Source organism: Silurus meridionalis, chromosome 2 (assembly GCF_014805685.1).
Source record: "Silurus meridionalis isolate SWU-2019-XX chromosome 2, ASM1480568v1, whole genome shotgun sequence".
NCBI classification, from domain to species: domain Eukaryota; kingdom Metazoa; phylum Chordata; class Actinopteri; order Siluriformes; family Siluridae; genus Silurus; species Silurus meridionalis.
The window spans coordinates 21,470,448-21,587,611 of NC_060885.1; the positions used below are offsets into that span (position 1 = coordinate 21,470,448).

The 117,164-nt window shown below is 39.7% G+C and overlaps 4 protein-coding genes across 7 annotated transcripts in view; 1 reads left to right on the forward strand and 3 right to left on the reverse strand.

Annotated features, from left to right (window-relative positions):
• The first annotated feature begins 3,280 nt into the window (after window positions 1-3,280).
• On the forward strand, window positions 3,281-17,538 carry nsd2 (nuclear receptor binding SET domain protein 2). Of its 4 annotated transcripts, none has more exons than XM_046877660.1 (24): window positions 3,281-3,638; window positions 5,033-5,763; window positions 6,016-6,205; window positions 6,296-6,459; window positions 8,327-8,776; window positions 8,863-8,952; window positions 9,041-9,212; window positions 9,351-9,413; window positions 9,518-9,630; window positions 9,944-10,034; window positions 10,131-10,237; window positions 10,450-10,548; window positions 10,634-10,757; window positions 11,077-11,277; window positions 11,382-11,561; window positions 12,655-12,811; window positions 13,011-13,213; window positions 13,344-13,447; window positions 13,686-13,955; window positions 14,051-14,167; window positions 14,334-14,475; window positions 14,929-15,035; window positions 15,870-16,068; window positions 16,462-17,538. In XM_046877660.1, exons 2-24 carry the CDS (start codon window positions 5,050-5,052, stop codon window positions 16,848-16,850), a joined length of 4,446 nt encoding a protein of 1,481 aa, XP_046733616.1. In that variant the 5' UTR covers window positions 3,281-3,638; window positions 5,033-5,049; the 3' UTR covers window positions 16,851-17,538. The 4 variants fall into 4 exon arrangements, with proteins under 4 accessions (XP_046733616.1, XP_046733608.1, XP_046733634.1 ...); XM_046877652.1 differs by having other exon boundaries at window positions 3,281-3,544; XM_046877678.1 differs by having other exon boundaries at window positions 3,281-3,544; window positions 10,134-10,237.
• Window positions 17,539-20,402: 2,864 nt separating this feature from the next.
• Window positions 20,403-74,096, reverse strand: kiaa1109 (KIAA1109 ortholog). Its single transcript, XM_046869276.1, is given in 89 exon segments — window positions 20,403-21,506; window positions 23,063-23,234; window positions 25,559-25,693; window positions 25,818-26,012; window positions 27,010-27,213; window positions 27,834-28,103; window positions 28,254-28,471; window positions 28,831-29,017; window positions 29,637-29,794; window positions 30,234-30,387; window positions 30,470-30,688; window positions 30,793-30,930; window positions 31,854-32,030; window positions 32,137-32,340; window positions 32,436-32,634; window positions 32,730-32,869; window positions 32,975-33,136; window positions 34,524-34,716; window positions 34,869-35,049; window positions 35,130-35,289; window positions 35,292-35,332; window positions 36,429-36,664; window positions 37,363-37,437; window positions 37,884-37,971; window positions 38,568-38,677; window positions 38,762-38,885; window positions 38,971-39,101; window positions 39,770-39,997; window positions 40,210-40,436; window positions 40,521-40,580; window positions 40,662-40,860; window positions 40,950-41,161; window positions 42,476-42,644; window positions 42,734-42,919; window positions 43,103-43,200; window positions 43,373-43,478; window positions 44,157-44,401; window positions 44,539-44,774; window positions 45,711-45,917; window positions 46,736-46,786; window positions 47,845-47,938; window positions 48,023-48,268; window positions 49,199-49,599; window positions 49,601-49,921; window positions 51,266-51,441; window positions 51,560-51,738; window positions 51,878-52,042; window positions 53,668-53,893; window positions 53,972-54,117; window positions 54,755-54,995; window positions 55,076-55,228; window positions 55,328-55,478; window positions 55,914-56,065; window positions 56,150-56,361; window positions 56,458-56,679; window positions 56,769-56,953; window positions 57,037-57,152; window positions 57,255-57,389; window positions 57,489-57,609; window positions 57,851-58,024; window positions 58,116-58,186; window positions 58,304-59,099; window positions 59,508-59,703; window positions 59,817-60,061; window positions 60,162-60,442; window positions 60,852-60,971; window positions 61,069-61,197; window positions 61,288-61,464; window positions 61,578-61,715; window positions 61,803-62,012; window positions 62,186-62,376; window positions 62,993-63,099; window positions 63,180-63,358; window positions 63,446-63,543; window positions 63,789-63,944; window positions 64,513-64,630; window positions 64,723-64,814; window positions 64,980-65,058; window positions 65,141-65,297; window positions 65,390-65,537; window positions 65,700-65,779; window positions 66,689-66,882; window positions 67,731-67,812; window positions 68,016-68,190; window positions 68,291-68,355; window positions 68,969-69,047; window positions 69,141-69,257; window positions 69,403-69,511; window positions 73,975-74,096. Coding segments are annotated over 88 exon segments (15,108 nt in total). The 5' UTR covers window positions 69,500-69,511; window positions 73,975-74,096; the 3' UTR covers window positions 20,403-21,286.
• Window positions 74,097-78,485: 4,389 nt separating this feature from the next.
• c9orf72 (C9orf72-SMCR8 complex subunit) lies at window positions 78,486-91,633 on the reverse strand. Its single transcript, XM_046869300.1, has 10 exons — window positions 91,536-91,633; window positions 85,843-86,358; window positions 85,671-85,766; window positions 85,507-85,571; window positions 85,201-85,273; window positions 84,960-85,076; window positions 83,400-83,635; window positions 79,734-79,791; window positions 79,460-79,569; window positions 78,486-79,314 (listed from the first exon to the last, which is right to left on the reverse strand). Exons 2-10 carry the CDS (start codon window positions 86,287-86,289, stop codon window positions 79,128-79,130), a joined length of 1,389 nt encoding a protein of 462 aa, XP_046725256.1. The 5' UTR covers window positions 86,290-86,358; window positions 91,536-91,633; the 3' UTR covers window positions 78,486-79,127.
• Window positions 91,634-101,434: 9,801 nt separating this feature from the next.
• Window positions 101,435-117,164, reverse strand: part of lingo2b (leucine rich repeat and Ig domain containing 2b) — a 16,575-nt gene continuing 845 nt past the window's right edge. Inside the window, exon 2 of the mRNA XM_046869287.1 lies at window positions 101,435-104,966. Within this exon, the coding sequence (XP_046725243.1) occupies window positions 103,137-104,960 (1,824 nt within the window). The 5' untranslated portion in view covers window positions 104,961-104,966 and the 3' untranslated portion in view covers window positions 101,435-103,136. The remainder of the gene's footprint in view (window positions 104,967-117,164) is intronic.

The window sequence follows — 117,164 nt, forward strand, 5'->3', positions numbered from 1 at the left end:
CAGTTCCCCAAAAAGTAAAACAAAAAATTGGTTTGACATTAAAACAGCGTCCACTTTCATATCATACTTCTTTCAGCTTGTTGGTAATATCTTAGCCTTTTTTTTTTTTTCTAAAAAGTTTCTTCCTCCAAGTGATCTACCTCATGAATATTCCCCATTGTGCAATTAAATAAAAATGTGTGCAATACCACTTTTTTATTTGTTTACTTTTGTATTTTTTTGGTGCAATAATTTTTCTTTATAGAAATGTGCAATACCACTTTTTTTTATTATTATTCCTTATTTAAGTTTTTTTTTATTCTTATTTTTTTATTTTTTATTTTAAATGTGCAACTGGAAGTTTGTCATCGAAAGCTAGCGTGTAAGTGCAAATATACTTTCTGATTCTGAGTTCAACCATTTTTTTTAATTACCTGTTTTATTACTGTGTGCATTTCTCTGTACAGTATGTGATCATGTTCACTCTATAGACCAAAGGTTTCAATTTCATTCTTTTGCAAGTCAAACCGACATTAATGCCTTTATTATCTGATCAGATAATCTGTTCCTTAAATGTACAACAGTATGGCATTATTAGGTCTTTAAAGCACAGGGTTCTATGTTTTTTATATATGCACTATCCACCATTATAAGGTAACATCATTTATACTGATTTAATTAAGTTTTTTAGTTCATTTTAACATCAAGCAATGGCATAGAGGAAATATGTGACCTCTGTGGTTTTAACTATGATGGATGTTGGTGCCAGAACAAATTGAGTAATCCATAAACTGCTAATCTCATGGGATATTTCACACACAGTCTCAAAAGATTTGACAGAATGATGTGAAAACAAAATACAATCAGCGAATGACAGTTTCATGACTTTAGACTTAAACAGCTGGCTCATCCACAAAGTCATCTAGTTATCTGCTACATGCAAAGCAGGCCTTGGTAATGTAACTGAATATTGGCCATCATTTAAACAAAACATGATGCTGATTTTTGACAGGTGTTCATCACACATATCACTGTAAAGAAAAAAAAGTTGAATATAAAAAATAAGCTATTTTTGCTGCTTCATGGAAATATATTGCAGTATAGTTTGGTGATTCAGACAGATCATATTATATAATGTCCTTATATTACACTAAAATGTAATAGAATTCACAGAACATATGAGGTGGTCTGTCCATTTCTGTCCAGTTTGTATTTTCTTAAAGGAAAAAAGCTAACAAGTTAAAGTCAAAAGTCAACAAATTGCCTAAACAAACCATATGCAGCTAAATGTAGCACTTTGTCTAATAAAACCAAGAGAAATGCAAATATCACTAGAAAAAACACACCCTAGGCCAATCTGTTAGTAATCTATTGAATAGTGCGTGGGACATATCCCCCGCATCCCCCTAACCACCTTCCCCAAACACGTTGTGCCCTTTAAATATTTATATATAACAGTATTTTAAACTATTCTGTTTATTTCAGACATAAGGTTCTGAAATTAATAGTAGATTAATAGATTGGTATTAAATATTTGTATACTATAATGAATTATGTTTAATCTCATTGTATCAACTTCTTCTTTTGGCTTCTCCAATTAGTGGTCGCCACAGCGGATCATCTGTCTCCATACCCCCCCCTGTACTCTACATCTGCCTCTTTCACACCAACTACCTGCATGTCTTCCCTCAATACATCCATAAACCTCCTCCTTGTCCTTCCTGGTGGCTCAATCTTCAGCATTCTCCTACCGATATACCACATGTCCCTCCTCTGCACATGTCCAAACCATCTCAATCTCGCCTCCTTCACCTTGTCTCCAAAACGTCCTACATGTGCTGTCCCTCTAATAAACTCATTTCTAATCCTGTCCGTCCTCATCACTCCCAACGAAAACCTCAACATTTTCAGCTCTGCTACCTCCAGCTCCACCTCCTGTCTTTTACTCAACGCCACTGTCTCTAAACCATACAACATCACAGGTCTCACCACAGTCCTATAAACAATCCGATTGTATTAACTAACAGGATTTATTAGGAAGGATCTTGCTTTTTCCCATTTCTTTCTGAAAGGAATTAGCCACATATACTGTATATATATATATATATATATATATATATATATATATATATATATATATATATATAAAATCTAGAGTATGCAAAGCTACCTTATAAAAATGTGAAAGCTGATAAAGAGTTTGACTTTAGTAGGAGAAAAGGTAAAGCATTTAAAGTCAATCACTGCTTTTATTGGAACTGTTATAAATGTGATTTATGACACCATCTTGTTAATAAGGAAGAATGATGGTGGAGTTGCCCTTTGACACCGGAATATGGCTGATTCCTTACATCCTGTACTGCAGTTGAATCTTTTTTTTTAGACGGAAGTGTGACTGGGTTTAATATTAAACAAAACCACATGTAGATTTCGAGCAGATTTTCATCGCTCTGAAATGTGGGATCTCTTTACACTGCGGAGATCCTTTTCCCAGGGATCAAGTGTAGACCCAGCCCTGCTGTCTAATCTGTAATGTGATCTGAATCTAAATCCAGTCGTTGTTCTCCTTCTCCAGATGGACCCAAACTTGTCCATGGTCGCGCCGCACTGTACGCGCATGCGCAATATCGTGGCATCTCCTAGCGCGAAATAACACATTGTCATCATTATAATACACAAGATTTAAGGACATTTCTTAATAGCATATGTGAAAGGTAATAATTTGAAATGTTTTAATAGCATTGCAATGGGCTCGATTGAGTCATCGTTACTGCTCGCTTTTCACGGCTTTACTTTTTAAATGGAGTAAACGGGCTTCCATAGAAACGGACTCCTCGAGGAATGCCATTGGAGAGATTTTCTGGCGCGCTCTTTTATTGGTTGCCAGACATTTTTTTTACGTTTACATATTGGGTTTAAATGATCTTTTCCTACACACATTTAAACTTCTAATTATTCGAATTGGCCTGGTCATACAATCATATTTTTTTTTTAATAAAAAAAAAAAAATGAAATAGGCTATATAATTCAAAGACGTGCTGCCTCCTAATGCTGATACCGATTCTTGTAATTTCAGCGCTTTTACAGTGTGCGCTTTCCTTTTCAGATGTACCGTAGAATCTGGTCATTTGATAGATTGATATTGAGTCTGTTTTTATTTTATAATTTATCCGTAATTTGTGTTTTTTTTTTTTACTCAAACATAAAAAAATGAAACACCTCATTCTCATTTTAATTCAACACTGGCGCGTAAACCTGGCAACCCGCGTTCTTGCCTCTGACGTCATTGACTGAGGATGCCCTCCAGTTTTGTTCATTTCTGTTGGCGGCTAAAGTTTCGCTTCTCGGCCTCGACTTGATTCGGAGCAACGCGATAATAACCAATTACCTCCGAATCGCGTTTATTAGCGTGAGCTACAAAACCCGCTAATGTTTTTTCCCCCCACCCGGGGCTTGGATATTTTTTCTCTCCTTTTTTTTGTTGTAAGATGCCGTATAGCGAGGGAGAGCGGAACACATTTGAAAAGGCCGGGTGAACGGAGCGGCAGCCGCCAGCCAATCGGAAGTGAGTATTTTTCGCGCTGATTGGGGCGAGTTTCCCCGCAAAGCTTCAACTCGAATGAATAGGAGGGTCGGAGGAGCCGCAATGCTTCGAACAGGTTATTATAATGTGCTGAAAAATAACACACACCGGGGCACGACTGCACCGTTCGGGTTTGCACGAGCGGGACCGGTGCGTTCCTGCGAAAAGAAACCGGCGTGTTATTAAAGCAGCTGGAATGTGTCTGAGTGTGTACGAGTGTGTGTGTGGGAGAGAGAGAGAAAGCTAGGAGGCTAACTAGCATTCGAACCTGGTTTGTCAGGCAGATTAGCTGTTGCCTTCCTCAGATTTGACATTCACACCGACACATTATATCACCGCCTTTCATTTTCTCTTCCTCGAATAATCTGGTTTTTCCCCTCCATTAAACTACTATGTTTATATTCGGGTTAGTTTAACTGCTGCCTGCTTGTTTGTTAGCTGTTTTTGGAGCATTTTTAGCCACAATGCTAGCGTGTGTTCTGTTATTGTTTGTCCCTATTAGCGCCTTCACAGTCCGCCACTAACGCACTGGATTGGAGTGTATTTGAAACACACACACTAGATGGTGGTTCATATAAGCAGTACCCTGAGTGTACCCGGGCTCTGGGCTCAGTATTGTGAGGGGTGTATTTGCATTAAAGTGGGCTCTTTTATTCAAAGTGTATGTGAGCATTAGCGAGGCTTCGGGCTTCGGTTTTTTTTTTTGTCACTGAAGGCTATTAATATCAATAGGTTTCCCTTAGCTCGAGTGAACGAGAGAAAGAAAGAGGGAGAGAGAGAGTGGGCGTTTTGAATGACAAAAGATTTCTAACCTGGTCGTGTTTTAAAAGTGATTCAGACACACGATTTTCGCGTGTTTGATTTGTCAAATATCTGTGTGCAGCATGTGGTCAGAGGTTCGCATCCTCACTCAGTGTCTGAGGGTCTGATGGTGTCTCCGTCCATGATCCCAAATGATCCAGCATCTACACCCCCCATCCCACACACACAAAAACAAGCCTCTAAATGAGCGAAATCCCAGTGCTTTAACTCGGTATGACTCTACCCGGGCCCCCTCTCTCTCTCTCTCCCTGCACACTGAAGAGGGAAGCCATCTTTACTGACCAGATCCCCATTTCGTTTAACATGGATCCTCGGATTCACTGGTGCAAGTGGTCGTTGCTCGCCTGACAGGATGTGTTAGAAAGTACACTCGATCAAATCGGATCTTAGTATAATGCAGGTTTATTCCTTGATCCCGAGGTGCTCTGGCAGGTTAGCCCCCATGCTTCAGCGGCTACAGGTGCAGCAGTGTGGAGCTTTTCTCCTGCCTCTGTTATCAGCCCAAAGCCTTTCAACAGCTGTTGGGTAGATTTACAGTGATTTTATTATTTAAAAAAAAATCACAGTATAATTTAATCTATTGTTGGATGGAGTGATTAGTAAATAAATAAATAAATACAACAATGTCTGTGCCCTATCTTACACCAGATCTTTGAGTGGCACCGATGGACAGTAAGGGAGGATCTTTACCTGCAATGCCTGAGCCAAAGACCCCCACCAGTATGAAGCAGTTGTCCGAATCTCCATGTGGATGTAAGGGACGAGGCGATGGAAGCACAGATCCAGCTCTTCTCATGGATAAAGCCGCCACGCCCCATGATGGGGTTTTGCAGAAGATGGGCAACCCTAACCACGCTCACGAACACCTGGATCTGACCTGCTTCTTCAACTCTGATCAGGAGACAATGTCGAAGTTCTGCACGTCTCCCCCCGGATCGCCCCTCCGTAAAGCAGTAGAATCGGGAACTCCGCATAGCAGCCCGCAAAGGAAGCAAGACTCCCCGGAGCTCACACTCAAAATAACCAAACATTTGCCCAATGGAAAGTCGCCAACGTCGAGCAGGTATGAAGCTAGCTATGGAGAAGAGGGCACAGAGGATACGAATGCAGCTTTAAGTTTATCAGAAGGAATGATTGCTCCTGCCAGCATTGCCAACGAAGGAAGCAAGTTAAGGGGACCAGTGAAAAAAGTGCCACCGAGCAGACGGCACCCTATCGACCCCGTGATTAATGGCTGTGATAGATCAGCTTTCACACACACTATCATAGAAGCACGTGACAAGCCCAGAGAGTCATATGACCCTGCTCCTGAGATTGATGTCCTGACCTCTGAATCCAGAGATGCTGCTGTACCGACCTGTGTAACTTCAGACGCTATGGTATCTCTTTGATTTCTGTGTTCACCCATCTTTAATTTTCATTGAATTTCTATATCAAACAAAACAAATTAAACAACTAATTGAAATTTCTTCATTAAAATGTTTCGAAATGCACCTGACACCAAGCCTTTACTTCAGTAGTCAGGATTGTGCAATTAAAATGTCATTCTAAAAAAAGAGAAATTCAAATTATTAACAATTGCATCACCCCAAGCATGATCTAAATACTCATTTTGATGCCCCCCCTCACAGCCTATACTGGATGCTGAGGGGGATACGAGTGTTCAGAGTATGGAGGACGTGCAGACATTGCTGACAGAGGAGCAACCCAGTGTCCAGTTTTCTGTGGGAGATGTTGTCTGGGCTAAGGCGTCTGGATACCCATGGTGGCCATGCATGATCACTACAGACCCAGAGTTCAAACTTCACTTCAGACAGAAAGGTAAGGACCAGAGAAAGAGTGGAAAGAGTTTTTTTATTTATTTATTTATTTTTTAAACCTTTGATTAACACAAATTTTTCTCTTCAACAGCAAACAAGTGCAGAGGATTATTGTTCCATGTACAGTATTTTAGCGACACACCAGAGAGAGGATACATTGCTGGGAAGAACTTGGTAATATTCTCTGAGAGAGACCAATATCAAACACTGTGCTGCGGAAATAAAAAATCCACTGTCCGCTCTGATGACAAGAAGGTACTGATACTGTTCACTGCTACTTGACTTATTATATAAAGAGTATTATATTGTATAATAATTATATATAATAAACATGTTTTATTTATTTATATATATATATATATATATATATATATATATATATATATATATATATATATATATATATATATATATATATATATATATATATATATATATATATATATATACACACACACACACACAGCGTGCGTACACAAACTGCCCGTCCAAAAAGTCACCACCTGGATTTAAGTAAGCAAGTAAGAGCCTCCCATTAGATAATTACTGCATGAATGATTGTTTCAGCTGGCAACAAGTTTTTTAACTCTAACTGATGCAGTGAGTAGCTTCTCATTTCTTAAACAACCATGTCGAAGACACGTCTTGTGGTCGTGGAAAAGTTGTTAATCTGTTTCTGAAGGGTCAAATTATTTTCATGCATCAAGCAAAGAAAACATCTAAGGAGATTGCTGAAACTACTAAAATTGGGTTCAAAACTGTCCAACGCATTATTAAAGACCGGAAGTATAGTGGGGAACCATCATCTTTGAGGAAGAAATGTGGTCAGAAAAAGAGATCTATTAAAAAATGTATTTAAATTTGAAATCGAATTAAAAAAAACAACAACAAAAACAGCAGGACTTCAGGCTATGTTTAATAGTGAATTAAGAGCATTTCCACACGCACAATGCAAACTTGAAGGTTTGGGACTAAACAGCTGTGTAGCCTGAAGAAAACCTCTTATTAGTGAGGCTAATCGTGGAAAAAAGGCTTCAATTTGCAATGGACCGTGAAGAAGTACTCTGGAGCAATGAAAGAAGGTCATGTGGTCTCATGAGTCCAGATTTACCCTGTTCCAGAGTGATTGGTGCAGCAGAGTAAGAAAAGAGATGAACTGATGCACCCATCATGCCTAGTGCCTACCGTACAAGCCTGTGGGGGCAGTGCTATGATCCGGGGTTGCTGCAGTTGGTCAGGTCTACAAGAGGTTCAGCAACATTATCAAAGAATGAGGTCAGTTGACTACCTGAATATACTGAATAACCAGGTTATTCCATCAATCAATTTTTTCTTCCCTGATGGCACGGGCAAATTCCAAGATGGCAATGCCAGGATTCATCGGATTTAAATTGTGAAAGACTGGTTCAGGGAGCATGAGGCATCATTTTCACACATGGATTGGCCACCACAGAGTCCAGACCTTAACCCCATTGAGAATCTTTGTGATGTGCTAAGGGCGACTTTGCGCAGAGGTCCGACTCTCCCTTCATCCATACAAGATCTTGGTGAAAAATTACTGCAACATTGGACAGGAATAAATGTTGTAACAATGCAGAATCTTATCGATGCCACAGCGAATACGTGTCGTAATCAAAGCTAAAGGTGGTCCAATGAAATATTAGTGTGTGTGACTTTTACTTTGGACGGGCAGTGTGTGTATACATATGTATGCACCTCAGGACCTCACCTACAGCAGTAACTGACTTTACTAACACCGTTATGGCTGATAAACACAAATGTCTACAAGCACACTCCAAAATGTAGTGGAACATCTTTCCAGAAGAGTGGAGCGAAATATAAGAGCAAATTGTTACTGAATGTGGAATGCGATGCTCTAAAAAAAGCACATACCATACCCATGACCAGGTGACTTTTGCCAATATAGTGCGTGTGTGTGTGTGTGTGTGTGTGTGTGTGTGTGTGTGTGTGTGTGTGTGTGTGTGTGTGTGTGTGTGTGTGTATGTATGTATGTACACAAACATACAAATAACCAAACAAACATGGTAGCTCATCTTTGTGTGAAAGCAGAAATACACTGAGGTACCCCCGTTGTAGAGCTATTTCCTTTTCTTTTGTTCAGCTGTCGATTCCGCGTAAGGTGCGGATACCATGGGATACGGGCGTCTCCCAGGCAACAGAGGCAGTAACTTTACCGTTGGAGGAGCGACTGGCCAAGTTCAGCTTCACATATGAGGGCAACCAACCACGGTTCAACTCTCATATGCTGCAAGAACTTCAGTGCAAACAGGAGAGTCAAGAAGAATTTCCAGATACGGCTAGTCTCACTCCTCCTGACTCCACTCAGTCCAGCCCCATCACTCTACAGACAATGAGCAACCACCTTACCCACCCCCTGAGCTCCAACAGCAGCACTTCACAAAGGAAAACGCCCCTTCCTACTAAAGCACCTAAAGCACCCAAAGCCCCAGCCAGCAAGGGGCAAATCAGCCACAAGGAGCAGAATGCTCACTGCAAAAAAAGCAAGAAAGTCGTTCCTGTTGTAGTTTCCCCTCAAATTGACTCTGAACAGGTAAGTGCAGTTAAGAATCTGCTAAACCCTGATTTATTTTTATTTAACTTTTTGGTACAAATTGTATTTATTTATTTATTTTACAGGATATTTCCACTGCTGCAGATAAACCTTTGACCAACAAGAGGAAAATGAATAAATCTGGAATATTCACAAAAGACTCCTCTTTGAAAGAGGTGTTGCATTATTTTTTCTTTATTTTATCATTAGCCATGTTATCCATGTTTTTATTTTTTAACGTTTATCTATAAAATATTTGTGTAGGATCTCCTATTTGCTGAAATTGACCCCCACTTGAAAGCAACCCAGAAAAAGCAGAGAAAACTCAAACAGAAGTTTCCAGCTGCACCAAACTCTCTGAAAAGGAAGAAAATTAAAGCATCTGCTGTTATTGCTGAAAGACTAAATACAGAGTTATTGAAGCCAGTGGTTTTGGGTGAGAATTTGGGCTCTGCAGTCCTTTTTTTAAAAATTTAAATTTATTTTTCCTTTTTGGCATTGATACCTGTTTGAATAGTTTGTGTTGGAAAAAATGTTTGCCTGATACGTGTTCCCTGTCGGCTTGGTGTTAAAGATGCCGAAGTCTCCAAGATGAAGAGAAAACTAAAAAAAGAAAAGGACGATGCTGTCTTTAAAGGTTTTTGTCTTGCATTTTTTAAAAATGGTTTTTATTTTAAAACAGTATTCCATAGCATTTATTCGATTTCTTAAGCTATCTAAGTAAATCCGTTTTGTGTTCAGTTATGAAGAAGGCCTCGAAGCGTACACTTGAAGATCTCGTTGTGGAGGATGTACCTCAACCAAAGAAAAGGGCCAAGCTCGAGGACGGGGTAAAATGGCGCGAGCCGTTAAAGGTTTGATAATTTTCTAAAGATTCCCTTTTAAACAGGCAGCACAGATCAGTGAAGGAGCAGCGATGTTTATGTTTTGGGTTCAAGCTTATCAATAATATACTTGAAACATTAATTTTCTTGCGTTAGTAAAAATGCACTTTAGTAATTTGGGTTAAAAAAAAAAAAATCTTATTAAATGGGCTCTGTGCAAAATATAAATACAGTTCCAAAGTATGCCCAATGCATCAGCCTTTGGCTATAGTTGTATGTCTTACTGTATGTTTTGATGGCCTGGTTAATTTATTGTATTTTTTTTTTCTTTTCGAAAACACAGACAGCTGAGCCTCCTGTCGCTATACAAAGGCGAAAGAGACCGAAATCTGCTATCGCTGAAAAGAGAAAGAGACCCAAACCAACAGTCACCGGTAGATAAACCAATAAATTACTTTTGTTCGATGTCTTAGTCATTCATTCACGTGTGCTGTGTTTCTAAAACAGTGTTTTGGCATTTTTTGTGGCAGTAGAGCCTAAAAGGAAGGGAAAATGGGTTAGGAAGCTAAACCATGAAGATTGCAACGAGTCACCAGTCAAATCAGTTTCATCAAAGAAGCGCAGCCCATCAACCCAGGTACTGCTAGAGATCCGATCCTTTACATTGTGAATACAAGGTCATTATAAATAAATTTAAAAAAGAATAAAAATCTGAATAACTACACTGTATTACTAATTGAAATCGATTATTTTTATTCTATTGAATTAAAATAGCAAACAATTGTAAAGTGTCCTTTGTAATATTTTTTTTAGTGCATTCTAACAAACATTTCCTTTAATGTGATCCAGACTTCCTTTCAGGAGAGACCCGATTCTCCCTCTGATGAAGCCCATGCTACCAGGAAGGCAGAGCGTGCAGTCAGTAATAAAAAAGAGAGTGTGTGTCAGGTTAGTGTACATGCGCTGTATGTTTATATGCAGCAGAATTGCGGTCTTGGTCCGAGTTTTTAATAAATTGTGTGCTTTTGAAAAGGTTTGTGAAAAGACAAGTGAGGACCTGGTGACATGTGAAGGACAATGCTATGGTTCATACCACCTGCAGTGTATGAGTTTGGACCAACCACCAGACAAGGTGCTCTGCACTGCTTGCCGCACAGGTAAAGAAGAGACCCTTTGTTTAGCATCCCTGCAGTCACAAAGCCGCCTCACTAATAGTTTATATTAAAACCGCATTATTCATATTGGAAAAAACTGCAATGAGTCAGTGCTCTTCGTTGTTGAAATGGAATGTGGTGTTCATGTCATGTGCTTTTATGAGTGTACTCATTACACATTGTTCAGTGTAGAGTAATAGAGCAAAGAGTTTCCTATCGCACCCCAGAGCCGGCTCTGACCAGTGCCCCCTTCTTAACCACTTTTTAGCTACTTGTAGGTGTGAAATTCATGATTAATATTCAGAGCATATTTGTGTTTCAGGCGTGCACCCATGTTTCACTTGTAAGAAGTCTGAAGGGGAGGTGAAGCGCTGCAGCGTTTTACACTGCGGTCGCTTCTACCATGAAGCATGCTTGCGTTTAAGTGCGCTGACCGTTTTTGATAACAGAGGATTCCGCTGCCCACTACACACTTGCCTCAGCTGTCACTGCAGTGGCCGTGGCACAGCAAAAGCCACCAAAGGTACCTCATTCAAGCAAAACACCCGCTACTGTACACTCAGTACACGTAACGGTTTCTTTCGTGGTGCAATATATTCATGCAAATTGTTTATGTTCATGCTTTAGGGAAGATGATTCGCTGTCTGCGCTGTCCAGTAGCATGTCACACTGGGGATCTGTGCATAGCAGCCGGCAGTGAGGTGTTGACACCTACTACCATGTTATGTACCCATCACTTCAGCCCTAAAAAAGGCTACAGACATCATACACATGTCAATGTCAGCTGGTGTTTCATCTGCTCCAACGGTGAGCACCTTTTTCTTTTTATCTTTAAGAACCGACATTCTAAAAAAGTGTTTACGAAGACTAATATGAGTGTAAACCAACTGAAGCAATTGTGGAAATTCTAGTTGTGTTTTGGGTGATTCTTTTGTGCAGAAATAGAAAATCAGTATATTTGTAGCAAAGAAATTGGTCCTTTAATGCATCTGTTACCGATATTTTCTCTGTTGATGTTTAAAATAGTTTGAACCCATAAGCACTATACAGCACTTCATATATGTTCCTAAGTCTGTTAATATAATAACAGTAAAAGTTACTGGATATTGACTTTGTAATATTACATAGGGACATTTAAATTATTATGCAATTGTATTTGTATATTAGGTGTTTCTGCAAACTGTCTTTGCAGAAAGTCTTAAACTGTAAGATCAGAATCACCTTTATTGCCACGTGTTATAGGATGGAGATGCGTTGTGATGACCCCATCATAACTTCATAAGGATGAAGATCAGTATGGGGTCGTATACTGTAATTTAACAAATGACTGTACATAATTTAGCAAAACACAGCAATTTACATTACCGTAATGTATAAACTTTGCAGTGTGTATATATGTGTGTGTGTGTGTGTGTGTGTGTGTGTGTGTGTGTGTGTGTGTGTGTGTGTGTGTGGCAACGAGTGGAGGGGGGAGTCGGATGCGCTCCGTTTAAGTGACCGGTGATGGCGATTAAAAAGGAGAGAAACGGGCTTAAATTTTTGCTTTGAAACACCAAAAACACAGTGACTGACTCACTGAGACAACTGAACTCTGATCTCACAAGGCGGGAGATGAGCACATCCTGGCGGTGTTCCAATGTAGCCTACGAAAATGTACATTTCATTATTGTGTGCTGGTGCTATAATATAAAAACAAGGGGAAAAATGGTCGAACTCGGAAAATAAAATATAATAAAGATGCAACATTTCAGCTCCTGATTAACAGTGTTGGATCAGAAGGTGTTTCTACTTGCCTGGGAATTATGTTTATCAATTCAGAAATTCCTCTTAATTAAAAAAAAATTTGTTTTGTCAAAGTAAGTAATGTTTAAGCAGTGATCCTGTATTTGTATTGTTGTAGGTGGCAGACTCCTGTGCTGTGAATCATGTCCAGCTGCCTTTCACCCTGACTGTTTAAATATATCCATGCCTGATGGCAGCTGGTTCTGTTACGACTGCCGCTCAGGCAAGAAGCCCAAGTACAGGGACATTATCTGGGTCAAACTGGGCAATTACAGGCAAGTGTCAATCAGTGAGTCTTTTCTAGGGTCTTTTTTTTTTTTTTTCCTCCCCCTTCCAGCTTTCTAATAATTTTCTTATAAAATAAAAAATGTTACAAGCATGCCCATCATCTTGGTACATCTTTTGGTTCCGTTTTATTAAAAAAAGAAAATAATTTAAAAAATAGTTAACTTTTTGACCCACTCTGAATCTCAGATGGTGGCCAGCAGAAATCCGTCACCCCAGGAACATCCCTACAAACATCCAGCACCTACGTCATGAGATTGGCGAGTTTCCTGTTTATTTTTTCGGATCAAAAGATTACTATTGGACCCACCAGGGCCGAGTTTTCCCGTATATGGAGGGAGACAGGGCCAGCAGAAACCAGAAGACTGGTATTGGGAAGGTTTTTAAGAATGGTAATGCATTTTCCTTTTATTTATTTATTTATTTATTTATTTATATTAAAATATATATATATAACTTTTTAATACAAGGTCCTCTTATTTACCACTGCATCTTTCTGTTCCCTACCTGTCCTGTCGTTAGCTGTGCTGGAGGCCGAGGCTCGGTTTAACCAGGTCAAAATGGAGAGAGAAGCTAAAGAAGCTCAGGAGAACAACAGGAAACCTCCTCCATACAAATATATCAAGGTAGAAAATTTTACACAATACATCCTAAAAAATTTCTGTCATACCTTTTTTTTTTTTTATTTTTTTATTTTATTTTTATTAATAAATAAATAAATATATATATATATATATATATATATATATATATATATATATATATATATATATATATATATATATATATATAATATAATATGCATGCATGCCCTTTTTGTTCGGCCATGTTGCTTTGTAGGTAATGCCAGTTTGTTTTCTGCAGGTCAACAAACCAGTTGGACATGTGCAGATTTACACGGCGGACATCTCCGAGATCCCCAAGTGCAACTGTAAGCCGAGTGATGAGAGGCCATGCAGCTTTGAATCGGAGTGTCTGAATCGCATGCTGCTGTACGAGTGTCACCCTCAGGTCTGTCCAGCTGGAGATCGCTGCATGAACCAGGATTTCACCAAGCGCCTCTACCCCGAGACCAAGATCATCCGCACAGCTGGAAAGGGCTGGGGTCTCATTTCACTCCGAGACATCAAGAAGGTAAGAACCAGCAGTTACTCTAAACACACACTCACTATCTATATATCTCTCTCTCTGGATGTGTTTAATGCTGCTGATTTATGTTTGTAAATCAGGGGGAGTTTGTGAATGAGTATGTGGGGGAGTTAATCGATGAGGAGGAGTGCAGAGCCAGGATCAAATATGCCCAAGAAAATGACATCACACATTTCTACATGCTTACCATTGACAAGGTAAACTACTGGTTTAGTGAGGATGAAAAGAGGTCGTGTGTGTGTGTGTGTGTGTGTGTGTGTGTGTGTGTGTGTGTGTGTGTGTGTGTGTGTGGCATGTAAGTAAAGTAAAGTTAACTGATGAAGACAGTGTTGTACACCACATGACCCAATGTCGTGTATGTAGGACCGGATCATTGATGCAGGCCCAAAAGGGAACTACTCCCGCTTCATGAACCATAGCTGCCAGCCTAACTGTGAGACTCAGAAGTGGACTGTGAACGGAGACACTCGTGTGGGTCTGTTCGCTGTGTGTGACATTCCAGCAGGTAAAAAAAGCGGTGAGCACACCGGGACGTATTTATTGCAATAAATGATCAAAATATACAGATAGGTGACAGGAGAAAAACAACATGAACTTAAACATTTGGAAAAAACTACTTTATAAAGAATAACTCTTAGGAGCTTATGGTAATGTATGATTGGGAGCCACCTCACATTTACTAAGACTGCAGCGTTAAAAACTACACATTTCTAAAAGGTTCCAGAAATATTGAGAGAAATTACTATTTAAAAGTTTTAATCATTCATTTGTTTTAGTGCAAAGAAATTCTTTTTCTCAGTGACTTGTTTCTTCACACTTTTTTTTTATATTGTTAAACCGTATTCAATATATTCTGTAAAAAACACAAACCTTTTTCTTTTGGTTCAAAAGCAATATATATTAACGTTTGCTTTTTAGATGTAGACTTTTTGTTTGATTCATTTATTTCAATTTCTAGGGACAGAGTTGACTTTTAATTATAATCTGGACTGTCTGGGGAATGAGAAGACGGTTTGTCGCTGTGATGCACCCAACTGCAGTGGTTTCCTAGGAGATAGACCCAAGGTGAGTCACACACTGCTGTAAGCACCCAGTCATTTATAATTTATAACAAATACTTGATATGAAGACCAAGAGCATTAGATGCCAGAATAACAGTACAGCTTTATTGTAAGTACTGGTTACTCTGCTTCACAGAAGGGCTAGAAACATCCTTTTTCAATCATGTAAAAATATGTATCACGTTAGTATATGATATTGTGAATTCAAGCTATTAAAAAGAAAAGCGGGCGATTTATGAATCATGTCTAAAAAGTCTATTGAAGCCATGAAGTTTACCAGCGTAATATAATCGTGATATTTAGAAATGCACGTTTAAATCAGGATATTGTCTTTGATGTAGCCAGAGTTAACAAGTATACACTCGCTGATCACTTTATTAGGAACACTATAGTAATTCTGGCTAGGGCCTCGCGTTGCTATCGGAGCAGCCCCAATTCTTTGTGTAATGGACTTCACAAGGTGATGGAAACGCTCAATTGAAATTCCGGACCCATCCCATTCATCCCAGATATCGTGATTCATCAGACCGGGAACTTAGTCTTCTGCTGTAGAGCATCTGCTTTGAAGAACACGTGCATTCTGACATGCTTTTCTGCTCACCACAATAATATACATTAAATACTCAAACAAGCTGATTTGCCACTAAAGATTACGCAACTGTCACAACTGTCACTGACACTCTGACAATTGATGCCCATCCGCTGCTACAAAATTAGCTAATTTTGATAATTGCATAAATCTGTAGGCAAATTCTTGGTGCGTGCATTCCTAAATGCCCTTGAAAAGAATTGTCTAAAAAAACCAAACAAGCCAATGGTACTGTGTCCTGTGTCCCAGATCACCCCCACCTCAGAGCCCAAAGCCAAGATACAGAAGAAGAAACCCAAGCGGCGGCGTGCTCGTAGTGAAGGAAAGAAGCAATCCGAGGATGAGTGTTTTCGTTGTGGTGATGGAGGACAGTTGGTTCTGTGTGACCGCAAGGGCTGCACTAAAGCGTACCACCTGTCCTGCCTCGATCGAACTAAGAGGCCATTCGGTAAGCGCAATATTCACCACGTAACTGCTGAGAACGGATCAGATCAATTCATAAACGGACTAATTTAATAATGAATAACGTTTTATACATATACATTGTTCATTGGTTATTGAACATTATAATATGCAATTCCTTATATTCATTCTATAAATTCACGTCGAGTGATTGAAAGTACAGTTAAAGGTTTTCGATGCCACACACACACTTCAAATAAGCCATGTTGAATTAAACCAAGTAAATTAGTAAAGGAGAAATGAGTGGGTTTTCATAAACACCTTGCAATATGCGCTAATTGGATATATTCTGCAGCCTGAATGTTTATGGCAGGAGTTTGAAAGAGAGGGCACTAATGAGAGAAGGTCGTTTCCTGATGTGTGTTGATGTGTTGAGCAGGTCGTTGGGATTGCCCCTGGCACCACTGTGACGTGTGCGGCAAACCGTCCGATGCCTTCTGTCAGCTGTGTCCCAACTCCTTCTGTAAGAGTCACGAGGACGGCACGTTGAACCCGCACCCTACCAGCGGCCTGCTGTGCTGCCAAGAGCACGACGACTCGGACCCGCAGTCCACGACGCCGCTCGCCCAGAAGTCCAGCAACACCACTAAACCCCCCAGACGCGGCCGTAAACCCGGGGCTCTGAGCAGCGCCGAGCCTGCAGCCGAGAAGCGCTCGAGGAAACACTGTGCCAAGAGCAGAAGAGTCGAGCTGCTGAAAGCGTTCCTCCCGTCCCGGCTCTTCCCTCCACGACCTCGCCATGATTCAGTGGTCTTGATCTCAACGTGACTGTTCTCCCAAACTGAAAGCACTGTCTGATCAGGGAAGTATCCGAACACTGTAGAGCTCGATGAAACTGCCACGTCCGGTTCCACCCCTCACTCAACATCTCGCTCGGAACCGAGCGCTGAAGCCACCACACCAAACAGCCTCATTACTACACAGCATTATAGAGGCCAAACTTGAATCTTTTTTTTTTTTTCCTTTTTTTTTTTTTTTTTTTTTTTATATATATAAACACCTGTTTTAATCGTTCAGATAGATTATTATAATTTTTTTAACAGTAGATATGTATATTGAAATGTATATGAAAGACCAAAATTATAATAATACTGGAATTACTGATAGCAACAGATTGCGATTGTGTAGTCTTCATGTTTTTTTGTTTGTTTTTTCCTGTTTGTTTTTGTTAAACAGCCAGTTGTACCGTTAAATGTAAGACACTATGAATAGCTTTTGAATTGTTTTAATAGTTAATATAGAGTGCATTTAACTATAGAGCAGCACATTTTTAGCACGTTAAACTTTTTTTTTTTTTTTTAGCTCATTTTTTTGAGTTCTTGTATCATGCTAGAAGGTTAAATGAGTCTCTGCTAAATCTACCTATTCAGAGTTTAAAAAAAAAAAAGACAGTTAATTGAGGATTAAGTCAGGCGCTTTTTGTGAGGTTTGGGTGAAATAAAGCTTTTAAAAAATATTTTGTGCCTTTTGTGTATTTTGCACTGACTATCAGAGGAAAAGAAATCTCGTGCGTACACCTGACAGGAAGTCATTCATGGACTGTGTGATGGTGCTGAACCTGAGGTCATAAAGGCTGCAAATAATCAGCAACAACACACACATTGAGATCCATTCCATGCTTAATTGGTTAATGATTCCATCCCAGTGTGTGTGTTGAGAAAATGTTACCCAGATCACTATAATACAGTTGAAAAGAACGCTTCGAGTTACTGTAGTGTTCAACTGTAATGACTCGTTCTCCTGTGGTCTCCATCACCAGGGCATTTCTGGCTGCAGAGCCGCTGCTTACTGGATGTTGAATTTTGCATCATTCTGCAGAAACTCTACAGACTGACAGTGAACATTTCAGGAGATCAGCACTTTCTAGAATATTCCAAGAAGTGCATCTGGGGACCAACAACTCTACCATTAAAAGAAACTCATTGTGTTAGAATGTTGTTAGTGTTAAGACGAGCCTCACACTGGTTCTCTAAAAACATTCCTATGTTATCTGTTCAGTGTCTACAGGATCTTTACGATGAGTATGTGAGGTACACAGAATGTCTTTATCTGGGCTCACACATCAATGTTCTCTTACCCAATCAGGAAGAGTTTTAGCTCAGGGTTTTTTCCAGAGTGTATATGTGTGTGTATATCTCCATTAAACTGAAGAACATGTGCACCGTGCTGTGTGATTCTAACCCTGATCAGAAAAGGAACCACGGGCATCATAGATCTCATGGGAAACCTCTCCAAGAATTGTTTTGTTTGGGCTTATTCAACGTCTAACAAATGTCGAACTCAATCTGCACGTGTTGATTTTTGTTGTTGTTGTGATGTTTGTCATCCAAGCGATTATCCAAGTTCTTATTACGTTTCTAATTGACGCTTTGAAGCATTTCTCGAATCAAATCATTGGATTTCTTGATAAAGGCTGCACTTTTCTTAAAAAAAATAAAAAAGCTCTTAAAAGTAAGTATTTGTGTCAATGAGCATCTCAAAAATACTTTTGTCATTGTTCACAAACAAGATCGTCAAAATGTTTATTCATGTCGTTCATGTATTGGGATTGCTGTGGTTGTTACCAGTGGTCGTTGATAGAGGGCGCTATAACAGATGACAATAAAGTCTTATGTTGTGTGTAAAGAAAGGAAGTAAAAGGGTGCTTGGAAAATGCACAGCTGCATGTAGTTATTTTAATATAAGCAGAGATGTTACACATGTCAGTATGATTGCGCACGGTTTCAGTATTTCCTAATGAAACATGCACATGGCTGAATTTCTTCTGTACACGTTACTGTATGCGGGATACTGAAACAAGAAACCGAACAGGATTCACACTTTAACTGCACTGTACTCGTGTTCATTCATTTCCTGGTTCGTCCTTTTAAAAAAACAATTCTGTCTTTTTGTCCGCCTTCGTTACCGACGTTCAAGATTCATCTGCACAATTCATCAATTCAAAGGGGGAAAAATGGTTAATCAAAATGTGAAGATAAATTTGATAGCTTTACAACTGGTTTAACCATTTTGCATTCAATGACTTATGCAATGAGCTGTTTTTGGGGGTCCTCAGGTGAAAACTAGTATAATATATTTGGATCGACAGGATAAACAATTGATGTAGGAAACAGTAGACACTTCAAATAAATGAATGTACCAATGTACCTTTGGCAATTTTTCGACGAAATGAGAGTGCTTTTTACGATGTGCGAAAGTAACGACATGATGTGGAGTAGTTTTGAGAATTTCATTTCTGATCTGAGAAACGCTTCAAAACAACTAGAAAAAAAACTGTAAGCTGCCTAATATAGTGTTGGTCTCCTTTTGCTGCCAGAAACAGTTGCATCAATGAGCCTTGGCTGTCCATCACCCTGTCGCCGGTTCACCACTGTTCCTTCCTTGGACCACTTTTAATAGATACTGACCACTGCAGACCAGAAAAACCCCACAAGAGCTGCAGTTTTGGAGAAGCTCTAACCAAGTCCTCTAGACCAGTGGTCCTCAGGCACCGGTCCGTGGGTCAATTGGTACTGGGCCGCACAGAAAGAATACATAACTTACATTAATACTGTTTCATTTATTATCTGATTCTATTTTATTTTGGAAAATGACCGGCTTCTCTCCACCACATCTGTCTATGACTCACTCTGAATGCATGTGAAGATGCTTGGCCTCGGTCACATGTCTTACCTCCATCCTCTACCTTCTTAAAGGGGCTCCGGCCGCTAACACATAATACATTACCGCTAAATTCAAACATCCAAGCGAGCAAGATTCACGTTTATTATTATATTTAGAAAATACAAGTTTTTATGCCGGTCGCATCATTTTATAGTGTTGTATTTATCCGCCACACCTTAAAGGCCGGTCCGTGAAAATATTGTCTGACATTAAACCCGGTCCGTGGTGCAAAAAAAAAGGTCGTGGACCGCTGACAATTTGGACAATTTGGCCCTCGTCAAACTCAAATCCTTACGCTTGCCCATTTTTCCTGCTTCCAACACGTCAACTTTGAGGACAAAATGTTCACTTGCCGCCTGATATTTTCAACCTACGAACAGGTGCCTTGATAAAGAGATGATCGTTGATATTCACTTCAACGCTCATAATGTTAGAATGTCAATGTCGGTGTATGTCCCCATTATACAGTATGAAGAAGTGAAACATGAGAAACTGTGTGTAGGATGGTAACTTGGTATCTAAAGTAGATACCAAGCTCACTACAAAATCTTCATGATGGAAGGTGTAGTTTTGTGCACTGCAGTGTGTGGACTTTCTCCGCTGATGTCATTTTAAAGGTGAAATGTGTAAGAAGCCGAAATGACGAAGCGAAAGTCGTGCAATCGATCACATTGTTTTATTCAGTTAAAGTCCACCGGACATGGTCACGTGTTTATATATATATATATACAGTAGTCTATTGCACATCTATACATTAAAAATTTCACACAGGCCTAACATGAGTCATGAATTGCACATTAAAGGTATTAAAATATTCGGCTGTGTACGTCAATACAAACCAGACATAGTATTAGAAAGATTCACATTATTTTTTTTGTTTAAATGCAACTCCACGTTTGATCCGTTGCAGTTGATTGGAGCCTGATGCAGATCAGGAAACGTTTGGTCACTTTTAAATAAATCGATGTGCTTAAGGACACATGATATCGCTTGGATCTCGCACAACGTGACAGGCAGTACAAATTCTGCGAAAGAACACTTGGCACATGTCCTCTGACTTTTAAAATGATATAAAAATAATAAAAATCGAGTGGAATTATAGACAAGCTTGAGTGGGAGTAACACTGCAAGACACTGCATTCCCCCTTTTTTGTTGTTTTTTTGTTGCATTTATACTGTACAGCTTTAGATCAAACACTTGTGGTTCTCACCATGTTAGTGACGTGTTAATGAAACTAGAATGTTTAAGTGCATTTGATCCAAGTCACAAAGTCCATCTGGCTTTCAGCAGCAAGTTCAAAATCTACATGAGATACAAGGACAACTTGCATCGTCTCGCACTCGGGCCACACAAGCAACTACCGTGAGTGTGTATGTGAACAAGAGTGCACTGTACAGTAGTGTTCAATCCAGTGTTTCACAGAAGCTTATTAATAACGGACCAGCTTTCACATTTGTGTGTGTGTGTGTGTGTGTGAATGAGAGAGAGAGAGAGAGAGAAGGAAGGAAGGAAGCGGAATGAAACCTTTAAAGAAAGTGTATTAATGTTCCTCTTTGTCTCTTCCTCCTTTCTTCTCTTTCTCATCCTGCAGTGCATTTCCCAGTTTCTTAATGAGAACAGACAGAACTTTATCCAGAGGGTCCATCACACCTCTCTGAAGCCACTTCGGAATTGTAGTTCTTGCGTGATGGAAGCCGAGCTTCTGCAGGATGTAGTCCACTCCCACTGGATCGATCTTCCGGCCGGTCCACGAAATCAACCTGGAAATATACAGACGCCAATTACAGCGTTAATTCAGTGCCTTCACAGGAAACCCAGCCGTTTTTAAGTCCCATCACAATGGACCTGATTTATCGAATAGGTTTATATGCAACTATCTTCTAAGTTCACACAGGAAGATTGGTATCCAGGAAAACTGCATCTATTTATATAATAATAATAATAATAATAATAATAATAATAATAATAATATTATAATACAGAAAGCAAGCCGACATAAATGTACTTTAACTTTAAATCATAAGCTTTTTCTGTGCATGTTAAATCTTCGTCAGTTAGTTCTCAAAGACAAACAAGTGACTGATAATGTAAATATACATATACATAATAACTGCCCTTTCCTCCTCCAGAGACCCTACACAAGACCTACATGTCAGAAGCTGATATTAAGTCCTAAGAGGCCATGCATTTTATATTTATTTCTTCTTTTTTTTCCGTTATCATGCCTTCATTTCCTCATGCTCGCGACATAAACATTGTTATTGTTTTCTTTTGATCAGTACTTAATATTTCGGTGTATCCGGGATAAGGTTATTATACCACAGGCCCCGCTGCCACAGAGGATTATTATCCATGATGCTGCATCGAGAACATTCCTCACAATCAGTACTTTTTTTTTTCTGTGTATTTGGCTCAAGAGCATGTTCTAGAGAGAGAATCATTGCGGCGTCATGGAAATGGATATCAAGTTGATCATGTGAAAACGAAAGAGGTAAAAAGCAATAATGCATGGCCTCTTAGGACTCCCGTAGATAACGTTTGCAATTGATCATTAATAGCTCACATGAACAATGTCTAGGATCTATAACTGTGCAAGGAACTCAATAGGCTACAAAATCCTGTGATGCGTCTTTTAAAATGTTATGGTTTCAGCAGAAACTGATGGAAAAGAAGGCTTCCTGGAGTCTCTACAATATCATTTATAGCACTCTCTTTTTCCCCCTACCTACAGAATATAAAACAATCTTAACCAACGTGCAAATTTAAACCGAATATAAACAGTCAGATCCATTAATATTAGGACACAGGAGAAAATTATTGTTATTGCTGATGTTAACTACAGTAAGAGTTTGAATTAAAGATGAACAATGTAGGAATTACAGTACTGTATTGTTCACATTACAAGCTTTTTTTTATGTTTCTGACAAACTCTAGAGTTCTGGGACAACATCCTATAAACAGAAACAAAGAACGAACTGTACCAGAGTGGTATGATGCAAGTGTTTTTAAAAAAAAAAAAAAAAACGAAAAGGGGAGAGATCTGCTCATGATCTGAAGCATACCCACCCACCTCATCTTATAGCGTGGGCATGTACAGTACGCAGCTGTCAGTGTAGTTGGTATTAATTGATCATTGCTGACGAAAGCAGCCGAATTAATTCTGAAGGGTATATTATAGATTTAATGTACGTTTAATTATGTTCCTCTGTGTCTAATATTTACAGACCTGACCGTGTGTAAAAATATCATATAGCCACACACTGTTGAGTGAGTGCAGAAAGATCAGAAGATGCGAGAGCGAGCAGTGTTAAGTTACCGCAGCGTGGGCTCGAGGTGCCAGGTGTTGCAGAGGAACTCTCTCCAGTCCACAGTGGTGTAGTTCACTCCATCTTCTTTACACTTCTCCTTATCGGATGAGCCGTTTTCCTGCTGCGCAGTGGGGCTCTTCTGACCCGGCCGGGACGCGGACATGCGGGGAGCAAACAGGGCTGCAGCACGCACACACACACACACACACACACACACACACACACACACACACAAACATCAACTTTTAAATACTTGCCTAACATTTATGTAACTGAGCAGCTTAGAGGCTATATTCATTATTTCAGAATGTCAAAATACCAGGTATAGACATAATACTAGATAAAACACCGGCCCTCATCCAGGCACATACTGTCACACACTTATAACTAGGGAAGCTTAATTTGTGGCTTAAGGAAAAGCGATACATGCACAAACTAGGGCTGCAACTAACGATTATTTTATTCATAAATTAATGACTTTTTTCCTGATAAATCAGGTAAAAAACTTAAATGTAGGTTTGTTTGTTTTGCATATTATAACTATATAAAACCAAAATTCAGTGTATTAAAAAATGCAAAAGCCACTTATTGAGAATAACTATCTTTAATTTAGAGATTTTAAAGCTTATAGTGACGGCTTCTTGAGCAGAGCATGGGGGATTTCTCCTTTGAACAAATTCTTGCAAAATCAGCATTTGAGTATGAAAGGTGAAGCAATTCGTGTAAATCGACATTTGTATTGTATTTTGCAGATGGCAAGTTGACAACCATGTTTAAAAAAAATCTATGTAAAATATAATACAACAGATATTTTGTTCATTGTGAATATATAAGCATCTAGAATATATACTTAATTTTGTATGATAATTAAATGATATATGCATACATTTAATATACAAACATTAAAAACAAGCATTTGAACGTAGTAAAGCCGCAGTAAATCACGTTTCAAAACAGATAAGTTTCTGTTGTAGTAGACAAATGCTATAAAAAAATAATTAAATGAAGACTTCATTGAAAAAAGGAAAAACTCCATTGGTGTACAAATGCATCATGTTTCGCTGAAAACCACAACAGTGACTAAAAACATGATCGTTTACTGCTGCTGTTATTTGCTGCTTTTAGATTTAGTGTTTGTTCGCACTGTTTTAATTGAATCCGTCACCATGTGACCTGATTGTGCAACCTGTGCAACGACAAAACAGATCCAGTGCGACTGTTCCGAAGTTACAAACAGTTTACACAATAACACTTCATTAAACTACACCATATTTACATGATGAGAAATTCTACAGTTTCTGCTCACCGTGCTAATGTTTCACCTTCATCTGTGACACCAGTGTGTTTTCTTTTCACGCACTTATCATTGTAGTACCGCTTTGCATTACTTCCAAGTACATGTTTCTTTGTTGTGTTTAATATAAAATGCTCCCCTGCCTTGGATGAGTTTGGACGCACACTTGTTCCTGCTGCTGGTTGACCCTGTACTGTCTGCCATTTTCGCATGTGGCTGTTACTTTGCCGTCCCGCTGACCCGTAACTTCAGCAATCAAAGTTGACAACGAATGCCTATTATTATCAATTATTATAGATTTTATCGATTAGTTGTTGCAGCTCTAGCACAAACCTAAAGTTAGAATGGACTACACTTCCACAAGTCTTGCCTTGCCTGACTGCATTCTCTACCTTCCTAGAAGAGATAGTCTCTCTTACTCTTTATTTTCTTGCCTCCTAGAATTGTAGTTAGCGCTTCGATCACTACTAACCTAATACTAATAGTAATACTAATAATACAGTGTTGTTCAAAAAGAATGAACCGATATCATGACGCATTGCTTCAGTTCCCAAACATCGTCATGGAATGAGTCAGTGACCAGTGATGATTGTGAGTATAATACTTGTGACTGGGCTGGAGTTTTGTATTACTTTTCCTTAATAAAACATTGCGTAATGAAATCAGTTCATTCTTTTTGAATAACCCTGAATAATACAATCACTCATCATCCCCACTTTATATTAGGCGCCTTTAAGGACTATGTTTAAAAAATAAAACCAAATAAATAATAATCAGGTTAGATACAATGGTGGTAATTGTGTTCATGTGGTTCAAGGTACACTTGATACCACTGATGTGTGATATGGGTAAGGCTGGCACAGGTCTCATGGTATGGGCAGGTTTAAGGGGTTTGGGGTTAGCAGTGTAATTTTAGATCCCACTGTGTTCTGGCTAAACATTTTTTTTTTTTTTTTTTATTGCTAAGGTTTGCATATGGTGGTGTGTTCTTAATGAACTTCGGCTTTCCTAAAAATCTATCCCATTCTTAAAATAGGAAATAGAATAGAGTAGAGCAAATTATTGTATACCCCTGTACTGCGATACGTACTGCATCGCCGGATTCGTGTCGATACACAGCCCTTAAAAATATACTACAGCAAAAGTGTAGACTCTGCCTATCGTGTGCATTTCTTAGATTTGATTTGAATGCCAATATAATATTCATCACCTTTTTCTTTTTCTTTTAAGTATGCCGAAACCAGATCATGCAGGAACATGATGAGCTCAGCGTCCATGGTAACACAGATGTGATCGGTGAATTCAGTCACCACGCTGCACTCCACTTTGGGCTTACTGCTAGGGTCTACACACACACAAACACACACACACATATATATATATATAAAACAATTCAGGGACAATCTCTTAAACACAACCACAAGATTTTGCTCATTAATGATGATAAAGGCAATAAGCAGTGGCAATACCGCTGAGGGACGGTTCCTCTGGGTCCTGCACATGGATAGATTTGAAGTCAAGCTGCATCCTGGGCAGAGCAAATATGGTCTCAGTCTCGTGGTTGTAGCTGGAGGAACCACGGAATCCGCTCAGCAGACTGGCGTTTTTAGCTGCAGCTCCGCTGTCCGAGTTATTTGCATCCACATTCCGCAACAAATTCAGCTCTGTGAGAGGGAGATATTTTTAAAAATATTTGAGGGGACAATCTTTTTTTTTTTTTTTTTACACATACATACACACACACATACAAGTGGGTGGGGTACATTATGCAGCATGTGCATGTCAGTTCTTAAAGTTGACGTGTTGAAAGCATAAAAAAATGGGTAAGCGCAGCCTTTTGGTCTGAGTATCTTCAAAATGGTGTTTTACAGTGGGTATTACCTACCAGGATGGTCCAAAAAAGCACAAGCGGTAAATTAAAATTAGGTACTGTATCAGAAATCTCTGATATGCTGGCTATGATAGAAAGGCGCTAGAACACGGTGCATCATAGCTTGCTGCATATGCAGACCCGTCAAAATGCCATGCTGGCCACCGTCAAAACCCCTACAATGGCCACGAGAGCAAAAGAACTAGATCATGCAATTTCTTGGTAATAAGTGAAATGACATAATTCTGGAGATGGCACCAGGATTAACTGAGAAGATATTAATCCATGTTGCTGTCCAAGTACATTCCAACAGTATGTCCTAGTAGAAGTGACTTTATATGCTTTGGACTCAAAAAAAAATGCTAAGGAGTTGTTTGAGGAACATGACTCCAAATTCCTCAGATCGTCTGATAAGTGATAAGATAAGTCTGAACCATGGAGGCCCTTATGACTTGCAGGACTTAAAGCTGCAACATCTTTGTGCCAGATACCACAACAGACCTTCAAAGGTCTTGTGAGGTTTAGCCTTAAAGGGACAAACTGTCTTTTAGCACAAGTTGGAAATACACAACATTAGGCAGTTGGACTAACGCTTTAAGGCTTTCAAGCTGCTAAAACTGTGGTTACTTAAGTTTAAAGCTGATATTTCAAGATATGCTTAAAAAAATACAATCAATCTAAACTAACAGCCTATAAAATACAGTCGACTGTTTATTTTTTAAAAAACTATTTTGCTTACGCCAATTCTCGGTGAGTGAGTGTTATCATAAAAACTGTGTAGAGGTTTCTACCTTCATTCCTCATAGCTGTGACGTAGTTGAACCATTCCTTGACCGTGGCCACTCCATGAGGTGGGTTCTCATGGCGACGACGAGTTACCTTAGTGATGGTTGCCATGGGACTCTCCAGTGCACCGCATGGCTTGGTCACCATCGTGTTGTGTCCAAGGTGAAAGTCCAGAGTCTGCACGATATAGGTGGAGTCATCACTGGAGCCTGAGTGCGAGAGCGACAAAGCTAATGAGTGAGCGTATATACACTATATTGCCAAAAGTTTGCGGACACCTGGTCATGGGTATTGTATGTGCTTTTTGAGCATCGCATTCAATGTTTAGTCCCAATGTTTAGTCCTTATATTTCGCTCCACTCTTCTGGAAAGATGTTCCACTACATTTTGGAGTGTGCTTGTGGACATTTGTGTTCATCAGCCACAAGGGTGTTGGTAAATTCAGGTAGGTGAGGTGAGGAATCCTGGGGTGCAGTCAGTGTTCACATTCAACCCCAAAGGTGTTCAGTAGAGTCAAAGTCAGTGCTCTATAGCAGGCCACTCGAGATCTACCTCTCCAAATCATGTAAACTATATCTTCATGAAGCCCACTTTGTGCACAGGAGCATTGTCATGCTGGAACAGGTTTGGGTTTTAAGTGAATGCAAAATCCAAAGACATCCTTTACAATTGTGTGCATTCAGCATAGTGGTAACAGCTTGGAGAAGAACCACATATGGCAGGAAAGGTCAGATGTCCCAATACTTTTGGCGATATAGTGTATGTGTGTGTGAGAGAAATAGAGAAAGAGAAAGAGAGAGACACAAAGCAATAGACAGTGTTCTGTCACCTATGCAGGTCTCAGTACCATCCTCCCAGATCTTCTGAGCTTCAGTCCAGAAGGCAATGTTGGGCTCCTCAAGGTGGAACAGGACCCATGATTTGGAGCGGAAATTGGGTCCATGAAAACATGCTAGGGTCATATGGTTTCCATGGAGACTCATTGAACCCCCAAGTTGCACAGCATCCTCCGGGAGTGGCATATGGAAGAGCGAAATGTGACAGCCAGCCACCATTTTGAGCACAGCGGGCCAGTGCCGATGATGAGCTGCATCCATATCTGAGAATAAGTGAAAGAAAAGGAGACTCATATCAGTTCTTAAATGCATCATAAAGTTGCTAGTTGACTTCATTTAAAAATTGACATCTGCTCTGTATAGCTAAAAAAAGAAAAGAAAGAAAAAAAAAAAAAAAAAAAAAAAACACTCACAGAGTTCAGCAGCTCCTTTGTCAACAGCAGCTATTGGTGTTTTGGGGGGCAGGTAGGGCCCCGGACCCCAGGTAGAAAGGGCACGCTTGCTTGTGTCGAACTGCTGAGTGAAAAACTCCTGCAGCTTCATGCCGATCTTGATCAGATCAGGAGTGGTGGATCGAGAGATAATCACCTGGAAAATATCCCACTGCAGGTCTCCATGCAAAAAGATCTCACTGCAGGAGACACACACACATATGATGGTTAAACTGTTTTTGTGACCTATGACTAATTTATCATCAGTGTGCATTTTATTGAATACTAATGTATAATACTGTGCTGAGAAATCACAAATCCAGACATTTTGGTGACGTCTATATTTTTAGTCCATTATACTAAAATAATAGTCGATTTTAGAACCTCTAGAAATCCAGGGGGTGGAGCTAGCCCTGATCCAATGCCTCCTATAAACCTAGACTCTAATATACATTCTAATTCAATAGAGGCTCTACAATTCTACACACCCATCCAGAATGATTTCTGGAGTGACGTCCATTCCTTGTACTTTTTGTTTGCCCAGCTAGGAAGAGCTTACCTTTTCTCTGATTGGCTGTCCTCAGTGCAAAGGTTGACCTTCCACTCATCCTGCAGCTGCAGGTCAGCATTACTGAAGATCCCCATCAGGATACTAGAGCCCATGTAGTCAAGTCGAGCCTCTGTTGAGCCCATGGTGATCTGAATCTTATGGCTTGGCTGCTGGTTGGGGTGTTCGGAAATATGGGCTGTAAAAAAATTAAGTTCAGCGTCAGTTTAACAGCAGGCAGAACATTTTGAGACGAATAAATGATGGAAGAAACTCCTGATTCGAACTCGCCACAACACCCGTGGCCTTATTTGCTGTGATTTTCGTAAAGTAGTTGAAAAGAAGGTTTTGGGATCATGATAATTGTAATAAATATCAATCAGTGTTGGACTCATTAATATCATTCTATTAATAGATTGTTGTGCTGAGAGTAACAGAGTCTTTTTACATAAACTGAGTTGATTAATAGAATCTTATGACAAAAATTATAACATTATAGTTATAATAAATCATAGTACTTTGGATACTAAAGTACATTTAAAGGCAAATACGTTTGTACTTTTACTTAAGGGAACGTTTAAATTGAGCGATTTGACTTTTACTGGAGTCATATTTTACAGAGTGCATCTCTACTGTAACTCAACTACATGCTTTGTGTACTTCGTCCACCACTGATTATTACACAAAAACAGTACGTGCAAATGTATAGTTTCATGTGAAAATGAGAGCGTGCATTGCTTATAGGATCTGTGTTTCACATAAGACAATAATGAGAAGGGAATTCTAAACTTTGTTGAGTGCTTCAGGTGTGTACTTACAGACCATCTCAAGTGTGTTGACATCTATGTTTCCTCCCACCACTCCTCCTTTGGAGTCCAGTTTGGAGCGTCCCAATCCCACAGCCATGCTGATCTCTCGATCTCTATTGCTGCCCACTGACAGACGCCCGTGACTCTTCAAACCACTCGTCGTCCAGCTGCACACATCCACAAACTTAAATTCGGTTGTATTTATTATGCCTATGGTGTAAGTGTGGCGGTCTGAACTAGCAGTTTATACAGGCTCTGGTTAGGCAAACGCTGAAAATTTTATTTTAAAACATTCCTAATTGTTGAACTGATTATTTAGCAGCTTTTTCTGGATGGTGGGTTTTGTTATTTTTCTTTAACACTGCATTAGCATTTTTGGTTTAACTTTAAAAGAGAAAAAATATATAATGCTGGTTTATAGGATCATTTACAATTGTTTTAGCAAAAACTAACGGATATTCCACAATCATAAAGAGATAAAAATGTTCCAACACTTAATTCGTTCACACCACCCCAAAGCTGCTTGTTTATTCCTAGCATTTGCATCATTCGCGATGGAACACAGTGTGCGTTAAAGTATAATGTATCATGTAGTCGTTATCGTACGTGTTGTTTCCCATGACGTTGCTCATGTTCATTTGAACAGTAAGCTGTTTCAGGTTGATGGCGAACACCACCAGAGTCTCCCATGGCGATCCTTGCTGTGATGTTGCCTTGTTGTTACGGACTGATGGTGTGGATGTCTTGGTTACAGAGTCTGCTGGAAAACACAGCATTGTTAACCAAATACTATATATAGCATATGTGGATTTCACTGTACAGAAGCATATGTTTCCCTGTACCTCTGCGTGGCGCGGAGGAGTCAGACACACTGCGGGAGCGTCCTGTAGCAGGGGATTTGAGGTGGGTGTGGCTGGGAGCCGTGGAATCATTAAAAACACTAGAAGAGTTGTGCTGGGCTGACTGGCTGTCCCAAGTCCTCCAGTAGGCTTTCCGGCTGGACTCGGGAGACAGGTGCTGAGCTACACTCTCTGCTGAGTCAGGAGTGGCTGGGCCCGATGCTAAAATGCACAAGGAGTTGAAAGACATGTAAAACACAAAGAAAACAACCTAATACTGGGTTAGTATCATTTCGAACAAAAATGCAAGAGACCTCATATCTGACCTGGTAGAATGATGGTCTGATCTCCTAGGAACAGTCGCCTAGCAATGCTGCGACGGTACCAGGCTCTCGGGAAAGCCAAGATCTCACTAAGTCGTCTCATGTCGTACTTAAAGGAAGCCGAGCCAATATCACATACCGCTAAATAAAAAAAAACACAGATTCCCTTTCTCAAATCTTAGAGATAGGTGGCCATGTAGAGTTATTTACAGTATCAATATACCATATACTATATACTTTATACATTATATATATATATATATATATATATTATAATCTACCGGGGTGTAACGGCACACATGTTCGCACAGAACAGTTTCGGTACAGGGCTTTGGTTTTGGTGCACATGCGTATCGAATGCAATTCTTGTTTTCCGTGTTTCCTCACAAACATACTGTGTCAAGTTTGTTCAGTCTCTGCATCGCACTCGCAAAAATAAAATGTATAAGGTTAAAACAAAAATCAAATGAATGCAATACACTTTTTTTTTTTATTATATTGATTAAATTGACGACTGTCATAAAAATGTTGACAATAACAGGAAGTCATTAAATTTGCTAAATAAATAAATAAATAAATCGGTGTTTTCTCACATGTGCAGTACAAATCGTGTTTCCGGGACGGATCCTGTAGCCCAGTGTCTGCCGATATATATATATATATATATATATATATATATATATATATATATATATATATATATATATATATATATATATATATATATATATATATATATATATATATATATCTCAATTTAATCAATATAATATAAAATTTTATTTATTCGATTATTTTTTTTGTTTCATTTAAACCAAGCAGGCATTTTATTTAAATCCATTTTAAGAAATGTAAACTCTTAATCTTCATGAATGATAATAATAAACAAAGTGAATAAAAAAATGACAAGCAATTTTATGCTTTACATTTCTTCCCCTTAACCGTACCGAAATTTAACCGAACTGTGACTTTGAAACTGAGGTACGCACCGACCCGTGGATACCGTTACACCCCGAGTAACCAATTTTAAATACAGTTTATAGAAAGGTGTTAGAAGTGTGCACCCGAAATATTAATGAGAGTGGTGTCCATCTTGCCCGCTTTGCTGGAAATGGACGTGTCAAAAAAGGCGGGATATCCAGTACGCCTGATCCTGGACAGGCTGACTTTAACAAACTCCAGGTTAATTGAGAGTGAATCCTTCCTGCCCGTCACAGATGTGCTTTCCTCTTCTACAGCTCCTAACACAGGAGTTATATTTTAAACTCGAGCAAATGGTGCTGAATGCAAAACAACTCCACCGTCTTTTAAAATATATAACAATGTCGATGTATATTTGTCGCTTACCCAATGGTCCTGGGCCAGGTGACAGTCCGGTCACAGCAGACTTCTGTTTGCCAGCTCCGTACGGATGGAACACAAAGAGAGAGAAATCGGACATGCATGCTGTGAAGCTCAGTCCAGAGGAGTTAGTGGCCGGGGCTGACAAATCCGATTGGCTACTGCTATGTCGAGTCCGCCCCAGAGGGCTACCCAACCCCAAGGATGGACCTGATAAAAGGCACCATTTGTTATGGTTACAATTCACATTGAAAACAGCGACACAAATCTACCAACACCATTAAAGAGCAGCTGGATTCTCCTACCTTTGCTGCCAGGTGCTCTGAGGTTACTGTGCACAGAAGGAGGTGTAGAGGAGGGTGTGTGCTGCATGTCAGCTGGATGGGTGGGGCCAGGAAGTTCCAGCTCACCTCGATTGGAGGAAAAGACAAGGTCCAGAGAAGGCAGCTTCAGCATGCACTCCACTCGAGACATGGGAAGACAGCTGAACCGGATCTGAGAGGGCTAAATAAGAACATACATATTCAAGTGTATAAAAAATGACTAGGTATATCCAGGTGTAATTCTTTGAAGCAACGGTATTTCTTGCTCGTATATACCTGAACTCTGACGTAGACGACCACATCCACAGGGAATGAGGAATACGGAGAGGCGGAGGATGACACCAGAGAGACTTGCGACTCCTCCAGTGGATCCACGGAGTCAAAATGACTGACATCTTCTTCTGGTGCACTCATCGCTAGCCACACAAAATATCACGTACGCATTTTTCTAACATTTGAACAAGATTTTTTTAAACAAACTAAGTATAGGGTGTATTTCTAAAACTTTACAATGTACGTACTTGTATAGTTCCTGCCCACTGGAGTAATGGGGATGGTCTCCAGTGCTTTTTCTAGGAAATCCAACAAGCAAGGACTAATAACCATTTCCTCAGGAAGAGTCTGCAGGGCCACCCATGCATATAGCTTAGCAGTCTTCGTACCAGCACTTGCCTTGCCTTTAGCTACACACAAACACACATTAGGAAATTTTAATAGGAACATATTACTTGCAAAAGCCTGCATGTTTTATATAAACACACACACACACACACACACACACACACACACACACACACACACACACACACACACCATTAAGCAGATTTATGCTTTGTTTCCACAGATCCAGTTATAAATGTAAATGAAAGCAAAAGCCAAGTGATTTAAAGCATACATGCACTCTAAGCACATAGAGCACAGAACTACTGATGCTAAATGCCAAAATAAAGGCAAATGTTACTAAATGTATTTAGCTACTTTAACTGACCAAACCCAGCAGATATTAAAAAAAAATATGATATCAGGCAAGGTATGGATCCCATGCATTTTCATTTAGACAAAATATAGCTTTTGTCTAAAGCAGTGCCATTTCATCCAGAAATAGTGAGGATTAGATTCAATGCCTTACTGAGACACACACACCACAGAACACAAACACTAAGGATGCTCATATCTCAATATCTGAGCCCAATGCGATTCGCATCTCGCTGCATAGTCAACGATACGATACATTAAAAGATACATATGAAGCAGCTATTGATCCAACGTGATACGATTCACCCCTATTACCATGCAGTGCGATCCGATTTCGATTCGATTCAACACAATGCGATTCGATGGAAAAAATGATGCTGTGCAGTTCAATTAGGTACGGACAGTTCGCTTTTAATTCTTCGGTTCAGACAGAGCAAATCATCAATTTACTTAAGAGCCTTCTGCCTTCTAATGCATGACCCTTTCACAAACAGGATCTTTGTAGTGCAAAAAAGAAAAAAGAATGAAATAACACCAGAGGTTCTTTTCCCGTTCTGTCTCCAGGAAGGTGCAGCTCTACCTCTGCCATGTTAATCTGCATTCTATGTGACTACCAGGACACGTCTCGGTAGTGTTGTGATGCGTCATATTCACGTAGCAGCAGCGATGCTGAGAGAACGCGCTTGAGAAACGGTTTAACGAGGAAAATATCAATCTACATATCAAATATTGGTCACAAATTATTGGTCACTTTTGAAATAATTTAAATATAGCGCATCTTCTAATAATCATATGCATTATAATCGATGCATTATATCAATACCGTTTATGCTGATGCGAATCGGTGAATATTTCCATCACTAGCAAACACACATACTGGTCGAGGACATGACCCACGTTTATTAAATAAATAAATAAATAAATAAATAAATAAATAAATAAAAGGGGGGGGAAAGCAGTAAAGGAGAGCCATAAACTGAATGAATAAAATTTGCGGCTTGCTATACCCCAGGCAAACAGGCTGGGCATGAGGACATGCACATGGCCAGCCAGGTGCACACACATAGACAGAAACAAAACAGAAAAGTTGTATACCTGAGGGAAGAGGAGGGGGAGGAGGGGGAGGAGGGGACAGGAGTGTGTTAGTCTTGCCAGGCGCCATGACCACAGGGCCAGGCAGGTCTCTCATACCATACAGCTTGGACTCTTTGGAGAAGGTTCGGGGTAAGGATGAGCCTCGTGAGGTGTTGGGTGAGTCACTCCTTAGGGTCTTGGAGTTGTAATGCAGCTGAAAAGACATGGTTCACGTCTAATGAGCTACAACGTTTAAGATGAATTCAGGCAAAGGCAAAACAAACATGTAAACCTAATTCTTGGTTAAAAGAAGCATTTGCGTCGTAAGTGTCTGTATTAGAGTATTTATGTACTGTGTGCGCCGACCTTAACATCCACTCCAGGAATGTAAAAGATGGTGGTCTCAATATCGCTGCTTTTGCCTTGAAGAGTGGAAGGCACTCTCTTAGCATTCAGCATGCTGGAGCTGGAGGTGAAACTAGGTTGCAGTTTCCGCCTCTTTGGAGGAGATTCCTGATCCAAACTACGCGAGCTTCGATCACAACTTCTAGACAGATGAAGGGTAGGTGCTTAAAAAAAACAGACGCCAACCCTACGTGCCCTCTGCATTATTTGATTCGAATTTACCTTCGCATTGCAATATCCTCATGCTCTAGCACCAGAGTGCTAGGGTGTAACACACACTTGCCGCTGTCAATCTCCACACGTATGTCAAGCTCGAAGTCAATGTTCCTCTCGGTGGACGTAGTCACTGCTCCACGCTGAGTAGGCTTGGCCGGCCACCTTCGCTAAACAGCGCCGCAAATGCCGACGACTTCCTCTGAGATGTCCTGAGAAACACAGATGCAGATTTATTATGTGATGAGAAAGAGTTTCTATTATAGAGAAAACAGTTAGGAAATCACACATAATGCCAAAGGTGATGTGGCAAGTTCAAGTCAGGAGTTTCTTCAATCATTTCTTTCTCTCAACTGCTGAACTGTATGTTGCCGCTAAAGCGCCAATCAAAACAAGTTCAAAACACCATGATTTTTTGGCTTGTACAGTACAGACCAAAAGTTTGGACACACCTTCTCGTTCAAAGAGTTTTCTTTATTTTCATGACTATGAAATTTGTAGAGTCACACTGAAGGCATCAAGGGCTATTTGACCAAGAAGGAGAGTGATGGGGTGCTGCCGCAGATGACCTGGCCTCCACAGTCACCGGACCTGAACCCAATCGAGATGGTTTAGGGGTGAGCTTTTGAAGGCAAAAGGGCCAACAAGTGCCAAGCATCTCTCGGGGAACTCCTTCAAGACCGTTTTCAGGTGACTACCTCTTGAAGCTCATCAAGAGAATGCCAAGAGTGTGCAAAGCAGTAATCAAATCAAAAGGTGGCTACTTTGAAGAACCTAGAATATGACATTTTTCAGTTGTTTCACACTTTGTTATGTATATAATTCCACATGTGTTAATTCATAGTTTTGATGCCTTCAGTGTGAATCTCCAATTTTCATAGTCATGAAAATAAAGAAAACTCTTTAAATGAGAAGGTGTGTCCAAACTTTTGGTCTGTACTGTAAATAAAAGCACTCATAATTAAGAACGAACAACTGATTTACCAAAATATATTCGAGTAAAAAGTAAGATATCTGACTTTGAAATGTAGTGAAGTTAAAGTCTACTCAAATGGAAATAAAGTACTGTACAGTACAGATATGCGAGAAAAAAAGCTTTTTAAGTACAGTAACTAATTACATTTACTTCCCTACTGTCCACCACTGGTTTTTATTCATAAGAAAACCTTATAGCTATAAACATAGTAAAAAAAACTCTCAGCACTATTGCCATGGAGTGTATTTTTGTAATTTTTTTTAAATATATATTTTTTTTATTTAAGTCTAAATTGTATTTAGTTGCATGTATTTCAACTATGTGATGCTCACCCTGGCCGACGGGGGAGGCTGTGTGCTCTCTCGCGATCAAACTCATCATCTTTTTCTGAGTCTTCAGACGAGGAGGTGGACAAGTCGTCACGGCGACTGTCATCAGGCTGGAAGGGAATGCTGGGTGAGAAGACTTCAGGTGTGTTGGGCGCACTGAACACTGAGCATGGTGGACAATGGCGGACAGGATCGTCAACGGTGACAGACAACAAGTCCATCTCTGTCTCCTCCGGGAACTTCAACAACCAGTGAGAGTCAACAGTCAGAGCATCTACTCATCCATTTTTATCTATCCATCTATCTAACAGTCTAAGATGGCTAAGAATTTTGTTAGTATTTTCACTGATCCAGCAAAATCTCCCCAAGCTGTTCTATACGCAAGTGGCCATTAGGCCTGTCTGAGAGGGAACACAACCAGCTACATGGTTCTGTTTGTAATTGGTCATAGGCTTTATTTTTATTTTTAGGCATTTTTTCCTCACTCATAAACATTCATGTTTCAGCACCCTATGACCATATTAATACGTGCTAATACTATACTAAATCTGTTGACCTCTTATAACCAGGTTGGTATCAGAGAATAATCCTGTTCCCAAATCCATGCAGTTTTTGCAACCCAACGGAGGAGAGAGGGATGAAGCAATGAAAAGACAGACAGATGAAAAGAGAGAAATGGTCAAATCGAAGAATGCAGCAATGCACCAAATGTAGAAGACACGATCAACCCCGAAAGAAGAATTAGAATGACACCAGCATTGTGCGCTCGAGAGAGTGGGAGAAAGACGCGTTTCATTTGCGCAGTCGTAACAAGTCAGGCAGAAGTGAACCAGAGGCAAGACCAGATGTGCTGCAGTACCATTTGTACTCTATAGAGATCTTTGATTGGGTTTTTGGCAGATTCGGTTATAAAGCGTTTTCCACAACAAGGCAATACCTTGAAGACAGAGTCATCTGGACTTTGGGGGTGTGGAAGTGGCGTTTGTAGCGTGTCCAGGTTCATGTTACTCATCTTAAACATAAATAAAAGCATGAAAAACCCAAACATTAAACACCGTGTGTAAACCAGTGTTTGTGCGCATGTAAAGGAAGGGTCCTGACCAAAAAAAACAGAAGAACCTCCCTGGACATTACATATGCAATGGGGACTGCTAAATTATTAAAAAGAATTTATCACAAGAGTTAGACAAATGTGTGCATGTGTGTACAAAGAAGTGAATCCTACATATGGAATGGATGAAAAATAACAGTGGAATGATTCACATATTAATTGTTGCAAAGAGCACATCAAGCAAATGGAGATGTTCTTTCAGCACACATAACTATGACAAACACATAACTAATAACATACACACTTGCGAGCTCACACACACACACACACACACACACACACACACACACACACACACACACACACACACACACACACACACACACACAAGCTCGCACACAAACTACCGTGTCGATATTGAAGGTAACCCTTGGCCCTGGTGATGCTGCTTCCACCTTGATATCTGGCAAATCTTCCATGTCACCCAGTCTGGAACTAATAAAAAAGAGACAGACAAATATTAATTTTTTCCTAAACCCACATACTATATATCAGAGGTGCCAAGAAAATTACATAGGCTGGAGTATGATTTTAAAGAGATTTAAGAGATATATTGCCTATTAAAAAACATTATTACCATCATAATGATGTTTTTTTTCATATTCGCTGTTATTGAAATCAAAACATTTACTTGCTTATGAATATGGCTGGTGGGTGAATCTAACAGATAGAATGAAGAAATTATAAATAATAAATATAATATAGCGCTCTCCGTGCAGCGTGCCGTCTCGCGTGTAAAAACAAGCAGCACGTGGCGTCAGTGATTCGCCCTTTACAGGTCACTATCGCAATAACAGCGGACCGGAAGCCGGAAAAGGTATGAAATCAGTATAGAATTTTGCTGATAGTTCCAGCAATCAACTATCGGTGCCTCGGGCTCTATTAATAACTAAGGGAAATGATAGTTTAGTTATGAGAGGAGTAAAAAACATGTATATGGCCCACGGGCCGTAGTTCGAGAACTCCTGCAGTAAATGATCAAAAAAGTTCACCAAGTTCATGTTATATTAAATACAGTAAAGTGTGTGTACCTCTGCCTCTCGATCCTCTTTATGGCTGGTCTACCTGCAGCTGAGATGCTCTTTGACCTGTTGTAACTGGGCTTATATCCCAATCCCCATTTATCCTTCAGAGATGCGGCCTGAAACCGAATAAATTTGTTCATTTACTGGGATCGCATACACACTGAACAAACTGCAATAACTGCTAATGGAGGTGTCCTCACCCTCATGCTGGACCGGCGGAGTTTCTTGCGCACGTCCCGACGGATATCGTTTACTGCAACCGATTCCAACTGTTGGTAGCGCTGGATTTCCTGATTGATCGTTCCCTCGCTTGCTCCCAGTTTCCTTACAGAGAGAAAGCCAGAGCATGTTCATTCAAGCATCAAGATCACTAGTTGGGTTTGACGTATTGATCCTGCAGACGTCTTACTTAAGGTCGTCAATGACTTTAGCTTGCTCATTAAGTTCTCTGATGTCCACCAGGCGCTTGGTGAATTTCCGTCCTCGAGCGTCGATGATCTGATTACCTGTTACAGCCTGTCTGCGTGGGTCAATGGACTCCTGGATAAATAAGAGGATGATCGATATTTAAGTCAGTACAAAAAAAGAGAATCTGCTGCTCTTTCTCGTGCATGCATGCATAAAAAGCGAACCCTCAATAAAACCACAATCCCAGAATAGAACACAATGCTCCGAGTAAGGTGCATGCTGGAGCATTTGTCACACTTATCATACCATAGCACTAAAATCAAAACCTCGGCACACTCCACACACAGACACACACACACACGACTGCTCAAACGTACTCCATTAGCACACCATCAGACTGAAGCATACCCTTTTTGACCTTCTAAGATTGGTAAGAATGGTGCACCAAAATAAGATTGGGTCAGACAAGAAGTCAGATGTCAGACAAGAGTAAAAAGATCCAGAAAAGTCAAACCTGTCCCTACAGCTCCACTGTCTGGACACCTGCAACAGTGCCCATTCAATTTCACTTGAAAACATAATTGAGCTAAAAGTGATTAAAAATCAAAGTGTGGAAAAAAAATATGTCGACTTTAAATGAATCAAATGATTTTAACCAAATGATCATTCCATGTTTTGATCATGTTAATTTTAGTTTTCAAAAAATCTTCAACGCAGATGCAGGGGATAAAGATGCAAAGTCAGACAGGTCAAGAGAAACAGAGAGGAAGCCAGCCAGCTGAGAACGCTATAGTACATACACAGCCCCATGACAGGGGTCTAGGGTGTCTAGTTCTTTGAGCACTGGCAGAAGTAGGCAGTCGAACACTCCTAGACTTGGCACGAGTTATTGAGCTTGCAGAGGAAACGTCCCGATACTCAGTGGGTGACGAAGGTGATAGAGGGGACAGCGTAGGGTTAAGACCCAGAATGCTGTTCACCAGCCGCTTCCTGAATGACAGTCTGGGGCTGGCATCCCCTTCCACACACTGTAAACAATGGCCAAACACACACACACACAGCTAGACCAAAACACACTTCTCACAAAAACATAAATGCATTCAAACATCATGTGAATAGTGCGGACCGAAAACGAATGCAGTGAAACGCAGTTTCCCATTTCATGAGGCAGAAGCGCAAAAACAACTTGCATCGACGCATCGACTAAACTCAGTATATGAGAAACATCCACGTGACTAACCATGTGGATAGTGGGGGAAATGTCATCACTCTCGTCCTCGTCTGAGAGGTCAGCCATGTTTTCCGAGTTCAGGTCCGCGATATCGTCCGCATCCTCTTCGCCGGTCAGCGAGGTGAGCGTGTTCCCCAGAGCGTTGAGGCGCTTGCCAATATTGGGGTCCATGTGCACATCTATCCCACACATCTTCCACAGGACGTTTAGTGTCCACGTTCCTGCACTGTTGCTCTCTGCACAGGAGACGGTTTTCTTTTAGAAAAGCTTAAATGCAAACAATGCTGGAAAAAATACACAATCACCACACCTATGCCCACCTGCAGAGGCTTGGCCTGTAGTTCTTGAGCAAACCTCATATGTGCCGTCAGGAACAACACCTTTTAAAAAAAAAAAAAAAACACAGGGCTCAATCACATCTAGGCATTTGCATTACACTGCATTGCTGTATTGCTACTCACAGGCATTCATGACCAGATCTCCTCTGACTTCAGGTTTCCAGTCATCCCAAGATGTCTCGAAACCCTCAGCGAAACGGATGCAGAAGTTTTTGAAGTGACCTTTACTGACCAGAGACTCAGATGAACACGCTGTGATCAGAGTGCTTTCGATAGTCAAGACCAAGGCTGAGCCAGTGTCAAAATCCAAACTGTGATTGGCCTAAAGGACAGAGGGTTTATTGAGAAAAAAATATGTTCATTTTGTGAACTAAATCTAGATAAAAAATAAAGAATGGAATCTCTGGGTACCGGTGAGGCGCTGGTAATGGGTAAGCAGATGCCCAAGTCATTGACCGTCAGCTGCAGGAAGAGAGTGCTGAATGCCTGGGCACTAGTCTGCTGAATCACTGGTAGTTTGTCAACAACTTCTTTAGTGGCCATGTGGATATCGGAGTTTAGCGCCAGACGCTGCTCCTTCCAGTTATCATATGCTGCTTTATAGTTCAACCAGAACAGCACAGCTGAAACACACACAAACCAAAAGAAATTGCAATCATTCAGAATAGAAGTCCCAAATTAGTTTTTCTGTGAGGGCCACACAGAAAAATTATCCTTTCTTTAGTTGGATCAGGTCGATCTGTAACGAAAACATTACATGGGTCGTAGTGACTCCCAGTATTACTGTGGAGATTTTAATTTGATTTTTATTTTAGATTAGTTTATTTTGTTATGCACTGTACAGACAAATGTGTGTTACTTCTTAAAAACCTATTGAAATGAAAAAATTGACTTACTTATGCATACGGTTGGAGGGTGAATCCAACAAATAATTAGGCAATGTTAATAACTAGAGGTCGACCGATAGTGGATTTCATCCATACCAATAGCTAGGTTGGATTGCATTTGCCAATAACCGATTAATCAAGCAATATTTCTTTAAATGGTACTAAATACTTTCTTTCGGCTTCTCCCGTTAGGGGTCGCCACAGCGGATCCTCCGCACGTTTTGATACTAAATATTATTACAAAATAAAAATACCAGTACTCAATCCTGAAAATGTGCTAAAGAAAATAAATGTAAATATATTAATTACAAAAAATAATTATATTATGAATATATTAGAAATAATAAATATGATATCGCTCTCTTTGAGCAGCGCGCAGTCTCACTTGTAAAAACAAAGCGTACGCGGCATCAGTGATTCGCCTCTAGAGGCCACTATTGTGCCGGAAAATCAAACGGTATGGATTTTATCAGCATGGATAGTTTCAGCAATCAGCTATCGGTATTAAAAACATGTATTTAAAATTCTATTTTCAAAATATGTCTCTGGCATTGTTCAGAGGGCCGTTCTAAATGTGGGGGCGGGTTGTAGTTTGGGAACCCCTGATTTATAAAGTGCTTTTAAAAATATATTTTTTTTCAAGCTGTTACGCACAATTATGAAAAAATTTAAATTTAAGCTACAGGTCTCCAAAAACATTACAGCATTCCAATTTTTGACCGACTTTAGGTAGTGTAGCTAAGAGATACTAAATGTCATCCTTTGACATGTTAATGAGGCTTGGAAAATTGAACAAGGCTGCTTCCGCTGTTCCGTGTGACCTACTTGTACACAGATATACACAGTCAATCAGACATGTTCAGCAAACCGAGGACATTTAACAGAACTGCACCCACAAAGAAAAACAGTAAAAACACAGTGTGCAGTGACACTCTGGCTTTCTTTATATACAGCAGCAAATAGTCATTATTATGCTCAATTGGAAAGCCTGCAGAAATGAGTAGAACTATGAAATATTATATAAGATTCAGAGAATATAGGGAGGGTTACCTCTGTCAAATGCCACTGGCTGAGCAAATACTATTGGACGATTAAGTGTGATAAGCACAGCTTCTTTGTCAGAGCATCCACTGATCTCCTCCTGCAGAGCATTGCGCAGGCCAATCCGAGTACGGAAATATGCGACCTGATGAAAATCGGAGCCTGCCTCCTCATAGACCTAAGACAAAGATCAGTAAACAGGGTGCAATTATCAAACTAATTAATCATATCTGGAGAAACAGTGTGAGGGAAGAAAAGAAAGAGAACCTGGTGTTTAACAATTTGTCCAAGTGCAAGATTCAAATCCACTTGGCATTTTCCAAACAGCTTCAGGTAGCTGCTTCCTGTGGGCGTTGACTTGCACTGAATCCGATTGGACAGCTCCAGCTCGATCAAACCAGTCTCGAAGCGCACAGCTCTCATGGAAGGAGTGGTGGCTGTCATCTGGATTCCCTAGGTTGGTCAAACATTAGGCACGGTTACTCATCAACCTTATCTGCTTGATAATGCACTCTGAGTGCATACAAATACTTGTATGTTGTTCATCATGATCATGTTGACACTTTTTTGGTCCTAAATAAATGGTTTAAAGTGAACAAACTCATTGCTCTACAAGGTTTAGTATATATAAGGTACCTTAAACATTAAATTGAGGGAATAGAGCAGGATCTTAGGTTTGTCTCCATCAGTTGACAAATCGTGTTCATTCCACAAAGGAATGGGCTGTTCAACACCTGCACACACACACACACACACACACACACACACACACACACACACACACACACACACACACACACAGAAGAATAAACACAATACAAGGTTAGCGGCCACATTTGACATTTTATTCAACAATCAATGATTCGTTATGTTTTTTCTGATTATATTCGATTAACTTCTCAGTACCTGAAACTTTCTGGATGACCTCATTGACTTCCTTCATGAAAACCCTCTGAAGGAAAACCAGGTGATTCAGCAGGTCTGTGGTTAAGCTATGCTCAAATGAACCGATCTGACAGATGAGAAACATTGATCACTGACTGCTACAATATATTATGTGATTGATGAACCATACGTGATGCACATATTCTAAGTAAATCAGAACCGTAAGAATGGTGCAAAATATGAGGTGGTATCAAAACATTTCGAGACCAGTTTCGTAACACGCCAACAGATGGCAGCACAAGGCTGCACGCACAGTCGCAGGGAGCACCGACATTCACAAGTCAGTGTGCCAAAAGACATCGTCCTGTGTCACCGAGCTCTCTTCACACGTGAGTTTCTCGCCGAAAACAGCATGGTCTCACTTCGACACATACCCTATCCGCCGGTTTAGGCTCCTGCGGACTTTGCCCTCTTCCTGAAAATGAAATCCGGCTCAAAGGTTGCCGTTTTGACACCATTACGGAAATTCAGTGCGAAGACTTCGGGACACATTTCTGAAGTGGCAGGCACACTGGGAGCACTGTATTGCTGTGCAAGGGTACTATTTTGAAGGTGATAGTACTTTATTTATTGACGTTTACACACTATCTTGTAAACAGAGCTAGTCTCGAATCTTTTTAATACCACCTCGTATCTCCACATAACTTACTTACTACCCCTAGGCATTTTAAAATGCAAGACTCAGATATATAATCATCATAGACATCCTTCCAAACCTGGTCATTTTCAGAGAGAAATTACTCACCTCTGCCACACAGCGCAGGTAGTTGCCCTGAAGGTAACTGCCATGTTGGGTGGGCATGTCATCAGTGGCCCAAGCTGTATCACTGTGACCTTCATGCTCCTGTATAATGTACTCTCCAGACATAGTGACTGGTGGCAGAGTAAGGCTGGCTGATGGGGGCGCAGAAGTCACATCCACTGGAGACAATTTGGACTGGAAACACAGCTTATGGTTGGGAAGCTCAAACGTGAACCTCGTCTGGGCTCCTGCAAACCAAAGCAGAACCGCATTCATATTTTGTCTCGATATAATTTGCAACAAACCTAAATAAGTGTTAAGGAAACAGTAATACATTTAGAACATTCATATGTCTACGCTACACGCCATTGCGCATTGCTCATACCAGTCATCCCATGGCTTTTCATTCTGCCCATCTTGTACTCTGCCTTCAGTGAGGGCAGAAGGGCAGCACCAATAATGATGCCATCGATCATAGCGCTGAACTTCAGCACAATTGGTTTCTTCTCCAGTCCTTCAGGCAGCTGGGGATACTCGGTGGCCTCCACTGGGGTTTGGTTAATACTTGAAGCTTTATCAGATGGCTGTGGAGTGGGTGTGTCCTCTCTATTTGGGGGTAAGCTGTAATCAATATAATACAATTTAGTATTAGACATATAATAATATAATATAGAGCAAAGATGCAGAGAATTAATAATATTGTACATAATTAAAGTTGATGAATTAGACTAGACAGTAGGGGTGTAATCGTACACGCATCCGTGCTAAACTTTTCAGTTCGGTTATAGTAATAGTAATTACTAATAATAACAGTTATAGTTAAAATCCAAGTTTCCTCAGGAACGTATTAAGTGGCGGACCACATGTCTGTTTAGTCTCTGTTTGCACTTTAAATGCAGTGTCATTGTTTTTTTTTTTTTATATTAATAAACTTGAGAACATACACAACTCCAGGGGTATATAAAAAAAAAATTAGCAGTGTCATCATGGCAACTCACTCCGCACTGGAAATACGATTTGTTTTGTGCATGCATGAAACTGCCACTTCCTGGTTATTGCTAACACTAGCGCTATGGATTTTTTCTGTTTGCATTTTAAGTCCAGCTTCAGGAATTTCTCTTAAAAGGAGAAAATCCTGACAATTCCACATATCAAGGGAGTGAATGAATGAAGGATGGAAGGAATGAAGACATTTGTAAAGTCTGCTGAAATAAGTAGATCATATATTTACAAAAATTTTAAATGTAAAACACAAACACACACACTTATACACACATATTTTACACAATAAATAATAAAGGTAAACAAATGTTAACTAATTACATTTATTTAATTTTATTTAATCTATTTAATTTGCCCCAATTGAATCAATCTAATAAAAATATATTGCATTAATTAGATTTATTATTTTTATGATTTTAGATTTATAATTTTATGTTTTGCATTTCTTCCGCCTAAACTTAAAAACCGAGGTACGTAACAAAACGTGAATTTTGTTTATACAGTCTGCGGTGAAACAGAGGAAAAGTAAATGTTTTCATAGTGCTTTTAACTCACGGGTTAGAAGGTTGTCGGATAAGGTCTGAGATCTGCTTGGAGAGCTGGTGCGAGCTGCGGACCATCATGCTATGTAGTGTGGCAGGGTGTTGTGGGATATTGATCATGATGGTGCCCACTTTAAACACAGCAGCATTATTGGTTTTTAGCCCACGCTGAGCGCTGTAGAGAGCCTGAGACTTAGCAATGTTGCATTTCACCACAGTCCTGAAACAACAAAAGCATCAATAATTAGTGATTAGCGTTGTATACTTTTTTAGCCAGTGCTTGTTTAGCTTAACAGACAGATCTATTTCTTTTTTTTTCTTTCCAAAATGTATGAGATATTACAACTGGCCATGAAGCAAATGAGAAAAGACACGGGGAGAACACGCAGGTTTTTACACAGTCCCTGAGGTGTGATGGAAAATCATTGGTTAGTACAGAATGATGAAAACAAGTGTGAAGGTTAAAACATTCCATGCAATTTCTCCTTTCAGCTAAAGTGCAAGATTTACCAAGCAATTGGAACTCTATTAAAATATTATCCAGTGCTGGAAAACATTATCCAAATTACATGCAAAATAAGTCCTGCACCCAAATGCCCCAGTTTTGCAAATCTGGAGTGGAGACACAGTCATACCATATATTTAGTAAATGCATTTGCTGACACAAAGTGATGCCAATTCCAAAACCATATAACCATTACATTGCAAGACAGGATTTATAAAAACAAAAAGTCATAGCCTGTGTATTTCTAGACACATATACAGTACATTAGTAAAAACCCTGTTGTTCAAAATTGAAAAAGTCAACATTTCACATATCTTGTGTGAATTTCCTGTCCTTTACAGTTAAATTCTCACAAAAACTGCTAATCCATGTTCTATGTGACACGGGGTATACATTTTACCCATTCTAGTTCAGAACCCTGGCATGAGCTATTTTGTCAGGCAGACAGAATAAATTGAAGCAATGAAGTTATGTCTGTATGAACGGCTATGGGAGGGACAGACAATAGATACAGAGGAACTTAGGAAACGTACAGAAACTCTTGCTTGGCTGTGCTGGTAGGGGAGGTTGGGAAATCCTCCAGTCTGCCAGTGAGAGAGGCAGAAAAACAGAAGACAACAAGAAGACAACAGAAACAGTACAAAGAAAGAGAGAAAGAAAGAGAGAAAGAGAGAAAGAGAGAAAGAAAGAAAGAAAGAAAGAAAGAAAGAAAGAAAGAAAGAAAGAAAGAAAGAAAGAAAGAAAGAAAGAAAAAAAGAACGTGAGTGTCCTCACAAGTAATTCAACAATAACCAGACAAGATAAACAAATCAGTCATAATTAAAAAAAAAAAAAAAAAAAAAAAAAAAAACAGGGTTTCTGCAGGTTTCACCAAGTCAATTTTTAAACTTTTTAAGACAATTAAAAATGAAATTTAATATATGACATCAAAACTAAAAAATAAAAACACACAAATACTTTGTAAGCAACTTATTTTACATCTGTGGTACAATCCAAGAAAGATTAGCACTAATATCAGAAAGCTGATTGGCTGTTTCATGTTGGTCTCATTTGTAGTCTTAATATAGCAAATTATATTTGAACTGGTTTAAAAAAAAAAAAAACCATTCTAAAGTGCAGTGGCAGCATTTCAATGAGCGTTAGAGACAGCGTTACATGGACATTGGAAAAGTAAGACGTGTTTAAAATTATTTAAGTCCTATAACAGCGAATTAAAAGAATTTTTAAGGCCTAAAATTTAGATTTTTAAAATGTCAATTTAAGACCTTTTAAGACCCTGCGGAAACCCCGAAAATAACTAAAGATAAGCTATATAAAAATTATACTATGAAAATATGGCATTATAGCATATAAAATCATGACAAATAATAGAAAATCTATTTAAACTATTTTTTAAATATAAACTAAGAACGTAATTGGCAGAAAAGTAAAGTGTAATAAGTATGAAGTTGCTGAACAGTTGAAATGTCAACTGTAATGAATTGGAGGCAGAGTCATACAGAATTAGATCAGGTTTAAAGATTCATTAGGAAAGGATTTATACTGTACACATTAGCAGGTAAAACAAATGCTAGCAGTTCAAAAGTCAAAGATTTGGGGTTTGAGGAGAAAATAGTGGTGGAAATCTGTAACTTATACTGACTGGATGTCTGGTGAAACGCCCTCCAAAAGCACAATGTTCACTCCACCAATATGGGCTGATGCACACGTTTCTGTCATCTTCTGATGAAGAATATCTAAAAAGAGGAAAAGATATTTCAAAGTGTTTGTGGAGTAAATATTGTGCACAGCCACTTATTCAATGTTACTTGTTCAATTACCCTTCATTTTCTCCTTCAGTGTGAAGCTGCCATGTATTTTCTTTAGCTCTGCCTCCATGGTCAATCCTCCAATGTCTGCCTCCAGGTGTGTGCGATTCACCATGCCTACGCCAAACACTATCAGTGTCACATGCTGAGGCTCGGAGCTCACCAAGCTCCGCCTACGACCCGCTCGGTTTGGCGGAGACTCAGTCTCTGACTCAAACACAGACCGGCATGGAGGCTCTGCTGGGCTCCTCCCACCATCTGATAAGAAGGAAAAGCAAGAGGGGAAAAAAATGATTAATTTAAATTAAATAAATACAAAAACAAAAAAACTCAGTTATTTGAATCATTAAAAATTGGACTACCAATCTCACAATCGAATCTTTGCAGAGCTGTTATGAAACAAGGATCATGCCATTCTGGTTACATGGGGGTGCCCAATGTCTGATTTCATATAAAACTACTGTTTTTCTCCCAATAAGTAAATTTGCAGCTAATTATGATAATGCTGTCAATAAAAACATTTTTTTTTAATGTTTTTATGTACACCGATGTTGATGTACTTTAGCAGTGAGACGCAGCATGTGAAATGCAAATCCTGTCTGCATCCTGTTGTACATCGTGGGTTATAAACGATATGAGGAATCATTAAACAAATATTTTTCCACATTGCCTTTTATTTGACAATTTGGGGAAAAAAAGTAAAAAGGCCATCTTCTCCAAACTTATTTAAAGATTGCACAGGAAAGACAGATCCAATCGGTTATCCAGATAGAGAAGTCAATGGATGGTGCCAAGTGTAAACACGTCGTGTCCTGCTTGATCGGATCATGGTGATCGCATGTTAATGCCAAGTGTATACGCAGCCTGTCACTGTTGGTTTCTGTGTGCTGTGTGTGAAAGAAAATTTTATGTCTTATCCAGTTGCTCACTACCTCTAGTCCCCCAGCTCCAAACACACACACACACACACACACACACACACACACACACACACACACACACACACACACACACACACACACACACACACACGCTATTGGCAAGGCTTGACTATTCTGATTTGACTATGTAAATCCTTAGTCTGGGACACCCCTAATGTCCCTTTATAATATTAAAGATACGTAATTTGAACCCAAACCTACAACGAGTGGCCAAAAAGGAGGCAGATGCAAAAGTGCGTTCTTTTACCTGACAATGCGTTGTCCTGGTTCTTCTCCAAAATCCCTGTAGGGTCGGAGATGAGCGAGTAGAAGTTGAGCAGTTTGTACATATTCTGCCAGCATTCGGCTGATGGCTCGCTTTGCTCCGACACTGTAATGGAGTCCGAGTCATCCATCTGAATGGTCACGTGATCGGCGGCATCGCGTGACCCCTTGCGTGAGACCCGTGACGTTCGTCTCTCCGACCTGGCCAGGGAGCTTCTGCCACGGGGCTCTCGGTTTCTGGTCAACGTGTCTGTGGCCGACCCCGTGACATTCCTTTTGCTCTTCTGCGTGCCAATTCGAGTGGCACCGTTCAGACTGCCCCGGGAGCTGCGGCTGAAGTCTGAGGAGCGGAAATGCCCATGAGGGCGCGCCTTGAACGCGGGTGGGTGACGCCGAGCCAGCGGTGTAGCGGCTCAGCTTGATGTCAGTCTGCGTGGCTTTAATATTGTTAATCATGGTGCTGAACTGGTGGATAAGGCGCACCAGGGCCATGTCTACGTGTTGACGGATGGCCTGACACGCCAGTGTAAAGTGACAGTGGACGCTGGCTTGTGGTCGTCGACTCAGCTCATGAAAGGAAAGTGCACTGGCCGACGAGGCCCACGTCGATGACATGCACTTCTCCAGAACCACCGCATTCAAGCTGAATGTCTCAATCATTAGGGCTGGCTTGAATTCCAGGGGAGGGAGGTTCACAGTTCCCTGCCTGTTACAAAAAACACACACATACACAAAATGTATTTTAACCAGTGCTGGGCAATATAGCTAAAATTTATTGCCATGATGTTTTTTCAAAGGCATATATCAGGAATCACTTTTTATGTAAATGTGACCTATAAATTACTAAACACAGTTCTCACACTCCTGCAGTTCTCAGGCACTTGATTTAAATTTGGGATCGACAAAATCCATTTGATTAAAAAGGGATAAAAACAAAAAAGTATGCGTATAAAATAACCTTTTCATTGCATCATTTAGATTTATGAATCCGCTAAAAATAAACATTTAAATGTCAATGCAAAACAATCCAAACTAGATTTCACCCATAGTAATAAATGTTTCCTGTATGAATAATAATGTGAAAGTCATATCTAAGTTTCCAGTTTTCACCACTAACCTGAACCATTCTGGGCATAACAACTAGGGGTGTGCGATATTACCAAAAAAATTATATCAACATTTTTTTTTTACAAATAACGATGATCAGTCGATATTTTGCTGTGTGTTATTGTGCTGTTACCTTAAGAACTACAGCTGGCTCCGACGATTTTTTATATTTTATATGATATGTGGTGGTCAGTTCACAAAGTGACCGGGATTAATCTTTTCTAACTATTTTTAATTGATTTTATACCTTTTATGGGCAATTTGGGCAATACAAAATATTAGCAAACAAAAGAAATCAGTATCAACAAAGTTTATCTTTTGCAATGCAAAGGAAAGATACCGGAAATATGAAATTTAAATCGCCAATAAGTCACTGGTACTAAGTGAGTCATTTGAGATCGATTCATTCATGAGAGATTGAATGAATTGCCCATTTAAATGATTCGGTTTTACGACTCATTTACTTATAATTGCTCAGAGAGGCAAAACAGTGCTGTGGCTTTGTTTTGGAATTATTTTTGTTGGCACAATAGAGCGAAAAAAAAGGGATGTGATGTCTAAAACACAAGTCTCTTAATATTAATTTCTTGTTTATTGAACTGCTGTGAAAATCTGTATCACATTTGTAATCATGCTGGTTTTCACGTGATATTGATTAACTATATGAAATGATATAAATGTGTACATTTTCTGCCCCCACAGCTTGAATTTTGTGATCATTCTAAATGCATTTTTAAAAGACTGAATCATGCAGTAAAAAAAAAATAACGCACTCTAAATGCACAGTCTAACCTAATGTATGTGTGTATTTCGTTTGGGTTTTGCGATATACTCGATAATGTCAAATCACACATCACAACAATTACGATATTATTATAGACTACTAACAACCCTGATAAACGCTTGTAATCCTAATGATAGCAGCATTGCTTAAGCGACATACCTCCGAACCCGTTTGTTTTTCCTGCATTTGCTGGTGTCTGAGTCCACAATGTCCGCCCTCAGGCACTCCAGGGTACCGCTAAAGGACAGGTGCTCCCCGAAATACATTTTATAGCTAAGTGGAGGGGCATCCTGAGACTGAATCCCAGTGTGACTGAGAAGAGGCTTAAACACCACCTACACACATACAAATACACAAATCTTAATTTCCTCAAAACCCAGACAGGCAAGAGATAAAGAAAGTGATTAAATAGTGTTTGGGGGCTCCTGCAATGAAGCGCCAGAAAAGCAGTACCTGTGCATCGGCTAGCTGCACAGCTGCAGGGCAGAGGTTGGTCTCATCTTGTTCAAGCAGGTCATCCTGGCTGGTGCTGTGCTGGGAGTGTGTGTGCTGGGAATGTGTGTCCATAGTATTCTGATCACTTGACAGAACAGTGTTAAAGTCGGATGCTGAAGGAATGGTTGGAAGCACACCTACAGTATCAGAATGTATGATTAATCCCAATGTGTACTATTCACCCATAGATACACACAATAACCTGCCAATGCTTTTCAATAAAGTTTCCATTCAACACTCTTTCACACACACACACACGCATGCAAACATACACACCCCCAGTCTGGAGGCTGTTGTGCTGCGAGCGGTTTAATAGGGACTCCTGAACGTTGCCTCCTGAGCGGTTCCCCACAGCATTGGACATCCAGTTGTAAAAGCTGACAGACGATGGCTCAGTCAGGAGAGGATGCTCTGTCATCATTTCTGTAGCAAGGCTGTTTCCTAAGAGACACACATATTAAATAATTGTTATTTTAGGTGGTCACATTATAAAGGTAAACTTGCTGATTGCTGGAATTATAGGTTACCAGGGAAAATCCATACAGATAGTTTTTCCAGGTTGCGTTATGCAGTAACTGACGCCATGTGCTGTTTATTTGAAATATATTTTTTTATTCATTTTGGATGTAACTGTTATAATTTATTTGGAATGTTACCTTTTTTTTCAGTTTGAATGCGTCTTTTATTTTCGTCAATATTAAATTAATTAGTACATTCAGATTTATTTTTATTTAGTGCATTTTTATGATTCAGTACTTTTTTTTGTTTTTAATTAAATCTTTTGAATTTTAGTACTGTTTTGCATGGAGTGTTTTTTTTTGTTGTTTTTTGAATAAAGTATGCATTTAAAAAAAAATTATTGGTTAATTAATCGGTTATCGGCAAGTATGATCTAACCTATATATACAGTGGAACCTCTGGTTACGAACGCCCCGGCATACGTATAATTCAGGTTACGAATCGCAGTTCATAAAAAATGTTGCCTCTAGTTACGAAATTTTTAGGATACGAGCGTTGCGCACGGAAAATCGCAGGCAGGTTAGTTTTTACGATCGCCACGTGCTCTCGCTGCGCCTCGCAGCACATACACATCCGCCGTCGCCTAACAGTGTGGAATTACTGAACTTTAAATACTGTACGTATTCCTATCACCATGCCGCCAACAAAGTAGCCTGATGGAAATTTTCCTTCCAAACAATAACTTTCCCTCCTCCCGCTTTCACGGACGCCGCTCCATCATGCACGCAGCGAGACTTCTTAAAGGTAAGGTACCATTTAAAGATTTATTTTTTATATGTTTATATATTTTTATATGATGCGATTTCAATATAACATGTTAAAAGTAAATAATATTAGTGAATATTGGCGTTATTTTTTTTTTTAAGAAACACTTTTTGGATGTCCAGAACGAATTACCGAAGTTTCTATTCATTCTTATGGGAAAATTTGTATCGGGATACGAGCTTTTCAGGTTAAGAGTAAAGTGATGGAACCAATTCAACTCGTAACCCGAGGTTCCACTGTATATGTATTTATGTATTTATATCCCAACCTGGCCAGGTAAAGTGGGTGAAGATAAAGACATATCACTATAAAGATGGCTCACGAATTATGATGGTTCGACTTACGAATGTTTGATCCTATGACACTGATAGCAATACAACAAAATTGTAACAATATTTTTTGGTGTAAATTGTAAAAACATGTAAATTGCTGTTTTGCTAAACTATGTACTGTAATTTGTTAATAATTTAAATCCTAATTCTTGCACTACCTGTACACCATTTACTTGATATGTGAAAGGGGGGCGGGGTTGGGGATCTGTGTTATTTTCGTCAGTAAAAATAAAGAATAAATGAACAAATCTAAAACAAGAAACCTTATACTAAAGCTAATATAACAATGTTGCCATTACATCTTATATTACACCTTGACTTGTGTTAGAATGAGACTAATGAGAACATCTGAGTCTTCTCGAGCAGCAGCGCAACCTGCTCAAGAAAAGGTATCGTACACCCCTGTGTATAATTATGCTACTATTCAGACGAACATCTTCGGAGAAGTACCTGTGCGTGTCAGAGAGCTGCTCTTGGCTGCCAGTTGCTCACTATTGCGAGAAGGTGTTGCTTCCAGAAGGTTGTGCAGACTGGGAAAGCTTCCTGTCAGGTAGCTTAGCAACGACTCCTTCCGTGGACTGTGATTGGCCTGCAGCCCCGTTCTACTCACGTGAGCTGGCGAATCAGCTGCCGTGTCACCGCTTGTGTAGCTCAGAGACTGGTAAGGATGAGAACCCTGAAAACAAGTGGAGACATTCATGAGTCACATCAGCAATATACAAACATCTAATTGGAAAAACTGAGTGGCACGTACCTTGATCTTGAGACCTGACTCACTGTGTGTGTGAGATTTAGACAGCTTTCTCATGATCTCAACACCACTCACAGGAGCAGAATTGCCAGTGGGAGCGGGTCGATTACCTACACCCTCCAAAAGCATTGTGTGCTCGCTGACGGTGCCTGAAACCCCCCAAAACATAATTAAGTAGGATTTGGATACGCCTCATATAATTATCTCCAGTGCTTGCTGTGTTAATACTTGATAATAATCCTAAAACTGATCCTTGAGTACCATCTGTCCTGCACATTTGAGTGTTCTTCTGCACATAATAAATCTGATCTAATGAATCAGTTCATTAACAGCTGTGTAAGTATAAGGAACATAGTGTGAGACAGAGAGCACTCAAAAACCCTGGTTATATACACTGATCAGGCATAACATGATGACATTATAACACTATGACAGGTGAGGTGAACAACACTAATTATCTCTTCATCATGGCACATGTTAATGAGTTAAATATAGCAGGCATCAAGTGAACATTTTGTCCTCAAAGTTGACGTGTTAGATGCAGGAAAAATGGGCAAGCGTAAGGGTTGGAACGAGTTTGACGAGGGCCGAATTGTGATGACTAGACGACTTGGGTCAGAGCGCTCTTCAAAACTGCAGCTCTTGTGGGGTGTTTCCCAGTCAATGCGTGACGGTTCACGACTGTTTTGGCAGCAAAAGGGTGGTCATCAGGCAGGTGGTCAGAATGTTATGCCTGGTCGGTGTATTAAATACGAGATTTAATTTGCATGTTAGAATGCATGTTACCTGCATCATACTCAAACTCCACACCATCAGCACTGGTGTCACTCTGAAGGGCTGCTCCACTGTCTACACCGTGAGCTATATCAGGATGGGTAGCTTCAGGCTCTTTGGGTTTAGGTAGCTGATTAGGTCGTAGAAGACCTACTGCTTTAAACGCCTGGGTTACAACGATGAACTTCATCCACTGACGAGCGAGTGCAACCAAACCTTTTTTCAGTGTGACCAGGGCAGGCAGACCATCATTCTAAATGCATCAGAAAGAAAGGTTAGTAAATTTATATACAGACACAAACACACACATGCTCCATATGCATACTGTCTTACCATGGTGGCCTCCTCTATAACGCTGTAGTTCGCCAGCTGAAGGTAGCGGTGTAAAATATTACACAGTAAACAAGACGGATTTTCGTGAAGGTAGCGGGCTCTCTTCGTTACACGGTTATACTTGCTCCGGAATGGGATGTGAATGCTCTTCTTCTGTTGTAAAAAAAAAAAAAAAAAAAAACACATATGATGTTCATCTGCGAGACACCTTTGATGTGCTTTTCATTTATTTAAGCTCAAGTATTTCTTAACCTCTAGGGCTTCAGTCATGATGCAGCCCATGACGGCACACACACGCAATGTAGACTCCATGTCCAGCTTCTGCAGAGTGGACTTCAGCTGGTCAATAGGCACGAGCCAGGCACCAATGGCAGGAGTCGCTGTGCTTAACAAATTCAGCTGCCTACAATAACAACAATAAATTCATGAATATTCATGGAATAATTATTAAAAATGGAAGGTTTTTTTGAGGTGCATTTTTCCGTTTCCGTTCGGAAATTTCATTGGTCTAATGTTATGTCGCTCAGTTTTTTGGCTTGAAGTTTGTAAAACCGGGAAAAACCCAGGAAAAATCCATATATTAGCCGCTTCTTGTTTAAGCCGCGGGGTTCAAAATGTGGGGAAAAAGTAGCGGCTTATAGTCCGAAAAATACGGTACTTTATTTGTATATTCTATTAAAATTTTGTTGGACAGTTGTAAAAAGCATTTCACTACATCTTGTGCTCTGAATGAATGCGTATGTGACAAACACAATTAGAATTTGATAATGGAAAGGATTACTTTCTTTCTACGTCTTCAGGGGAAAAAAAAAAGAAAAGAAAAAAGATGTATGTATACCTCGACATGGCCTGCATCTGAGAGCGTATGTTAGTCGGGGCTGCAAAACTGAACCAAATTTCCTTTATGGTGAGCTTCATACTACTAGAGTCAGGAGGAGGTGGCAGTAAGGGAAGATCCTTCTTCAGGTCATCGGATTCCACCCCTTCATCCTGCGTAGACCGGTATACATAAACATTAAGAAATAATAAATGTGGAAAAAAAAAAGAGGTTCACATTTAAAAACATAGCAGTACCTGTTCATCCGAGTCAGAGTTATTGTTTGGCTCAGAGCCAGGACTGTGAGTGTCGTTCGGCAGGTTATCATCAGACACATCAGTGCTATATCCACTTCCTGTCTGAGAGCCACTGGAACCATTCGATTTAGAAACGCCCCCCTTACCACCTGTGTCAGCTCCACCCATCACTCCAAATGCACTGTAGAGAACTGCCCCTGACTGGCGGCCACCTGATTGGAGATTGTGGTGGGATACAAAACATTAAGGACAACAAGCCTATATTACCGTTTAACTATAATTATAAAGAATTACAATTTATACAGTACCTTTGACAGTAAGGTTCTCAATGCCACACTCAAACATGATCCAACCCCATTTTTCAGGGCTTGTCCCGGAGCGTGTATGGTCTGAAGAGTGATCTTGAGAATGGTCAGTGCTGATTGATGGTTCTGTTTCATCCACCAGGGCAAAGTCGTCTGTCTCCTCTAAACTGAAGAGAACCTTAGACTTCTCAAAAGGAATGGCAGTTATAGCACCTCCACCCAGATCTGCAACACAAATACACAAAACGTGTAAATGTTTTAAAACAATGTATATTAAATGATGAAAACGGAAATAAAGGACGTGTGATATATACCCAATGAGTCAAGGCCACGCAGTTGGCTGTGTATGCGGTGAATGTTGAGTCTGGCTGCTATTTCTTTGCCTTTTTCTATTCCGGCATTCGATCGCAAAGAGCCACTGGATTGAGGAGCCATCTTTGAGGCTGATGAGAACTTCTCCATCATTACAGATGACTTTTCTGTGTCCTCCACTATTCCCCTGCATGCCACAATTATTAATTAATGATTATACAAATAATGAGTAAAAAAAAAAAAAAAAAGTCCAAATGTTTCCATGTTTACCGATTCATTCGAAGTTGGGTAGCAATTCTATCAAAGCAAAGCGCCACAAGAGAGACATGCGTCATGCTCTTGTTGTCACGCTCCTCTACCGAAGCCTGAAGCACACACAAATTCACCTGCAAAAAAAAAAAAAAAAAAAAAAAAAAGGGCACAATCATTAAAAAAAAAAGTTAATCAAAGTCAGTTCCTCTCTTTCACACACATACTCACACGCATACCTTTGGAATTGTGACATTTGCTTGCAGACCCTTTATTTTGACATTGTCAGGTTTGACTGACAGGTCAGTTTGCCCATGAGGAGTGTTCAAGGATCCATCAGCCTTAGAAATTTTATGCTCCGGCTTTACCACGCTCTGCAAAACACAATCGTTTAAAGGGAACAAAACGACATCATTTGCCCAAAGAATAAAAACTTAATTTATATATTTTTAAAAGCGTTTCATTTTACTCACAGACTCAGGCACAGTGGATTTGCTGATCTGATAAGCTTCGTTCAGCACTTTGCTATGCAAGTCATCCAAGATAGACGCTGGATGGCGGATACTTGCAAAATGCACCATGGACTCAATGTACCTACAGTAACACAGCACATCGAGTTCGCATTATGAGATCTGATGAGATTCATTTCTCTTTTAACACAGTAAATTCACTAATGCTAATGATCCTTTACCATGCTCCAAAACATAAAGGAATTGACTTCCTGTTTTCAAAGCACTAACACTAGAAATACGCTTAAAAAGGTTAAACGATTAAATGTGTTTTTTTTATTAAACCAAATTGCTTATACTAAATTTAAATTTAAATAAACAATGACCTGTCTAGAGCTTCGGCCACTAAGGGAGTCAGCAGCACATTGACTGCCCCTTTAACTTCTACAATAGCAGTGGTCTTGGTCTGGGAAAGAGGCTGATCCATGGTCCAGTCTTCTGTATTTGTGTCCTCATCTGTGTTTTCCATAGCCCGTTTGTCAAGGGGGGTGTAAGGAGTGCTACACACAGACACACACAGGAATATGTGGTAGTAAGAGGGCAATTAAAACAATAGTCAGTAAAACGTCCCAGACACCAGTGTCACATTACCTGCTTAAATCTCCCATGAGCTGAACACCTCTGTCTAATAAAGAGTTAGCAGAGAGACCAGCTTTCACTATCTACAATAAATATATAAACGAAGAAACATCACCATTAGTCATAATATTTATGTTTGAGATTGCAATTTCATATTACATCAAATAAAAACCCTAGAAAGCGCAGTCCTACATACGAACCTTAAAAGTAGGAATGGACAAATGATCAGAGGAAGCAGAACTTTCTTCGCTAGTCGGCGTATCCAGGTCAAGAGGACGGTGTAGGGATGACTTTGACGTTCTCTTATTGGTGGGCTGCTTGACAGACCAGTTGGACACGTGATAATGTGCCAGATAATTATGATAACAAGCCATTAGATGGGGCTGAGTTGTTAGGATGCCCGACTCTGCTTTCTCGGTTTCCATGGAACCCTCTTCCTCCAATCCAAGTGCAGAGACAAAAGATGCCTGAGAGGTGTGGCTAGGCAATAAAGGTGGGCGGGGATCTGCCACCGATAGTGGTCCTTCGACACTGTGATATATAGAGGCGTGACTGTGTTCGATATGAAGCTGCCCTTGCTGTCTTCGCCTGCGTTTCCTTCCTGGGTATGTGCCCGGTCCCTCGTCGCTACTGATTGGATCAAAGTCCTCATTTGCGCTGAAGTAGGCCTCGCTATCGGCGACGGACATCGAAGAGTCGACCGAGCGGTACTGATGGAACGTGTTGGAATCTGCTGAAGGGGTAAAAGGGAAAGAGCCATAGCTACGGCGCTGGCGTGGCGAGTCCAAAACGTTCTCGTCACTCCGAGACACTTCGCTGCTAAACTGTACACCGGCTGGGGGTGGAGCCTTCTCTGTAAAGACAGCAGCCGATAGGCTTTTGGTGCTACCGAGGCGAGTGGACTGGACAAATGACTGACGCTTGAGGGGTGACCGGAGAGGAGACTGCAGCGGAGGGCCTTCAGAGACAGGGCCATCGGTCGTCACAGTCATTAATCTGCAAATGCATACCCACAAATAGACAACATTGGAAAAAATATCCTACAACAGACCATTGTTTTCACAGATGGTTTATGTCGAGATCACCACATAATTAAGTCACGATAACGAGAAAACAACTTTCATGTCGAAATCATAGGAAAACAAGAAAGAAAAAATATTATACTGCATAATGCATTAAAAATCCTATAGGATACTGTTATGTTTGCCAGTAATATTGTAAAAGCATTTAGCAGCTGCTAGTAAGTCTCATGGTTAAATACTCTAATAGCAGTATAGAACAATGTATAGCATCAGCCAAAAAATATTGTTCCCCACTAGCATTAACTAACATTAACTAACCTCAATCTACAAATTAGCCGCATGCAATTACATGCTCATTGTGTATGTGTGTGCCATACTCAACTCTGCACAGGGAGAAGGGCTTTCTCGTTCACCTGCCAGTAGTGGCAGAGCAGCACTAGAAGAGGAGTTATCCTCTGAGGAAGAGGCAGAGCTGTGAGAACGTTGAGGAACCTGTAGACTCAGCTGCTGGCTACGTCTCTCCAACTCAGCCAGTGGAGCAGGGGAACACACATCCCTCCGCACACTGACAGATTTAGCTGCAAAAAAAAAAAAGCAATCAAGTAACAATTAACTTCTATGTAAAAATAAATAAATAAAAAATATATATAACAAATTATATTAGAAAGAAAAAGTAAAAAAAAAAACGGACTATCTGGAAGTTTCGGTGTCTCCTTTGTGATTATCCACTCCCCAGGCTGTAACAGTGATTGTCCATAGCTCATATCGGTCTCACTGCTGGCATTCGAAAAGGCAGAGCTCGATGAAGGGGTGATTTCCTCCAATCGGAAAAAGTCCAAATTACGAGTCGAACCGCCAAAAAAACGGCATCCACCCAAACAGCCGCACCGGTTCCTGCTTCGCTTATACTTCTCCTCTGGCCACAAGAACCATAGCCTGTAAACATAAATTTACATTAAAGGAAACCATTAACACCCAGATGAACCTTATATTCAGAACACATGTGTAAAATATTTACTGGATAATGGTAAAGCACCTTTTCGTTTTCATGTCATGGTGCTCCAGGAAGTGTCTCTGCACCTCATATTTGATTGGATGGTCAGCAGCCAAAGCTACATCAGCAGTGATGAGGTTAAATGTCACAGAGCCAGCCTCAAGCCAATTGGATCGTCGTAAAAGAGGTGGAGGCAGGCCTAATCTCACTGCTTCCTGCTGCTCAATCAACTGAGCAATAACAACGTCCTGAAGAGCTGCGCTGATGCCCTCCCCTACTGCAGCCGTGTGCAAGTTACAGTTCGCCAACCGCAATGTACCAGTCTGGAAAAACACACCTTTTTACATTAACGTGCCACTTACATTCATACTGCTTTATTCTAGTGCTACTTGTTACTTATTTATATGCCTCAAAAAACCTAAAAGACTTCATGTAGCTATTAAGTCTCATTTGCCCTAATTCATTTAACAGCTATAATATATATATATATATATATATATATATATATATATATATATATATATAAATATTATATTAAAATGTTTCAAAAATATTTCGACAATTTTGCTGTATCGCTAGTCAAAAAATAGAGAAAAAGATCGTAAGTGGAAAAACTCATAACTGAGGAACTACTTTATATGCGCACACACACACACACACACACACACACACACACACACACAGAGAGAGAGAGAGAGAGAGAGAGAGAGAGAGAGAGAGAGAGAAACAGACCTTGATGTTGGCTGCGCAGCCATGTTCGACAATGAAAACCTGGGCTCCATCTACTGATAGCCGGGTCATGGTATACTTCAACTCTTCAGATGTTCGGCAAGGGCCAGGCAAGGCTGCATACTACAGAAATAAGACCCAAATACTTCAGTGAGTTTATATATTTACACATGGAACACTCAGGCATAAGAGTTAGAAGGGACAGACTCTGAAGTTCTACCTTGGCATCACAGGTTCTCTGGTCCACTCCATGCTGACAGGTGACAGAGAGTTTAGGCTGTTCCAGCTGGAACTCACGGGAAACCACATGAAATAAAAACGTCTGCCCCCATTCCAGCAAACTGGCACACTGAAATGCAAAAGCGACCACTCGTGACGTTCAATCATTTTATTTCATATCTAGATAGTGTGGCTGAACACATTTCTGAATACAACCCACCTGTGGAACAGTGACTTTGCCTGTTAGAGCCCCGGCTTGGACGTCAATGAGCCAGGCATACTCAAGTGTGTCACTGCCTGCTGGTAAGCCTTCAGCCGAAAACATTGCATGGGCTCGCATCTGCAGGCCTGAGAGACTTAGATGCCCGTCACTCAACACTCCATCCACAGAGGGACGCTACACCGTTAAAAAGAAGGAGCCAAAATGGTAGAAATTATTAGAAAAAGAAAAAGAAAAACGCATATTAAACAACAATGACATTCACTTCACTACAGTGAAATCTTTTCAACCTGGTAGCTGTCGCTAACAAAGACATGGAGAGGAGAGAAGATGAGCTGCAACAGGGTTTCCTTGTAGCCTTTCTTCATCTCAAAACACACACGCTCCAGATACCCTGTCGGACCATCTATACTGTCACTGCTGCAATGCTGAGAGGTAAAGACAAATATGCATTACTACACAAGATACAGGGTTTAATTAAAGGGTTACATCTGGCATACAGGTCTTTTACTGACAGTCGGAAGCCTTCCATGGATCTTGTGGACGTTTATGAGCACAGTGATGTCCCAGGGACGGAGCGAGAGAGGATTGGGTGCGTCTTTGTGGCCGCTGTACTCCAGACCCACTCCAGTCCAGCCAGATGAGGAAGAACAAGAGCTTAATACAGGGCTGGACAAAGATTCCTCAAAGTCTGTGTACATGTCATCTTCACCAAAATAATTTTCCTAAGGTGTATAAAAAAAATAAAAACATTTTTAATTTGGACTGTGTGCATGCAGATGTTACAATTGACGATACAATCGGTTTAGCCACAGCATTATGCGACATAATACATCAGCATCCTCCCAAAGCTAATAGGTGTTCTAATAAAAATAAAAAAAAAAAAAAAAAAGCACACCTTGATGGACAGCAGAGCTCTGAGCAAAGGTCCATATAAGATGATGTGGGAGTCAGGACTGAGTTCCATCTCCACATGCAGCCGGTCCGGGGGCAGCAGGCTGGGGTCAGATGGTACACGAGGAGGAGGAACGCAGGGGGGGCGCTGCGGGGGGCGCAAGGCTGACAGTATAGACTCCTCTATCTCTGAAACTTCACATACAGAAAATGACTTTTTTTAGTCTGATCATATCCAGATGTTTAATTCAGATACAGATATGGAAATGATGAACGCATACAAATATGAAGTAGTTATATTAATTATCATTATGTTATGATATTACACGTTAGGGGTGTAACGGTACAAAAAAAAATCACGGATCGGTATGTACAGTTAGGGGGAATGCAAAACAAAATATAGCTTGAGACTGAATCGCCACAGTGACGCTAAATCTAGTTCCTTTTTTTTTTTTTTTATACCCCTGCCATTGTGGTGTATGTTTTTTAAGTTTAATAATGATAAAAATAAATAAATAAATAAATAAAAACAGTAACACTGCGTTCAAAGTGCGCGGCGGAGAGTAAACAAACTTGTGATCCACCACTTAATACGTTATTATGAAACGCAGATTTTAACTCTTGTTCCGAACGTAAAAAGGACTGCATTGTAATGCAAGGATTGCCCCGAAACAGTTCGGCAGGACAACGTGTACCGTTATACCCTGTTACGCATCTGAAACATCTAGAGGTCTTTACAAAAATGCAACCATGCGACTCAGCACCTGAAAGCACTCTGTGATTTACTAACTTGCATTATGAATGAACTTACATGACCGTTTGAGCTGCTCATCAGACTTCTGTGGGTAAATGGGATGCCAGGTGTAGTCTATAATGAGCATGAAATTTGGCACACTCCAGCAGTCGATCCATCCAGCCCTAAACAAAATTCAGAAACTCAATAATGCAACAATGAATGGATGACGAGAAGAAGGAAAAGAAACAAAGAGTGTCCATACTTGGCCTGGGTCATATTTCTCCAGCGAGCATTGTTGTTCTTCGGAGCCCATTGGGCCTCTGGTGGCATGCCATTGTCTGGCATAGCCTTTGTCTGCTGATAGTCTTTTGCAAGCGTGAGCAAAGGGTATCGACTGGGGTGGCAGTCAGGTAAACAGAGTCGCATGTCCGTATCTTCAGCCTGAAATTGGACAACCGTAGTTGAAAAAAAAAACTTCTTGATGAAAACACAAATCACAAGCAACAATACACATATGCATATACTCACTCTTAAACAGAAACGCGTGTTACAGGTGACAGGAACGAACTCGTGGAAAGGTAAAGTGAAGTCAATGATCAGCGTTTCTCCACAGGCAGCGAGATACACTGGAGACGTTAAGGAAGAAAGGGGGGGGAAAAAACCTCAAAACGTGAGCTGATAAATCGGACGTGCATCCGGCATGTTGAAAAATCAAGTATTAAGCCTGAAGTATTTCAGCTTGTTAGCAGGTAAAGTGAATTTAAGTGTGTTAGAATTATCTATAAAATGTGAAGAAAGTTTTTTTCTTTTTCTTTTGTTAATTCAGCTTGTCAGAGCTCTGGCACCATTACAGCCAGCAGATCTTCCTCACCATTCTCCTGCTGTTTGGTGGAACAGTCGATCCAGTTATGCTGATTGGCAGCCCATATCATCTCAAACTGGTGAAAAAGCATTTTGAACTTCCAGGAATAAGGAACAAATGAGTAGATATCTGGCTCACTGTCACTGGCCCAATCTTGGATCAGATCTGCACGGAATGAAAGAAATTTATGAACAATCTGCATTTAAACTTATACACCGATCAGGCAAAACATTATGACCTTATAACATTAAATATCACTCATTATCTCTTCATCATGGCACCTGTTAGTATGTCAGATATATCAGGCAGCAAGTGAACATTTTGACCTCAAATTTAATGTGTGGGAAGCAGGAAAAACGGGCAAGCGTAAGGATTTGATCGAGTTTGACGAGGATCAAATTGTTATGGCTAGACGACTGGATCAGAGCATCTCTAAATCTGCAGCTCTTGTGGGTTGTTCCTGGTCTTGTGAACCGGGAACAGTTGCCAAGGCTCACTGATGCACGTGGGGAACAAAGGCTGGCCTGTGTGGTCCGATCCAACAATTGCTGAAGAGGTTGATGCTGTTAATGCTCAAAAGGACAGGACTGTTTTGGCAGCAGAAGGGGGACCAAACACTATATTACGCAGGTGGTCATAATGTTATGCCTGATTGGTGGCCATAAAGTAAGACACGAGAAAGAGATTCATTTTCATGCATTTGATCATCAGCCAAAAAAAAAAATAGGTTTACCAGTAAAAAAGTTCTTCTGAGCATAGATGAAATGGTAAGTGGCTTTGTACACCTCGATCTCACACTGCCATGACTGAGGCATATTCCACACCCGTGGGTAACTGGCTATCACATGGAACTAAACAGGCAAAAAAAAACGTACATTTATACTTTGCTCGCTCTTTCTCATACGCATATAGAGACACACACAGCCTCCGAGTGCAAACTCACAGCCAGCATCTCCGCCTCCAGCAGAGTCCTGTATTGCATGCTGCTTGTGGTGTCCACATGCAGTAACTGACCTTTAACAGTGGGAGAATAACCTGAGACAGAGAGAGAGCGAAAGAGAGCGAAAGAGAGCGAGAGAGAAATAAAGATTGATTAAAATGATAAATCCCGTCAGTCAGTCTGAAACAATTCAATCTCAAGGATTCAGGAGGTTATCTGGCTAGACAAAAACTTTTAGATCAAATAAAAATGATTTATACCGTCCTCGCCTACAGTCATAGGGATGTTGACCTCCAAGTATGAACCTGCGCCGACGTTGACATGAATGGCGTTTGTCTCCTAGAAAATCAAATAAGATGAATAAGCAGCCCGATTTCCTCTGACAAAGAGGGACAAAAACAGCAGAAAGGAGAAATTGTACCCTGTTCTTGGTGAACAGTAGGTCTATGGTTGCATCTGCTATTATGTTCATTCGGAGTTCAAAGGCCAGTATCTGTCTGGGCTTTCCTGGTGTGGGAACATCGCTCACTTTCATCGGCTGATAATCTGCAGGCAGGAAGAACTTCCAAAGGCTGTCCCTGTGGTGACGGAAACGAGAGAACATTTATGAGGCGTACTGATAATGTGTTCAAGTATTTCATTGCGCAAATGCATTAGTGTGTTTATAGACCTCTGTCGGTCTGCCCACGGGCCATAGTTAAAGTCTGTTCCTTTCCCACACACGATATCTAGGCCCCAGCATGGAGGCAGATCCTGCAGCTTAGTGCCCTCTGAAGAAGCATCTGCATCCCCATTCTCCAGCTCTTCAGGGACTAGACCTGTAGACGTTAGATGTACATGAAAATTACGCACAGCAGCACTTACAATAAATACTCTTCCATTGTTCTGCAAAATAAGCAGAAATAAGTCAGTGGGTGTTGCCTATAAACAAACGCTGCAATAAAACATTTTGAAGGAAAAATAAAAACACACACACAAACCTGGTTGATCCTGGTAGTAATAAATGTCCACATCATTTGACTGCATTACTACAAATCCCTCTCCCATGAGTCTAGGTGGCCTGGAAAAAATAAGCAATAATTATAAACTAGGGCTCATTCAACATCAAGTCCACATAAAATAAAACCTATAATAAATATATTAGATAAATAATATACTCAGGGTGGAACAGTTTCGCTACAGGGCTTTCGGTTCGGTGCAAACGTATACCGAATGCAATCCTTTTCCACATACCAAACATAGTTCAATTCTTTATTCCTCTCAGGAATGTTTTAAGTGGCGGACCGCAAGATTGTTTAGTCTCCACCTTGCAGTTTAAGCACAGTGTCAATAAACTTGAAAACATACACAACAATGCCAGGGGTATAAAAAAGAAAGTAGAGTTAGCGCAGTGTCTCTGTGGCGGAAATAAGATTTGTAGTAAAACTCGGATTTGGTTTCGCGCATGTGCAAAATCGTCATGACAAGCTACCGCTATGGATTCTTTACCGTTTTATGTCCACCTTCTGAAAAGGAGAAAATCCTGACAATTCCACATATTTAGAGAGGGAATGAACGAAGGATGAAAGGAATGAAGACATTTGTTAAAATATGCTGAAATAAGTAGACAAATATAAAACATTGTATAAATGTAAAAAAAATTCAAACTGTTTATTTTAATGAATGTTAATAATAATACATAATTAAATAAATAAAAACAAGCAATTTTAGGTTTTGCATTTCTTCCCCCTGACTGTACTGAACTGAACCATGATTTTGATTTATAATATACACTTAATATCATAATTTTAATAAACAATGTCTGACCATAAAATTCAATAAGTTGCAAATGAACAGCTGTAAAAATCATACTTATGAGGACAATATGACATTAAACAAGTAAAAGTTCCTCTGATTATTAATCCTTCATGCTGGCGAAAGAAGCTAAAAGATATCACCGAAAAACAACTGGTCTACAAAGAAAACTCACTCATCGTTTTGTTGACCAAGATATCTGGAATTAGGCACCAGCATCACACGCACGTTCTCCAGAGAGCCTTTTACTATGTGCATGAACTGATCCAGATGACTGCTGGGAGGCTTGGTGGCATAAGTCAGGAAGGCATCGTCAAAGTTCATACACATAGTCTGAGGAAGGTGAAGATTCCCAAATGCCACCCGACCCTGATTGAGTAAGGAAGACGGAAAAAAAAAAAGAGGGAACATTACTATTAGAATACCATATTGGTGGGGTTACACAAAGCATTTTCCAATTTTAGAATGGGAGCATGATAAGTGGCACAGTGTCTGGTACCTAATTAATACATCAATACATAATCAAATACGTTAGGGAATAACAAATGCCTTAAGTCTTCACACTGAGTAACAAATCCACTAAGGTATCAAATGGACATTAACAGACACGAACACAAATTGCAGTCTTTTGCATTTTTATTGCCTGGAGGCTTTTTTCTGTACATTTCCAGAATTCAAGACATGGCCTAGCGTAGCCACGTGTCTTAAAGAATGGTGATCAGTATGAGGTTGTATACTGTAATTTGTTAATAATTTACTCAGGGACCATCTATATTAGGTGGCACTGTTGTCTTTTTTCCCAAAAATAATATGCCTTGAAACATTAAGAAATATTTGTCAAATTTCAAATTGACCAAACAATAATGTGGATGCCAAAATAATGAACCCGACATCGATGCATTTCATTGTAGAGACAGGGGCGGTGGCGCAGAGAACACATATACACCAGCTCGCACTGGATGCGTGCGTATTCTCAATAATGCAAAAGCGGGAACACGAGAAGCTATTTTAACCCTGGCCTATTTACAGACAATTAAAACCAATACGCATTGTGTGTGAATGCGCTTACATAATGCTACATTTACCGGAAGGCCAAAATTGAATTGGGTGACAGGTTATATTGCTGTCTGTAAAGTGCCCACACTTTACTGTCCTAGATGAAAATGAATTGGGAAAAGAAAGAAAAAAAAAAAAACATGAGACATGGCTGTACTCACTGTACTGATGTTGACTTTTATGACTGGTATTAAGGACCTCCAGGATGAAGATGGGTCCTGGGATTCTGCTTTGATATTAACACTTTAAAAATAAAATAAAAAATGCATTACAGTCATGAATCATAGAGCTACAGTACATAATTCTCAAACCCGTCATCTATACGTTAATATTTACAATACAGAAACACAAAAATAAATAAATAAATAAAGTCCACCAAGTAAATCAGGTCAAAGTATTTGCACCATTCATTCCTTCACCTTACAGATGAGAGATTGTAATGTTACCTGTCAAGCGTTTTATTTCGCTCCTCTCCGCCCTTCTCTCCGTCTCGGCAAGGTGGAACGAGAGTGGGTTCCAAGCCGAACATATCCTGCAGCCTTGCGTACACATCTGTACGGTTGTAAACGTGGAACTCAAAGCTGTTAACGGTTATGTACAGCCGTGTCTCGGCCTTTGGGTCTTTACAATATGAAAAATGAATAAATAAATGAAAAATATTGCTCATTCGACATGAATATAACAGGAGCAGAGACGATTTTTATGCTGGTACTTCTTTTACCGTGCTGCTTCTGTTTAGGGTTGTACATCTTCCACCAGCGGAATATAAGGAAGCCATCTTGAATTCTGGGAAAATAAATAATAATAAATAAAAATGTTTGCATTAATATTCAAGTCTTTATTTGCCATTTTAAACAGTCCTTTGTGTACGAACATGACCCCTGTGTCACACTATAGGATCTAAAATTTGTCATTATGTCAGACTGTACAAGTTTTAAAAAAAAAAAAAAAAAAAAAAAAAAAGACTAGTTTTACATCATCAATCCGTGGTGCATTCAGGACCCGCGTCCTCTTGCTAACTGTATCTAGCGGCAACGAAAAACGATTCGTTTGTTACATGCCTTGATAATTATAAAACGTCCCACAAACACTTGCTTTTCCCTCCATAACTCAATAAGTCGCTCTTCTTGCTGTAATGTCCCCTGAACGTGTTCCCACGTTTTTTTTCCTAAAGTGGTTCGAAGTTATCGTGCTGACTGCGTCGCTCCTATTGCTTCTTAGATTGACAAGCAAACCAGCGATCAAAGACTACAGATTTCAGCTTCGGATTCTAGAACATTTTGAGGATTTTAAAGATTTGCCTCTGATGAAGAAATCGTGGTCGAACTTGCACAGTGTGAACCCAGCAGGAGACCTCTCAAAGAAAACCTACAGGTATTACCAAGTATTGCGTGCGTACCTAATTGACATGTCCTCGTTGATGAAGTACACGTCCCGGAACATGATCTTCCCAGAGAGGACAGAAAAGGAGAACGAGCCTGCAAGTACAAATGAGAAATACACCACAGCATGACTCTCGGCTTCGTCTATCGATCAAGGTGTTTCTTCCGCATAGAAATACTATTAATTACCGATGTGTATGTATCCATTTTTGTAGAGTCGGTTGAGGATAAGCGTGAGAATGAGTCCGATGTTACGGGAGTTGTAGTACGTCAAATATATAATCCATCCACAAGACAGAATCGTGGCTGTAAAAGCAAAGCAGAATTATTTATTGAGTGAGACGACTACTGTCTCTTTCAGAAATCAAGTTTTAGGTACAAACAAGGGACCAATAGAGGCATTTTTACATGAACATTGTAGGAAATTAGTAGAAATTTTTGAGGAACTCACCCACAAGCAGCCACACAAAGTTGGAATTGTGTTGGCTGAGGTACGTATCCAATTCATTAATACTATTAGCCAGACTTCTGTTTGGCATGTTATCCATGGTTAGAGGATGCTGTAAATGAAACAATTACAATTAATAATAATAATAATAATAATAATAATGATAATAATACTTTTGACAACCCTGAGGAAAACCCACTAAGATTAATAGCCCCTAGGTGACTGTGTGTAAATGTGTGAATAACAATAAATCAGCTGCTTCTTGTCAGATTGTGTAACTGGGATAAAGCTACAGTCTGTCAGAAAAGTGAACGTGACATATTTCATGATTATCAGTGATGGACAGTAAGCAAGTAAATGTAATTCGTTACTGTACTTAAGTAGCTTTTTCGTCTATCTGTAATTTTACTATAGTATTTGCATTTGTGGAGACTTTTACTGTAACTCACTACATTTCAAAGTCAAATATCGTACTTTTTACTCAAATACATTTTGAGAAATCAGTTGTTCCTTTTTATTTGAGTGGATAAAACCTGGTCGAAAACGCAGCAATCCACCAATCAGAGTCGAGCGCAAACTCTGTTTTGAACTTGTTTTGATTGGTGCTTGCTGGTATCTACTTGGCACCAACATAGAGTTCAGCATCGGTTTGAGAGGAATAAATGATGGAAGAAACTTCTGACTCGAACTCACCACAACCCCCGTGTCCTTATTTGTGTTTTTTTTTTCAAGTAGTTGAAAAGAAAGTTTTGGGCTCATGATAATTGTAATCATTGTTTGACTCATTAATATCATTCTATTAAAAGATTGCTGAGAGTAACAGAGTCTTTTCACATAAGCTGAGTTGATTAGGAGTCTTGTAATACAAATAATAAAAGGATAATAATAGCCATAATAAATCAGTCTTCTTCTTCTTCTTTCGGCTTCTCCCATTAGGGGTCGCCACAGTGGCTCATCCATCTCCATACCCCGCTGTCCTCTACATCTGTCTCTTTCAAACCAACCACATGCATGTCTTCCCTCACTACATCCATAAACCTTCTCCTTGTCCTTCCTCTTTTCCCTCTTCCTGGCAGCTCCATCCTCAGCATTGTTCTACCCATAATCCTGTTCATTCTCGTCACTCCCAACAAAAACCTCAACATGTTCAGCTCTGCTACCTCCAGCTCCATCACCTGTCTTTTACTCAATGCCACTGTCTCTAAACCATACAACATCGCAGGTCTCACCACAGTCCTATAAACTTTCCCTTTCACTCTCACAGATACTCTTCTATCACAGATCACTCCTGCTATCACTCTTCTCCACCCACTCCACCCTGCCTGCATTCTTTTCTTCACTTCTCCAACACACTCTCCATTACTTTGCACTGTTGACCCCAGGTACCTGAACTCCTCCATCTTCTCCACCTCTTCTCTCTGCAACTGCACCACTCCACTGCCCTCCCTCTTATTCACACAGATGTACTCTGTCTTACTCCTACTGACTTTTATTCCCCTTCTCTCCAGCGCGTACCTCCACCTCTCCATGCTCTTCTCAACCTGCTCCCTACTCTCACCACAAATCACAATATAATCTGCAAACATCATAGTCCACAGAGACTCCTGTCTGACCTCGTCCATCAACCTGTCCATCACCAATGCAAACAGCAAAGGGCTTAGAGACGATCCTTGATGCAGTCCAACCTCCACCTTAAACCAGTCTGTCGTTCATACTGCACACTTCACTGCTTTTACACTGTTCTCATACATGTCCTGCACCACCCTCACATACTTCACTGACACGCCTGACTTCTTCATACAATACCACAACTCCTGTCACTATGTGCTGCTAGTGACTTTAGTACAGTGTGGTCCACAAGTCCTGTTGAGGCCATTTTGTAAAGATGTTATATAATGGAACTGTTAATGGTGCAAGCAAGAATCTTCTATGTGACATATTAAAGAAGAAGAAACAGATGCAGGAAAGTGTTGCACCAGAAGAGTTGCAAGTTCTCAGCCATGTGACTTTAGAGAAATCTAAGACATACCAGTAGTTTAATATCCTCCTTAATCCAAACCAAGTTCATTTCAGGTACTTACAGTGGCATGTAAACACGTTACATAATTATAAATGTCAAACGTTTTTGTCAGTTTCCACAATTTGTACAAAACACAGTTTGTACTCCAGATGTATCTTGAGAACATCCACTTTTTCACATGTACAGTGTCTGATGAAAGTGTGGAAACACCCAGTTTTTCTGGGTTTTGAGACACATGCATGTTCCTTTTGTTTATATACAACAAAGGACATAAAAGGCAAAAACACACAAAAATTGGACAGTGAATAATGACTGAAAGAAATCTTAATTTTTTTGTCTCTAACAGAAGAACTTGTGTAAGACGGAAAACAGGAGAGATGATGTTAGCAGACTGTTAGTTTAATAGTTTGAGGTTGTTTTGGCACATTGAAAGACAGAAACATATGCCAGGTAAAAGCATTACTGTACCAACATGGCTACCATTCCTCACTTAAATGCCACACAATTCCATCTGGATGCGGCTCATTGGAACGAACTTTACCAAAATACGAGATTTTACAGCATTGTTTAGAAGAAGAAAAAAAGACCGTTGGAGTGTTATCCATCATACAATGGGCTTCCCAGTCACTGCACCTAAATCCTATTAAACTGCTCTGGGGTGAACTGTATCACACTTTCAGAAAGAAATCTCCAACTAGTGAAGAACAAGTTTTACAAAAGGCATGGCAAAGTACTTCAGCTGAATGTTTTCAGATGCCAAGAGTGTGTACATCTGTTTTTCATGCTAAAGTCGGATTTTTCCACTAAAAACAAAGTGCAACATCTGTACAATTATATAATTTTGTTCAAAGTAAATCTGAATTAATTAAATGACCTAGTATGTTGCTTATGCATATAATCAAAAGAAACATGCAAGTGTTTCTTAAAAATGATAGACTAGGTGTTTCCACACTTTTGACCATCACCGTACTTGTGCTGGACAGATTTCATTAAAGGGTGCATTTAATTAATGAGCATCAACCTTTTACATATGATTCTCCATAAAAATGCTAAAGCACTTATTTGTGTCTCAGTAGTGCATCAGTAGTTCATGCATAAAAGAAACATTTGCATCCGGAGTTGGTCATGTGGGAAACGAAAGAGACCGAGGCCATGACAAAGTTTTGACTTTGCAAATGAGACTTGTTGTGACGATTTTTTATATAATCCTAAATGAAGATGTAGTGCAAACCTGTTAACGTTTGAACGGGAATGAGAGACTATCAGAAATAAGTGTATGAAAAAGAAAGCATATTTATCTACGAGCAGCGACAGACAGCTTTGTGCAAAACGAAAAGGTTTGAAAGGATTCAATGCTTTAAAGGGGGAAAACAAAGTATCCGAATTCCACATGCGCGGGTGACGTCAACATGTTTTGAAAGTGACAGTGTTATTGTAGCACTAGTGTTCATAGGCCAACGTACACCAATCAGGCAACACATTGACATTTTGACATTATGACCAGTAAAGTGAATATCACTGATTATCTCTTCATCATGGCACCTGTTAGTGAGTGAGATACATCAGGCAACAAGTGAATATTTTGTCCTTAAAGTTGCTGTGTTAGAAACAAAAAAAAATGGGCAAGCGTTCAAGCGAGATAGATGAAGACCACATTGTGAATGCTCAGGACTGTTTTGGCAACACAATGTTAAGCAGGTGGACATAACGTTATGCCTGATCGGTGTATGTAAAACTTGAAAACATCTGATGTGTAAAGAATAACATTACTTTGTCTCTGCATTCCAATGAATAATTAAGGTGCTGTCAAAGGATTGCTGAAGGTTACTCTAATAATAAAAGCTGGGCATGCTCAGACAGATTTAGCAGGTATGCAGTGTGCAAAATGTACATGATTCATCACATGACAAAAATGTGTTTACCGGACAGATTTCGAAACGAATCAGGAGTATTACGCTTAAAGTTTAAGGATCAGTATGTCCTGCTTGCATCTAGATTATGGAAAATGGTGTGTGCAAATGATGGTAACTGTTGTTGTCATTGTGCTGAGGATCAGAACAGTATAGGAGCAATGCACTGATGTGGTGTTGCGCCAGTTTGTTTGTTTGCAAGTCTGTCAATCGCATCAGCAAGCTTGTCCACAATACTATCCAATGCAAACAAACCCCAAAACTCCTAAGTTTTGTATCGTGTAGTAGTCCAAGTTGCTTGATGTGACTGCGTGTAATCCGATTAAACCATGAACCCACTCAATATCATACACACATTTATTTCCATCTTTTCAATGCCAACTACATACTTCTCGTCATTCAATCCTCAAGCAAAGCCTTTGCTTTAAAAAAGCACGATTTTATATTTAAATTGAGAATCCACACATAATGTATTAAGTGTAATGTGTGTCCCGAGCAGCAGTGTATGAACTGACGAGTTGAGCTAGTACCAAGCTAGCTACCAGTTTAGCTCCTGAGCTGTACAGCTACTGTTACTGACTGGAACCCAGGCCACGGTCTGTTCACACGTACGCCGTTAATAAAAGAAGCTTGACATTACCTTACCTCACATTGTAGACCACAAAATTATATGTCACGTCGCCATAATGATTCTTTTTACACGGCCTTTCTTCTCGTCTAACCCAAAACCCAGAGCGCTCGCACATCTCACAAACAGTTTCCGGAATATTTACATAGACGTCATACGGTCATATGGTCACGTGCTCAATCCAGCCAATAGGACGCTCGGGTTGTTTCTTAAAGCAGCAACAAACTAAGGAATTCATAAAAACGGGGCAGGTGCAGTTGAAGTAATCGTGCACGTGGAAAAAGCTGACAAAGCTGATCTTTCAAAAATGCAATGACAGCATATTTATTAGCCCTCTGGTAATGCCCTTATTGTTAGCCTGCTCAGGAAAGCATACGTGTTCACATGTACAGTGTTTATAGTCAGAGGTGGCAAAAGTACACACATCCATTACTTAAGTAGAAGTACAGATACTCATGTTTTAAAATACTCGGGTAAAAGTTGAAGTACTGATTATACATTTTTACTTAAGTGAAAGTAAAGAAGTCTTGGCTCCGACATGTACTTAAGTAAAAAGTAGTTATTACTTCTACCTGTTTTAGCTGTTAACTGGACCTCACATCATATTAATATTAGATAGATAGATAGATAGATAGATAGATAGATAGATAGATAGATAGATAGATAGATAGATAGATAGATAGATAGATAGATTGATTGATTGATTGAATTTTATTGTCATTGCATAGTACAGGTACACAGCAACAAAATGCAGTTTGGCATCTACCAGAAGTGCAAAAAGTAGCAATCATGCAAATAGTGCTGATAAATATGTATTATATTTACAGCATGTGATATATATGTAAGCATATGTACAGTGATTAAATATAAAGGCTATAACAGTGCAGAGACGTGTGGACATCATTAAGAGCCTTTGCTATGTTTCCACACGGACAGTTAATGAGGTGATACCGAAGAAAGTGCACCTCTTCGAGTAAAGTCAAGAAGCTTTTATATATATATATATAATCATAGACATTTTACAGATTTGAATGATGTATTGTTTTTATCTTTACAAACAGTACATTTAAGTTTGTGTTGCCATTATGAGGGAAAAACCCACAAAACGCCACCCAGAGGGTTAATTGTGTAAAACATGGCGGATTTGGTGTTTGATTTGAGACTTGGCCAAAAATAAAACAAAAGTTTACTGATTACAATAATTTTTCGGTGAAGTTTATTTATTTATTTTATATCTAAGTAAAGAAGGGACGTCGTGAATAAGTGTATGTTTTGCTGGAGGTTTTAATTTCGCCTCTTTTATATTTATTTTTTTATTTATTTATGTATTTATATTTTTTTATAAAAATGGTAGAAACAGAAATGCCGCTGAATTGATAGCGTTAATACAGTTTAGTTAATACTGTTAATCGGTTGTTCGGCTGAAATCGGTGCACAGTGAAAATAAAAATTTATATTTCACCAAATCATTGGATTAAAACTAAAGTAACGAGCCGGTTTTGAAAATGTAAGAAGTAAAAAGTACAGATATTTGTGTAAAAATGTAATGAGTAAAAGTAAAAAGTTGTCTGAAAAATAAATAGTGGAGTAAAGTACTGATACCAAAAAAATCTACTTAAGTACAGTAACGAAGTATTTGTACTCTGTTACTTCCCACCTCTTGTTTATAGTGCACAGAGAAGTTCAATTATTTCACAAGAGTTCCACTGTCATTCCTATTAACCTCAAATGTTGGCACACCTGCCCACCTTCCAACCTAATCTTTTTTTTTTTTTCCAATTTATATTTGCAAGCATTTCAAATCATGGCCAAATCATGGCCTTATCCTAGACTCCAACCTCCACTATGGGCAAAACCAAAGAGCTGTCTAAGGACAATAGGGACAAAATTGTAGACCTGCACAAGGCTGGGATGGGTTTCATGACAAGAGGCAAACAGCTTGGTGAGAAGGCAACAACTGTTGGTGCACTTATTAGAAAATGGAAGAAATTCAAGATGACTGTCAATCGGACTTGGGCTCCATGCAAGATCTCGCCTCTTGGAGTATCAATGATCATGAGAAAGGTGAAGGATCAGCCTAGAACTACACGAGAGGACCTGGTCAATTACCCGAAGAGAGCTGGGACCACAGTCTCAACAATTACCATTATAAACACGCTACACCTTTATGAATTAAAATCCTGCAGCAGCATGCAAGGTCCCCTGCTCAAGCCAGCATGTCAGAAGTTTTCCAAAGACCATCTGGATGATCCAGAGGAGGCATAGGAGAAGGCATGGGAGAAAGTCATGTGCTCAGATGAGACCAAAATAGAACTTTTTGGTATAAACTCCACTCGCCGAGTTTGGAGGAAGAAGAAGGATGAGTACAATCCCAAAAACACCATCCCAACCGTGAAGCATGGGGGTGGAAACATCATGTTTTGGGGGTACTTTCCTGCAAAGTGGACAGGAAGACTGCAGCGTATTGAGTAAGGGTGGATGGGGCCATGTATTGTGATACGTTGGGCAACAACCTTTTTTCCTCTGTAAGAGCATTGAAAATGGGTCGTGGCTGGGTCTTCCAGCATGATAATGACCCCAAACACACAGTCAGAGCAGGAGTGGCTCCGTAGGAAGCATTTCAAGTTCCTGGAGTGGCCTAACCAGTCTCCAGACCTGAACAAAATAGAAAATCTATGGAGGAAATGAAACTCCATGTTGCCCAGTGACAGCCCCAAAACCTGAAAGATCTGGAGAAGACCTGTATGGAGGAGTGGGCTAAAATCCCTGCTCAGAGTGTGCAAACCTTGATTTTAGATTCTGTCTCACATTGTTTAGGGGTACCTACAATGAAAATTACAAATCTCTAGAGTCTTTGCAAGTGGGAAAACCTAAATAAAATCAGCAGTGTATTAAATACTTATTTGCCCCACTGTAAGTAAAAAGTAGCCATTACTACTACCCATTTTAGTTATGCTGGAAACTGGACACCACATCATATATATATTAGGACTGTCAATCGATACAAATATTTAATCGTGATTAATCACACAATTGTCATGAATATCACGATTAATCGCAACTTAATCACACATTACATTTTATCACATTACATTTTGTTCCAAATGTACCTTAAATAAATACTTTTCACGTTTTAATACTCTAATCAACATGCGCATGGAAAAATCCGGATGCTTTATACAAATGTATGTTTATTATTAGTAAAACCAAACTCAGTATTGGACATAAAGACAAAATATTCTTGCAAATGTTTTAAAGTTATTATGGGGTTTTAAATTACGTAAATTATCAGGACACCAAACGGAATTTTTGCTATGTTTCCACACGGATGGTTAATGAGGTGATACCGGGGAAAGCTTTCTATTCATATATTTATGTCTGTGCAACCCCTGTCTGTTTTATTATTTTTTACAAAATTACAGTGTTTTATTATTATGAGTTTAATAATTCAAATTATGTATTTTTCTCATCTGTATGATCAAAAATGACTAAGATTAATTCAAGTTAGTTTGAACGTTATGAGATAAAAATGGCACAAAACTCGCTGGCGTGTTTGTTGACCCCAGTGGGTTGATTGTGCACATTATGGAGGATTTTGGTGCTGATTTCCAAATCAAATAATATCAAATTTTATTTTTTTTACTCTGATTTAAGAGTTGGCCCATGAGTAAAACAAATGTTTACTGATTGAAGATTATTTTCCGTTAGACTTTTTATTTTTATATCTGAGTAAACAAAAGACGTCGTAAATAAACGTGTTTTCTTTTTTGCCCCATTTATATTTATTTAATTATATTTTTAATAAAAATGGTCAGACAGAAATTAATTAATTGTGCGTTAATGAAATTTGTGCCATTAAAATTAATTTGCGTTATAGCATTATTAATTTTGAGCTAATTAATAAATTAATACAAAAAATAATTTCAAATGTCGTGACCTAATGAATGTATCCAGGCTGAACATCCACCATATAGAACACAAGCAGAGAAAATATAATGACGATAATCCGATGATTGGGAACGTCTCTGTTATCGGTCATATCTTGGTCTCATCCACGTTAACCCCATACTTCTTGTTGCCTTCTGCCTGCTCATTGTTAACTTCGTACTAGTCAGCATATGTGGTGTGTGAAAGCCAGGAAATGATACACCAGTGGTACATTGAATAATCCACACAATGACATGAAATAGTTTGATGGGCTGAAATATATTGAAAATAAATATTTCACCAAATAGATTAAAACTAAAGTACTTAACCTGGTTTGAAAATGTAAATAGAAAGTACAGATATTTGTGTAAAAATGTAATAAGTGAAAGTAGAAATTTGTCCGAAAAATAAATAATGAAGTAAAGTACTGATACCAGAAAAATCTACTTAAGTACAGTAGTGAAGTATTTGTGGCACCACAGGCATCAGATTTCCGATATTATGGTTAGCGGTCATCTTAATTTCTATGGTAATGTGATCTGTCTGCTTAATCTTTAGTGAAGATGGATACATTTCAAAGACCACATAAAGAGAATAGACCACCATTTAAGCATTATCTTTATTTCCATTAAAAAAAAAAAAAGAACAATCCTTTATACAGGTTGCCTTTCCAAAATATGTAGAAACCCCCTCCCCACACAGACACACAGACACACACACACACACCATATCACCACCTTCTGATTCTTTTTTTTCTTAGAATTATTTCATTTACAAACTGTACAGGACTAAATAATAATTTGCCATTGCTTTTCCACTCTCACTTATCATGTCTTCATGAAAACACTAGACCATTATTGCAAACAAAACTTGATTTATTCACAGTGAGCCGTTACTGCCTGCAAAAGAAACATCAGAGTAAGGCTATGCCATCAGCAGCACTTGGTAGCAGCATCACAATCCTTATAGTGAAGAAAAAAAAAATTCATGATGAACACAATGAGAGCCCTGTCCTGCATAGCACTTGTATGGGCAGTTTCTCATTATTTAAAGACCAAACAAAGTACACAACACACATACACCAATACAATTACTCATTATACACTGTTGTTATAGAAAGGTTCAAACAAACTCCAGGGTTATTTAGTGCATTTATACATACATACTATACACAAACATACTTTTAGAACATGAATAAATATCATCCATCTTGAGGATTAACGAGAGTTTCAATGCGAAAAAGTCAAAAATTCATTAGAATATCACGCTCCTGCACACTGGTGAAAAAAGGCTTCCCAAATACAAATGAATGAAGGCCTGGCCTCAGCTTCTCTGCCATTGCCATAATGATGTTCAGATCTCCTTCAATAGCCAAGTCCAGGTCGGTTTTTAGATTACGCAGCGACCGGAATGGCTTCTTCCCCTTCTGACTGCAATAACATTATGACCAACAAATGATTTCCTGTTATTTGATTCTACTCGACATGAAAAGCTCAACACGATCCTAATATCTAATTGAATAATAAATGTGTAGTGGTTAGATCAGTGACTGTAGTGGAAGACTATAATACATACGTTTCGTCCTCGATATATCTGAGCAATGTCAGAGCCTTCCTGTGCAGCAGTAGGAGAAAATGGGACAAGTATACACTCCGCAGGTTTAGCCCTGGTTTCAAGAGGAAAACCTATACACACACATGCCCACATACACAAAAAAGATACAAGTTAATCTTCATAAATTACATTTAGACCCACAGCAAGTCGTGCTAGACTAGATCTAGAATAGACGTGCTAGATTAGACAAAATGTAAGCAGGTTCAGAAAAGATCAAGTGGAGAACAGTCCATACCTCATCAATGAAAGACTTGACCAGTTTATCTTTGTGCATGACGTCCTGAAATATATTCCTAGGCAAAGAAAATAGCATTATTATTATTATTATTATTATTATATAGTACACATGCTACTGAGATCTAAAAAAAAAAAAAAAAAAAAAAAAGCTGGATATGGATATGTTTATACATATTCCCTCCCTAGTAATTATATGAGGCCAAAACATACATACAGTGGAGATCAAATTAGAGAACAACCTACAATTTGTATTTGTTTTTTAAACACATTTGTATATTTAGAATATTTCATTTCTTTATTATCTATATTAATTTTTTCCTGTACTCTGAAGCAGTCTTTTCTCTAATTTCAAGGTCACTGCTTAGTCCTATTAAACTAATTCTATCCTAAGAGTAGAAAGGAGGCATATTTTAAAGCATATTTCAAAACACTGTTGAAAAACACTTTCAGAGGCTTCCTGGAAATGAATGTGTATCTGTGGACTGGTGCTAATTTTTATAACTATTTGACAAACTCTATTTAAACCAGCACTATTCCTTTTTGCAAGATGGTGAGCCACCAGGTTGTTCATCTCAAGAGAAGTTGGTCATTCCAAATCTGTAAAAACTCTAGAATATTGCAGCTTTAAAACGATGCTAATTCATTCTAGTTTCCCCAAAAGCCTAGTCGTCCCAATGCACAAGAGAAAAGGATCATTCAGAGTATCTAAATTGAAAACCAGTTCAACACTGCAGCTGGAATTGATCACCAGTTCAGTGCTGAACAGGGTAAAGATCTGTCTCAACATACCGTATCTCCTCGTTAAATAAAGTGTCTAGGCCCCTCATTAGCAGAAAAAAGGTAACGCTAACATTTGCTGAGGAGCGCATTGTGTGGGCAGAGGAGAACTGGTCCAAAGTTCACTTTATGGATCAGAGCTAGTTTTGGGTCTGATGGGTAACATTATGTTCAGTATCAAACTAGGAAAAGAGTGAACCCAAAGTGTGAAAAAGTGACCCTGAAAGGGTAGAGAAGGAGATGGATTTATGGTTTGGGGGAGGAGTTGGGCCTCTTAAATAGCTACCTGGCAGGCCGAATGCAAAATCAGAACCGAAATGTGGTTACTTCCCTGTAAAATTCTCCCAATCGGCCCGTAATTTTCATGCAAGACAATGTCCCCTGTTACACTGCAAAACAGGTAAAGCAGTTCCTTAGAGCTAAGAACAAACTGTGATTCACATCAGGATCACACCAGAACAGTGTGAGAAACTAGTGATGTCCTGTGGCTACAGATGTTCTGAAGTAATTTAAAACCAAGGCATTGGCACATCCTGCTCTTTTTTTTTTTATCTTCTTTCTTACTATGTAAAAATAATTTTGATCACTGTATTTTCAACAACATAAAGTTTTTTGTTAGTCCCTTGGTTATTTTGTGATACATGTAGTATGTCCATATCTTATATTCCTTCAAATTATGAGCGATCAAGCATTCGTACATTTTGATTACCACTGTAGATTAATGCACACATACACAAATGATATGTGTATAGGAAATACATAAATACATATGCACACAGTTCATATACAGTCGATTAAAAGATTCTGAATTCTTTCTGTATAAGAACATAATTAAAATCATCTGGTTCTTATTAGGTTTCAGAATGAAGTAAATACAACCTCACATGACGTATTACAGTTTTCATTTATTATTATAAAAATCATGCCAAAATGGAGAGACCAGGTGTGGAAAAGTAAGTATACCTTTACTGCTTCCATATGATTTTAGAGGCTAAGTAGCAGCCAGATGCTGTAAATCAAACAACTTTCATTAATCTATAATCAGCAAGTGTGAACCCATCTATGAAAGCATGTTTTGCTGTAGTGCTAACATGTTGAAAAAGGAGGAAAGACTTCAGCAATGGTCCTGGAGAAGCAATTGTTGCTGCCTATCAAACTGGAAAGGGTTATAAGGCCATTTCTATACTCATCATTCTACAGCTAATATTCATAGGGGAAAGCATTCAAGACAGTCACCAATCTTCTTAGGTGTGGTTATTCGAGTAACATCACCAGTACAATTAGAAAACAACAGTATGGTTTGTTTGGAAGGGTTGCCAGGAACAAGCCTTTTCTTCCTAAAAAAGAACATCGCAGCATGGCTTAGGTTTGCAAAATTGCATCTGAACAGGCCGCATAAACTCTAAAATCTCATCACAAAGACCTCGTACTAACTGTCAAGCACAATGGTGGTGATGATTTGGGGCTGCAAAGCAATCGGCATTAACACTTTTGAGTCTGGGTCCTCTTAAGGTTTTTTCCTCAAAACATGTCAGGGAGCTTTTCTTTGCCGCTTTCACCACTGGTTTGCTCAATAGGGATAAACTTATAAGGACTAATTTGGGACTCTAAAAATGCATATTCTTAATGTATATATTTCTTTAAAGGGATGTGGTAGCTTAACGGTTAATGCATTGCAATTTGTCCCTGAAGGTCATGAGTTCAAATCTCAGGCACACCAAGCTGCCACTCCTGAGCCACTGAGCAAGGTCCTCCACCCCAAAGCTGCTCCGTTTTATGAACGAGATAAATGTATGTTGCTAAATCTAGCCTGATAAGAGAAGTTACTGGTAGTAATGTTCATGCTGATACAAATTAATAATCATTAAATGTTTGTATGATTTAACATTCGTTTTTTGAACTGATGATGAAACTCAGGAAATAGACTAATGCAGTCTTCATCATCATTACTCACAACAATAGAGCTGGCTATACAGTAGGTGTTAAGGTATCTAACATAACTAGCTTAATTGTACTAATAGGCTGCCCAAGAAAGAAATGTTAACCAGGTGCAGGCTGGAGAAGAGTCAACAGTCTTCAGCTGAGCTGTGATCCCGCATCTTTACTCCGCCTCCTCCATTGTCGACGTGCACTCAGCGGTGCAAATGCACTTAAGATCATGCTGTGCTCTTTACTACCCACTCCCACTGCTTGATGGACAGCTAAAGTCACCCTACTGGTCTGTAAAAAGAAGACAGCATGGAGCTTTCTGAAGATTCCTTCAGTTCCCAGAAAAGCTAATAAAGTATAACAAGCTCTTTACTTCTTATTTGGCTGCATTCTTAATTGCCCTGCTTTCCCATCAACCTGTCTTAGACTTCATGCTTAACTCACTAGCCACTTCACTAAGAACTCCCAATCTCAGAAAGCACAACACCCAAAAACCCTGAGGCGGATGAGCAACAATATCAAAACCGGGTTTCAGCGAATCTGCTTTTCTGTTTAGCACAGCTGTAAAGAGTGTTTAAAGAAAGCATAAAGCAGTCTGGCAATTCTTCTTTTCACTCTCTATTCCTTACAGTCAAAAAGGTGTTTTCCGCAAAACTGCTGCTCAAGTCAATGGACTTTTTATGCACCATTCTGTGTGAAATTTATCGTTGGGGATTAGCGTTTTTTTTTATCTCTCCTGATACCTGTGTGAATGTATGCATGGTATTGCTGCTGCTATTTAACTGTATGTATAATGAATGACTAAGTGTGTAGGTGTTCCTAATAAAATGGCTAATGACAATTTGTACAAGCAGGTGTTCCGCAAACTCATACAGACCAAGCAACACACATAGTATATAGAAACCCTTGAGGGAAAAAGTCATGTCTGATTATGTTTGTGGTGTGTGAAAGTACGTACAGGTCAGGAGTAAATGACTCTTGTATGTTGATAAGGTGGTCAGGGCTGAATTCGTCCTCGCTGGTGGTCTTCCATAGAGCACTGAGCTCGGCCCGCATGTAGCGCCGCTGATGGTACGTGTGTTCGTGGCACGGCGGCATCTGCTTCACTGTGTTAATGTCCACGTCGATGTGAGTAGATGGATAGGGGGAAGAGAGGACGTGTCGGTATGGCAATACAACGCTCCCTGTGGAATCCTGCGTGCAAACGGAGAACACAGATTTACTTACTCTCCACTCTGAACATTCATCAATCATTCCACAATCACACCTAGAGCGCTGGCTCTCATGGGATCCCAGTTCCAATGCAAAACTCTTAACACTACCACACCCGTCAGATAAGGAAACAAGATTGTAAACCAGGCCTGGTCACTTTGAATTACTCATATATAATATTCAAGACTTGGATTTATGAACTCTTTTCCGATGATTCCGAAACCAGAGGTGGATGAAGTATACCAGCCTTCCCAGTCCCAGTTTTGAGACTAGCTCTGTTTAAAAGAAAGCACTTTATTTATCTGTTTACACACCTTCAAAATAGTCCCCTTGCACCACATTAGAACTTTTTTCGAAGCATGTCAAGCACCTTTTTGCTATTCGTGCTGGATCTCCGCAATGTTGTCAAAACGCACGTGGTCGGAATAGCAGATGTGGTAACGCACGTGATCAGAATAACACCAGTTTCACAGCTCCAGATGTACACAGGACCATGTCTTTTGGCGCACTGACTTATAAGGTCGGTGCTCCCTCTGACTGTGCGTGCAGCCTTGTCCTGCTATCTGTTGGCATGTTACAAAACGAGTCTCGAAACATTTTGATACCACTTCGTACTATGATTTATTATGACTATAATGTTCCTATTAGCATTTTTTTTTTTTTGCCACAAGACTCTTTGCTTAATCAACTTAGTTTATGTGAAAAGACTAATATTACTCTCAGCACAACAATCTATTAATAAAATGATATTAATAACAATGAGCCATGATAATTGTATGGTGTGTTGTGGCGAGTTCATGTCAGAAGTTTCTTCCATCATTTATTTCTCTCAAATGTTCTGCTTGCTGTTGAACTGATGCTGAACTGTATGTTGGTGATAAGTAGATTCCACCAAGTGCCAATCAAAACGAGTTGAAAACAGTGTGTGCTCGACCCTGATTGGTGGATTTTTATCCGCTTGTAAATAAAAAGCTGTAGCTGTAAGAGTAGCTACGATATTGAAATGTAGTGAAGTAAATGTCTCCCCAAATGGAAAAGTAGAGATACATGAAAAAGTGACTTAATTAGGGTAAACAAATTACGTTTACTTCGTTACTGTCCACCACTGGCCGAAACAAACCCGGGCGACACGTCAGTGGGATGGTTGTCAGCATTTTTACTAATGCATATTTTACCCTCACATATCACGCTGACTCGGCTGAAACAACTTTTAATGCAGGTTATTTGTAAGTAATTAAGTGAGTTCCAAGCCATTATAATAAAAACGTTAAAGGTTTGAAGTGCTGCAAAGGATGTGTCTGTGTACCTTGAGCAGGCCCTGAACGAACAGGCCGGTGTCGTATTTGAAAGTGCCGTCAGCTCGGCACAGTCGCGAGCACTTCCTCTCGGAGGGGGTGAGAAACAGACATAGCGTCAGCACAATCTACAACACAAAACAATTCGACTAGTTAACCTACTGTGCCTGCAACAATAAGCAATTTTGTACCGAGTGTGAAAGTAAGACTGAGAGTTTCTGTGTGTGTGTGTGTGTGTGTTTGTGTGTGGACCTTATTGACTTTGTCTGGGTTACTGCCAACAACAACGGAGCAGCCACAAGTCTGTAGATGAGAACTGATAGCTCTGGGGAAAAAAAGAAAAAAAAAAGAAAAAAGAAGAGAGTTGGAGAGTAAGTCTATTTACATAGCACATCAAACATGCAAATACAAATATTGATGGAAATTTGGCCAGTCATGCAAGCTATTTTTTATTCACAAATATGCTTACACATACGAGTATTTTTATTTATTTTTTCCTTTTTTGTTTGATTTAGAGGATATTCTAGATTGGTTTAATCTTTGTTTCACAGCACTTACTTGTGCAGAAAGTCCTCATGACAACTGTCACCGATGTCATCGTCATTCAATAATGTGTCTTTGATCTATCGCACAAGAAACATTATTTTGTTAGTAATAATGCACCGAAAACAGAGCGGAAGAGCATGAGAGTGTATGAGAAAGAAAAAGAAAGACAGACTCACATCCACTTCCTCTGGTACGCTATGAGTCTTCATAGACGAGAGGAGCTCCATGATGGGAACGATCTCTGAGGTTAACAAAGCGATAATGCCGTAACCCTGCAACACGGAAAACATACATTAGCAGCTTTAAAGCTCTTAAAGCAAGCAAACGAGCACGAATGAGGCTACAGACCTTCTGCATATAGATGCGTCCCTTGCGAACAGTGTGTTTGAGCCTTTCCACGCAAACACTGTGCAGAGGAAGGTAGAAATCCAGTTCCGATTGGGGCAGAATGATAGACAGCGCGCACGTGTTCTTGTCGCCGTTCAGCTCGCCGTCGAAAATCAGGGACACGATGATCACGCCTTTCTCGGCCAGGACGAAGAACTTGACGTCCACCGCGCCGCTCTCTGCGCTGCGCAGGATCTCACCGTTCAGCGTGTGATTCGCCAGGAAAGTCACCTCGCCGTCGCTGAGTAACATCGACCCCTGGCCTTTGGGGGCCCAGATGTGCCATACACGGGGTCCCAGGATGTTGTCCCAGTAGGCAAAGGTTGCTGCCAACAGGGGGCACCATCCTTCCACCACTACCTCTGTTTTAGCCACGGCTGGAGACTGTGGTGGGCAACCGGATGACATGACCACCTTATGCGCTCAAGATTCCCTCTCGGCTCATTCACTTTATTTACTGGTGTTTTGTTCAGCCACCTATTAAATATCGAATGAAAAGGGGAAAGACAAATTCATTAAATTGTTCACAAGCAGACAGAAAACGGAGCCAGGAAATGATCCGTCAGTGCAATGCAAATGACTCATCACAATCTGTACTGAGCTTCCACTTAATAGTGTTCAATTTATATAGTTCGGAGCAAACATTTCCATGCAGCCTTTGGAATGCGAGTGAAAAATTTACAGTTTGAGACTCTGTTTACAAGCGCTTTATTTATCTACGTTTACGCACCATCACCATCGAAACAGTGCTTTTTCAGTGTTCCTGCCACTTATATGTCCTGCGATATGTCCTGGAAGTCTTCTTTTCTAAGCGGGGCAAGCGTTAAAATATGGCGACCTTTGAGCTTGATTTTCATCTTCGGGAAGAAAATGTCGACAGGAGCCAAATCTGGTGAGCAGGGTGGGTGCTGAAGTGAGATCGTGTGGGTCGTTCTCCCACGATCATCATTTACGAGTTGCCGAATGATTTTGAGATTTTCGGTGGTTGAGCTCGTTTTTCCGTTCTCTCGCCGCCTTCCACTTCCGCTGATGCTCTTTCGAGTTTCATACAGAATTTCACGTTTGCTCTTTGTTCTAACAATCTGTCCATGATAGAAATTGCAGACGCGGTAACACACGTGGACTGAATAGCACGTTAGCACCATTAGTCCCGAAACCTTCTGAGACCACCTCTTATATCAGTCTACAAAAAAGGTATAGAATAAAAAAAAAAAAAACAACTTTGCATTCCTATTAACATGCTATAATTAATTAATTGGACAACTTTTGTTCAGTCTAATTTAAGGCATGAAAATGAGTCAAAATGATCAGAAACAAAAATCCCTTCAAAAGACTTTACATTGCTAGAGAAGGGGTTTCCATGTGAAAAAAAATAAAAATAAATTTACAGGTCAATTTCACTCAAATTTGGGTTTTTTTCCCCCACTTGTTTAATACACTGCCCTTCCAAAAAAACCTGTATTTAACTAAGCAAATAAATAAGAGCCTCCCATTGGATAATTACTGAATGAATGATTATGTTTCAGCTGGCAACAAGTTTTTTAACCCTAACTGATGCAGTGAGTAGCTTCTCATTTCTTAAACAACCATGTCGAAGACACGTCTTGTGGTCGTGTAAAAGGTTTTAATCTGTTTCTGAAGGGTCAAATTATTTTCATGCATCAAGCAAAGAAAACATCTAAGGAGATTGCTGAAACTACTAAAATTAGGTTAAGAGCTGTCCAACGCATTATTAAAAACTGGAAGGATAGTGGGGAACCATCATCTTCGAGGAAGAAAAAAAAATCTTGAATGATCGTGATCGGCGATCACTAAAACATTTGGTGAAAGGTAAGAAGAGAAGCGGATGAACTGATGCACCCATAATGCCTAGTGCCTACCGTACAAGCCTGTGGGGGCAGTGCTATGATCCGAGGTTGCTGCAGTTGGTCAGGTCTACAAGAGGTTCAGCAACATTATCAAAAAAGGAGGTCAGTTGACTACCTAAATATACTGAATAACCAGGTTATTCCATCAATCAATTTTTTCTTTCCTGATGGCACTGGAAAATTTCAAGATGGCAATGCCAGGATTCATCTGGCTCAAATTGTGAAAGAGTGGTTCAGGGAGCATGAGGCATCATTTTCACACATGGATTGGTCACCACAGAGTCCAGACCTTAACCACACTGAGAATCTTTGTGATGTGCTGAGGGAGACTTTGTGCAGAGGTCCGACTCTCCCTTCATCAAGACAAGATCTTGGTGAAAAATGACTGCAACATTGGACAGGAATAAATGTTAGAAGCATATCAAACGATGCCACGGCAGTGTATATACTTTGCTACTTTGCTGTCATGTCGAAACAATATATATGTGTTTCAACCGTGGAATGACAATGAAATCCATTTAACTTTAATTGAAATCAGTGGAATCATTGTTTCACATGCCAACCAAGCATCGAAACAATGCCACGACGAATACATGCCGTAATCAAAGGTGGTCCAACAAAGTATTGCAGTGTGTGAGACTTTTTTTTGAACAGGCAGCAGATAATGTAAACTTTTGCCTGTTTTGTTACATATGGGAGGTGGTAGCTCAGTGGTTATGGCTCTGGGTTACTGATCAGAAGGTCGGGGGTTCCATCGCCAAGCTGCCACTCTGAGACGCTGAACACTCTGTGCTTCAGGGGCATTGTACCATGGCTGACCCTGCGCCCTGATCCCTGATATGCGAAGAAATCATTTTTCTGTGCTGTAAAAGTATGTGACAATTAAAATGCCCTTTTTTTCTTTCCTTTACTGCATTATGTGACACTTTTCTATACATTTCTAAACATTTTAAATATCTCTTTAAAAGACTTATCTCTCCCCTATGCCTTAGCGTGTTCTCATAAACATCTCACTGACTCTCACCTCCACTGTGAGGTCACGGGTTTTATGAACAGCAATATCCTACGGAGCGACTGGACAGCTTCCGGTGTGATGCCAGAGCAGGTGTGGAGAGCAAATATCACCTGTGCTTCATCTCAGAGTGGCACAATTAAAAAAGAAAAAAAACTGCTACACCAGTCTAACATTTGTGGATTAAGTCTTGGCATTCACCATTCATTCCATCTAAGCTCATCACTAAGATTTTGGATCTGGGATTTGGCACTGCTTTTAACCACTGTATCCTAGACTTTCTTATTGGCACACCTCAGAGCTTGTGTGTGTGTGTGTGTGTGTGTGTGTGTGTGTGTGTGTGTGTGTAAGATTAGTTTGATCTTCTACATAGGCACTCTAGATTTCTCTGTATTAAATAACACACCAAACAAACAGGCTAAAACAAAGATCACATATACAGTATGGAGGAGTCACAGTGGATTATTGTATTAAATGCATGTGAAACAATAATTCCATTGATTTCAATTGAAGTTAAATGGATTTGATTGTCATTTCACTATATAACGCATATACATTTTTTCGACATGACAGCACAGTAGCAAAGTATATATACTGCCGTGGCATCGTTTGATAAGCTTCTGCAGTGTCACAACATTTATTCCTGTCCAATGTTGCAGTAATTTTTCACCAAGATCTTGTATGGATGAAGGGAGAGTCGGACCTCTGCGCAAAGTCTCCCTCAGCACATCACAAAGATTCTTAATGTGGTTAAGGTCTGGACTCTGTGGTGGCCAATCCATGTGTGAAAACGATGCTCCCTGGACCAGTCTTTCACAATTTAAACCCGATGAATCCTGGCATTGCCATCTTAGAATTCTCCAGTGCCATCAGGGAAGAAAAAATTGATTGATGGAATAACCTGGTTATTCAGTATATTCAGGTAGTCAACTGACCTCATTCTTTGATAATGTTGCTAAAACTCCTGTAGACCTGACCAACTGCAGCAACCCCGGATCATAGCACTGCCCCCACAGGCTTGTACGGTAGGCACTAGGCATGATGGGTGCATCAGTTCATCTCTTTTCTTACTCTGCTGCACCAATCACTCTGGAACAGGGTAAATCTGGACTCATGAGACCACATGACCTTCTTTCATTGCTCCAGAGTACTTCTTCAAGGTCCATTGAAAATCAAGACTTTTTTTTCCACGATTAGCCTCACTAATAAGTGGTTTTCTTCAGGCTACACAGCTTTTTAGTCCCAAAGCTTCAAGTTCGCATTGTACGTGTGGAAATGCTCTTAATTCACTATTAAACATAGCCGTGTGTCCTGCTGTTGTTTTTATGATTTGATTTCACCAAACGTTTAAGTGATCGCCGATCACAATCATTCAAGATTTTTTTCTGACCACATTTCTTCCTCGAAGATGATGGTTCCCCACTCCTTCCAGTTTTTAATAATGCGTTAAAATAGCTCGCTTTTCTCCCATAGACAGCTCTCTGGCCTTCATGTTGGTTTTAAGTCTTTGCAGGTCTCAACTCAAAAGTAGACATTTAGAGCTTATTAATGTTTTAACAATCAATCCAAGCAGGTTACAATTGGGCAACAGGAAGCGCATGTTCCAATTTTCACTTGAAAAACAAATCAAAGGTGCTTTGCTCCAATTGTTCAACACGTCTTGATGTTTTCTATTTCTTTCTATCGGCTTCTCCCATTAGGGTTCGCCACAGTCTTCCGTCTCTTTCACACCAACTACCTGCATGTCTTCCTTCACCACATCCATAAACCTCCTCCTTTTCCTTCCTCTTTTCCTCCTTCCTGGTGGCTCCATCCTCAGCATTCTTCTACTGATATACCCCATGTTCCTCCTCTGCACATGTCCAAACCATCTCAATCTCACCTCCCTCACATTGTCTCCAAAACGTCCTACATGGGCTGTCCCTCTAATAAACTAATTTCTAATCCTGTCCATCCTCATCACTCCCAATGAAAACCTCAACATTTTCAGCTCTGCTACCTCCAGCTCCACCTCCTGTCTTTTACTCAATGCCATTGTCTCTAAAACATACAACATCACAGGTCTCACCACTGTCCTATAAACTTTCCCTTTCACTCTTACAGATACTCTTCTATCACGTCTCGATGTAAATATCAAGAAACAAACTATGGAATTCGGATTCATCGTTTCATTTGTATCTTCTCTTTTCCAAACCCAATGCCTTTAACGTGTATCAAAAAGACATAGATCTTGAAAGTACTTGCCGTCTAGCATTATACATACATACGTTGTGTAATGTACAGTCTCCTGCATATTATTAACCAGTTTAATATCTCACCTGAATAATTACTACGAATTATTTATTATGACAATCAACTAAGGTTTTCAGCTGAAAATGACGTCCTCATTAATTCTGGTGAATATTCAGTCTTCTAGGTGAAGTGTACAGATTGTGTTTCACTCCTGACATTTCAGAAGGTTAAAATGGCCCATATTATATCTCAATTACAAACCAAATCCGAGCATGAACAGGTGCTAGCTATTTTTTTAGTAATTCATTCTTACTGGTGTCATTATTTACAGTCAAATATTATTATAAGACATTAAAGAACAAAGCTGAGACAGGACTGGACACTATTCCAGATCAATACACTTCCAGTGTTTGGTCACATGAGCTGTAAAGAGATTCAAGCCTGGTCGAATTTTGGCAATTTTAACAGAATATATCTGAATAAAGAAAGTAAAGATTTGCCATTCGTGTTTGCTAAAATGTCATGCTGATGAATTTTCTTACCCCTTATTATGTACTCGGTATAAAAATGAAAGCAGCACAGACACCTTTGGCTCTTCCTGTGTTGTGACAGGACTCTCGAAGAAGAGAGAAGTCTCTTGTAAGTAACGTTGCCCTCTGCTGGAGGGTTTAAATATATATTAATATTGTGCATTACAAAGACTGGTATTACAGTTCATCTGGAAAGTACCGTATTCACAGCGCTTCACTTTTTGCTACATTTTTTTAATGTTACAAACTTATTCCAAAGTGGTTCAACTATGCACCAAAAACAAAATGGCAGCAGGTTCTCTAAACTGATGAATCATAATCTGAAATATTTGGTTGAGTTGAATGTCAAGTCAAGTCAAGAAGCTTTCATTGTCATTTTAACCATATATAGCTGACGCAGTACACAGTGAAATGAGACAACATTCGTCCAGAACCCTGGTGCTACATAAACAACATAAAGCTACGTAACAGAAAACACAGGGATAAGGACTAGTAATTGTCCTCACCACATGAAGTGCATTGTGTGCAACATAGTGCAATCAGTGCAAGACAGACAGTGCAAAGACAACACAAACACAAAATAGCACCGCCAGGCAACAATGAACCACGTCAGATGTTCCTTGCAAGTTTGGGGCAAATAGAGATGAATTTGGCCAGGATTAATAGTGTCCTCAGTGCTGAGAAATATGGGCAGATGACAATACATCCACAGAAGATCTGTTGGGTAGTTCTCCAAGGTGTTCAGAACACCCTACCTGTAAAGTTACTTCAAAACCCGTGTACAAGTGTAAAGCAAACAGCCAGAATTTTTATTTTGCAGGCAAATGGTGGTTACACCAAATATTGGATTTAAATTTCTTTACTGATCATTTACACTTCTATTTTTGGAAGCATTCTTATTTTACAGCACTTTTTCACAAGTGCCTGTGTGTGTGTGTGTGTGTGTGTGTGTGTGTGTGTGTGTGTGTGTGTGTGTGTTATGATGTTTTGCATATATTTATGTTTATTTAGTGGCCAGTCCTTCAGCAATACTGGATCACAATAAAGATTGCTTACATTTATATTTAAAAGATAGATAGATAGATAGATAGATAGATAGATAGATAGATAGATAGATAGATAGATAGATAGATAGATAGATAGATAGATAGATAGATAGATAGATCATGCCCATAAAGTCCTTAAAAACTGACAAAAAGTGAGAGAAATAAGATCGAATAATAAGAAGAACTTTTGGAAATTGTACATACTACTACACATGTGTTTATTAGAAGAGTTCGAACTACCTTGGCCAAAAGTATCCTGGCCTGCACACTCATATGTGCTTGTTGAGCATCCTATTTCAAATCCAATGATAATTAATATGGAGATAGGCCATTTATTGCTATTACTACTAAATTTTGGAAGGTGGCTTTGTCACCTGGAACATTTTCATGATCACTAAATTAAGGCCTGATGAGGATATCATTTTACATGATCTACGTAAGATAACCATGTTTAACTCGTAAGTAAGGAATTATTTTACAATGTGTGATTTTCCCTGCAACAATGTTATTGTGATGCAAATCATACAGCAGCCAGGGAACTTCATTGGCAAGGACCACATTAAAAATGCAAACTGGCGCAGACTCCTGGCTCAGGTAGGATGCACCTGCTAGTCTTTTTGCACCTGCTCAGTATACAGTAGCCCCCAGTAATTGCCCCTTTTTTGGATTTAGCCTTAACCCCTTTTTTTTTATTATTATTTTTTTATGTAGAAATGTCAGTGTAGAATATGTAAGCATATTGGCTATGATAAATTATATTGAAATTTGGGTAAGTAATACTTTTATATTCCACACATGCAGTAAAGCAGCAGAATAAGTTTGTTACAATGGTTTGTTATTATTATTATTATTTTAACACTTAAACAAGTCCTCATTTATACACCTCCTACTTGAGTCTGATGCTCGCCAAGCCATGTGTTAAGAAAGAAAGTGAGTTCAGCTTGTACATGGCTGTGTTTAACTCTGTGATGTGCCTTTTTTTTACTGTTATATATTCAGGTTGTCATGCTACTAACGCCTCAGGCATCTCATGGTCTATATGAGATTTTACACCTGGACCTAAATTTTGGATTGAAGGTAAACTTTGTATGTCATTTTGACTAAACTGTTCCTTGTGGCACACACAGCGAGACATAATAAAATCTCTATTGAGCATCATTAAGCCTACTGCACCAGACTTGAATCCAAAATATCCTTTATTCCACAAATCCTATTGTCTTCTGTGGTTCGTGATATTTGTGGGTCTCACACCATAGAAGGTGTGTGGCTTGCTGGCAACAGGTCACACTGTGCACAGCAGGGTTCTTTGTTCAGACGATTCCTCTTCGACTTTGCAGGTTCACAAAGGAAGAGATATAGGCATTCAAGTTGTCATGGTAACAATAGTGCACAGCACTGTTAGCAACACTTTTAGGCAGCGCCTAGCAACCGTCTCCATGTTTCTAATAGCCAGGTTACTAAACAGCATGGCGGAGAAATCTCTGGATTTCAATGGATGCTGCCTCTATATCATATCTCGCAAGAGATATATGTCAAAAGCCCACTTAAGGAAATGAGAGTATGTTTTGTATGTGCATGTGTGTGTATTTTGAGTTCGCACTCTCTCTCTCTCTCTCTCTCTCTCTCTCTCTCTCTCTCTCTCTCTTTCTGCACATGCATCTGTACATCTTTATACACCCCCTCAAAGACAAGCCCTCCCTTAATCAGGATGCATTGCACTAATTAGCTGTTATCATGCTTTCTCTTGATTGGGCCATTATGTCTGCCTGAGTGATTTTTCTCCACTCCATTCATCCTGTACGCATGCAGTGGTGTGGAAGAGCGGAGATGCATGCCACCCACTTTCACAGGCACTGAAAGGGGGCTATTATTTCTGTAGCAGCCCTCCTAATGCCAGCAGTCTATTTACATCATATATAGAATGGCACTAGTGCATTAGTGCACTGAAGCTAAAACTAAGTACTGGCATCCCAGTGCAAATCTGATACACCAGGCTGTCTGTAGGCTGGGAATGGGTAGATAGATCTGTGCACTCCGATGGTTCTAGAAGATATTGTGAGATTTATGACTGGCACTCAGCTGGTGACATGTTGATCCTCAAGTGCTGTTTGTTCCGCCTTTGTCTCTTTGGCAGGCATGTGGGCAGTGCTGGCAAACACTGAAATCAAGCCAGAAGCTTTAAACTTCCTTTGTTTTCCCTCAAAATGCTCTCAAGTGTTGAACCACATCTGAGTAATTACCATTAAACCACTTAGACTGCATCAGTCCTAATATCTGAAAATATAAAGATACTATTAAGCTGGCTAGACAACTGTCTAAGCATGTCTGTTTTATACATTTATTAGGGATGGTACGATTCACTAATTTGCATTGGTGCATATCCTTAAAAGTTAACAAAGTGATGCATCGATTTTAAAAAGTGTGCACCATATAAAAGTAGCATTCGTATCGCGATGCATCATTTGTTTTAGCATATTTGCATTGGTAAAAAAACGATTTATTTATATACAATTATTTGTAGATTTGCTATACTTTTTTTGTTTGAAATAAATTTGTGACAATATTGATATGTAGATTAATTTCTTCTAGCTAAAAGTTTTCTTAAGCACGTTCTTTCAGCACTGCTGCTGCTACGTAAATATGACATATTGCAACACTACAGAGACCGAGTTGTGTCCTGAGAGTTACATAGAATACAGATTAACATGGCAGAGGTAGAGCTGAATCTTGGTTTCATTGACTCTCTGTTTTATTGCACTGCAAAGGCTTCTTTATGAAAATTGTATATGGTCAAAATCAAAGACTAAGTAAATTCATGATTTGCTGTCTGTATGAACCAAAGAAATAAAAGTCTGTACCATACTGATTTGCATAGCATCATATAGCATTGAATCGCATTGTGTTAAATCAACTTGAAATCGGATCGCACTGCATCGTAATAGCTGCTTAATTATATATCTTTAATGTATCATATCATTGGCTATGCATGGAGACTCGAATCACATCGGCTTAGTTATGACGATGCACATCCCTGACATGACTACAGGTAGCACACCCTAAATAATGTGACTTTTTATAGATAATTGCTAAATAGCTTCTTGCTTCAGTCTAAGTATTGCTTATTAGAGAGCTATTTGTTAGTTTCCCTCAGATGCTCTTTATCTTTGTCTGTCTTTTCTTGTCTTTATCAGGCAGCAGGTGGTTCCTCAGGTCAAGCAAGAGGTGAAGCTCATGCATCAGCTCATGCTGCACTGTGTCTCTGAGGAAGACTTAGTCGCACTGAAAAGCTGTGCCTGTTTAGGCTCCTAGCAAGAACTGACACTAATAGACCACAGCGAGGTCATTCTGCTGACTATCAGGACAATAAAAACTCTTATGCAATGACGCATACAGTGATAGACCCACACATGCATAAGTCAGAATAGAAAAGGGATAAAGATATTGCTATAAAACCTGTTCTATACTGGTTACATTTTTTTTATTGTCAGTTTTCTCACAGTTTTGTCCATTATTGGATGCAAACAGTGACAGTTTTGAGTTTGTGTGGCCTAGCACATTCATCTATGCATTGCCAACTTCAGTACGACATAGAGGAAGACTGTCATCCACCCCATTCTGCTACTGGAAAACTTGTCATGTGGAGCATAGCACCCTCCAAAAGCCAATTTGATCTTTGAAATAGGCTTTCAGGAGTAGAGCACATCTCTGCACTCACCATTCTGATGCACAGGATTAATACAATTCCCTTGTAAAGTATCACTTTATAGAACTCACAAGTTCACAAAGAATAATATATGTATGTACGTATGTGTGTGTGTGTGTGTGTGTGTGTGTGTGTGTATATACGCATGTCAAAAACAACTAAATTTTATGTTTTTTATTTTTAAAGACCTGAATAACTACTATTTGGTTCTCATCAGTTTAAGATACTGGAGAGACGACCTAAAGTAACAGTTTGTATGGGGTGTTAGTAGTGATATGTTGTGTTTGGTTTTGGCTAAACATGGCGTTTGTCATATTGGGGGGAAAAAGGCATATTTTAAAAAGTGCCAACAAAACTGAAAAACGTAAAATTAAAGACAAAAACATAGACTGTGGTTGGAAAGTGAAGACCATACAGACTATGAGTAGATAAGACCATTGCAAGAGCTTGAAAATCAAGGTAAAATGAAAAACACTGGAGACATTGCTTAAGACATTTGACATACCATATATCATGAACAAAAACATTTCATGCTCTTACAGAGGCCTGCTGGTCACATGATGTATCTCTTTATTCCTTATATCTTTTAGAGTAGTAAGTGGCTTGACCTTGGATTGTCTTGAAGACAATATTCGTAAACAATCCTTTCCTACTGTAGAACTGGTGCATTTTAAATTGTTTGGAGATGGCCTTATAACCTATTTGATTGATGAGCAATTGTTCTCTCGGGTCATGGCTGATGACTTTTCTTGGTATAATGTGGAAACTGAGGAGAAGGTTATTGACTTTAAGTAGAGAAAGCAAAATGTAACTTGTCCCACATTATTTTATGGGAGCTTATACAATTATTTACAAACTAAAATATAATGCATTGTGCTAGACCATAAACTTAACCCAGCCATTATGGATGCACAAGCCAGTGCACTCTTAGTGCCAGTCCCAAGCCCGGGTAAATGGGGAGGGTTGCGTTTGGAAGGACATCCAGCGTAAAACATGTGCCAAATCAAATATGCGGATCACAAATGAGAATTTCATACCGGATCGGTCGAGGCCCGGGTTAACAACGACCGCCACATGTATCGTTAGCTGACAGGGTACCGGTGGAAATTGGGCTACTGTTGGCCGAAGGAGGAGAAGGAGAGGAGGAAGACATCTACAGAGATGGCAGGGAAAGGAGCAGGGCAGGAGAGTGGCGGTTCGGGTTGGTACTTTAAATGTTGGTACTATGACGGGTAAAGGGAGAGAGGTAGCTGATATGATGGAGAGAAGAAAGGTAGATATGCTGTATGTTCAGGAGACCAAGTGGAAAGGAAGTAAGGCCAGGAACATTGGAGGTGGATTTAAACTGTTTTATCATGGTGTGGATGGAAAGAGAAATGGTGTAGGGGTGATTCTGAAGGAAGTGTACAGTAAGAGTGTAGTGGAGGTGAAGAGAGTTTCTGATAGGGTGATGATCGTGAAGGTGGAAGTTGAAGGATGATGATAAATGTCATCAGTGCCTATGCTCCACAAGTGGGCTGTGAGATGGAGGAGAAGGAAAGATTCTGGAGTGAATTAGATGAAGTGGTAGATGGTGTACCTAGGAAAGAACGATTGGTGATTGGGGCAGACTTTAATGGGCATGTAGGTGAAGGGAACAGAGGTGATGAGGAGGTGATGGGTAGAGGTTTTAAGGAGAGGAATGTGGAAGGGCAGATGGTGGTAGATTTTGCTAAAAGGATGGAAATGGCAGTGGTGAACACTTATTTTAAGAAGAAGGAGGATCATAGGGTGACGATAAGAGTGGAGGAAGGTGCACACAGGTGGACTATGTGCTATGCAGGAGATGCAACCTGAAGGAGATTGAGACTGTAAGGTGTTGGCAGGGGACAGTGTAGCTAGACAGCATCGGATGGTGGTCTGTAGGATGGTTTTGGAGGCGAAGAAGAAGAGGAGGAGAGTGAGGACTGAAAGAAGAATAAGATGGTGGAAACTGAAGGAGGAAGAGTGTAGTGTGAGGTTCAGGGAAGAGGTCAGACAGAGGCTCAGTGGTGTTAAGGAGGTGTTGGATGATTGGGCAACTACTGCAGGAGTGATGAGGGAGGCAGCTAGAAAAGTACTTGGTGTGACATCTGGAAATAGAAAGCAAGACAAGGAGACGTGGTGGTGGAATGAGGAAGTGCAGGAGAGCATAAGGAGAAAGAGGTTGGCAAAACAGAAGTGGGATAGACAGAGTGATGAGAAAAGTAGGCAGGAGTACAAGGAGATGCGGCAGCAGGTTAAGAGGATGTGGCGAAAGCCAAGGAAAAGGCATATGAGGAGCTGTATGAGAGGTTGGACACTAAGGAAGGAGAAAAGGATTTATACCGATTGGCCAGGCAGAGGGACCGAGCTGGGAAGGATGTACTGCAAGTTAGAGCAGTAAAGGATGGAGAGGAAATGTGTTGACTAGTGAGGAGAGTGTGTTGAGAAGGTGGAGGGAGTATTTTGAGCAGCTGATGAATGAGGAAAATCAGAGAGAGAGAAGGTTGGATGATGTGGAGTTGGTGAAGCAGGATGTAGATAGGATTAGTAAGGAGGAAGTGAGAGCAGCGATTAAGAGGATGAAGAGTGGAAAGTCGGTTGGACCAGATGACATACCGTAGAAGCGTGAGATGTTTAGGAGAGATGGCAGTGGAGTTTTTGACCAGATTGTTTAACAGGATTTTGGAAGGTGAGAAGATGCCTGAGGAATGGAGAAGAAGTGTGCTGGTACCGATCTTTAAGCATAAAGGAGATGTGCAGACTTGCAGTAACTACAGGGGAATTAAGTTGATCAGTCACACCATGAAGTTATGGGAAAGAGTAGTGGAAGCCAGGCTGAGAGAAGAGGTGACCATCTGTGAGCAACAGTATGGTTTCATGCCAAGGAAGAGCACCACAGATGCCTTATTTGCTTTGAGAATGTTGATGGAGAAGTCAGAAGGAATTGCATTGTGTATTTGTGGATTAAGAGAAGGCGTACGACAGGGTGCCAAGAGAGGAGTTGTGGTATTGTATGAGGAAGTCAGGTGTGTCGGAGAAGTATGTGAGGGTGGTGCAGGACATGTATGAGGACAGAGTGACGGCAGTGAAGTGTGCAGTAGGTACGACAGACTGGTTCAGGGTAAAGGTTGGACTGCATCAAGGATCGGCCCTGAGCCCTTTTCTGTTTGCAGTGGTGATGGACAGGTTGACGGACGAGGTCAGACAGGAGTCTCCTGACTATGATGTTTGCGGATGATATTGTGATTTGTGGTGAGAGTAGGGAGCAGGTTGAGAAGAACCTGGAGAGGTGGAGATATGCGCTGGAGAGAAGAGGAATGAAACTCAGTAGGAGTAAGACAGAATACATGTGTGTGAATGAGAGGGAGGGCAGTGGAGTGGTGCAGTTGCAGGGAGAAGAGCTGGAGAAGGTTGAGGAGTTCAGGTACCTGGGGTCAACAGTGCAAAGTAATGGACAGTGTGTTAGAGAAGTAAAGAAAAGAGTGCAGGCAGGGTGGAGTGGGTGGAGAAGAGTGACAGGAGTGATTTGTGATAGTAGGGTATCTGCAAAAATTAAAGGGAAAGTTTATAGGACTGTGGTGAGACCTGCGATGTTGTATGGATTAGAGACAGTGGCATTGAGTAAAAGACAGGAGGTGGACCTGGAGGTAGCAGAGCTGAAGATGTTAAGGTTTTCGTTGGGAGTGACGAGGATGAATAAGATTAAAAATGAGTTTATTAGAGGGACAGCGCATGTAGGATTGTTTTGGTGACAAGGTGAGGGAGGCGAGATTGAGATGGTTTGGACATGTGCAGAGGAGGGACATGAATTATATTGGTAGAAGAATGCTGAGGATGGAGCCACCAGGTAGGAGGAAAAAAGGAAGGCCAAGGAGGAGGTTCATGGATGTGGTGAGGGAAGACATGCAGGTAGTTGGTGTAAACGAGGCAGATGTAGAGGACAGGGTGGTATGGAGACGGGTGATCCGCTGTGGCGACCCCTAATGGGAGCAGCTGAAAGAAGAAGAAGAAGAAGTGCTAGACCATAAACTTAGGTGGTTTGCGTAGACTGATAATGTAAGCAAGAAGCTTCAACAGAGAATGTATTTCTTAAAGAAATTACTTTCCTTTAATTTCCATAGCAGAATGTTTTTGATGTATTATGGGGCTTTTATTGAAAGCATTATGACATTTTGTGTGATTTGCTTTCATGGTTCAGAGGTCACTGAGGAAGGTGGTAACAATAGCAAGTTAACTGTTAGGGATAGAGTTACAGAGCATAGAGCAAGGCCAGCGGCAGCACTGCCACCCAAATTTGTGTCTTGCCAAGCCAATCTAAGTTTGATTTGTACTGCTTTAGCAATACAAACAATGATCAGTCTGTAACAGTCCTACCCAAAGCCCCACCCAGCCAGCTTGGAACAGTTTTTCACCGCTACCTCACACTAATTTCAGTTCAACATGCTTTAGCTTTAAAAAAACTTTAACATGTTTTTTACAATCTTTAGCTCCATACTGCCTTTTTTAAAAGTTTGTCTACTTTTTTTTTAGTTTGTGACTGTTGAGCAGCAGCTAACATTACATTCTATTACACTTCATTCAACTGCTGCTACAACTTGATGTGTGTCATGTATGTTTTTTGTGAGCCTATAAGCAAGCCTAGTGCTGCATATGTCTCTGAAGTCATAAAATTAGAAACACAACTTGAAAAGATTTTTTTATTTTATTTTATTAAAAGTGCCAAAAAAAAGATAAGTGGTTATATAATGTACTGATACTGTCTGAGAAAAATGTAAAAAAAAAATATATATATTTTTTTTAAAGAGAAATTTCAAAAAAAGTGAAATAAAACTTTTTTTCTAATGTTCTGAAGTTTAAAAATAGGCTTGATAAGTGTAGGATTTTGGATTTAATTTTATTTGAGAGCTAATCTGATCCAATAAAAACAAGATTTATCGAATTTAAAGTTAAAATACAGGTAAAGTTACATTTTTTGAAGTTGTTTTAATTATCACTGTTCAGTTTTAGTTTGAATTGTATTTTTTTCAAATTTTGTAAATATTAGGTATGGGAGATGGTATAGAGAGTATATATATATATATATATATATATATATATATATATATATATATATATATATATATATATATATAGTCTTAAATAAGGCTAACATTATTGCACTTACACTTTTGGATTTTTTGATATTGTGTTCTCAAATGTTCGAAAAACAGGTGAAAACTATCCTTTATTTCTCAAGCAATTAATTTCTTACGGAGAAAATCAAGCGTTAGGATGGTCAGCTAGACTGGTTATTTTTAATAAAATTTATGAACATTAAATGATTTTTATTACACATGCCACCTGTGAATTGTTAAATGTCTGAATGAGTTTGCTGAAATAATTCTTTCCCTATGGGGATAAATAAACTGAATTGAACTGATGTAAACACACACATAAGTGCTCCAGAACACCAAACTGCCAAGAGTTCTGCTTTTATATGGTTAATCACCACTTTTACAGTCATTCATTACTATTTTAATTAAGGATGTGATTGTAAATGTTAAATGATTTCTTCACATGGTTTACTATTTTCTAAAAATAAACCTGTCAGCTCAAGTTATTGGTTTGTTTATAGAAGTAAGTGGGGACAAGTCAATTGAAGGATTACATATATTATACCATATATGGTAAGCAACATAAATATAGTAATAACATAATTGCAGTTAAATACATAATGCATTACAACACATACATAGATAATATAGTAATAATAATAATAAAAGATAATATGAATGTATGTTAATAAAATTTTATCACTAACTGAGATTGTGTGACCAAATAATTGGAACATTTATTTTGGCCTTCTTTATTTAGTTTTAGTGGTGTAAAAAAATGTTTTATTGTCAAATAGAAATGTAATTTAGTATTGTCATGATAATTGAATGTGGTATTTGCTAAATTAAGCAAAGGGTGGACGATTAGGCACAGCAACAAAAAACAGATTCTTGGTTGTAATGGTACTACAATCAAGCTGTTTGATTTATGTTTATTTTCTTTGGAAAATATACCAATATATTTATTATGTAAAAACATCTGAGCAGCATTTGACAGAACATCAAAAAACAGTTTCACAGATTTCCACTGAGTCACAAACACAGCCCCTGGTACCCACCATTTCAAACAGGTCCTTACATTGCAAAACATTATATTTTTTGTTTTTTTAATTTTTCACAATAAAATGGTAAAGATGGTCCTCTTTTTTCCAGGGCTTCTCAAACTTCAGGATCTCCCAGGGAGAATAGATATTTGGAGCAAAACCAAACACTTCACAACACAGCACTGCTGAGGCTTCTTCCTGTATATAATTTACTCGTTGGGGAAGACAGTTTGAGTTTTTGCAGCAATTCAAAGGTTAATAATATTGGAACCTAAAATGTATAAATAGATTTTTTTTTCTTCTTCTCACAAACATTATATTTGTACAGAAATGTGCCCTCTGTCCATGTATGTGCTGTCCAAATAATGCTGTCCAGACAAAACATTGCAGAAAACACGCAAATACTTGTTTCGATAAGTGACTCTGGTTGGATAGTATGTGTAAACTCTCACAATTGAATACATCCATATAATATAGATACACACATGCCCATAAATGCACACACTATATTTCAGTTGACATACGTACATTCATAAGTACATACGTCATAGGTACCTCAAAAGTACATTCATATTAAAGCACACTAAGTGAAACAGTGTGCTGCTTATCTTGCCAATCTCTTCTGGCCACCATGGTTACAGGTCTTTCTCATGTATCTCTTTTTCCTTTACTCTACAGTTTGGCTATCAGCAGATCAAGGTTATGTTTTCAGGAACGTCTGGCCCTCATATCATCTTCATGTTGACACGTCGGGGACCGCTGGTCTCAGTAAGCTCGCTGCTGGCGCCTTTCCTCTTGCGTGGAACATACTGGATGTCTACACTTCCTCTGTGCTTGCCTTTGCCTCGGCTCCAAGCAAACAGAAGCAGGAAACAGAAAAGGACCACACCCAGGAAGCTGAGGCAGCCCATGGCCGTAGACACAAGAATGGTGGTGAAGTCCAGCACCATCCTGATTGTGTAATGCTCTGTGCCATTGATCAGGGAGCTATTGTAATCAGGATCGAAGATGAAGCTGCGGTTGGCATAGAGAGCCCCATCCCGAAGGCCCAGGCTTTTGACAGCGAGTGTTATGGACAGGGTGGAATTGCCTGCAGGATTGGATGCCACACAGAAGTAAATACCACTATCCTGAGGCTCCACTACTCTAAACTCCAGTGAACCGTTGCTATGGACAACCATGCGGCCTGTGCTCTTGGTGGTGATGTGCCTCCTGTGTGGTGTCAGCCAGGAGACAGAGGGGGGTGGAGCACCATCTGCTGTGCAATACAACCATGCCTTTTGTCCTTCTTCCGCTTCTGCTGGTTTTGTCGACATGGCAATGACCCTGGGTTTGGTGCATACTACGTAACGGGAGAGCAGAGGCTCTACTACATCACTGAAAGGTTTCCCAGCCAGAGCAGCAGGGGTTGTGCACTGAGGTTGCACTTCCACAAACTGTAAGGGCAGTGTTCTTTGAAAGAGCCAACGTAGACGGCAGTCACACACTAATGGGTTTTGGCCAATCAGGAGGTTTTGCAGGGACACCGATGCTGGCAGTGTGGTTCTTTCCAGTGTCGTCAGGCGATTGTAGGAGAGGTCAAGCAGGCGAAGTGACACTGCCCCTTGGAAGGCCTGAGATTCCACACGCACCAATTGAGCTTTGCGGACCTGAAGAACTTCCAGCTGGTCTAGGCCACGCAGCCAGCCAGCTGGCAGCACCCTCACACTGCTGTATGACAGGTTCACATGGGTCAAGTAGGAAAGGTGGTTTAGCACTGGTACTGCTGAAAGGTTGGTATGGGTGATAAAGAGTGTGCTGAGATTCAGACCCTGCAAGGCAAGAGAGGGCACAGCTTCCAGTGCTGGCCAATGATCCACCTCAAGATGACGCAGACGACCCAGGCCCTTGAAGGTGTGTGGCAGCAGTTCTGCAATGTCCAGCTGCCTAAGACGAAGGCTGGTTAGGCCATGCAGGTGTGCCAGTGCATGACTGGGAACCGCACTCAGATTACAGCGCTGCAGAGTCAGTGAGCGCAATGCGGGCAAGCCACTAAAGGCACGGGGGGCAACAAAAACCAGCTCATTGTCAGCAAGCTCAAGCACACGCAGACGCCTCTGGTCCTCAAAGCCATAATCGAGCAGGATAACTAGACGGTTCTGACTGATGTCCAGCAGAGTAAGCTCACTCAGGCCAGCAAGCGCACCACGTGGCAGCAGGGTCAGCTGATTGTTCCGCAAACGCAGCGTTCGTAAGCGTGGCTGCGCACGGAAACTTCCAGGCTCCACTGATGACAACAAGTTGGTGCTCAGGTCAAGCTCCTCTAGCAACAGAAGGCCAGAGAAGTTCTGCGGTGTGATAATACGCAGACGGTTTTTGCTGAGATCCAGTGCCCTCGTCTCGATGGGGATGCCCTCGGGCACCTGCGCCAGCCGCTTCCGGTGGCACGAGACTGAGCGTGTGGGCACAGAACACTCACAACGGGCAGGGCAAGCCTGGGCGGGGTACGGGAACAGGAAGAGCGGTAAGAGGGAGAAGCCCACAGCACAGGAGAACAAAGAGAGCAGCATGACCACCTGCAGAATAGGCAAGAGTGCAGAGAGAGAGGTGCAGAGAACAATAGAGATAAAGATTAGGCAGATTCACTTATGCACAGATCACACAAACATGCCCAAAACCTAAAAAGCATACACTCACCACACACAGGTTATTTTTCACTCTACATTCTAGCCCCCTTCCTCTTTGCAAAAGACATTTCTCACTCTTGACAGATATTGTGATGTGTTGCTTTGAGCCTGCACACATACACCCTCACACATGCACAAATGTCCCTTTCAAGCAGACTTCTCCAAACATGCTATTTCCATGGAAACCCAATCTCCCCTGGCACAAGTACTGCTTTCCAGGTCAGAATCAATAGGATAGGGATTCTAAAGGTCTAATCTACAAGTTTTCAAGACTTATATAACATAACTCTACCTGTCTTCTCAGACACTCAAACACAAGGCAAAAAACTAGGTTTACTTATGATAACCACCTCACCTTAAAATAAAAAAAGAAAAAGGCCTACATGGCCTACAGTAGTTATTCATTAATGTCATTAAAACTATGACTTTTCCCTCATCAAACGCCTCACAGCAGGATCAGCAGCTCCCTGAAGAGGTGCAATCTCATTTCAAATCTTCACATGCTTACAGGATCTTCACATACCCTCAACAGTTCAGCAGGGTGCTATTCACAACTTCTTTCTACTCTATTCCTATTCGCAGGGTCATTTTACAGATCAGAGTGCTTTATTATTACTCGCCCATTTTTAGACATTAATAGAACTTGTATATTTCGGTAGGTTTCAATGTGTTTTAAATTATTCCGATTAAAATGTACCGTTCATACTGACTAATATTTGGGGAGAACTATTTTGATTTTTTGACAATACATTTCAAAAAGTGCCAAGTGCTGCAATGGCATGGGTGACATGCTTAGTGTCTTTATTGCTTCTAAAAAGCCATAAACATAAATGGCAGACATCAATAATCATAACAGTGCTTAAAGAATGGGGCACTTATCTCTGAGTGCAATTCTGCCCTATTATATAAGCCTTGAAAAATCTATGAGGATGATTTACACTACAGGCCACAAACCAGGCTGGAAATATAATGGTTCGTGCTATGACTTTCGCAGTATTGGAATAATTTATTATCCTCCAATCTCTTCGAAAAAGGTTGAATGTTTAAAGCTTTTTATTACTTCCTCAGTTAATGCTAATTCTTCACATGTTAATGTTAATATACAGTTCTTACGTCTAAACTGACTGTTGTTATATGTAACATATGAAAAAGTGCATAAGAATCATTGGGAATTCGTCATATTCCCACAAAAAGCACTGAATATAAAGACTGTCACCTTTTAATTCTAAACAGTGGAGAATGTTCTTTGGTGCACTTAAGCTATTGGCCAGTTCTCTTAGGATTGCTTTGCTCGATAACTCGGAGCGATTAGCGAGCTCTGTAGTAGGCTTTCCTTTCAAATCAATATGAGCGGCTGCTGTGGTGCTTGTCGTTGTATCAGCTTCTGAGAGGCAGCGAGATGGTGAACAGGTTTCTGTGTAAGAAAGCCAATGCCAGGTCCCCAAAGAGTTGTGTTAATAGCTGTCTGTTTATCAAAATGTACTTCTTATTTACAGCTTTGTCATTTTCATTTTTTAGTTTTTTTCCATGGAGTCTTTTTAATTGGGATTGTTTTAAATAATAATTTTGTTTTATGTTTACTGGATATGTAATCATACCTTACTTTCTTTAAAACTCTTAGGTCTTTAAAAGGCATGTTTATAGATCGAGCTGATCAATGCAGAGCCAATTTCGCATGATTATTTTAATGAAGATTGAGAGCAGGTCTGCAAGGGGGGTTCACACTAAAGGCTGCGGTTCATTAAAGAGTAAGCGAGAGGACAGCTCTAGCACTGAAGGAGTTTATTAAGTTTTAATGAGTTAATAATTCAATTCATTCCCGTGAAAGCATGAGGCCGACGTGACGACTGTAGCCTTGATTGGGGAGTGCATGCGCTGTGCTGACGTAATTCATTCCTAAATTTGAACTGAATCACTGAGAAATTTTAGACGTTGACTTGATCGATTAATCATCACACACAGCACGAGATCAGATCTATTATATCAGAGATACCTAGTCAGGCAGGTGGAGACAACGTGTTCCCTCTTTCGCTTTCTGTCACTCTCTTCTTTTCTTCTAACATGCACCCAAAGAAAGAGAGAGAGCGAGAGAGCGAGAGAGAGAGAGAGACACAGAGAGGGAGATCCAGCTTCATATGTGTGCTCACACTTCAAGATCACTATACAAAAACATCAAACATTAGCAAAGCCATCAATCTAAAGGCTTCCCTCTGTGCTGCTGCTGTTCTTACTGTTTGTGGAGTGTGTGTGTGTTGTATAGCATCTTTTTTACCATCATTTGTGATATTTCCAAGAAAAATGGCGGGTTCTTTTGCCTTGTTGCAGTACTTAAAAAAAAAAACTAGACATCTCTATCACCTCTCCCTGCCATGGAGTCTTGCTACCTAAGAACTCGATTTTGGAGCCTGCGGTTTCTCTTACTTTGTCTAATTTTAGTTTATCTAATTTTAGTCTCATCCATTTTTCATTGAGTGAAACCAGTGACTGTGAGCCAAACACCCATCTCCCACAGGGTGTTCATGTGTCTCTGCATATATATATATATATATATATATATATATATATATATATATATATATATATATATATATATATATATATATATGTGTGTGTGTGTGTGTGTGTGTGTGTGTGTGTGTGACCATAAACAGACGGGAAAAAAAGGCAGAACCTGAGCATATGTGGTGTGTGTGTTTGTGTGCACATAATCACATGCATGTCTATGCTTACATATACAGGGATGACCTTGCTTGTGTTTGGTGCAGAATTCAGTGATACAGACCGAACTCCATTTGATGTCATCGTTCTCTGTATATAATCTGAAATCGGCTGGCACGAATCCTGTTTATTCTGCCTCTGATCTTTCCTTATAGGTATAGGTGCTGTCGGATCTCCATGGGTGCCTGCTTCACCCCAGTGAAGCACTATTGACTCCTGCTATTGATCTCTGGGTTCTCACACATCCCCTTCAACACACAAACCTTATATTATTACCTGACCAAAAAAAACCCGGTTCTGAGTCCTCATGGCAACCCAGCTGTCATTCAAGCCGCTGCATCTGTGCACGAGTCATATTTATAGAGCTCGGGTGAGAACCCAGACCACCACTGTAATAACATTGTATTATGTGTCAATCTTTTGGCATTATTATGCATTACGAATAATACCACATGAGTGGATCTGTGTGTTATTAGAATGTACTGTATTGCGTAAGCAGAAAAAAGACTGCTTGCCAACCAAACCAATTGTGATACTTTCTTCTCTGAAAAAGCATTTCAACAAATATAACTCCGATTTGCACAAGAACCGTCTCGCATACAAGAGTGCGACAGTCACAGAGATATATAATGGGTGTGCTGTTGTTCGTGTGTCTAAGTATGTACTGAAAGTTGTTTTCACAAATCCTTTGTGTTTCGAGGGTAAATATGGATTATTGGTCGCACTCTGTATCTTTGTCGCATGAGTGATAATTGGATGATGGAATGTGGAATTATTTAATGGGATTCAGTAGTGCCCCATAATTCTGAGTTTGTTTACTGAGCTGTCATTATTTACTCTGCTTTTCTGATCACAAAGAGCAAAAATACTCTCTCTCTCTCTCTCTCTCTCTCTCTCTCTCTCTCTCTCTCTCTTTCACTCTTACTGTTTGAGAGCGATTAAACAATTTGATAGAATATGAATTGAGGTTTGTGAAGTTAATGTGACGCCTGCTCAAATGCTAATTTTAGCTATGTAAAAGCAATGCAGGTATGTATATTGGGTCCTTCTAAAGGGATTAGAATTTTGCCTCATTGTCTCACTTTTATATAATTTAAAAGAGGGCAGAAAAAGAATTTTACCTTTAAAAAAAAATATTGCTAAATGTGAGTGAGAAACCAGTGATAATGCGATGATTGTCTCCTTTCAGTTTTGGACATTGTAAGATAAAGTACATTGAAATCACTAAAAAGCTCTAGTACTAGAGTTCTAAGACATTTTTCTAAGGATTTGTAGAACTGAAACAAAAATACCGGTTCTAGGTTGTTCACTAGTATATTACTGTGCACATTTATCACTAGTGCGTAATGCATACACTTTAAAGAAGTTTTTAGATATTAGATTTGATACTAATTTCATAAAAGTGTAAGTAAAAGATCATAAAAGTCTTCTTTTTCAAACCCCTTTTGACAGTCAAACAGTTGCAGTTTCTGACAGGAATATAGTTGCTAGCTCTCAAACTATTCCTTAAGTAACTCGAGTAATTTAAATACAAAATGCATCGAGGAGAAAACGGCGAGGGGCGAGGAGAAGATTCAGGCTGAAGAGAACAACAAAAAGTTTCCAAAGTTTGGAATCATTTCAAACTAAAACATAAAGAAAACACCATACAGTGTGTTTACCCTTTTTCATGTCATTTTAAATAATTTTTATATTTATATATTTGTATTTGCATTTTGTAATATGGCAATTCAAAAATGGGTTTAGTTTTACAAATATTCTTGTGTGTAATTTCAGCAATAAAAATGACAATTTTTCTAAAAAGAAAACAAATTACTCGTTTTAAGAGACCCGTCTTATTTTCTCTTGTATATTTATTATTGATTTTTAATAAAAAATTAGTACTTCTTATATGATTATTCGATTAATTAAAGGAACAATCGGTAGAATACTCAATCACTAAAATTTTTAATATCTGCAGCCGTAAAAGGTAGGCTACAAAGAACCTTTAAATCAACAAAGATTTAACCTTTTTTTTGAGTGTACACTGTAGACTGCCTAAATATTGTATCTGGATAATGTTGTGGGTGTTTTGAGTAGTCTAGGCATGTCACTGTGACACATTTTGATGCTTAAATCCCAGTATGGTACTGGGATTTAAAATCGAAATAATTGAATTACTGTATACAATATTTTGTATTAAGTAATAAAAAAATTCACTTAAATATATTAATTCCACCTAGTCCAGTGCGCATCATGTAGACTCGTTACGGTGGACGACTAGCTCACGGAGCCTCTCCTCCTTTTAGAATTTTTTTGAGGACAGGTTTGTTCATATCCACGAAAGTTCATAAAGTAAATGTTCGTAAAGTGGGAAGAGTGTACACTGATCAGTCATGATATTAAAACCAAAATGAATAAAGTTGATTATGTTTTTACAATAGCGCCTGTCAAAGGATGGGATGTTCTTTATTAGGCAGCAATTGTGCAGTCAATACTCAAAGTTGATATGTTTTAAGCAGGAAAAAGAGAAAGGCTAAGGACCTGCATGACTTTAACACGGGCCAAATGTATGATGGCCAGATAACTGGGTCAAAGCACCTCTAAAACAGCAGGTCTTCCTTACTGTTCCCGATATGCACTGGTTATTACCTACAAAAAGCAGTAAAAGGAAATGAAAACTGGTAAACTGGTGACAGGGTCACGGGCCTCCCGAGGTTTATTAATGCCGTGGGGAACGAAAGCTCGCCTGTCAGGTCTGATCCTTCGAATAGCTACTGTAACACAAATTAAAGCTGGAACACAGTACATTTGCAGCTTGATGTTTATGAGTGTGTGTAAGTGCAGAATGCCCATGCTGACCTTTGTCAAAAGTGCCTACAATGGGCACGTGAGCATCAGAACTTGACCAGGGAGCAGAAGAACAAGGTGGCCTGGTATGATGAATCACATTTTCTTTCTCATTATGTGGGTGGCTGGATGTGTGTGTATGTGTCTGTCACTTATTAGACTTAGAAAAGATGGCACCAAAAAAACCCATGTGCCCTGGCATTCATGTGGATGTTCCTTTGACATGTACCACCTACCTAAACATTGTTGCAGACCAAGTACACCCCTCTATGACAACAGTATTGCCTAATGACATTGGCTGCTTTTAGCTAGATAACACCTTTCTAACACTGCACAAATTGCCCAGGAATGGTTTGAGGAACATGACAAGAGTTCAAGGCCTCCTGAAATATCAGATGTTAGCTCAAATCAGAATCTGTGGGATGCTGTACAAACAAGTCTGATCCATGGAGGCCCCACCTCTCACCTTACATGACTTAAATGATGTGTTGCAACAGTACGTCTTTGTGCCAGATACCACAGTGCATCTTTAGAGGTCTTTGAGGAGTCCATGCCTTAATGGGTCAGGAAGGTTGTTTTTATGTTAGAGAAGATCAGTGTATTTGTGGCGTGAGCTAAAACTGATGAGTCTCTTTAATGAGTGAACAGTTTTATTGTCAGTTAAAATAAGCAAAATCTAAAGCAAACACTTAACATGCACCTTAGAGGAAAAACAAGCAATACAACAGCTGAAATATGCAACATTACAGAAAAATGAAAGTGTGGCAGAAGAACTGGATTCATAAAAGAAATAAAGCAATTAAGGTGCGGAAGAGAAGGAAGGAGACGGACTAAACGTTTCTTGACTATTTCTAAAATAACACGGAGTGATGGATAAATTGAAAACAGAAAAAAAATATGAAGCCATACTGATTCATCACACCACCTGCCTATTTCAGATAATAGTTGTAACTTGTGTGCAGTCACGTATGTTTGGCCAATAGGTTTATATGTGTGTTCCTGTTCATTTCTGTACTTTCACAGAAGATACCTACAGTTAAAGCACACTTATATATAAAGGGAAAGAAAAGATACACACACACACACACACACACACGCACACGCACACACACACACACACACACACACACACACACACACACAGAAAGGCAGGGTTTGATCGGTCGACGTCTGCTCTAGACATCAACTCTGCAATGCTAATTAACCCTGGAGGCAGAACTGAACAGAGAGAGACAGAAGCCTTCAGCACACACTCTCTCACCACATCACAGGATGGCAGGGATGGCAGGATGGCAGACTTACCTGAAATGGCTTGTAATTAATGAATAAGAAAAGAACAACATAGTCATTAAAAGCATTAGAAATAAACACCACAGAATGTTATGCCTATTCTCATACTACAGTGGAATTAAGCAGGACTTGTGGTGAGGTGTGATTTTTTCTCTATCCCACACATTAAAGGCAACATTGTTGAAACAAGACCTATCTCTTGTTAAAGGCAGATTGGTTTGGCTTCCAGAAAAGTGTATTGCTTCTATGGCCTAAAGTTGTCTGAACAGAGCACACAAACTCCTGGACAAAACAGGGACAGGCACAAAATGGCAAAATGTGAAGCTTTTAATGGAGTTAATAACAAATCAATGGTCAGCAAAGATTTAACCAATACTTTAGTCTAATGAAACTAAAACCTTTACCTGCTCTATCAATCCTGGCTCTATTTTATTAGGTTGTTATCAAGCCCTTGATGGGTTGCATCAGGCATAGCAGATAACCAAAAATGTACTACCCTTGTAAGAAAAAAAAAGTGAAACATTGTAATTTTACATCAGATATTTTAATTATATTAATTAATTTTTATTCTGAAGAAAGTGAATTTCCTGTTGTAGCTTTTACCTACACAAATAAGGCAAAGTAACCAAACAATACAGCAAAAGTAAATGAGCAAGTGGTGGTACATGAGCTCTCAGGAGTGCATCCGTTTAATTCTCTGTAATTGTCTAACAAACTATTTGTTGCCAAGACCATTAAAAGCTTCATATACTGCCACTTTGAGTTTGGCTTATACACAGTATCTCACAAAACTAAGTGCACCTCTCATTTCAGCAGCCATTTAAGTATATCTTCTCAAGAGACAATACTATAGAAATTAAACTTCTCAAAGTCCTCGTGCTGTGCATCAGGAGCAGAAGCTGGCTTCAAAAAACAGACACATGAGTGCTGCCAGCGTTGCTTAAGAGGTTGCAGAAGCAGAAGATCCGCTTGTCAGTGCTCAGACCATATGCTGCACACTGCAATAAGTCAGTTTGCATGGCCGTCATCACAGAAGGATGTCTTTTCTGAAGCTGGCTCACAAGAAAGCCTGCAAACAGTTTGCTGAAGACGACCTGTCCAAGAGCATGAATTACTGGAACCATGTCCTGTGGACTGATAAACTGGTGTCCAGCATGTGTGGTGACGCTCTGGTGAGGAGTACCAAGAACATTGTGTCTTGCTTACAGTCAAGCATGGTGGTGGTAGCATCATGGTCTGGGGCTGCATGAGTGCTGCTGGTACTGGGGAGCTGCGGTTCATTGAGGTAATGAATATATTCCAACATGTACTGTGACATTCTAAAGCAGAACATGATGCCCTCCCTTCAGAAACTAGGACAAACGGCAATTTATTCAACATAATAACGAACACAAACACACCGCCAAGATGACAAGTGGCTTGCTGAGAAAGCTGAAGCTGAAGTATGTCACCAGACCTGAACCCTATTGAGCACCTAAGGGGCATCTTCAAGTGGAAGGTGAAGAAGCGCCATGTGTCCAACATCCTGTAGCTCTGTGATGTCATTATGGAGGAGTTGAAGAGGATCCCAGCAACAACCTGTGCATACTGAGCCCTTCTGAAAAAAATATTAGGTTCAAATTTTGCCACATTGACTTACAAATATATCATTAAAAAGATGGCAGGAAAAAAATCATTTGTTTAAAAATGAAGTGCTTAAAAGATCCCTTCTTATATTACCAGCCTCAGTGAGAAACCAAAGCTAATGCAATGACAACTTAATGACAAAGTTTTTTTTTTCCAGAAAGCACAAGTTCCTGTGTCTCCTTTCAGTTCTGCTATTTTTTTTTTTAAATAAGTGCAACCCACCTTAGTCATCAGGTTGTCAACAGCTAAAATTACATCAGTGGCACATCAGGAAAAGGTCACCTTGAATTAAAAAAACAAGACTTTCTAGGCTCAAGAAAAAGAATGTGGTATGTTCACTAGTTCACTAGTATCTCACCACTTCAGAAATACTACTTCTACTTTAATATTATATTGACTAAATCCTAAGACCTCTGTCCAAACAAAGGAATAAAGCTATTAAATGTTCAGTGACTTTTGGGTACACAATTAAAGAGCTAAATCTGCACCTGCCACAAAGCCGTTTCATAGCAGCTCGAGTGAACAGATCCTGGATGGTCTGCCAAACAAACAAACACACAAAGGGGGAAACACACACACAGGCCTGACACACAGACCCACACATTTCCATACACATACATATTCAGTTTGAGGTCTGATGTATGCTAATGGATGCACACAATGCAGATTGCGAGCAGGCCAGTGATCAGGCCTCGGCTCTTCAGAGAGTGGTTTGTTCCCAAACAAGCTAACAAGCTGGCAGGAATAGCAAATACCTAAACTCATATGCCCAGGCACTAATGTCCAAAGAAAACAGCGGTCACAGTAACAAATACACTAATGATTACATTGAACTCCTTTAGTGCTTGGAGTTTGCTTCGTGTGCAGCGCATGCAGAAATAAGCCTCCTAAACTCATTGAAGCTTAGAGCCCCATTTAGAGACAGATCACTACTTCAATTTATTCATGGCCACAGGGATGCAGGATTAGACAGGTATAAGTGGAAAAATAAGGGGCAAAAGGGAAATATCCAAAAGCAATAAAGACTTTGAAAACTCTCTATTGCAATATGAATCATTCAACTATACATGTCATTAAATGTTATTAAAAGGAAGTTCAGTGATTACATGCGATTTCTCAGGCTCAGAGCCTAAATTCTTGACCATTGTCCCTTTCCATGGTTCGAAAAAATTAATTTGAAACTTTTGGAATCACCCACATTATTCCAATCGTTAAAGTTAAATACATTTCTTCTTTTTTTACTTAGTGAGAAGTTATGCAAGTAGTTCACCTTTTTTCACCAGCTGTGATACCATATGACACCGTGATGCTCATCCACACGCACACACTGTGCTAGGCAACAGCCCTCTTCCAGACCTAACCCTTTCCTCTACAGAGCCTAATCTGGCTACTTAAAGGTCAAACATAAATATTTGAAGATTTCCGAATTCACAGAAATCATCGAAAACCCAACCCGCAGAGTCTACTGATTATATTTGACGGCTAACTGTGGACAACCCCCCCAATGCTTGCAGCAGAAATATTAAACTCACATCTAAGGAGGAACTGACAGGTTCAATTCCATTCCGTAGCACTTCATGTTGGAAAAAATAACCTCAACGTGTAGTTACATTTTTCATATCAAACCACGGTCCGGTTCAACTGTCGAACTTATTAGCCTGTCTGTTAGAGCACAGCCTGGCTCTTAACAAACCCTCTAGGGTCATTAGTCGGTATTTGTGACCACCATTTCATTGATATGCAGACGGGCATGCAATCAGCTAATGAATACCAAGTTTCTTTGTTTCTGTATAAGTACTTTAAACCTATACGATTATAGGTACAAAGAGAAGGCAAAGAAAGCAGAAAGCTGTATAGGATCTGTTTGAGACCGATTATGAACATAAGTGCAAACTGTTTTTTATTACTATACTAATACCACATAATGGTAATAATGTGAATTTTAAAAAATACCCCTTCTGTGTTTAACTTTACATTTACCAAAGCAGAAAAAATGGGCAAGCGCAAGGATCGAGTTCGATAAGAGCCAGATTGTGATGGCTAGACAACTGGGTGAGTCTGCAGTGGTCAGTAGATATCAAAAGTGGTCGAAGGATGGAAACGGGGTGAACCGGTGACAGGGTCATGGGACAGTTTTTAGGGAGTAAAACTGACTTGTTTTTTAGTGTTGTCCAGTGTTGTGGGGTTAGCATTTAAAAAAAAAATTATAATAAAACATAGAATAAAACCCCTACTGGTCCTTCTGCATTACATCATATCTCTGAGAAATTATCCGATGATGATATATTATATCACTAAATATATAATCATCTTTAAATATAAAAAGTTATTTTCCCCTTTTCACTGGTTATGACATTAGTTATGAGCTTAGGCAATGCTGTTGCACCTTAAATAATGCTTATTCGGTCATAACCTCTACAATCACATTAGTAATGGCCAATAAGGATCTCACTTCAAGCCAAATTTGATCAATAGTCATACACACACAAAACCTACATTAAGAAACAGTGTGTAAGCATTCTTAGTTTGAAATCCTACAACTGTGTGTAGGTAGCTTTCCAGAAACGCCTTGCTAGCTTTCAAGAAATGACCTGTTTCTTCCCAGGCTGTCTCACCATCACAGGCTGTCTCACACTTTCACACTTCTCTAAGCACACTTGGAGATCCCCTACTCCCTGAATTATGTTCCCACAACAGGCCAATTAGATTTCACAGCACACCCTAATGATTTTTGCAACAGATAAAAAGGAAAATGGAGATTTCAGAAGTCATCCTGATCTATTTGGCCTCTTATGTTAGGACAACATGTAAATTTATGCTTGCATATTATCTATAATGACACCTAATACGTGCTAAACCGCAATACTTGTCGCAGATCTGTTAAAGAGATTCAACAGTATCATTAACAGCACTGAATCATACACATTGTAATCCCCTGGGTTAAACGAAGTCCTATAGATTGAATGCAGTTTATCAGTTAATACCCCTTTAATCCTGCTTCAGTGAATGTAACATTCGTTTATAAACACACATCTTGTGTTTCATTTCCCTCTTACACCATTACATCCAGTGTGTATGACAAAGTAATAACTTAATTCCTGCTCATCTAAATACTAAATTAATGAGTGAATAAAAATGTCATTAATAAAATAATTGTAACGATCATGTGCATGTTATAATGTTTAATAAGAACATGCATAATGTAGCATATCACAGTATATGACAGGAAACTAGGCACACTATTACAACTTTGATGTCTAAAAAGAGAAATTCCTTCCCATCTTCATTGTCTGTGGCCTTTTCCATTCTCTCATTCTCCCTCTCTGAATCTGATCATGCTCTTCAACCTCTGAATGTGTGTGTGTGTGTGTGTGTGTCTGTGTGTGTGAGGGGGGTGTTTGGGTGGGTAACCAAGCTCATAAATCACCTTAAGAAGGTTTTGAACAAATAAGCATGATCCTCCTACACATCTTCATTATGGGGAAAATTGAACACGGTGAATAATATGCTTCCTCCCGTTTTTCATTTCTAACCTATAACGTCGTTCACTTTCGCACTCCATCGTTTGACCAGATCTCTGGGTCTGAGAGGCTGCTAGAGGCACAACTTTATTCACTTTGCTTT

Bases quoted from the DNA above. Each gene is read 5' to 3' on its own strand.
- nsd2 (XM_046877660.1), top strand. From the start codon at position 5,050: ATGGACAGTAAGGGAGGATCTTTACCTGCAATGCCTGAGCCAAAGACC. The intron at 13,214-13,343 runs GTAATGCATTTT...TCCTGTCGTTAG, and splicing joins TGGGAAGGTTTTTAAGAATG to CTGTGCTGGAGGCCGAGGCT. The intron at 14,168-14,333 runs GTAAACTACTGG...TCGTGTATGTAG, and splicing joins ACATGCTTACCATTGACAAG to GACCGGATCATTGATGCAGG.
- c9orf72 (XM_046869300.1), bottom strand. From the start codon at position 86,289: ATGTCATCCGGTTGCCCACCACAGTCTCCAGCCGTGGCTAAAACAGAG. The intron at 85,572-85,670 runs GTGAGTCTGTCT...CTTGTGCGATAG, and splicing joins GCGTACCAGAGGAAGTGGAT to ATCAAAGACACATTATTGAA. The intron at 83,636-84,959 runs GTACACAGACAC...GTTTGCACGCAG, and splicing joins TCGTTCAGGGCCTGCTCAAG to GATTCCACAGGGAGCGTTGT.